General features: G+C 37.0%; 2 protein-coding genes and 1 long non-coding RNA gene across 7 annotated transcripts; 1 reads left to right on the top strand and 2 right to left on the bottom strand.

Moving 5' to 3' along the window:
* Nucleotides 1–9,605: 9,605 nt before the first annotated feature.
* LOC121428673 lies at nucleotides 9,606–14,730 on the bottom strand. The gene is made up of 3 exons (XR_005971819.1): nucleotides 14,642–14,730; nucleotides 11,284–11,363; nucleotides 9,606–9,689 (listed from the first exon to the last, which is right to left on the bottom strand). It is a non-coding gene; the product is annotated as an uncharacterized LOC121428673 (long non-coding RNA).
* Nucleotides 14,122–61,979, top strand: LOC121428672 (nuclear hormone receptor family member nhr-91-like). Of its 5 annotated transcripts, none has more exons than XM_041625465.1 (6): nucleotides 14,122–14,440; nucleotides 20,399–21,415; nucleotides 47,082–47,134; nucleotides 48,218–48,517; nucleotides 51,085–51,625; nucleotides 55,878–61,979. In XM_041625465.1, exons 2-6 carry the CDS (start codon nucleotides 20,410–20,412, stop codon nucleotides 56,123–56,125), a joined length of 2,148 nt encoding a protein of 715 aa, XP_041481399.1. In that variant the 5' UTR covers nucleotides 14,122–14,440; nucleotides 20,399–20,409; the 3' UTR covers nucleotides 56,126–61,979. The 5 variants fall into 5 exon arrangements, with proteins under 5 accessions (XP_041481399.1, XP_041481398.1, XP_041481401.1 ...); XM_041625464.1 differs by lacking the exon at nucleotides 14,122–14,440 and adding an exon at nucleotides 15,136–15,510; XM_041625467.1 differs by lacking the exon at nucleotides 14,122–14,440 and adding an exon at nucleotides 15,136–15,510 and having other exon boundaries at nucleotides 55,881–61,979.
* A 12,288-nt stretch (nucleotides 61,980–74,267) lies between these two features.
* On the bottom strand, nucleotides 74,268–105,930 carry LOC121429320 (protein SMG7-like). The gene is made up of 21 exons (XM_041626329.1): nucleotides 105,834–105,930; nucleotides 97,701–97,732; nucleotides 97,188–97,360; nucleotides 96,342–96,413; nucleotides 95,801–95,972; nucleotides 94,266–94,488; nucleotides 93,487–93,581; nucleotides 92,075–92,341; nucleotides 91,153–91,309; nucleotides 90,421–90,558; nucleotides 89,784–89,897; nucleotides 86,554–86,693; nucleotides 85,748–85,878; nucleotides 84,389–85,147; nucleotides 83,199–83,603; nucleotides 82,268–83,004; nucleotides 81,549–81,861; nucleotides 80,953–81,071; nucleotides 79,052–79,173; nucleotides 77,851–77,966; nucleotides 74,268–75,128 (listed from the first exon to the last, which is right to left on the bottom strand). Exons 1-21 carry the CDS (start codon nucleotides 105,854–105,856, stop codon nucleotides 75,033–75,035), a joined length of 4,404 nt encoding a protein of 1,467 aa, XP_041482263.1. The 5' UTR covers nucleotides 105,857–105,930; the 3' UTR covers nucleotides 74,268–75,032.
* Between the last annotated feature and the right edge of the window lie 5,992 nt (nucleotides 105,931–111,922).

A 111,922-nucleotide genomic window follows, 5' to 3' on the forward strand; every position in this document is an offset into this window, starting at 1 on the left:
ATCCCCCCCCCCCGACTCCCTCTCAGATAAATGACAGAACTTCATTTTTTTACGGTGATGATGTGTGACCAAGCTGGGAGGAGCTTTTTTCATCTGTTTATTGTTTCCTTATTCATTATTGATGAATAGTATTAGATCACGTTCTTAAAAGACAGAATGCGAACCTTACTATTGAATTGCAGACTTTTTGTAGTATTGCTGCAAATATATTCTTCTTCAATGATGACGGGTTTAAAAAAACATCATGCGGGGGGGGGCAAGGTCAAACAGTGTTTCCACGTAGTGGATCATTTGAAGATAATAATAATATAATAATAGTACATTTCTTAAATACGCATAACACCTACAGGTCTCTATGCGCGAGTGACTAAATCAAACATTCTGAAAAAGGTGGGTTTTTAATTGAACTTTGAATTTCTCAAGCTGGGTAATATTTCTTAATGTCGATGGAAGAGAATTCCATTGTGCTGGTGCAGCTTTCTGGAAAGCCCGATCCCCATATGATTTGGTCTTGACAGTAATTTCAGAGAGAAGATTTTGTGAGCCAGAACGGAGATTACGCTTAGGTTTATGAATCTGGACAAGTTCTTGAAGATAAGCAGGGGCAATACCATGAATACATTTGAATGTTAATATGAGAAGTTTATATTTGATCCTTGATCGAATGGGTAGCCAATGAAGGTCAGATAAAATAGGGGAGATGTGTTCAAATTTTCCTTTTCGAGTTATAAGTCTTGCAGCAGAATTTTGGATATGTTGTAATTTATCGAGAAGCGATTCCGGTATTCCGAATAGTAAACTATTATTATTATCTAAGTGACTGAAGATGAAGGCATGTACTAATTTTTCTGTTGTTTTCCTATCAAGATATTTTCTCATTTTCCCAATTTTGTGTAACCCAATTGCAGCAGCCCTACAAATATTGTTAACATGGGACTTCATTCCTAATTCATTCTCGACAATTACCCCTAGATCCCGTGCCTTGGAGACTGGCTGAATAATAGAACCAGCAACATTTAGAGTTGAGACATTATCTGAGTTTCTGTGACGCGATGTTATGTGCAAGATTTCAGTTTTCTCAGAATTCAACTTCAAACCATTCATAATTGACCATTTCATAATTTTCATCTAAACAAGATATGCTTGACACTGTTCAAATGCTCGAATTGAAAATATATATATATATGTAGTGTGGGTGTTTGTAATGTGTTCACATTATTTGACCATGTGAATAATGGTATCAATGGGTTTCCGCGTTTAAGCATTGTGAAAAATATAAGCCACACTGTGTATCCTACTGTGAACACATTGTAGACAATGTATTTTTTTCATAGGGGACCATACCGAGCACCTCACATGGCAAGAAATCAAGTTGGAGAAAGAAAAAACTGAAGTTTTGTCTGAATATTATTATAACTATGATATATTGATAGATGATTATTTCATTTTTATTGTTTCTAAGCGACGCACCCTTCGAAAAAAAAACAACTCACCGCCTTTAGCAATGGCACACACATTTTGTGAAAATAGGCATAATTTTGGAATGCCATAATTCACTATTTTACATCAGGGGGCCGTTTCATAAAGCTGTTCGTAAGATAAGAGCGACTTTAAGAACGACTGGTGATCCTTTCTTACACGCAAAACCAGCGCTAATGAATATACCATTTGCCATAAGAAAGGATCACCAGTCGTTCTTAAAGTTGCTCTTAACTTACGAACAGCTTTATGAAACACCCACCTGATTGTGATGATATTTTCTTGCTAGATTTTTTTTTTATATATATATCCAAGTTGAACTTGTTGCGATTCAATGGAATGATATAACATGTATTAGAAACCGTATTTAGGTCGAGGGGTAAATGGCTTGTATGACTGTTCAAATGTTTTTCGTATGCTGTATAAGTATTATATGATCATATTTTTGATAATACCACAACAATCAGTCATAATTGGATTTTACAATGACATCAGACTAAAGATGATATGAGGAACAAATGACTAATTTTCGAAATTTTCGAATAATGAGTTTCATTTAAAAAAAAAAGTAAAGTGAGAACCATGACGTAAAAATCACCCTTCTCTCTCACTCTGATTCTCTTTCACCCTCGGTCACTCTCTATAGTGTGTTACACTATCCTTACAGTTATTGGTTAACACACATAACAAAGTCATACATCCGTCCAACCATTTTGATCCACCAAGTAAAAGCAGAATTTGTCGGACATTCTTTTTCAAAAAGTGTGTCAGAAAAGACTAGACGCCATGGATGTGTTTTACAGCGAATTCATCGGGAAAAATGCCCGCTGGCGCCAAGCGCAATGGAAAAGCATGGAGAGTGAGAGGGAGAGGGGGAGAAAGTGGAAATAGGCAAAAGCATGGCGGGTGATTGCTCCAGAAAATGGGAGCAGCCAGAGTCATTGACACCGGGCTAAATGGAATATTGTCCGTTTATGTATGATCTCACTAATTCGGGAAGATTGCATGGGGGGTGTATAGACTCGGGTGAGTTTCTGTCGAAACGGGAATGGCGTGTAAACATATTCGATGTGAATATTCACCGTGGGCCTGTCTCATACTGTTCTACACGATGTTGATATGTGTGATAAGCTTGTCTGGAAACTATTATATAGGTGAATCATATCTCCTATAAATGAAGCACATAGAAAGGGCTGGTGCAGTCAGGCCTGGATGCACTGGAAATAATGAATGAACAAATGAATCGATAACCAAAGACTGTTCTATGATATTACGTATTACATATTTTAAGGCCCACACAAATCCATAATTTGGAATACCCATGACAAGTATTACTACTGTACACCCATCATTAGAATAAGATTATTTATGGACAGATAGACGTGATAGAGACCGTCGTGACAGAGTGACAAAAAATAAACGTACCTACAACATGTATTTCCAGCTTAATTATTCATTTTGATTCTTAGAAAGTATCAGGCAGTGGCAATTAAGACATTTCTTTAGGTCTCTATTTAGAAATTAAATCCTTAATGATCGACATATAAGCTGTTTGCTACAGATTCTCAATGAACTTTGCAACCAATTATGGAAATATAGGACATGTAGGATGAGAAGTAAATGTGGGTTTTAAGTAAAAGTAGAGATGTGGAAATAAATAAGAGGGTGCATGCAAGGAAAATACTTTCATCTGTCCTGCCTGTGCAATATGCTTCATGTTATTCCAAGGTTGATATAGCAAATAAAAGAAGGATATAGATCATATTATATGTGTTTAAAATTGAACATGTACTAAGAGAGTACAGCTGTTTGTTGAAAAAAGACCATCATAAATTGGTAATTTAGATGGAATTAATATGAATATCGATAGGAAAACTTTCCTATTTAGCGATTTATTTGATAAGGAATTTGTCCTTTTTCCTGCTCACAATTGCCCTCAATAGACAGCTATATGTCTTTGTAAAAGAAAACTATCATTCTAAATACATGTATGTCTTTTGAAAAGATAAAATTTTAGTCATTATGTATTAGATATGTTAGAGCGAATAGACAGATAGTTCCCATATTTATGATATTGCAATAGTATTGCTTATTTGGCCAATTTGAACTTCCCATAAGTTGAATTCATCTTTTTTTTTAAATATATATATATACCCGTTAAAAATTCGCTAGTAGTCCTTCATTCGTTTATCACTTATCGAATTATGGATGTTTTTAAACTTGGATGTAACGTAGGTTAGTGGTCTTCTTACTGTACTTAAATATTTTTTTATTGTGCAATGTTCTTTTCCTACAAGAGGATATCATTTCGAATCTGGGACAAAAGCGCCACCCCTCCCCTATCTCCCTCTCTGTCGTATTTCTTTGAACAAAAAAATCTGGTAAAAGGGACGTCCATGAATGTATCTCTCTTTGCAAAAAAAATCGATACTATGTTAACATCTTATGAAGTAAGTTGAAAGGAAACCGCAAGAAAACTTGCCATTCTTGATTCTTGATTCTTCGTCTGCTCCTGACCTGGGCTTATTATAGTAAAATGTTTAAATACTTGGCGTATTATAGTTAATACAAGCGAAATATTTTACTTAGCTTTGGGCCAATTTCTGCAGACTTTTCGTGGAATCGCAAAACTGACTATGTCACTTATAAATCATTTACTTTTAGAGAAGAAATCTCTCTTACCGATGTGACAACTTCTTTTGATTTAAAACAAAGCTCAGATGATTTCATTATTTGTCTTCAATCCTTAATTAAATTTGTGCTTTCTTGTACCATTTCCGCGATTCAGTTGATATTGGACTTAATTTTTACTTAATTTCTAATATAGATATTTCATTTATTTCGTTCCGTAATGTGCCAGATGACAATGAAACATTACGCGTCGGACGACAAAGAAATAGCCGAATAGCAATTGCAAAGAACAAAACATGTATTTACGAAAAACGTAACAAGGTACGCACGAATCCAGGGGGTGTTTTACGACTACGTGGATTATATTCCATGCTCGTGACGTATTTGGATCCTCGTCTCCGCAGCGCTGTTCGCTTTTTTGACTCCTCTGTATTTTGACATCCTTTCATCGCGGAACTGTGCCGCTGAGGTAACCCTAGAAAGCATGGCCCCGATTTACCGGCATTGAGACAGGAGGTGGAGAAAGGAAAATTAGGCCGCCGAGAGCAAAGAAAAAATATAGAACGATGGGAGAGAGGCTGGAAGAGGGGAAAGATAAAGAGAGAGAAGGAGAGCGGGTGAAGTTGTGAGGAATATCTAGTCGAAATGGAGATTGGTTTTTAGCAGGCTACGCTGACAGACAGGTGTAATGCACTGACGACTCCGAAGCGATCTGGGGCGATTGGCGAAAACATAATAAATCATTTTAGGTAGCCTTCTCACAAAGGAAAGAAGACTTGAACTTGCATTTATGTGCGCCATTGAAGCACCCCACCCGCCCCCCCCCCCCCCATCTCTCTATCCGTCCTCTGCTAATTTCTAAATGCCCCTTACCTTGCCTCTCATTCTCCCTACTCTCACCCACATGCACCCTCACACACACACAAACACACATCCGAGCACCCCTCTTCCGAATCACGTCCGCTCTGCGCGCATACACAGATTCTATAGTATAGCTGAACGTAGTATCTCTTTCATACACACACAACCGCCTCACGCACACATCCTCACCTATGATCCTCACACAAGTCATGTGCAACCTCATGTGCGCACGCGCGCACACACACTGTTTTGCCACAATGTTCTTTCCCATGTAAATTTGGAATCTCGATTATCTTGTATGATTCTTTTTTAAACGATCGTCTAAAAACGACATAATTATGTACATGAGCAAAGATTTGGGTCCACATCTGTGCAGTAGTTGGGGCGAAAGGGGAAAAATATTTTTAAGATTTTTAAAGACTGTGGCCCCTTTGCATAAAGTCACTATTATGGTAACTTTGCCATCCAATGGTAACTGCCATGGTAATGCTGATCAATAGCCAATCAGAATCAAGGATTCCATGCAAGTTACCATTGGCTGTCAAAGCTACCATAATGGTAACTTTTATGCAACGGGACCCGTCATTTTACGATACCCTTACACATATAAGTCAATAAATGTGACATCACCTTTAGAGCGACTTTAATTCCCCCCCCTTTATATTCATATTTTGAAGAAAAAAAAACATCCTGGCGCTGCTCTTTGTATATAGCAATGCAATTTTTCATTCTTATAATCAAGGGATCTCGCTCATGCAAAATGCTCGAGGTGCAATTGAATTTCAAACACCGGTACATTGGTCCATGTTACCTTTGAGCATCATTGAGACATGTGAGAAGTCTAAAATAATTCCTTCAAACCGATGATTTAAAGTAAAGCGTTTATGTTTTGTTAGTCACTGCTAGAAAAACGTGGTAATATATGTAGCTTAATGAAGAATACAGTCTCATTTAAAGCAAGGGCGGTGATGGGTGGGGCAAGACGAAGGTGACGTCACCTTTTTAACTGAATAATAATGCTTGCCTTTATACCTTTCTTTATTTCATTGTTTTCACTCTCTTTCGTTCATTTCTGTCCTTATTTCCCCCTTTATTCATTCTTTCTTTCGCTGCGCTATACTTAACCCAGTTGGTGCAAATGGGTACTTTCCAGGAACGTATTCCTCGAAATACTTGTGGTGGAACAAGGATATCTTAGTCCATTTGGAAACCAAAAGTGAATTTAATGGTATATGATATGCGCCACAAAAAGAAATGAATATTATTATTTTCAGTAATATCAGTGCGGGCGCTTTGTCCCCCCCCCCCCAAAAAAAAATAATAATACAATAATAATAACAAAAATAGATAAATAAATAAATAAAATAAATAATTAATCAAAATAACGATCAAGATAATAAAAGAGAAAATGAAAGAAAGGGATGAATAGGAGGATGAAATATATTTTTTTCTGAATAGGATGTCAAAACCTATCACAAAATTGGATATTTGCAATAAAAATTTCATTTTTTTGCTCGCACTTCGCTCGTGCGCAACTTTTAATAAATTTATGGTTCAATACGCAACTGAGTAATGTAAGTACTATATCATTATTGTCATCATAATAAATATCATTTGTGGAAGTATTGGTAGTAGTAGTATAGTATTTATCAATTCATTTTTTCCTTCCTTCGTTTTATTAGTTGAATCATCTTTATTTCTCAAAAATTCCGACGCTTCAAAAAGAATATTATCGTGTTCACTATAATTGTGAAGCAGCACAAGAATTAATGATTCTACTTTGCAGTTAGGGCTTACTTAAATAGATACACACACACACACACACACATATATATATATATATACATGTACATATAGTTACAGTTGAGGCAAGAAGTTTACATACACACAGGAAATTCAAAGAAAAGTCGACACTTGCCAAACATCATAAAATTTACTGCATCTTATAAAATATTTTTGCTATTATGACAAATTGGATATCAAAAAAATGAGTATGTCATGCCCCTTCATCACATTGCTTTGTTATCAGGAGCTGAAAAACATTTAGGTGTATTTGTCCCCAAAAAATCCATATTTTAGACAAATTAGAAATAAAAACTTGACAATAACAATTCATATTTGTGCTTGTTATTTCTCAACACAATCATGACATAAAATTTCTATGAAACGATGTTTGAAAATGTTATAACAATATAATACATTTGGCACGAATTTTACCCTTTTTCTTCAAAGAAAATCCAACCTGAAATATACTTTCATCCCAACGGCATCCCAATCATGTGAAAGAGCTTAATACTCTCTTCCATTTGATACCAAATTCGTACTTATATTTTTTAATATAGTAATTTTTACGATGTTTGGCACGCAAACAAATTTCACCGAATTCCATGAGTGTATGTAAACTTTTGGCCTCAAGTGTATATATATATATATATATATATATATATATATATATATATATATATATATATATATATATATATATATATAATATGTTCTCTTGTTTATAATTCCTCAGATATGTTGACTCCTACACATGTATACATTTATAATAAATCTCTGTATATATATATATATATATATATATATATATATATATATGACAATTGTAGTAATATAATTACATAAAATTAATATCTCTTTCTATAAATATATATCTTTATCTGGCAATTGTCAAAATAAGTCTTTTTATATCATATAATATGTTCTCTTGTTTATATAGTGTAAAATAATTAATAATTATAAGTAACCGTGAAGCATGTTTAGATTATTTTAGAGGCTATCATATTGTATTATTATATTATTGTATTGTATTTGTACTTTGTTTATATATTTATAGTCCTGAGGAAGATCATGCATTGATCGAAAGCTTGATTAAATGGAGAAGCAAGGAGCAACGACCACTTCGTAGTCATTTTTTCCTCTATATTGACCCTCACCACTATGAATGACCGCCAGTGTTACGAGGCTTTTGGAAAATTTCTTCCGCTATATCTATATATATATATTCAGATATGGCTGTTCGCATGCAAAACAATATTGCTTTCGTCTAACTCGTTTTCCGTGATTTTTTTCGCACGATAAGATCTGACCAATGGTTTTTATCAACGGGCTTGTGTTTGCAGCTCCTTGATATTGAAGTGAGATGTAAAGTCGCTTTTACAAAGGAGTTATGTCCGGTGTATAGCCTACATCATCATCCCATTTGTCAGATTTAAATAAATTCTAGAATACTCGAAATATCAGAATTTAAATAGTCATGTCGCGACTTTTTTTTCAATAATGTGCATTTCTTTTCTCTTTTTAGAAAAAGTATACTCTTTAAAAAAATGGAAAAAGGGAAAAACATGAAAAGGGGAAAATATGTCAGGGAAGAATATTCACCTAACGCTTTCTGATATGGTATCAATAATTAGTGTACACAGGATTTTTATCGAGAAATGCGTTTGCAAAACCGAGAGAGGGCGGTTAATGAAGATAAATATTCACGTTTTCATAAAGAATCAGGCAATGAAAAATATTTTCAACGGTCACTACGCTTCGGTGAGATAGTTCAATAAAATATTACTGTTTAATAAATGCGCGTACAGATGGGGGCTTGGGGGTGTCCCCCCCCCCCCTCCCAGTTTTTCACGACCGGGAAAAAAATAAAGGGATGAGAGTGAAATAATGATATCGTTTTCCGAATATATGTCAAATCAATCACAAACTTGGATTTTTGTAATAAAATTGTAGAAATGTTTGCTCGCTCGCTTCACTTGCAACTTCTTATTAATTTTATGAGATAAAGCTATATTGAGCCCCCTTAAATTTTTTGGCTCATTACGCCACTTGTTTAATATAGGCATATGATGCATTAAAATCACTCGATTTCGAAAAAAAAAGCTTTTTTATACTTTTTTATTATACTAGAACTTTTCCTTTTAAACAATGATGCACCCCTTTTTCCTTGTTTTCGCCAAGACGCCCTATTTCTTCTCCGTCAATTGAAGTCAATGGAAACTTGCTGGCGTTTCCCCTGGAAGTGTATTGATATTATTCCAGAGTGTCTTATTGTAAGGCTAATGTGATGAGTGTGCAATGTGAGTGTATATGCAGCAAAGCCTTGGAGAGGGAAACCGGAGACGGGGACTTGGTCCGAGGCACTGAACTTGACAAATGGGTCAGGTCACGGTTAATGGCCCAGTTTTTAGGGGGCAGGTGCCTTGTTAGTCTTATTTCAGGGCTCTGAAAGAGATTTTTTTCTAATCCCCTTTCTCTCCCTCACCATGCATTCACCACCCACCCCTTTTCTCTCTATCTCCCCCCCCCCCCCGCCTTCCATCTCATTACAGCCAGTGTATAACTATTCTCATTATATGTTAGATGTTGTTGCCTTAACTTCTTTGTATTAAAATGAGGCATTGCAGACATGGCATGTCAGTTTGGAACAAAATAGAAATAATCAGTGATGATCGATGGTGGGTCGTTTGTGAGGAAAGTGGGTATCTGCACAAAAAATGAAACAATGAGTACCTACTTTTCTACCAAGGCCCTGTGTGGTTACCCATTGGCCCTTTAGAATTTTACAAAAGTTAGAATGGGCCTACATGCCCGACAAAGGTGAATCAACCCATTTTTTTAACGTATGATGAGGGTAAAAAAATATTAAACAAAAATAAAAACTTACCACAATTCCAAAGATATCTGGTCCTGCCGATTTCTAAGGCAATGCGTCGCTGTAAATACAAGTAAAAATAAAATTAGACAATTAAATGACCATAAATCATGGTTCATATTCGTTCAAAAACATGTGGAAAATGAAAGAAAGTGAATTGTGAGGGCCCATTACAGAGCAATTTAAAGGACAAGAGAACCCCAACAAAAAGTTGATTTCAATAAAAATACAAAAATCTAACGAGCATAACACTGAAAATTTTATCAAATCGCATGTAAAATAAGAAAGTTATGACATTTTAAAGTTCCACCTAATGTCACAAAACTGTTATATGCACATCCTGGTTGGCATGTAAATGAGGAGACTATTTCTTTTGTATTTTATTATATGAAATATTCTAATTTCCTCCTCATTGTCAAGTGAAACAATAATTAATTCCTCCCTGAACATGTGGAATTAGCATTGTTGAATCTATATGGTTCAGCGAAGTCGGCCCTGAATGTCAAATCTGTAAAAAAAAATGAAATATTGTATCATTCAAACAACAAAAACAAAAGAAATAGTGAATGATGGACATCATCGAATGACTCATTTGCATGTGCATATCACTGTTTTGTGAAAAATAAACGAAATTTTAAAATGCCACAACTTTCTCATTTTACATCCGATTTTGATGAAATTTTCAGCATTATGCTACTTTAATTTCATCTATTTATTCAAATCAACATTTTTCTGGGGTGGACTTGAGCTTAAATGAAGCTGTGTTTCTTTGTATACACACACACAAAAAAAATCAAATTTAAATAAGCATGCTTATAGGCTATTAATATTTAATATGAATCTTCTTTAAAAAAATATCAATAAGACAAGATACATAGGAGGCTGTCCTAATTTTGGCGATGGGGGCTGTATAAAATGGTCAGAAAGGTTTCATTGAAAAAAATATTAATCGATTTCAACATGACAATTTTTTACGAATTTCCTTTTATACTTAGCCGATTTGAGATTTAAAACTCGAATTTCGAGAAATTTATCAGAATTGTAATGCTCTTTTTGTTTAATAAATAACTGGCAATGGTTGCTTTCTTTATTCTTGTTTTTACATTGGTAATACTCATCAATGTTGTTTGCTTTCCCTCTTAAAAATCCCACCAAACTACTACGATAATTTATGTGAATGCTTAATTCGGATGGCAGTACTGCAAACTGGGGGAGGGGAGGCAAAATTAAAAAAAAGCATATGGGATTGGTGCTATCGTGCAATGTCGATGGAGCCTCATTTATGCTGTATAAATATTACATCATTTATTTGAGCTCACCCATTCTATAGGAAAATGATTTTGATGTTGATAACTTAATGAATATTATGAATGCATTATTTCAACAAATTGAAATGTCAGCACCATAAAGTGTAAAATAAATAAATAAAGGGGGGTGCTATTGATTCAATTTCGGCGGAAACTCATTTAAGCTGTATCAATAGGTGATATAGGCTATTTCAACCCCCCCCCCTTATCCATCTTCCATATTTCTCATTCCATTGTGAATTTCATCATTCGAAATGAGTGCCATTATCTCGTCCACCCATTCCCTCCCGCTGTTTAACTGGACGTTTGTATGGTTATTGATGTTTTGTTGCTTTAATTGTTGCTTACCACATTCTAAGTTGTTTGATGCCATCAAACCAGAGGTGCTCCCGCAAATGAATCTCTCCGAGTGTGTGCATGCCAATATCCTGTATGTAAATGCGATGAAAATTCCACAATCAGTGTTAAAGACGAATCATTGCATTTCACTCATGTGACCACAGCTACGTCATGGATTACGTCACTACGCCCAGACAACCATCACTATTATGTTAAATAATGAATAAAGCACGCGATAACCTGTTGTTCTCCTATACCTATTATGGCTGCAATTCGACTGTTGATACATGTATAGGCAGTTGCGTGATCATCCCAACATTTATATGGGGCCGGATATAGCCGAAGGAGCAAAAGTTTCTAAAACAAAAAAATGCAAACGAAGCGAGCGAGCCATTTTTTTAGCTTATTGATACAAGAATTTAATAATAAACAGATAAATGTTTTAATATGACATTTTGAGAGAAAGGAGAAAAAAAAACAGGTACAACAATGCAGATAGGAAACCTATAACTAAGATTATGAAATAAAATGCTAAACCCAATTAAAAAAAAACATTTGAGTACCTGGTAGGAATTATGCTGTTTTCTTCTTGATTTCTTTGTATTTTGGTTGAAATTCCTACACTCATTGTAATATTGAATTTTTATATTCTAAAAAATATTTGTGAACATTGTAACTAAAATTACTCATTTGTAATTTTGGTAGGCCTATAATCTACGCCATGTATCTCCATGTTGGCAGACCCGTTTGGGGCTTCAAATCAACTCTATATGGACTGAAAATAAATGAACGACTGTCATTTACATTCCACCTCTGGATTTAGATTTCAATCTAAATTTCAATCATTTCAAGATTTATCAATAAATCATAAATCCGGAGTTGATCGACTGGTTTGCCATGCGTAGCCGAAATCCTTATTTGTAATGTAGAATGTATAGGTCTATACCAGTTGTATTTTTGCACTTACACGTTTGCCATGCAATGATCTTGGGAAGTGAAAATATTTTGTATACCTGCAATTTTGTTTTTGAATGGCATATATCTGTATAAGATTCAATCCAGGTTTTCTTTATTAGTCTTCATGTGTTGAATACGTTGCAAAAATATGGTGATACAATAAAATGCGTGTAGTATTATAAGTCTTATGAGTCTGGCATTTGCCACACAAAAATACAATTTCTTTCATTTTAAAGTCATGTTACTTCATATCACATGAAAACGTATGTAAGTTAAAAAATGTGACAGCATTACTTATTTATGTATATCAATCAATTAACTGCATGGGTATGCAGACTAGGAAAGCGGGAGTGCCAAAGGCTGAAAACGAGATGAAAAATAAAATCATTTTTTGTGACATTATAGCGACGTTTTGAATCAAGAATAGAAGACAGGGTTATGACGTACAGGGTTCATTGTATTGAAGGGAAACAGCATCTATAAACAGAGCTTGTTGTTTCATCGAAAGAGCTAAAATTATACCGTTTCCGTGTACATCGAAAAGGGAAAGAACAGAACGATTTTTTAAAAACAAGACGAATTATTAATATTGCTTGACCCAGATACTAGCCTTGCATTCAGGCGAAGTATGATTTTTGTTCTGATTAAATTGGAGCTGGGGAGGTTTTCGCTGAAAGGTCAGTGCCAAATTCTGTTGGTCATTCAACTTGATCACGTGGGTTGGGTAGACAGTCAAACATCAGTCGAAATTTCCTCCTCCTCTCTCGTACCAGCTTATGAATTGTGATTAGCTCGTGCACTTTGCGTTCGACAGGGCATACATAACAAGGACTGTATTCATAGCCTAGTTATTCTCATGCTCAATATCCTATTTTCGCCCCCCCCCCCCACCTTCTTCTATTTTCCTCTCTTCCTCCTGCTGTAAGTTTATTTCGCCTCCCCTTTATGTTCTCTCCCCCCCCCCCCTCGTTCACCTTGCACCCTACCCCAGCTAGCACACACTGCAAAAAATCCGGTGTTGATTTACCACTAGCCCGGAATCTAGTTTATAGTTGTCCACACCAGTTTAGTTTTGGTCCAACACCAGGTGTTTACACCACCAATTTAACCTTAAACGGCATTGGTTTGATTCCAAACTGGTGTTGTTTCAATACTTCTCTGGTGTGGACATAATAGATACCGGGCTGCATGTGTTATCATTTTGTTCTGCGGGGGGGGGGATTTTTTTTACTTATGTTATCCATCAAAGTATTATTAGGCCATATAGACCTAATGCTAATGTTTAGTTAGATTTTTTTTGTTTCATAAGATCGTCCTTCACTTTCGGATGTTTAAAAATACATTGTGATTGTTTTAAGGAAGACATTAATACATTTTGATACTGTTTGATACTACATTTAAAACATGGTAGGCCTATTTCTAAACGACGTTACAAACATGTTTTCGTAAACATTCATTTTATTGTTTTTATGACCTTTGGGTAACATCAAATTATGATGTGTTTTATGTTTATTTATTTGTTTGTTTTGGTTTATTTTTAAGATGGGGGGGGGCTAGCTGGGGTGGCCACATTACAACCCGCCCCTATCGTTTCCCTATCTCTCTCCATCTTTCCAACTCCATCTGATGATTTCCCCCTCCCCCCATATTCACGATGCTGTGCTCCATCTTCTCCCCAGCCTGTGTAATAACTGATTCCCAAAACAGACAAGGATCTACCCCCGTCGTATGATTAACACACGTGTGCTGGATACACGCAAACAGACTGAGCGAAATGAGGATATAGAGGGTTTCATTGCTCAGACTGTATTTTCCCTTTTCTCTTTCCTCTACTCTCTCCCCCTCTGTGCTGGTGAATGTTTGCACGGCACAGTGAACAGAGAGTGCAGGCGGTGTAATGACCGCGCGACCGAGGAAACTTGAACTCGACTAAAGCCAGCTAGTCTATCATCATCCAGTCCGTGTTACGTGTCTGCTCGGCTCATACGAAATCTCAAAGCATCGTCGCTCTGTACCGTCAGCTACGCCAGAGCTGAGCGCGAGCATTTTGGCATTGAACGCTACGCCGAGCAGCCGCGATATCCTCCCAACTGCGTCCTTGGATTTTGCTTTCTTAATATTGGAAATATATTTCATTTGTTTTGGTGGTAGAACGTGCGATCACAGTGCATTATCTGAAGAGAAAAGGATACATAGGCTCAACCGACAGGTAATTTATTTTGCTCAAAATCATTAGATTTAGAACAGTAATTTTGTGTCAACGGAATTTTACAGTGTGATATATTTAGGGCGAATTATTCTTGCTCTAAATTTTTTTTTAACACTGACACCAAGCATCCATTAATTGTCATGTACCGTCAGTAATTTTATAAATTTGGATTTTAATTTAGTTGGTCATCTTTCTGCTTACAATATAATTGGTCTCGTTCAGCTGCTGTACAGCTCGGAGAAGTGGCAGAGCGCCATCCACCTTCCACGGTCGCCCAGTGTTCAGCTGGCGTCGCTCGAGAAGCGAGTCCAAGGTCGGCCGGACCTCGCGGCGACTGTTCCGTCAACTGATGGCGTGAATGGAATCCTGGGCTTTCGGGTTTTCATCTAAATGTTATTCAGAGAATAGGCCTATTTGACTGTTTCACAAGTAATTTCTCCTGAAATTCATTGATGTCGGGTACGATATAAATGGAGGAAGCATGATCCTGCACTTCTGAACAGATCTCAATATGTAAATGTACCGGATGCATGTGAAAATAGAAGAACTGCTCGTTAATGGTCAGCCTGTCTCATTTTCAAGGTCGCTCAAACTCAAAAGCTTAGCGCCGAAAATGTGATGACGTAATAGCTGTTTGCTCGCGATCGCCTGCTCCATTCAATATTTCGTACTGGTCAGTTTGTTCGGCATGCACAACAGTGGAGAAACGCTTTTGTTTGTGAGTGGTCACTTTGCCCATGAGATCGCATATAGACTTTTCTTCCTATCTTCACGAGAGTGCGTTCGTTTACGTGGACTTGACATTGAGTCGGGTTGACTGATTTTCTTTTAATCCAATTTTCTTTTTCGGAATTCTTCCAACAAATCTGGGCCTTTTTGCAGCAAGCTGATATCTAAAAAGCTACCAAAAGATCTTGGACATTTGGTAGATAGGACATCTATCACTCTTGCCGTATAATTTTTCATATTTTGGTGGAGGTGGATGATTTCCGTGTTATCATCTGACGATGATAGTTTGGTGTTAAACCTGAATTTTGATACATTTTGATCTGCTTAGTTTAGCACAACAGGTAACGTGATTTGATCGGTATTTTAAAGTAGATTTTTAGAATTTAAAGGCGATATTGGTGTGGATGTAAATACTGACAAATTTTTGGTTTTTATATCTTGCAATTTATGTGATGTGTTCACTTCAGAAACAAAACCCTATTTGTACTTTGCCAGAAACGCCAATTTGCCATTAGTGTTCAAAGTCAAACACTAAAGCTACTTTTAAAAAGTAGTGCAATATGGTAGATGTCATAACAATGATGATTGGTGTTTATGTTTACAATTTATGTAGTTTGCGAAGTTTCTATACATCTCTGAAAGAAAATCGCAGGCCTATCATTGACATTGTCCATTTGTATGAATTATTAATCTATAATCACGAAAATATAACAAAATACGTTTCATTTAACCAGTTTGATAAATTTATGTTTTTTACAGTCGTTTGTTTATACCGATGTTGTTATTAAGTTTGTCTTGTTTTTTTATTTTATGAAAATATTGTTAAGTCGAGTTGGGCCTCGCTCTTGGGGAATATAGAAATGGCAAATCATTAAGTGTGGGAGGTAATTTTGTTACTGCTACATTTTGGTTGTGCAATGTGTTTTGGTTGATTTTTTGCCAAGATATATCGAAATTGAAATAGGCGGGTCACTCCCAAACATCTCGGCTCTAAGAACTTCGCGGCGTGCGAAGACTACAAAACTACCCTTCCGAAGCCGTAGAGTTTGGCGGAAGACGAGGCGGCTTTGCGTGGCGGGTGTGAATAAAATGTGCACGGATTTATGACGGATATTGAATGTGTAATGACTTACACTGACGAGATAAAAATCTAATTTCCAATAATATCAAGTGAAAAGGCTTCTACGCAATTTAATATGTATAATCATTTAATGTTTCTTCTCTGGAAAAAAAGTTTTAGAAATGCGTGATGCTTTTAAAATTACCTCCCTCGCATACCATGCACAGTTTATCACTCGCCAGTATCATGGTGGTAATTATTATAGTACAAAATGAAGGGGGATCGTGTCAATTCTTGCTGAGATTAAAGTAAGCCGAATTAGTTAATCATCTTTAACGCGCTGTGATACTAGTCATGCCCGTAACGGGTATATAAACACAGATTTTGATAACTATGTAATGTATTGGGGGGGCGTGGGGCTCGCTTGTCTTACTTTTTTTTTAAACAAGTGCACACTTAGTTACCAATAATGCATATAGCATTTCCATTTATTTCAAAGCAGGATAAAAGAGCATCGTAGATTAAATGCCTTGCTCTCGGTCATAAATGCTTCGGCCGGGGATCGAACTTAAGACTTTCCATGTATAGCCAGGCGCCTTAGACCACTCGGCCACGGCACCTCCATATGTCTTACATTATTTTGAATCGATATATTATTTTGGAGGTTTTCAGTATAGTTTACAGTTTGAAATTATAGTAATGACTTCACCTCTGATTTTTTAATAGGGGCGGAGATGGACAAGAGAGTATACACGGTCAACACGGATCTCTCTCTTGATTTTGAGTAGACCGGGGGACGTTTCAGGCAACGTTTGAAGCAGAGAATAGACCCATTATTCATATTTTGTTTGAGAATTAGTTAAAATGTGCATTATCTTACGATGCAGGAGGTCTATACGCTTGGTAGCTGTCTCGGCTGCCAATTGGTCTGTCGAGATAGCAGAAGCTTATAACGGGGAGTGTTGATATAAGAAGGCTTTGAATGCCGAGATATACACTGCCTGACTAAAGAAAGGAAATAAAATAAACATCGTGGCAACAATTATTTAGTTAGATTGATAATGGACCCTATAGCCCTTCTAAATTATTCAATATCGAAATTTTCATGAGATTATGATATACGATGTTTTAAATGAATTTAAAAAAACAGCGTGATATTAATTTTATGTAAGCTCGCGAAAATCAAGCTCAAATTGAATGGTTTCCTCTTGATAATTGAGACGCCTTTCTTTTCTTTTTGTACACAGTAACAAATTTATTCAACGATGTTTACTATACCTTACAGTAATTGTTTAAACAAGTGTTTAAATCTTAAGCAGCAAAGTTTAATTTTCAATATATAATCTTCAATAATTTAAACATGATTGTTTTAACGGTGAAACAAATACTGTATAGGTTCATAGTAAACAACGTTGTGTAAAATCTTAAACAGGGTTTTTACTTTGTGTGAAATAATGATGACTTTTAAACAAAGTGTAGGCCTATTGAGAGCGTAAAACGGCTGTAAGGATTAAAAAGGCATCCAAAGTCCCCAACTGACACAGCGAGAGGCCTAATTGATTACAAATAATTTGTAAGAATGAAACAACTGAGATTGAACAAGTCCTTTTCTTGGAACTGATTTTATCGGATTTTACTGCAGGAACAGATTTTCGAGGGGGAGGGGGATGTTACCCTCTTTATTCCCTCATGTTCCGAGATATGCAGCAACGTTGTTAACCTTTTTTTATTATTATTTGTTCTCGAATCTCGATCCCAATTTAAATATTTTTTTCATTGTAGAAAAAAAAAGATTTGCAAGATATCTTTTTTCGTTCCGTTTAAGGTAATGTTGCACGCTCTAAAGCGCAAAACCCCGCCGAAATACAACGAAAAATCATCGTCGGATGTTGTAGCTGTTCAGTAGGTCAATGGCTCATGGTGAACTCTTGTTTTGTAAGCTTTTCCGTTGCAGACCTTCCACTCTTTACAGAAGCCAAAATCACTTTTGCTTCCTTTAAAAATTCAAGTTCAATTTAATTCATTCTGAGATTCTACAACTCCCTCTAGTAAGTTGCTAAAAATATCGTGGTCATCATACAATAGAGATATGAATCATTAAAGATATATATTTTCTCTTTTTCTTGATAAAATCTTAATAGCGTTGATTGAATTTTTCAATTGTTCTGTCATTGTAAACATTGATTGGTTTGAGGAATAACTGAAAGTTTAAGCAAACATGCATGTATCCATAATTATTCATTGCCTTGAAAAATAAGCCGTTTGCAAGTTTAAGCGACTCTTTAATACTTATTTTTGGCCCGATTACCGTACTACTTATCGATAGCAAATTACATTGTTTGAAAGCTAAATATACACACACCTGTTTCCTATATTTTTGCAGTCGTTTTGGGAACTTTGTGTTCATAGTTTCGCACTGATCATGGCGCATAGGAACAGATATGACCAGCGACAGAACAAGAACATTTGGCTGGATCGTGATAGCAAATCCAAACCACATTGTGTTCATTTGCAAACCATCTCGTATTGTTAGAATATGGACGGACATTCTTGGCTTCTGAGATGACAGAATCAGGGGGATTCGCAGACGGGGGAGTGCAGATCGGGTGCGAATCCAGTTCATTGACATTGCCGCGAACTTGACCGCCATTATTGGGGGACAGGGGTAGGGGCTGGTCGCATCGGCATGTACTGTACACGCCGTGTTTTCGATTTATAACACAAGAACAATCTAGGTTGTCGGGTCACGCAAAATAGAAAGAAAAGAGAGAAAGAAAATATAAGAATATCTTTCCATGCATGATGCTAAAGTTATTTAAAGAATAAGCATCAGCTGCATATACGTCTATCCCCTTTTGAACTACATTGAGAGGCGAGCAATGACAAAGGTTTTTGAAAATAGAAGAAAACGAAACTGGAGCAATTTATTTTTCCTGTTTTGGAAAGTCACGGCGAATGGACTTTGTAACTGTGTGATATTGTGCTTCTAATGATTGTGGTCACCGTATTTAGAGTGAGAAATTAATATAGTGATATATGGTTATTGAGCTAGGGGTTTTATGGGTTGGATTGGGTACCTTATCGACTGTCAAATATAGAAGATAACTTGTCCTTTAGATGGGTAAATTACAGGTATTGTTCGTGGGAAAAATATTTTCTTTCCGATTTATTTTTAAGATTACTTTGAGAGCAATGATTTTGGTCTTTGTTCATGCTCTGTTTATCATGATTTATTCACATGATGATGTTGAAAGAAAAAATATATGCGATAGTTTCTTATTTTCTTCTTGATGAGAAACTGATATTCTGGGATAAATACCTCTAAATCTGTCAGGCATGTGATCCCATTTAGTTTTTCTTTTATTTTTTTTTTAGCAGGATTAGAATAATTGTCAACTTTGATTTGTGTTATCCTGAAGTTCAAACTTCAGTTGTAGGCCTAAATGCTGGAAATTATGGGGGCAGTCAACTATACTATAGTCAACTATATTACTTACATGTATTTGTTTTCTTTAAGGAGGATGCTCTCTTCAAATTAATGCATAAACATGCTTAACCTTAATAAATATGTGAAACCCCTGTAAAATATATATATATGTGTTCATGGGGGGCACATCTGGCCTTTGCGCCCCCTCCCCCTCTTTTGAGAGTCATTTTCAATATTTTTAATGTAACTATGCTGTTCTTACAGAAGTGCCCCCCCCCCTTGAAAGTTACAGCATGCATATAATATGTTGTTCATTCACAAATGACAGCACCCTTTTTTTTGGGGGGGGGGGCTTGTCAAATTTCATGTGGACGAAAATAAGAATGCAAATTTCCAACCAGCAATAAGTACTTTTTGGAAATTTTCTTAAACATAGGCCCTTATGTTTCTTAAGTTGACCCCCTCCTCCAACCTTCTGGGACTGAATCGTTTACTTAGTTTGTTAAAGTGATTGTAGTTGAGGAGTGTTGGCTATTTACTTAAGGCCTTATTTTCAGGGTTCATCTGTTCTGAAAATACATTTCAAAATAAATTGTGAAAAATGATAGCTTTATTGTAGCTGTCTTTATGTCTTTTTTTCAGGCATCGAAATGAAAGTAGGCATTGATAGTGTCTATACTGAAAAATAATGTTAGAAATTCAGATTTCTAACGATTTGCCTGTTTTCTTGTGTTATTCACAGGTTGAGCCAGGATGGTGGATATTTCTGAGGTACCCTTAACTCCGGATAAACTTTCACCCCTTAGTGATGTCAGCAACAACAACGAAGAGGATCTTTCGGTCTTGAAGCTCCCACCCTCCAAGAGATGGAGAGGAACGTTTCACAACAATAATAACAGCAGCAGATGCACTGACCTTGAAGCTCTTTCACCTTCTGCAGAAGAGACAGACTCACGACAGGATTCTCAGAGCCAGAACAACAGTCGCAGGTCTTCTGCAGACATGGACATACATATCCACCCAAGTCACTTTGACATGGGAAAGTTTCCGCATCACATGATGCCACCCCCACCTCTTCTGGTCGTCCCAAGCCTCGTCCCAAACCAGCCACAGATGCCCCCAAGGACCCAGGACAGTTTTTTCTTGAAAAGCCCTCATGGACCTCATATTGCCAGGGTAGAGTCACCCATGTCAACCCTCAGTCCGTTTTCTGCTCTGTCCTCTCCGGGTACAACCCCAAGGATGTCTCCTCTGACGTCTCTTCCGACGCCGGTATCTAGTGGCTTCTTGCCGTCACCGATGACAGCGGGTACTTTCCTCTTCTCTCCTTTCTCGGCAGGTCCGGGAATCCCCACCTCGACAACGCCAACCCACTTCCCTTTTCCGCCACACCTTCCATTCCAAACCCAGCATCTCTTGCGAGAGGCAAACAGTGACCCAAAGTTACGAACTCAATCCGAGGGGGATGCTGCATCCCTCAAGTCCTCGGGACTGGACAGTCAAGGTCATAGTGAAGAAAGCAATTCAGACGAAGATGAGTCATTGATGCTCTGCAGCATATGCTGCGACAAAGCCACAGGACTCCACTATGGCATAATCACTTGCGAAGGGTGCAAAGGGTTCTTTAAGAGGACAGTTCAGAACAAACGTGTATACACATGTGTAGGCAATGGACAATGTGAAGTAACAAAGGCACAGAGGAATCGATGCCAGTACTGCCGTTTTCAGAAGTGTCTTCATATGGGCATGATGTTAGAAGGTAAGTCTTTCATGATAAAATCTTTTTGTTACAGGTACAGGTATGTAGCAAATTGCATTTGCTTGTTTGAGGATTAGATTGTGCAATCATCTGTGATGAAGCCTAATTAGCTTAATGTTTGATTACCTTCAAATTTAATATTATGCACACTGTCAATTCCAGAATGGTCTAATAATGAATGAGAAATTATGTAGGGCATAGAAGGCTAGCTTTAGCCTTATTTCATTTCTTGGAACAAAATACATGTTCAAGAATCAAGTGATGCCAAACTCTATGACTGTATCATGCTGAGCGTCTGTGCTGGAGCCTAAGCTCTAGAGGAAAATGATTCTGTGAACGAGATTACCTCAACATCTAGGCTAATTTTAGATCTTCTGACTGAGACTGAGTCACTACCATGAATATTCATGCTCAATCATCCCTAGTAGTAGTAGCTTGTGAGTCTGATTACGTGGATCCGACATTCCTCTACGATTTGAAAAAAATATTTGTTATTTTTGTTTTTTGGAGTGCATGTACATACATGTAGACGTTTATGTGTTTTCATTTCACTTTCTGTTCCAGAATATGGAAAATATTTGTTTGTGTTCAGTGTTATTATTTGTGGATTTCAAGTTTTCATTTCATTTTCTGTCACATAATTTGAATCACATTTGTTTGTGTTGAGTGTTTGTTTTTAGATTTCATGTTTTCATTTTGTTTAATGATTTTATTGTAAAAAGAAATGTACATGTTATTTTAGGAGTTATTATAATGTTACATTGTCTGTGTTAGTATCCCCATGGTTACACAAGGGAATTTGTATCCCTGGTTAAACCCTAATACTAACCAATCTTAGTGTAGTTTTCTTGTTTGTATGCCTGTCAGTGATAGCAATAAGGTTAGAAGTGCTAAATTTGTCTTTTTGCAGCTACAGTTTTATATAGCTGGCTTTCGACAATGCATCTCCCCCTTTTTTTTTACTTTGAAATCTTTATTTATTCTTACCATTATTCTCAATTGCTTTGTATCATCAGATCATTTCTTCTTTGCCCATTGTATGTATAGGCCTAGATAGATATAATTTTAACCATTCTACTAGTTTATCAAGTTAAGATTTGTTGGTTTGCTATATAGTTCCTACCATTTCTGTCTCTCAAAATCGGTAGTTAATGATACATAATGTAGAATTGCATTTTATCAATTCTTTTTTACCCTAGTAACATATTGTTTGATCAAGCCATGGTTATGGGCCTAGGTCTAATTATTTGTTTGTCAGTCATTGAAAGGGCATCTTTTGAATTTATGTACTTTAACTTTTATTCCTAACTTGTGCTTTTCAAGCAAGAAATGCTAAAAAAAAGATGCATGACTTAAGAAGGCGATTCTGGAAAAAACAAATTAATTGAATACAAACAGAAATTTTAATTACGAGTCTAAAAATAGGCCTAAAGGTTACGTTTTGTATGGGTTTTTCATCTTATACAATACCTATTGTGGATTACATCTTTTGTTATCTTTTTCTTTTGAGGATGAAGGTTTCTCAATGAAGACCAAGCATAGATCTTGCCCTTGAATCCCTGAACAAAGCCGAAAGCCCTCACCTCCAGTAGTGCCTCATTACAGAGGAATCCTTTCAAGTGCTTGCTTTTTGTCTTCAGAGCTTATGAGGGCGGAGGAGATATTAGACAAAATGGTGTAGTGAGGGATGGGCTGCAATGAAAGCGAAGATGCTTGTGTGTCAGCAACCAGAGAACCTATGGCTTGATGCCCTCTCTGAGGACCTAGTAAAATACGAGGGTAAAGCAGAGGTTATTGATTTTTTACTTTTTTCACTACACCTTTTGCTCTCCTGAGCTTAAACTAAATAAGTCTAACTCAATAGTAACAAAAGAAGTCAATGTATAGAGAACTCCCTATATATAGATGCCAATATTTTGATCACTTGTTCTCAGTGATAAAAGCATTACCTCAGTCCTCATCATAATTATGTTTTGTTGATGATGAAAGTCACTTTCCTTTGTTGCAGGTAAAGTAACTTCCCTGTTGAAGTTGCTTGAAAATTGTTTTTTTGATCATTAATCGTAAACTGAAACTTATTTCTTCTGTTATCTGTTTCTGAATGGTCAGTCTTGGCTTTTATTAGCTAGTGGTCAGTTTAAAAATTCTTCTCACACCATTTACTATAGTGGTCAGTTGGCCACTAATCTGTTGCCCACTATCCATAACCAACCATGTGTGAAGGTCAGGAATTGTGTGGTTTATAAAGTAAGGAGACAAATGACCACTGGTCAGATTGAATGAAGCTTTACCATCAAGTATTGAGTCATACAGCACTCTTTTACACTACCTTTTGTATCTAATCCTTACCAGCCCATGATCCCAAAATACACTCTGTTGCTTGGTTTGTATTGTTATGTGAAATTCTGGAAACAGAATCAATGCAGTGCCCCTGATGAATAGTTCATTAACTTTTATTTTATAGCCTACTGCTCATTCATTTTATAGGCATGGCATTGCTTGGTATGATTGGGGGTCATCATTCTAGCTTGTATAATGATATACGTGGTAAATTGCCAATTTGTCCACTGCCAACTAGTCCACTCACCACATTGTCTACCTTCATTTAGTGTATAAATGCCATTCCGTCCATGAACATTTCATCTAACAACCATTTGGTCCAATCACCACTCCATCTAATCAATTTGTCTATGACCGTATTGTCTCATGTACCAGTTGGTCTAATATTTGTTTTATTTTCATTTATTTTACCCCATGAACATTAAGTCTAATGAATGGTATATGGACTACATGGCTATTGGACTGACTAGTTATTAGACAAAATGGTGAGTGGACGAAATGGCAATTAGACCATGTGGCTGTGGATATAGGATGAACTGATGGTAGACCAAATGATAGTGGACGAGTTAGCAAGTGGACGAATTCGCATTGGACATTATATTTCTACAATAAGTAGTTGTTCATTTACCTTCCTCATTTATTACACCATACCATTATACCAAACTCTGTTTTCTTATTTCCCCCCTGTGACATTGAATAATGGAAGAGTCCGGCCAGGCCTTTGCTTTGCTATCAGATGACCACAGGGTATTATGTAACCAGGTTTGCTAGGCTTGGCCTTGGTTCCTTGTTTCCTATTAGGGCAGTGACAAACACAGTGATAGTCTACGAATATAAACACTGTTTGATTAAAGATAAATTCCAGTATTGGTAACGATCTCAAAATGACTTTTAACAGAATCTTATATAATGACCACCCAAGTGTCTGTTTGTATGAATAAAAAATATGTGCCAAAGGATTTTGGAAGAAATTGTGTAATTGCTGAGAAATAAGCAAAATAAGCGCGGATTCGGTCACTTCCGTCGGTCTTTATTCCAGCAATAATAATACACTGTCCCACGTGTGCCTTTCTGTGTTGGTTATCTTCAGTGTGAACATTTTTCAGCGTAGATTTCAAGATTTCACAAAGTTCAGTTTATGTAACTGTACCAGATCTAGATCCTCGATGATATACTGACAATTAAGCCTGGTTTACAGACTTTCTCATGAAATCAGTGTTTACTGCAACTACTGGCATTTCTCTTTAACAAGAGCAGTGTAAATATTGGTACTTTGAGAATGCATGCCTGGTCCTATTTTGGGATATTTTATTGCACCAAAGCTACATATTTGTAGATTTTATGAGTGTATTTACAGTGAATACAGTAAGTTGAATCGGCTCTTCACGTTTTTCTCCTCATCAGTGTACATGTAGGCCTGCCCAATCAATTTACATGAAAATCTAGTATAATAGGTATTTAGAGGCTCTTTGAAATGGTGGATGGGAAGGAAATTGCAGTACGAATGCCTGCAGGATTCCAGGAAATAGTTAGAGACTGCTGAAAGAAAGTTTTACAACTTATTTCACATAAATGGTGCGAAATTACTAGCAAAATGAGAAAAAACTCAGAGTTAGAAGTCACTTAGTACGGAAGACAGACTTATACTGAAAATGACAACAAAGAGTGAACACCACTTCCTCCTTGACTGCCTGAATTATGAAAGGGTCTATTTTGTACTAGACTAAATCCTCATATGTCCAGTATGGTGAAGGTCACAAGAGGATAATTAATTGACTAGCCTTCTTCCCAGCAGTTTTAATTGAATTGGTCATCACATGACTTGTCCATGAAAAGGTAAAAGGTCATTTGGGCTGTAATTTTTAAAACATTACATTGTTTCTAACCAACCTCTTCAAACTAAAAGTGTATATTGGAAAAATATGATTGCTCATAGAAGTACTGTCACCATTGCAACAGTAGGCACTGCATTGCAATCTTCTGCTGGGTAAAAGCTTCAGGTTATTTATTGACCTGGCTTTAAACAACTTCAAACTGGACTTCTCATTTTTAATATTCTATAAAGTCCTTGATGCAAATAATTCTACTAATTTGAGAATAAAATGGACAGAAACTATGGGTATTTGCCCTCCCCCCCCCCCCGCCTATGTTTATCAGTTTTGTTTCGTCATTCATCTATTGTCAAGAAGAACTTACATTCTTCTCAAGACTCAACCCCTATCACCCCTCCTCTTATATCTCCACTGACATAATAAGACCAAATAATAAGGAGGCTCTTAAAGTTTAAGATGAATTGCATTTGTGAGAAAATAAGATCATTCTAATGTAAAATCATTGTAAATTGATTAAGGGATTGATGAGGCTTAGAAAAAGATGCAGATATTCACGGAAAATCAGTGAAAATTTGATGCTGAAAAATACAACAATATATTTTTCAAAGAAAGTCTATACTAGGGGGAGTGCCTATACATGTGTAGCACCACTCCCCCTCCCCCCCCCTCCCTCTCTCTCTCTCTCAAGCATGCTAGTGTGTCCTTCCCGGGGGGCACTCGACCAAAAAAGTGGTGGGGGTGTGCTGCGGGCGAGACAAAAAACGGGGGCCTTGGAGCGGGCTTATTGTAAAAAGGAGGGTCCTCGGAACGGGCTTCGGAACGACAAATGTTTGTGAAAATGGGGGTCCTTGGAACGGATCGCCCACGTGTGAGTGCGTATGCATCCCTATGGAACGGTCATGCGTGCATGATGCAGCTAGCGCGGCCTCCGCCGGGGAGCTCTGCGGCCGCTTTTCACCGGCGTAACGAAAAATATGCGAAGCTTTTGAGCGGATTTCTCTCTTCTTTTTTCTCGATAAGAAGAAAATGCTATGCCTTGGAGCGGCTTTCTTTGTTCTCTTTCTCAACAAGGCAAAAATGCTATGCCTTGGAACGGAAATTTGAGTGTGAAAATGGGGGTCCCCTCCGCGGCACATACCCACTATGCATTATATACTGAGTGCCCCCCCCCCCCCGGGTGTCCTTCTCTCTATCTAGTCCATGGTGGTTCATCATGATTCTGTTTGCATTGAATAATGGAGAGGGGGAATATGTAATCCATGAGTGATATTCAGAATTATAATGAATATGTTATTACATAAGACCTACTGTGTAGGCCTTATTTAAAATATGACAAGTAACTCAAGACCTACAAAGTTCACATCTACATCTGCATGCTTCCTTTCCCGGCTTCTGAGCCTACACATGCATATCCTCTCTCTAAATTGTGACTGGTGTCATTATGGTCATCACTGGCAACAAAAGACCATTTTCAACAGATAGCCTGAAATAGAACACGCTCCAGACGATGTATCTTCCATAGCGTGATATGACATCCCAAAGACAATGTGTGAAATACATTTCCATGTGCTTCTTTCATTAGTTTGGGGTAGTGGGGTCGTAATGGGGGCGTGGCTCATTGCGAACTTGGGTTTGAAGATCGGTCATTCGGTTCAAGCAAGGGGCAGTGACGTACATACCAAATTCATAGTGTAGGTTAATTGGTAATACATTGATCGAGTGGAGAGCCAGAAAGGCATTCCAGTCATCTGTCTCAGCGACCTTTTGGCTCTTATTTTTGTTTTCCCTGATTTAAATGTTAGGGAAAAGAGAAGGTATGCCTAACAATATTTATCTTTCCAAGATGATAGTGTTGATTGCATAGTCATGAATTGTGAAATAAATTTTGAACTTTGAACATTTTGTTGTTCTTATCAGTCTCATTATATTTTTGATAAATGTCTAACCCATTGAAATTCACCCTTGACTGTCTTTTACTTTGAACTACATGATCACAGTAGTTTTATGATCTGATAAATATAGGCCTATTTACTGCACCCTTAAATCAATAAATTCTATTTTTAGATTGATTGTCTGTGGAAGCGAGACAAGTATAGATAGCCTTTTGCATCTCCTTTGAACATTTTATACGTGATGAAGATCTAGCTATTATGCGCAGCAATTATACCATAGAGATTTCTTGTAACTGATGCTAGTCTAAATTAAGAGGCTAGTTGACCCTTGGAAATGGGAAGTCTTAGTCTGAATGAAAAGCTAAAAAAGACAAGCATTTGATACCAGTCACCCCCCCCCCCTTCCATGTTATGATAGGGGAATTGGGATCCTTCATTGTTTTCTAGACTTATCTCAAGGCCCACATGATTTGAGTGTCAATTGGGGTCTGTACCTGCAGACTAGACTTACATGTCCTGAAATTAAGCAGCTTTGGCCAAGCCAAGGTCCAGCAAATAGATTGACCACTGCTGTCCATCCCTTGTCTTGAGTGTCCAGACAATCCAAGGACAATGGCCTAGCCATTTACTGCATCTTCAGAGAAAGACATTCAATCCAAAACATGACAACCTTGAGTGCAATTGACTAGACTCTTTGCCAGCCACTTTTAGGACATATGCCAGAACTTCTATATTCAAAATAGCATGACAATGACACCCCGCATTATTTCACATTTTTCAATTATTGTTTGTAATTTTGAAACTTATGACATACTCTAAAGGAACACCTGCCTAGTCTGCTATGCAGACTTTGAATGGCCCGTGAAGTGGGATCTGCAGCTGGTTTGCTTCGCAAACCAGTCTGAAAGGGCGAGCAAAGCGAGCCATCTGCAGCTCCAGTAGACCTAGTCTGCTATGCAGACTCCATGAATCAGCTGTGATACACACACTGCAGATGGTGGGTCTACAGTTGTAGACTAATTCCTGCCCACAAGAGCTAATTCACTGCTACATGAGTTAAGGAAAAACTTCTTAATCTGCATCAAATCAATGGGATGACATGGATTCGAATTCTGTGAGGGCAGGATTTCACTTACAAACTTAAAATTGCAAAGAAATCTCAAGTGTAGTGTTACTGTTAACCAATTTATAAATGGAGGTATATGGGCCTGTGTATAGGGTGAGGAGAGTTCTTCACCGCTTCATTTGAAAATACTAACAATTATAAATTATTGTCCTCATTTTTATCAGACAGTTTCAAGATGCCCCTGGGGATAAAGGGTCAAGAATATTCAAACCCAAACTGCTAATCAAATTGGTGATAAACATATCAGTTGATTATGCTTTTTTATTTGATGATGTTGTTGTAATCTGAGAGGTTTTGTTTCCTCTGATCTTGACATGGCTCTGGGGTGTTGCATAATTTTGACCATGGACCTAGGATTGGATAGGGCTGAAGAGGGAGCCCTGTGTTCGTTATGAATAGATCCCATTATACACAAGTTTTTGTATCCAGGCACTTGATAGGCCTACCCAATCTGTTTAAGGTTCACTGTCACAAGTGTCACAAAAAGCCAGAAGAGAAAGTTGATAATGTATCTCTTCAAATGACCATAGGCCTTTTAATTTAGTTGACCACAGTCGTTGGTCTCTGCCCCACCCTCCCCTTTTGTCTCTGATCCCTGCACTCTAAAAAATATTTGGTAAAAGTGCTTCATGACAATTATTTGTCCAACCAACATTGGGCAATCTCTTCTGGGCATTTTTATTCATCCAGTGGGATGAAAACTTTGCCAAATAAAGTAATTGCTGCTTGTTTTTTTAACTATACTGGACAATATACTTCCCACATTGGGTACAATATAGGTCCATGCATGGTTGGACACATATGTACCCTCGTGGTGGTAAAAACCTTACCCAATATTTTTTTCATTAGAATACCCCTTTATTTTCCTGCCCTTCTCTGCTCTCCTCTCATATTTCTCTCCTTCATACCCCTGGTCAGTCACTCTCTATGGTCACTCAATGGTCATCCTGTTGTATCAACTCAAGGTGATGTGTCAAATGTAACTTCCTCTTTGAGAGAGAAAGGTGACCTCGCTGGTCAAGCCTCCAGGTCAGGGTCACTCCATGTTCCTGTAATGATACCTGGAAAAAAGAAAAGAATCATTTTATTGTGACCATAAGTTCCAAGTATTTCCAAGGGTATTTTGCTGCTTTTTTATGCCTATGTGGGCGTGTATTCATGCTTTTCTTTGATATGTTTATAACCCCTTTGGAATTTTTGCTCCATGAATTTGTTTAATTTCCATTTCGTTGAAGTCTTATTATATGATGTGTTAGACTGATACATAAAAACAACTGTCCCTTTTCCCTGAATCACACATGATTGGAGATATTTCAAAGTATCCGGGTAGGTCAGGTGTAATATTTTCTGGAATAAGTATTGGATTTATTTTTTAATTCTTGAAATTTCAGTTAAAGGGATGGTCCAGGCAGGAAATATTAATATCTCAATAAATAGAGTAAAATCGACAGAGCAAAATGCTGAAAATTTGATCAAAATCTGTATATAACAAAATTATTGAATTGTAAAAATGTGCATTATTCCGGTGAAACAGTTCAAGGCTTGTCTTTATGAATATTCATTAAGTGGGTTGATGATGTCATATCCCCACTTGTTCTTTTGTAGGTTTTTTTTTTAATTTTCTACTAAGAACTAAAATAATTGGATTGACAACTGATTAAGTGCATTAGTCATTTATTGCCGCAACTTATTTCATCATAATGGAGACACATCATTTACACATATCTGAAAAAAAATAAAGAGTTATGATTTCATGTAATAACATAAGAAAAGGGAAAGTGGGATGTGACATCATCAGTCCACCTAATGAATATTCATGACGATGTGCATACAACTGTTTTCACAAAATATTGATAAACTTTAAAATTCAATTACTTTGTTATTTGTTATCCGATTTTGATGAAATTTTCAGCAATTTGCTCTCTGATTTTTACTCTACTTTAGTTATAAATATTTTCAGCTCGGACCATCCCTTAAGTGAATCTTGAGTTTAAAGTACTTTTATTGTAGGTAAGTGCATGCACTGTGCATAGTTTCAGGCCATGCTAATTTCACAATTATATTTTAATATAGTTGTTTAGTTTAAGGCCTATTTGGCTGTCCATGGAGATTTGGATTTCACTAAGAAAATGACAACCATTCCATGATTAGTCTATACTTATATCATAGATATCTTCTTGTCAGCTCTGTGAGTCTGGTGTATTTTCTGGTTGTTTGAGCTGGTTAGTAAATTGCAATTTAGTGAATATAATTTCTGATGGGTAGGCCATAGGGTGCATACTACGTTCAGAGGTCAGTGACCCTACGTGTAGGGTCAGTCTCCTCTATGGGCTTATATCGATGTCATATGTCTTGAAATTTGGTTTATCAGACCCGCCCAGATCTATAAACCACAAAATTACCAGATTATTTTGAGTGTCTTTTTATATCTACCTGAACATCAAATCATAAATTTAGTGTTAGGACTTAGGGTGTAAAGAGTGTTTTTTTTGGGGGGGTTGTCATTATATTTGTTGTCATGTTTTTTCTACAACTTATCTGGGTGTAACATATTTCAAAATAAACACCTGGAAATTAAAATAAAACCATTTTTACTTTGCTTATGTACTACTGCTTATAATAAAAATCTTTTCCACCTCAACAGTGAAAAACCTCACCTACACCTACACAAGTAATCTAGTCATCTTTTTCTTGGATAAACATTTTTTTATGAGCTTGACACAATATGAGGAAGAGGTCAAATCCTCATTTTAATTGCCAGTGATGGATGACTGAGGATCACGGCCCTGGAAAAAATATTGTCCAGCCACTGACCAGTCAGATGATGAGGCCGCCCCCACATAGATGACCATTCAATGCCTCCTGCTAAATTCCAATTTTCTTATTCAACTTTCAAAGAAAGGGTTTAAATGGGATGAATGCCACAACTCTTCTGCTCCACTGGTCCTTATGATGGACCTTGAAAAACCCAAAATATATTTCCATAAATTTAATGGCAGTTTGTTTACTAGTGGAAGTATCCTGTTATGTATGATATCGATGGAGTGATAAAACCCAGCAAGTTAATGAGGACTGTGATTCTAGCTTAAAATAATTAATTCAAGGTCCCCATCCATGATTTATTGGAAAGATTAAGCAGGTAAATCTCAAGGGACTGCTTACCTTTCTTTCTTCCAGATAAATGTAAAAAAAATTGAAGTCCAGATTTCTCTTTCTTGTCTTTGTCAGTGCCCTCTTGCAAGGTCGCATGTCAGTGACCAAAAACCTTCAATAATATTTTTTTTCAAGACTTTTTGAAGCGATTCAGGTCAGGGACCTCGATTGATGTAGAGAGTGTTTATATCATCAGTGCTCTCATTTATTTACAAGAATATGTGTGTTTAACTACCCCTGTGTTACTTGGTGACCAGCAAAGCTTCCATCATCATCATTACCTCTGTTTTTCTTGACATCCCTGGAAGAGATTAAGTCCTTTGGCTACCAAGGGCCCATTTCAATCAGCCAAGAATTTTTCAAACTATCCAATTTCTGATGTTGGGGATTATCTGAATGAGAATAATCCCAAGAATCCAAAGATTATTGGATCTATCTTTATGATAATAATCCTGAGTCAAGTCAAGATTTTAGGAGAAATAGACAACTATTATGAGAATTATCCAGCTAATTTGCAAGTGGAGATGCACTCTGGTTTAAAACTAAGTATAATTTATTCATGTTACAATGCCATGATTATCGATTAGTCAAAGAAAAGGTGGAAAACTCATACTCCGAAGCTATTGAAATTGTCACATTAGAATCCCAAGTGAGGTTTAGGCTGAAAGGAGACAGGAATACATGAATCTATATATTAATGACAGGGAAGACTGATTGGGTTTGAATGTTCAAGATTGAGCAAACTTAGGCTGATGAAGAACCAGCTAATAATATGTGCCATCATTCATTGAGATCATAAGTTGACACATTTCTTTATTTCTCTGTGAAAGCAGAGAAATAAATTCAACCTTGAATTGAACATTAAAACATCCAATATAAAGCCCCTGCTAATCTAATGTGAAATATTTATTGGCCCAATATTATTTGTAAAATATGGTATTATCATGCACTTAAACAATTTTATTTCATGTTGTGTTTATTTAGATGTCAAGCTTTTAAGAGGAGTCTTTCAAAGGCCCTAATTCTCATCTTTATTTAAATGACAAAACTTTTGGACTGAAAAGTATAAATCAGGCCTGGTATAAATATTTTAGACAAAAACTAATGAGCTCCCTCGAAGTTTGTAAAAGACATTGAACTTAAGTATCATGAATGTAGAGTGTCCCCACCCTCATAGTTTTCATTTTTCACTAATTATGACTTTCAAAATAACTGTAATGAAAAGCTCACTATTTTCCTCATTCAATTTTGCTCTATTAATTCAAATCAGATTGCAATTCGACTGAAAATATATATCCTGGTAGGCACCTGCTAATCATTTCCAAATTTTTTATCCTTTCCTCTGCTAATAAAATTATTGTTAAAAAAGTATTTGTCTCTTAGGCTGCATTTATGCGACCTCGACCCAGAATCATGATTTGAATCACCATTTGAATCATGATTCAAAACAGCAGCATGAATCACGATCCGACAGAATCAGCGTTTATACGACCATCTTTCTAACGCTGTTTCTCCCTGAATTCGGGCCGATCCAGTGCGCATCACAGTGCGCAGTTTGACCCAGGAAGTATAGGTCAACATTTTCGCACGTGTTTCTAACTGCACGTCGGCTGCTAGATTTTTGCTGCCGCCGGAGCTAACGCGCGATCGTTTGTGCAAGTGCAACGCTTACTCGGCATCCGAAAAATAAATCTTTTACTTCCAGAATTCCGTGTATTGTACCTCGTATTGTTTTTGATCGGGAACCAGAAGGGGTCATCATCCTCCCTCCCACCTCCCGATCGATTTTTCTTGTCTATGATGGTCCTGTACTGGGCACGAATTCTGTTAATTTTGTCTCGACAGGCGGTGCCACATCTCCGTTGAAATCCCTCTCTCGCAAGCGCCGCTGAAAGGGATCGTCTTATTTCTGTGAATCCCGGTAAGGGATGCTTGTGCTTCAGGCTGAGCCCAAAGCACAAGCAGAGCCCTGAGCCTTCATCGTCAGTCCAATTTGTGCCTTTGGAACTTGAAGAAATGATGGATGAAAACAATGAAATATACAAATGACGCTACAGTACAACCCCGGGGGTACAATACACAGAATGATAATTCCTAAATGCTGGCAATACTGCTACACGAAAATTGACCTGCACGAAACACAGCGCGCGCCTTTGAGTCGAACCCGGAAGAAGCACGACACAATGACGTCATAGAATCATGATTCAAATCACGATATCGTTTATACGACCTTTTTCGTTCGTGATTCTACAGAAACGTCTTTCCAAACGCCCCTTTTTTCGTGTTTCATGTTTGTGATTCTAATCATGATTATATTCAATTTCGACTAAACGCAATCGTGATTCTGCAGAATCGTGATTTGAATCATGATTCTAATCATGATTCTAGGGTAAAAAAGTGTCGAATAAACGCACCCTTAGATGAATTGATGATAATTCTCGAGGGAGTACGGTACCTATCAGTAAAGAAATAATAATGAAGGGGGATGTTACCCAGTCTGCAATTTGCTATTCTATGGAAGGCATGGCATTGACAATAAGCTCCACCAATAATAGAACTTGATTGCAAGTTCCATCGTTGCTTTGAACAGCTATGAAGCCTCTGCCAAATATTAGTTTGATAGAGATAATGGAATTATTGTTGGTGTTTGATTAACTGACTTATTGTCCTGTTACTAGTAGGGTTTACGAGCTCTGAAATTGACCATGATTTTCTGCCTAAATCTCTTTCTGTTGATATTTGTTCTGTCTATTCTTGTTATTTTTAAAGAGGAGATATGAAGGGTTTTTAAATTTAGCCTTGGCATGGAGGGATGTTTTACGATCAAAGTTTTCTGAACACCTCTGACAAATGGATATTCTAGCCATGACTTTTCTTTTCGCATTGAGGCATCCATGTAATCCGGCCTTTTTAGATTTGATTTCTTTGTGAAAATTACTTCACAGGTAAACAGTCCTTGACCAGGCTAATCATTGGAATTTTATGTTCATGTTTCCCCTTGTTTCTTAATTCTTATTGTGTTGGGTCCTTCTTCTAATCACTTTGATGATTATCATTATTTCAGTGGATTTCTTTTGACTGTGTCATTGACATGACACCCCCCCCCCCCTGCTCTTTTATATAGAGCCTTTATGCCTAGAGTCCATATATATGGGCATGAATGTATATTATAGTAACTGGCTTTGGCTGCCTTTCAATACCAGCACAGCAGGTAGAGGTGTAGTATATATGTTTACCATTGAAAGGTGTTTCACTCAAATTGAAAGTACATGTAATTAACATTCCCCACAATAAAAATGAAATGACATAATAGGTCACACCCATATAAGGGAAGAAGATTTAAAGATGAAGCAAGAACCTTATGATGGTCAGCCAATGATGGTCAACAGCCCATTATCTAATAATGGCTTGTGGTCAACATGCCAGGCTGGACATTCATGTAGATATCGAGAGATTACATGACAAGGTCATCTGTTATCTTCATTAATGTCTGTATTTGTGTAGTCTTGAATGCAGACTCGATTGTACAGTTGCAGGCACTCTATACTGTACACCTCAAGGCCTGAAATAGAAGTATTGAAGAATGGCACTGCAATTGAATAAGAACCGAACTGGTATAGGGTCTTGTACTTAGTTGTCATTTATTTATAGTAGATATTATGTTTTGTACTTTTTCAAGGGGAAATGTCTTTATGTCAAGATAACCTATAGGCCTACATAGATGGATAGATAAGACAAATTGGGTGTGAATACACATTGGTTAAGGGCGATTTTCTTCCAGAATGTCCAAATACATATGTAGCTTGTTGATTGCAAATGTCAGAGCCCCCACGAGTTACTCAATGGTTCCATAAGGTGTGTGGTCTGGCGGAAATGAAAGTAGAAGAGATGGTAGGCTACATGTTTGGAGAGAAACAAATCCATTATTAGGACCATTTGAAGACAACCAGGCAGGACTGGGTTATGTCTTATCAATGTTTCTGTAGCCTATTATCTTTCAAAATATTGCCCAGTTTCAAGGATGCTTCCTTAGATAATGTCTACATTTATCAGCAGAAGATATCACCATTGTGTCAGATTGAGTGACATTGTTGATAAGGAATGACCTTGCCCCTTTGACCTACAGATTACAAATGCAATGATAAAAGTTGATAGCTATTCATGGACCCATGCTGTATTTGATTTTACATTATATGGCCAATCTGAGCTGTTGTAGACCTATCCTTTTTATGTAACCTGTAGCCAGGCCTGTTACTGAACTTGATTTTGAAATTTCATGTTACCATAGCAATGTGACCATGCAAAAGTTGCTTTTGTCAGAATCAGCATGGAGGAAAGGTGACAAAATTCAGCTGATTGCTGTTGTGATTTCTGCCAAAATATAGCAAACAGCTCCAGCTAGTCGTTTAAAAATTAAATATGACTGAAAATTTGTTTGTAATCTCTGTGAAGAAATAGGATTTCTGTTTGGAAGTACCAACCCTGAAAGTTCTCTCTTTTATAAAACAGATTATAGGGGATTTGCTCTAAGATATTGTATTATTGCTCAGTGTTAAAGGAGAATGAAACCTTTGGACCAAGATAGCTTGTGTGAAAACAGAAAAATCAAAGAAACAGATCAACCAAAGTTTGAGAAAAATCGGACAAGTAATGAGAAAGTTATGAGCTTTTGAATATTGCAATCACTAATGCTATGGAGATCCTCAATTGGCAATGCGACAAAGATGTGTGATGTCACTCTTGAACAACTCTCCCCATTTACTTTAGTATATATTTCACTTAAATTGCCTCTTTTATTACATCTATCAGTAGAACATATATTCTTTCTATAGGAGGGCATGTAATACAGATTTTTAAAGAATACATTTGAATAAAGAGTTTGTATCACCATACGAAAAAGCAAAAAAACACATTTTCAGGGTATTTCATAGTCCATCAAAGGGAAAGTTGTTCATGTGTGACATCACACATCCTTGTCACGTTGCCAATGGGAGGATCTCCATAGCATAAGAGATTGCAATATTCAAATGCTCATAACTTTCTCATTATTTGTCCGATTTTTCTCAAACTTTCTTTGTTCTTATTCTTTGATTTTTCTGTTTCGACACAAGCCTACTTGTTCCAAAGGTTTCATTCCCCTTTAAGTGATGTTACCCTTTAAGCATGGTCATGTGACTTGGTGACCTTGGCAAGGCCTGTTCTGTAGCAGCTGTATAATGACTAGCTGGCTGTGTGCCAAGGTCTTGCCAGACCAGACTGACCACTTGACTGGACATTGCCAATGAGGTAGTAGTCTCAGTGTCCAGACATGTTGGCATTTAGGAGTTCTTATGGAAGGTGTCAAAATGAAATAATGGCAATAACACTTCCTTCTTATGAATTGGCATTGTTATGTTTGTGGTTATTTTGCTTCTGTCTAGCATTTTCTTGACTGGACTCCTGTTTTGGACTTGATGGCTTGCCAGGTATCAGTTTCCGCTTTCATTTACATAAAGGCTTTTTGAATTAATACTAAACGTACAGTATTCAGATGTTGCGATGCTTTTTAATTGATGAAGAATATAGGCTTAAATGGGTGGGAATGTAGTGAATATGAATCCAGACTATATATGAATTATCAACTGGACTTATTGCTTGTAGTTCTGTGGCCATTGTTTGTACTCAAATTATAACTTTATTGAACTCCTTTTAATATCCAGCCCCACTGTATGAATATTTTGGATGAAGAATGCTTAAAGTGGAATTAAATGAATATCATAATCTCTATATGGTAAGAAAAAAAGTACTGGAATTGAGGAAGTGCTCTGTCCACAAGGCTCTGGGGTCTGTAGTCAGAGACTAGCAGGACCCATGCATTGATAGCCTTGGAAATGGACACAGGTTATGAAGATGGCTGTAAAATGTGATGGTGGTCATTTACACTTGAATCAACCAGCACAAATACCACATTGGCCAAATTGTCTTTTCAAAAAAGAATAGGTGATAACAAGTCTGGGTTTCTTCTAGGAAGTCAGAGAATGGAAAAATTCTTGGATCAATTTTTCAAGGTTCATGTCCCCAGGTACTGAATGGTCAAAGACAAATAACCTGTGATAGGAGAGATGTTCACTGTGGTCAATGGTTCATTGCCCCTCATTGCAGAGGTCAGTTGTCAACTAGTCTGTAAACTAGCCCCTGTGTTCAATGCGTTTCTTCATGAGGCGTGCAATTCCCAGAATTTATGAAACTCTGTGCTTCACATTTATTTCAACAAGATTACTCTGCTTGGGAAATGTGATTTTTTTCTTCAGTCAGTCTGCAAATGCAAAGCTTTGAATTAAAGCGTGAAGGTTTGTGATACTTGTAGTTACAAGGAGAACTCCTTGGTAGTTATTGTTGTAGGGCTATAGGCTTTCAGTGTCTGTTACTGATTTGCCAAGTAACTAGTAAACGGATGTTCTGTAAAACATTTTCCGTACGTGAGATTTTCTTTGGGTGGGTCTATTTCGAAAGTGATGGTGAAACAGAAGAAAATTTTTAACAGTGGGCCTCTTTTGTTTTTGATTTTGGCTTTTTTTTTAAACTAAATAATTGTCTTTCTGCAATAGCGTAACAATACCTAAAAGCTTAGAAATGTTCACCTTTCTAATCTGATTTTCCCTTTAAGATAACGCCTTGTAGATTGATTGCCCTAATCCTGGGTCAATTCAAGGACCAGGAATTGATTTACCAGGTCCAGTACCTACCTCCTGACCTTGTCTTGTGAGAAACACAATAACCTTATGAGAATCAATCATCTAGGTTCTCTATTGTCCCATGTCTTTCTCTTGCATGTGCTGCTTATGAAGCTTTGTCTGGGATTATCAGTGACAACCTGCTACAAAGTACTGAAATCCTCATATCTGATTGGCTGTAACCTTTAGTTAGGTCAGTGATGATGCTCCATGAAACCTACCCAGGATAGATGATTGAACACAAAAAGAATGTTGTTGTTTGTCATTGTTCTTGTAATGGTGCTTCTACAGGCTTGTGTCCTTTGCACCAATAGCTGCAGGAATCTATCTTACCTAGTTGCTATGGATTTCAATTTGTTGCAACAGTGGAAAAGAAACCCCATGTGTATATGCTTGTTCTTGATAATTACAAAATAAAGTAGCAGGAGTTCAAGTTTATGTTTCATGTTATAGGAAGATACATTTAAGGTCTGTTTTTCAAATCCAGCGACATTAGCTTGTAAATGTAAAAAGACATTGGATTGGTATCTTTGGGTTTATTTGCTATTTCTAGAAAGATCAGGGAACAAGTTAGCCTATGCCCACAAAGCGTGAAAGTGTTTTCAAGATCAGTGATCATTGAAATCATGAAGGCATTCATCCATATCAAAGCTTTCATGCCCTTGGTTTAACAATTTGAATAATATAGTTTGCTTTTCTTGCTTATTTTTAAAAGGAAAATCTAAACTGCTTCGAAGTAATGCGTAGATTAACAGAAATGCAATTAGTTCTGCCATTTTGGTGGGAATGTTGTGCTTTGATCTTCCCGTGACATTGCACGGAAGGGACACTGTTTGGAGCTCAAATGCTCTCAATTCTTGAAAGGGGTGTTCACATCTGCCCTTTCATGAAAATATCTGTAAATCATGAGGACTTGATCAGCCACCAAAATTCCAAGAACCAGAGAGTGTTCTCAAAGTATTAAGCTATTTCACACATTCCTCTTAACAATGATTTTTTTTGCCTCGAATAAAAAACAATTGTGTACCTTTTCTTTTAGGTAGGCCTAGAATCACTAGATTATAATCACTTTGCTTTCATACTGGCAAAATACCTGGCATTTTCTGATTGGGTTCGAAGACATAAGTCCCACTTAGCTAAAAAAAATACCAGATATCTTTTTGATCATCCGCTGGGTGTGAAAATACTGATGAGAATCAAGGAGTTGCATTATGGGTTGGTTGTGAGTTTGTTAATGGTTGATTGGATGGATGTCTTCGGGGTGTGTAGGGATCGCTGCTTGGCTCAGATGATCTTTGTTTCCCTGGTCAACTTGTCGTAAATCAGGTGTGTTCGAGAACAGACAGAACAAAGACTCCCGAAAGTCACCTGAGGCGAGCTGAATAATGTGGGCAGGAACCCTTTGAATAGAGTGCAGTACATTGACCTTGGCACTGACTGCTAATGCACCTTCCTTGGAACGCCCGCACTTCCTGGTTCTGGCCCAGCTTTGTTTCTCCTCAACAAATCTTTTGTAGGTTTTTGACCAGCGTTCGCTATGGTAGATTTTACACCTTTTCTAATTTGAATACTTGAGATATCTCCATCATTGAGCCCTCAACAGAAGTGCATTACAGTCCCTTGTCAGCACTCTGTTGATTGGTTGTGGAAACATGCCCAGTGATTCCTGTGCCCAGATTGCAGACAGTCTGATAAAAAATGCATGTTAAACATGAGAACATACTCCCATTATGTTAAATCCATCCTCATTAAATGTACATGTAAGCCTACTTGTATTGCCATCCAGTCAGTCAGAGAAAGCAGGCAATATTTCATGACTGTAATGTTCTCTATTCAATTTCAATATGAAATTTGTCAGAAACTGCCAGGCCTGCCCAAAAGTGAGATATGGTGTTTTATATTTGTTTTGTTTGGTGTTTATGATTAATGTACCAAGAAATCTATTTTTGAATTTTGAGAAAAGGACTCAGTCTGATGGTAGAACCCTGCTTGTTCTGTAGCTATTTTTTTATTTCTCTTTTTTTTTTAGGAAAGCATTATTTTAAGAATATAGGTTCTATGAGTAGTTTAAGCAGTGCGATAAACATTTCTTACAGATTTGATGAATCGATGTTGAGGAATTGTGGATGATAACATAGGGTTTATTTACAACGTCAGTAGTTTTTACCTAGGTTACAAGCTATTTTATTCAGATAGAAGTATGTGATTACTTGTACCTTATGTAATGTGAGAATTTGTTACTGTTATTCTTGTTTTTAAAACCCCCTTGACCCTATTCTATGGCTTCCTGTTTCAGTGATATTTTTCAATTCAAAAATACAACTTTTTTTTCTCCAGACATATTATTTGCTTAATTTAGTGTTCATCTTTGATTAGAAATATAATTACAACCCTTAATTGGGCGAAAAAGGGCAGACTAATTTTGTCTTGAAAGCAATCTTGACATTTCAGAGGTGTAAACACCACCCCCTCATTAATTTGACTTCATCAATACCCATCAGAATAATGGAAGAGTCTGTCTGGCTATTACATAATCACTGTTAGTTGCTGAAGGTCATTTGTTCCTGTGGGCAGTTCGCACTTTGGCTTTGGTTTACGATTTATCATTGTGGTCAGAAAGGAAGGGCACAATTGACGTCAGTAGGTTCCTCTTTCTGCCAGGAATTGTCTCCCATCTCCCTTGCTTTGTCCAACTTCAACATCACAAGACATTTTCACACCTGTTCATCAGGTGTTTTAAGGCATGAACAAGATTTTCATATGTATTTTTATGATTGGTCTGGTGTGAATACTTCTTCATACATGCTCAGTCTGTAACAAAAGGTGGTTTCAAACCACCTCGATCACAAGAATCCCCGTTAAATTACGAGAAAAAAAAACCTGTTAATTATTTCTGCATTCACACCGCCCCGAAACACATCGTTCGGGATAAGTTCCCAAAGTTACGAGCATGCGCAGTATGGTGTGATAAGCAGGCAAGGCGTGAGATTCAAAATCACTAGCCCAGCAGTCACCCATGCCGCCGTGCCCAACGACACGCTGGGCTAAAAGTTCCCGTAATTTGCTTTCACATCGCCAAAATACCTGTGACCTTGGAAATATCCCCACAAAAGTTCTCGTAATTTCGCCAAGTACCTACTATTTAGCGGGTATTTTCTTTGGGGAAATTATGCGTAGTTTGCTTTCACATTACCAAAATACTTGGTATTTTCTGATCGGGAATAAATTTCCCGATCAGAGAATACCTGGAACTGGCGAACTTCGAGGCGGTCTGAAACCACCTAAATAGACATTTATATATATATATAGGCCCTACATCACTCATCATGAACCATTCAAGATTTTGAATTAGTGGCAAATGTTCAGACGTAATTTTACATATAGTCCGGGTTATAACTGAGCAAGGTGCCACTTGGAGAAGGAGAAATTTTCATATAGTGCCTCTACACCAGTTTTTTACGCTGAATATGAATATATGAGGTAAACAGGCTGTATCCTGAAAATTAACCTGTGAGGGCGCTTTTTTCAAAATGGCCGCCGAATTTTCATAAAATTTGAATATTCGTCCATAGATTTTGACACAAGCATCCAATTGCCATGAAATTAGTGTCATATGAAAGCCAATTAAATTTCCTACAATTTGATACTATTTATTGGGGATAAGTAGGTCATTTGGCTGAGATTTTAAGTAGAAAACTGCATTTTTTTTAATTTTTTTCCCAAAAATTGAAAATTTTGCAAATACATGAATTTACATAATTTTAAGAAAAATGAATCAATTACCTTGAAATGTTCCAGAAAACTTTACTGATATACTTTTATCACATCCATGAAATTCCAAACCTGTATCATTTTGTTTAGCGAATTTATAAGGTGTCAAACTTGAATTCTTCAATATCAGAAATGTTGCTTTTTGTATGCATTTCCATAGACTTACGTATAACATGTATAATACATGGATGTACAATGTATAATGTTTACCAGTATAGTTAAAAATTAAATGCAATTATCTCCGCTTGTTAACCTCTTGTAGAGTTAAGAGTAGGCTTTTCTTTATCAGCTACATAAAAAAAATGTTGGCACATCAAGGCCTGACCCTCTCATGGGGGTGGGGGTGTCGAAGTCACCCCCCTCCCGCCCTTTGTTATATCATGTTGGTGTACATTTTGTATATTGCCTATTTGTTAGAAAAATAATTGTTTTTGGAGCACCCATGGAGGAAAAAAAAACCAGGCATTTCTGCTATACAGTACAGCCACTTTGATCTCTTTGAAACCACTTGGAGAGGAAAGAGTAGGCTTTGTTCTACCAGCTAAATCTAAAGAAGTGGCACATCGAAGCCTACCCCTCTCGGGGGGGGGGGGTGGGGAGGTTTTGCTTAATATTGCCAATTTATTTGAAAATTCACAATTTTTAGACCCAACATTGAGGTCAAAAAGTGTTTGTGCTTTGTTGTTGATTTGAAACCACTTAGAAAGGAAGGGTTCACCAGCTACATATAAATAAGCGCTGTAACGTCAAGCCCTAGCCATCTCAGGGGCTGTCTAAGTCAACCCCTCCCCCTCTTTATCATGTATATTGCCTATTTCATTGGATATTTCTCCATTTGGATCATTCATTGAAACAAAAGGGAATTTCTACTATAATACAGCCAATTTTATTTTCTTACAATGACTCGGAGAAGAAAGAGTAGGCTTTGCTCTATCAGCTACATATTATTAACGATTAAGAAGCGCTGGCACGTCGAGCCCTAGCCCTCTCAGGCGCTGTCTAAATCAACCAACCCCCCCCTCTAGTCTGCAGGCACAGACCGTCATTGGAACTTTGATCAACAAGTGTACCTCCATGCAAAGACTAGCACATACAAAACTTGCTGTTCCAATACACAAGGCATGAGTAGGCTGCGCATTCAGACCCTTATTTCGAGTGAAGGGTTTGCCCAGCAGACTACCCCCCCTCCCCCTCTATATCAAAAATCAAAATGCCTATTTCATTGGATATTTCACCATTTTGGTGCACCCATTGAGGCAAAAAGGGGTTCTGATATATAGTATTGCCGCTAATTACCGCCTTGAAGAAGTGGCTCTACTATATGCAAGAAACGTCTTTTTTGCCTCAATGGGGGCTCCAAAATGGCGAGTTTTCAAATGAATTGGCAAAAATCGTAAAAAAGGTGGGGTAACATTAATATTCCCCTGAAATGGGCAGGCTTCGATATGGCAGCAATTCGACATATATAGCTGAAAGAGGGGAAGCTATGCTTTCCTCTCCAGATGGTTTCAAGAAAATGAAATCGGTTGTTTCATACAGCAGAAGTGCATATTGCCCCAAGGGGGGCTCAAAAAAATTTGAATTTTCAAATATTTAGGCAGTAATGCTAAAGGGGTGGGATGGTTTGACAGCCGCCCAGATGGGTAAGCTTCAATGTGCCAGCACTACTTAGAGACGCCATTGTACCTCAATGGGGGTTCAAAAATGGTGAATTTTCCAATAAATAGGCAATAACCCTATGGGGGGGGGGGTAGTTTCGACAGCCCCCAGAAGGGGGTAGGCTTTTATTTGCCAGCACATCTTTATAGCTGAAATTCTTTCCTCTAAGCGGTTTCAAGATTTAAAAAAAAGTGGCAGAACTATATATCAGAGATGCCTTTTTGCTTCAATGGGGGGGGGTCCAAAATGGTGATTTTTCCAATTGATAGGCAATAATGCAAAGGGTGGAGGGGGTGATCTTGACAGCCCCCAGAAGGGGGAAGGCTTGTATTTGCCAGCACGTCTTTATACTGATAGAGCAAAGTCTATTCTTTCCTCTCTAAGCGGTTTCAAGATAATATCAGTGACAGAACTTTATATCAGAGACCCTTTTTGCTTCAATGGGGGCTCCAAAATGGTGAATTTTCAACAAGTTGCCAAATACCAAAAATTAGCGGGGTAACTTTTACAGCTGTTTGAAGGAGATAGGCTTCGCTTTGCCAACACTTCTTTATATGGAGCTAATAGAGCAAAGCCTACTCTTTCCTCTCCAAGTCATTGCAGGAAAATCGAAATTGCTCGACTATAATAGTAGAAAAGTCCTTTTGCCTTAATGGGTGATCCAAAATTGTGAATGTCCGACAGATAGTCAAATACCGAAAATTGGTAAGGTAAATTCTATAGCACCCTGAACATTCTAAAGGGGATAGGCTTTAAAGCCGATAGAGCAAAGCCTACTCTTTCTTCTCCAAGTCATTGCAAGAAAATGAAATTGGCTGTATTATATAGTAGAAACTTGCTTTTGTTTCAATGGATGATCCAAAATGGTGAAATATCCAATGAAATGAGCAATATGCATGATATAGAGGGGGGGACTAAGACAGCCCCTGAGAGGGCTAGGGCTCGACGTGCCAGCGCTTATTTATATGTAGCTGGTAAACTCTTCCTTTCTAAGTGGTTTCAAATCAATAAAATGGGGTGTACAACAAACCACAAACGCTTTTTGGCCTCAATGTTGGGTCCAAAATTGTGAATTTTCAAATAAATTGGCAATATTAAGCAAAAGCCCCCCCCCAAGAGGGGTAGGCTTCGATGTGCCACTTCTTTAGATTTAGCTGGTAGAACAAAGCCTACTCTTTCCTCTCCAAGTGGTTTCAAAGAGATCAAAGTGGCTGTACTGTATAGCAGAAATGCCTGTTTTTGCCTCCATGGGTGCTCCAAAAACAGTTATTTTTCTAACAAATAGGCAATATACAACATGTATAACAACATGATATAACAAAGGGCGGGGTGGGGGTGATTTCGACACCCCCACCCCCATGAGAGGGTCAGGCCTTGATGTGCCAACATTTTTTTTAATGTAGCTGAGAAAGAAAAGCCTACTCTTAACTCTCCAAGTGGTTAAAAAGCGAAGATAGTTGCATTTAACTTTTAACTACCGGTAAACATTATACATCCATGTATTATACATGCTATACGTATTAGTCTATGGAAATGCATACAAAAAGCAACATTTCTGATATTGAAGAATTCAAGTTTGACACCTTATAAATTCGCTAAACAAAATGATACAGACTTGGAATTTCATACACGTGATAATAGTATATCAGTAAAGTTTTCTGGAACATTTCAAGGTAATTGATTCATTTTTCTTAAAATTATGTAAATTCATGTATTTGCAAAATTTTCAATTTTTGGGAAAAAAATACAAAAAATGCAGTTTTCTACTTAAAATCTCAGCCAAATGACCTACTTATCCCCAATAAATAGTATCAAATTGTAGGAAATTTAATTGGCTTTCATATGACACTAATTTCATGGCAATTGGATGTTTGTGTCAAAATCTATGGACGAATATTCAAATTTTATGAAAATATGGCGGCCATTTTGAAAAAAGCGCCCTCATAGGTTAATTTTCAGGATACAGCCTGTTTACCTCATATATTCGTATTCAGCGAAGAAAACTGGTTTAGAGGCACTATATGAAAATTTCTCCTTCTCCAAGTGGCACCTTGCTCAATTATAACCCGGACTAATAGCACAATGGGGAACTTCCCTCATGTATAAACATCACTAAATCAAAATTTTGTTACATTAGTAACTCTTTCGACAAACCTTTATCAATACCTTTCTGCCTTCAAAGTAATTGATGTCAGGGTGGAATCCCATTTTCAGGGTCCTATTTCACCGGCGGTACCCATTAGCCATTGATAGTAGTTACCATGGTAAAAGTATTGCAACAGCCAATCACAATCAACTGATGTTTCCATGGCAGTTGCAGTAATGGCAAGTTTCAGTAGCTATTAATATTTATGAAACCGACCCCAGGTCTTACTCATTTTGCATATGATAGTGATACTCTTTGAAATTGTAATTTTAACTTGTATGGGCTAATTAAACTCACAATTTAATGACAAGTCCACCCCAACAGAAAGTTGATGTGAATAATAAAAGACGATCTAACATGCTTAACAATGAAAATTTTATCAAAATTGGGTGTAAAATAAGAAAGTTATGACAGTTATGCTTAATTTCATAAAACAGATAGGGGCCTATATGCACATCCTAGACAGTATGCAAATGTGGGGACTGATGACATCACCCTCTCACTATTTATTTTGTATTTTATTATATAAAATGTGAAATATTCTATTTTTTCTCCTCATTGTCTTGTGAAACAAATTTTATACCCTCGTGCATATGTGGAATTACCATTGTTTAACGTTTCATAGTTCAGTCAAGTTGGTCCTTGTTGTCACATCTGTAAACTATAATTCAAATGATAATTCAAACAATAAAAAACAAGAAATAGCGAGGGAGATCCTCATCGACTATCATTTGCATTACGCTGAGTTGTGCAAATAACTGTTTTGTGAAAAATAAGTCTGATTGAGCATTATGTGGAACCATGAAGGGTAGTGCTAGTTCAGGGGACTGTTTCATGTACATTTTTGTCAGATCTGATATCTTTCCATGATTCTGATTGGCTGAGAAGCTTTGTTACTATGGTAACAAGTCATTATTGAAATGATCCCCTCTGTACATATGCACTGAAATCTATTCATTAGGGGATGTTTGAAGTAAAATGATTAAACAAATTCCACTTCTTCATTTCGTCCCATTATTTTCTTTTAATTCCAGCGGTACGAGAGGATCGCATGCCTGGAGGAAGAAACACAGGATTGTCATATAAGGTAAGTCGAGATAGTTTCTTGTCTTGCCAGTTCTTATGTAACCATGGCAACATTCATATTGTAAAGTTCTGATTTCATAGTGTTGGGTAAATAAGGTGTGCATGTTTTATTGATCTCTGAACAAGTTAGAGAAAGTGTAGGCCTACTCCTTTATGTATTTCAGATAAAGCATTCTGAGATTATTAACTTTATAACAATAATGATATATATATATATAAAATGACTATACTAATATGAATATAATGTAATGTTTAAAATGATGTATATATATATGAATAAAATCAAATCAATCAATCAATATAATATGATGGTGCAAATGGGCGATTCCATGCTAGAAAAATCGGCCATTTTCACAACATTTTTCAACATGCTGTTTAATCGAACAAAGAACTTCAATTTGCTTTGTGGTAATATTAAAGTACTACTGGGTAGACATGCAAAAAACTGACAACCAACAAAAATATGTTGTCCATAGGTGAATTCTCACGTACCTGGTGAATTAGAGCTTAAAATGTTGCGTGACATATGGGACATTTCTGTGTCCCATATGACACACAACATTTTCACCTATAATTTAGCCACGATCATTTTTTTTGTGTTGGTTATTAGTTTTTCTCATGACTACCCACTATAGCTTTATCATTGACAAAAAAAGAATATTTTATTGCTCAAACATTAGGCTTGAAAACTAGAAATTCTTCTCAAAATGTCCCGTACAACACGTATGGAATCGCCCAAAAGTCCATTTTCCATGTAGTTTTGTTACCACTGCAAAATAAAAATGTATATAACTTAACTTTGTAGTCACAATTCACAAGGCATACTTGGTTTGGTAATTACTAATCACTCATAGCTTTTACCTTTCTAGATAAAGTTTGATTTAAATTGCGTAAGCCTATAGCCTACTTTACAATTCAGTCAATGCTATCAGGATGGCTTTTCTGAAGCAATAACCTACATTGTATCAACTTGCAATTTGTAGCAAGTGCAGAGGAATCTTGGATGTTTTCAAGTTGGAAGGTACATGGCTGAAGTCTGAACTAATATGATAATCATAAAACAATTTCTTTGCTCCTTCTGAAGCAGTGCAAACCAAAGAACTATGACAAGCTACGCAAGAAGTTTCAGCTGATGGCACAGCAGAAGGCGCAGCTGAACCGGAAGACGAGGGCTGAAAAGCAGGCCCTGAAAGCGGCAAGGGAGGCCATGAAAGCAGAGAGAGAGTCCAAGGGTCTGAAAGGATCTGGAGGAAGTTCTGGAGGTGGGGGAAACAACGGGGGTGTGTCCGGGAAGCAGGGTGGTGGAGGAGAGGTACGTACTCTCAAGCCTCAGACTGCGCAGCTAATTGAGGTCCTCCAACAAACAGAGTCGGCCGTTCTCAAGGTAAGAATAATCAAATAAACTTGTAGACATGTCTCATTGTCTCATCTGTCAAGGATTCCCATGCTTGAAACAAAATCCAGACGTTTCACATCGGTCTCCACCAACGTCTCAAATATGGCAATTCTCCCGTTTTACCATCTGACGGCTGTGTGACATGGCGGTAAACTGGTCTAACTCAAAGATAGACCATTATACCATCCGACAGCGATGATTAAAAAATCTCAATTAAGAATGTTCAAAGTTTTATGTAAAAGGAGGTAAAAGCTTGTTTTACCTCCAAACGATATTTCGACAATGGGCTAACTCAAAGATAGACCATTTTACCATCAAATCTTAAGGAAAAATACCGAAAAGTACCAAGATAGCAGCAATTATCTCTAAATCAAAACATGATGGGATTTTTTTGATAGCACATTTGGAAAGAGTGCCCTCACATTACCAAGAAAGTGAATTTACCTCAAAAAGTCTAAATTTCGAGATAGACCGTTTTACCATCTGACGGCCGTAGTTTCTGTTAGTTATCTGATTTAATAATACCAGGTTATTAGAAAACATATGAAGTCGGTCTTCTGTTCTTGGCAACCAAGTATCTGATTCAGCCACTGACCCGGTTTCTTGTCTGCATGAGAAAGTCTTTTTATGGTGATGTCAATGGTCTGTCTTCAGAAGTAAGTGATCATATCTGATCACATATCTCTAAAAAACAAAATTAAATAAACGCACCCATGAGATAAAAGAAATCCTCCATTATGAAACATATCTTATAAAATAAATGGATACCAGTCAATGTTCTTGCATGATCCAATATCAAAGAGATATGTTTAAAAGTTCATCGTTTTGCAATTATAAGGTACTGACTTTTTAAGGATTGTTTGGAAGCTACATGTAACATCAAACCAAATCAAATGCATCATTATTATAAAATAACCTGTACCAAATGTATTAGTATCTATGATATCATAATGATTAACCTAACCTAGATATGATATGTATCTTCTAGCGTTCATCACCACCTCATGTGATGATATCAGCAGCAGAATCCTATTGTTTACATTTGTTCATATACTTTGTACTCTGTGAAGTAGTCATGTGTTCAGTCTGCCAGGGTCAATGTCATTTCTTGTTTAGTTTGTCATTGTGGCTGCGTTCAAGCATTCAAAGAGTCTACAACTAATATAGTCGGCATAAATCAATTAAATTAATGTAAATCATATACCCTTCCATAAACCCAATTATGTGGCTAATAGCAGCATAATTTGGTCGTAAAATTGGAGGAGGACCAGAGTTATCCGCATTATTCTGATGCTGCTATTATCCGCATAATACCAGCATCGGGACAAGATTTTGAGTTTATGAACGCATTTCCAAATAATGCCAATAATTGCCATGGTGCGGTCACAAGGTCACCCTTTTCTAACACCACCGCATCGGAGGGGGCGTGTCCAGTTGTCATGATGCTTATCCGCCTTTTTCAGGACGGGCGCTCGTAAAAATAATGTGGCTTATTTTCGGAGTTTGTGAACGCAATTTTTATTGAATTATCCGCATTACTCTTAGGCGGCTAATTGGAGGATGGGTTTATGAAAATGGTATAAGACATATGTTCATTTTTATCAAGCTTAAAATTCTGTTCATTCAGTAGTTGTCTTTATATCATTAATGATAACTGTTCATGTTCAAGTGTTCATTCTTCATCGAATCCTCTCTTCAAGCATTTTTTGTTGAAATAATATAATGATAATGCAGCTAATATATTCTGCTAAATACTTGTTTTTTTATAGCGTAGGCCTATATTATATTGTTTGAAGAAGATTTAGCTGCAGTATTCATGAATCATTATTCTACCCACAAGTGTAAAGCTGTTACACTCATCGATCCAGAATACTCTCATTCATTGGTACAAGTCTGGATATGCTGCTATAAATGTAGGCAGCCTTGCCCTTGGCTCAGTGCCCTTGAAATTATGTGGGTCACAAGGTGTATATTTACATACTAAATATCATCATAACTGAGAGTCAACACTGTTATCATGTGTGTGTATATATAACATACATGCCATAACCTTAGCCCTCGTTATAAGATGAAGTTGAAAGACGGACAAAGATATGGATATATTTGTCAGAGTTTGTAATGCCAGAGTGACTTTAAGTGACTTTATTTTGCCAAGAATGATAAAGTTGAATTGAAGAGTAACATGTTTGTTTTGAAACCAACATTGAATACTTCCCTTAGACTTGTCCTATACCATATTAAATTGAATAGGTACTGAGTTTTGTTTTATGGAAATAAGAAATTCTAGTTGTTGGAAAGAGGTGAATAATTTAGACAAATCAATGATTTTTATAATTGCGATAGCCTATTTGTTCTTTGTTATGTTTTCATTGTATATGCCTGAATGTGTAGAGATTATTCTTAGTCATGATTTCTGTCTGCAACTCTTCAACCTAGTTGCCTTTTGATGAAAATCTTTCACCTTCATGTTCTTGTCAATGAAATGATAGTCTTTTTTAAGTTTGATGACTCCACATTCACGAGCAGCATTACTATTCTATTTGACCTGCCAACAGGTTGCAGAAAAGGAAGGTGTCAATCTCAAAGAACACAGGTACTCTGACCTCCCTGCCAGCATGGAGCTTGATGATTTCCGTCGTCTTCAGTGCCGTCTCGGAGAAGAACTGGTGTTCCACCTTGTCCAATGGGTGAAGCACCTGCCTTTCTTCACCCAACTCTCAGCTGTAGAGCACACCCATCTTCTCAAAACCAAGTGGTTGGACTTGATGCTCCTATGTACCATCAGCCGGGCAATGCACTTCAAGCAGCCCCTGGTTAACAGCAGTGCGTCCAACAGCGGGAGCATGAATGGTAAATCCGGTGGCAGCGGTGGGATGGATGTCGGGCTGAGCTTCGAGCAGTGTGCCCACAAGAATCTACTCCTCCTGCAGGAATGCATGAACAAAACGCTTGACCTGAGGCTTGATATGGATGTCTTCAGGGATGAGATGGGCGAGGTTGTGGAGAAGGTTACCAAACTTGCGGCTTCTTTCAGGACACTAGGGGTCACTAGGAATGAGTATCTCCTACTCAAGGTCATCCTGTTTCTTGATCAAGGTGAGTTCATATCAGGATGTCTATCTTGACTTGATCATATAATTTTATATGGTAAACCATAATATTTAGACTTTGTTTTCTCTAAAAGTCTACAACACCTTCTTGGGATGATTAGAATCTTATAAAGTACACATGTGTACATGAAGCATGTATGCTTCATGGAGGTGTGGTGATGATCTAACTATGCAAAACTCTACCATGGAGGATGCACTGGGTATTATAGTAGGCCAGTACGAAAAAGATGCATGCATTTTTCTGGAGTTCATTGTGAACATGAATCATGGATCAAGACCCCAAAGCAACGAAACATGGTCACAGAAGACATCATTCAACATCAGCTTTCAATATGAACTCCTGAAAACAATTAATACTAATCAATTCAAAACACCAGCCATTTAAGTATGGTTTTGTGATTTGTGTTGATGTTGTCAGCATCAATACCACATTCCAACACCTTCCTTGAAATCAACCCTGATTGTCCAAGTTTGTTCAAATATTTACCCATCTGCAAGGGTGAATTTTCATCTTTACTTTTTACAGAACAACGTGTCAATGGTGTCAGATTTCCTTTGAAGACATATGGCTAAACAATTTCCACTCCAAATAACAAAGGAAGAAGATCCTTTTAAATTAAATGCAATTCTATAATAGGCACATCCCATTCAGGTCACTGTGTTCATTGCTATTTCTATTGCCTTGATTACAGGTAATTTCACATTGTTCCCACATTTAGACCTGCCGTATCCGGCTTGAACCTTGCCAAGATAAACGAGAGGTAGATCTGCCTTCCCTTGTAAGATGAGGCCGTTTAGTGAAGGCCAATGGGTTTCCTTACAGAGTAGTCAATGGCTTCCGTGGAAGGTTTTCGACCTAGACATGATCATTATTATGGAATGACCTAGGCCTAGGAACATATTAAAAAGTGTATGGATTGATTCTAGTCTTTGTGCAATCATTCGCACATAAATGATCATAGTGTTCATTCATAAACAGTTGCCCCATGATCAACAACTAAGTTTTGTGTGGCACAGAGGATGAATTCGAGCCATTGAGTACCTTTAAAACCTGTATCCTCATTAAAAGAAATATGTCAAGTCCTGATATTCCTAGTAGATCAAGTATGTTAGCTGGTCCTGTAGTCATCAATGAATTGGTATGTTATTCTTAAAGGGGAAGTTCACCCTGACAAAAAGTTTATTGTAAAAATAGCAGAAAAAATAATAAAAAACATTGCCGAAGGTTTGAGAAAAATTCATCAAATAATTAAAAAGTTATTAGAATTTCAATTATTTGACTTGTGATGTCATATGCGAGCAGCATTTCTACATAGCGAATGGTAAAAAATCAATGAAATGTCATTTTCTCAGAAAATTGAAAATGGTTTTCACTGTACGTTTTGTATATCAATAGACAAATCATTTTATACCCGATCATGAATAGAAAACAAAATTAAGTCATCAGGAACCATACAAAATTTGCAATTCATGCATTTTATATTACATGACACATGGGGCAGCTGCTTGTTTATGACGTCACATATCCAAAACTTTGAACTCTAATAACTTTCTTACTGTTTAACGGATTTTCCTCAAACCTTCACCAATATTTTTTACAATTTTTTCTACTATTTTTACAACAAAGTTTTCTTCAGGGTGAACTTCCCCTTTAAGTAGGCTATCGATAAACTGTTGCAGGTTATTGCCAAATAGTCTTTGTCAGCTTTCTATTCTAGATTATTGTAAAAGAAATTAGGACAATGGTATAACTGGAAACCACTGCACAGCTGGAGATGAAATAGAATCCAATAATAAACCTGTCTGTAAACTGAAACCCATTATTTATGAATATTTATGGGCTTATGCTAGTCTGCAGACACAAACCCCAGGTTGGTTGAGACCCACAAGAGTCTGGATTTTCAGACAATCAGTGCTGAATGGGGAATGTGTTCGGTACCAGGCTCAAACCATTATTGAATATCAGCACCCCAAATCGAAACATTCATGAGGTTTGTCTCAAGAACAACTTGTTTATCAAAGAGCCAATTAAGGTCTGTGCCTTACAGACTAGATATTCAGGCTTCTGGGTTGTGAATAGTTTTCTAATTTCCAATGCAGGCCTGTATTTGGTACAATCTGTGGAAGAACAAATTGCATTTTGAAGCTATCTTGTGTCGGTCTTCCTCTAAAGACAGTGTTTGCCTTGTTTCATAATGATTTACGAGACTCATTAAGTGAAATGTCACACATCTTTCATACATTATCTTCATAAACGAAATGCCATAGCAACCTAATCAAGGGATTCACCCAATGAAGTTTTGTGGAGAAATTATCCAGCCTAGTTTAGCAAGGTCCCTTTGATTCATTAGCATCAGTCCTCATTGTCTTTTTATTTGTACATTTACTTTGGCTATGCAAAGCTGACTTATAATCCAGGTCATATTCCTCTTGTGTTCCTACCATAACTTCCTGGTGTTAATGACTGACTGTATAATACACCGTTCAATTAATACACCCCACTCTCACTCCTATTACACTATCCTAATCAGCCACACATGTATACTGGTTACACAGACAATATCATTTCCTCATATTGGTCTGTGCGATAGTTGTGATAGATTGGAAATATATAATTCATGTGCCTTGAGGTCGAGCTGGAAATTCTAGGTCATGTTTTCCTTAAAACAATCTGGGAGTAGCTGGTACTCACTTCCTTTCACTATGTCTCTACTGGCGCATTGATTGAGTTCATATAAAATCTCTGAAAATGACATATCAAACAAGAATTATTCCAGGGATTATTGGTAGGAAGTGAGAGTGAATCTAAAGAGCTAACATTAATTAGGAAAATAGATGAGATGCTTTAACAAGAAAAAAATGTTGATTGGAGAGGATACTAATGAGAATACTATGTGTTGCTCAGATAATTTATCCTATAGGACCTGTAAATAGACAAGAGCAACAATTCAACAATAACTTCCTGTTCTTGCTGTTGTTTTCTTCTGCTTCTGTTTTGGTGAAGTCTGCATTACCACTCATATTTCAAGGATTGTGTTATGAAAGTAACATATGGTATCTAAATATGCAATATTGTAAAGCTGAATGTTATATGGTAGTTTGTTTCCACAGACATTTCAAAAAGCCACTTTGAATAGAATCAAAGGCCCAAATTAACAAAGGTGGTTTTGAGGCTAGTTTGGTTTCGGGCTGCTTTATGTTTTGGGGTTTTTCCCTTGCATGTATCTCTAAAATGTAATTTTTTGAGCTGGTACTAGCAAATGAATTTTGTAAACATGTTCTCAATGCAAAGTGAATGGGATAGGGCTGAGGTTATTAAACTCAAAGGAATGTGAAATCACTAAAACACGATACTGTTTTTGACTTGTAGCAGCTCTACAAGACTTCTCCATATAAGGGTATTTGGTGCTTTTTATAAAAATCAATTTTATTCAAGTCTTTGCCCTTCAAACCCTGAGTCTGTGTATGGGCTGTAGACCTCTCCTTGAAGCTAGACATATTGGCATTTATTAGCCCCAATATTTCAGCCAATTCCCAGGGATGCTTTTATAAATTGACAGTCTCCCCTCCCTCCCTGTTCTTCATAAGTCAAGGTAGGGTATTGGCCTGCAGTTATTATCTCTCTACCCATGACATTTTATCATCAGCTATCTCAAAGCAGAGTGTAGCTCCCTCTAACTGCCAGGCAGGGTCAGTCAATCGCTATCAGAATTTGATTTATAGTCCAAAGTAAGGCCATTGAAGAAGGACATCTAGCAGTTTAATGTTGTTGGCCCTGACCACTGCTATGTTGTTTTATCTTGTTATGCATGGAATGGTAATTCTTTCCTTTCAATCATTTTAAGATGCAGGTATTTGTGGTTTGGTTATGTAGACAAGGCAGGGTCATTGTAAATGAGACCAATGAGTTGTTGCCAAAGATTATTCTGAATTGAGGGTTTTTATTAACATGGTGTATTTTTTTTCCTCCCTTTTTTCTCTCTTTTATCTTTCTCTATCCTTTTCATTTTCCTTCATTTTTCTCCTATATGTGTACATGCTCTTTTTCATTTTTCCTTCTCTTCGCCAACTCTTCTCTCCTCCCCATTCCCACACCGTTGAACCTTCTCTCTTTCCCCCACTCTCCCATCCAATGTGTAATTCTTTAAATTATCTATAAATCTTTATATTGAACTCTTTCTCTCTTTCTTTCCTCTGTCCTTGTTTCCTTGCTCTCTTGCAATCCTGTCTTAATTCAGCAGGAAAGCCAGTCAGTGAACAGATCCGATCAGTCCAGGAGCCCTACCTCCTGGCATTACGGGACTTCATGGAAGCCAACAACCAACCCGGTCGCTTCGATGACTTCCTCTCGCAGCTCCCTGAGCTCCATGCAAGCTCCAAGCTCCTCCTACATAGCAAGCTCCTCTACATGCCGTATCTGTTGAATGCTATCGCTGGAGTCGGTCCCAACGGAGCTACCCCATCGGCCCTTTCTCCATCATCATAGCAACTGAAGAGACTCTCAAGAACTGTGAAATCTGTTGCCTACTGGAACTAGGTGATCCCTGTACGAAGTCTCCAGGAATTGCAGGATTCAGTAGTTAATTGGTTAGGAGCATAGATAGGGATCTCCTGCGAGCTTGGCCCCGGCTTACTGAACAACTCTGTTATTTACCTCCAGTCCTCGACCTCCCACCTGAGACTGGACATTGTTATGTTGCCATAGAAACTGTTAAGCATCTCGTGATGTATGATGTCAGCTTTCCATAGCAACATGTTCAGACTACTGGTTGGATAACTTGAGCGTTGTTGGCATACCTCATATTGTCACGCCCATCTACAAGCCCCCCTCTAATCCTTCATGTAGCCCACCAGGTGCAATGACAAGGGTCAATGCCCTAATGATGTAACCACCACACCCTCCACCAACCCCCCCATACCAGGCATTTAGCACCGATCTGTACCCCATTCTCTACCTCCAGCGTGCTAGTTCAAGGGGTATTGGTAGCAACGGGTTGCAATGTAATACAGGGTAGCGGGGGATGGTGGGTGGAGGAAAGGTCAAAGGTCATTGTGTAACTTGTAAAAAGATTACAAAGAGAAATCATATCCCAGAACTCTCAATCCCATTGAAGCATATGTAGATAGAGATCCTATGATAATTGTCAGTACTGTTTTATATATAATAATATAGATGAATCCTCCAGAGAGTAAAGTGTTTTTCAGCTGTTCTCAGCTTGACATGTCATGTGATAGTAAGTCGTAATGCTTTTCTCAAGATTCCTCACTGAGAAATAGAATATAGCTTATTTATTGAATGCGATTCAAATAATGAGGGGATTTTTTTTCTTCCATGTTTTCTTTGTAAGAATTTCATGGGACTTTACTTCGTGAAACATATTCTTTATATTCAAAATGTGAAGAGTAAAAAAAAAGAAATGGAGAAATGCAGTAAAAAGTAAATAAAGGTGCAATCCAGTGATATCTCGTGTTGTCAAACAACAATTCTATTTATGATTCGTGCTTGTTGATAGATATTTTGTTTATGTCTTATTTGTTTTTATTATACCATGTTGATACATGACAAAGTGTATGTGCTCTATTTGGCTTCAGGCTCTCGACAGCAATGGTCCTTTAATGTTCTATCTTTGGGACGTATGTGTCTTGATTTTCCCCATGCTTATGATGCGTATCCACTAAAAGATTATATCCCTTTTTAACCATTTATTGTTATTAGAAATTCTGGTGTATTACATTGTATTTCAGTGTAATCGTCCTTCCCACCTTGAAAAAATATATTTTCGCTATTTTAACATCAGAAGAGTAAAATACAGGTATTGGTTCTAAAGAAAATGAATAATCTGGTTTGTGAAAAGCTTCTCTTCCTTTCAGACAGTTGGTAAAAATTGTCACTTGTCTAAAAAAAGTTTTATGGCAATCTCTGTGTAATCATTCAAGAAAGTTTGACATTCGAGAATGTCAAATCTTTTGGGGACCCCAGATAGCTGTTTAACTCAGGAGAACTTTGACTAAGAAGAGATACATGTATATACAATGCATTTGTATGTCATTATGATTATCTAAGAAGTTGGTTTGACCGTGGCAAATATCTGACTTTACAATTGCCAACTCTTGCACGTGAACCCTTTCTTGCTATTAACATCCTAGTGAGAAAAAGTGACTTTCGTCATCAGATTAAATTACAGCATATAATTCCTTTCAATCTCGTAAGATAGAGGGTCTGCACCATAATGATATTGATTTTTGTCTTGTGAATGTGTGTGTCAGTCTTTGTTAGAATATAAGCACTTGATCATTGAAACTAGATGAGAGCTGGTCTCTCTGATATATCACCAAAGTTGAGCAACGCAAGGTCCATCAGCCCATCAGTATATTTTCATGTTTACAACTGCTTTGCGTTGTCAGTTGAACAACTTTGTGGTATATATTGATGAACTCCTTCAAATAATTGCTGTTAAAGTAGTGTTCTAATAGGCCATATATATTTTCCTGATGGTCAGTTGGCTGTAATATATTGTGCATATACATTTGTTTCCTTCCTCTTATTAATGAATTCACTAAATGGATTCCCCATATTTGAGTTGGCTAGATATCTGCAATTCTTTGAAGTGTAGCATTGATTGTTTTTTGTTCAAAGAGATAAAAATCATACTTTTGAAAAGTGTGGCAAAATTCAGTAAAAATGGAATTATCAGAATTTTGTTAGGATATTTGAATTGAAATTTATTATGAAAATCTTAAAGCTTCCCATTCCAGAATTGTGCACTTGATATTATTTCAAGTATTATTCGGCAATGTCAAAACAATTAAATACGAAAGAAATAAAATTTAATGAAACGAAAATCATTTTAAAAAGACAGACATGAAACATATCAGAAGAACCCTAGAGTGCAAATACTGGCTGCCCGGGAGGGAAAGAGAAGAAAGAGAGAAAACTTGTGTATTTTATCATTTTCTTAAAAGAAAATATGTTGAAACTGTTCTTTTTACATATTTTTTCAAAGATATTCATTCACCTTGTTGCAATATAAGAAAACCATGGAAGAAGTTTGACTATAAAAACCAAGGAACAAGGGAATGAGAAAGACATCATAAACTAGCATCCGTCCTCATTTCTGTTATCCCCAGGAAATTGACTTTGGGAAGTTGGAAGTATCTTAGCACTACCTGTGTTCCTGTATGATTAAATCCGTAGGTATTTGACTTGTATCTTTAGACATGTCCTTATTAAACTATGGTGCAACGTGAAGTCTAAGCATTACTTTGGGGGGAAATGCACAAAAGTGCTTTAGCAATATGCAGGAAGTATTTTGTGTGATGTGAATTCTGTTTTTCTTTGGTAATTAGCATTAATGTCATTATCTTAGAGATCTGAGATGTGATTACTGTACAAGCTGTTTTATGTTTTTGTGTCAAAACTGCTTTTTTACACCCATCCAAACACTGGTGTTCTTCTGAATGGGAATCCTGCCCAGATCAGAAAATACCAGATTAATTTACCAGTGTGAAAGCAAAGTAAGCAAGAAAATATCCTGAGAGAATAGATGCTTTTCAATTTACTTGAAGGCACATATTTCTTAATGTTTGTGGCTTGCGATGATATTTGACGTTTGAAAGCAAATTACAAGAACTCGAGTCTTTTTTGGAAGCTTAATAAATGAGAATTTTATCTTGAACAAGTGGGCAGAAAGTATCAAATGGTTTTTTTCTGGAGGGAGGGTTGATTCTTGACTTCTTTGAATTAACTGGTATTTTTGGTGTTTGTATGAGTGTAAAAGCTCCAAGTGGAACAAAGTTTGTGTCGAAAAAAATGAAAACCCACCGTAACTCGGAGTATTAAATATCCAAAGAGAGTTTTGTAAATGCAGAAATTTTATTGTACAGGATATTCATGCAGAACCCTAATAATACAAGTGCTTTAAATGATTAAATGTTCAATCTTTGTTTGTCCTCATGTTTTATTTATTTGTTTTGGGTTTTTTGTTATTTTTTTTTTGGCTTTTCTTGTTTGTTGATTTCAGAATTATTTTATTTTCTCACATGGCCTTTACTTTGCATTACTTGGAATTAATTTACCCCCAAAGGTTTCAAACTATACCTCGGTTAGTTTTAATTTCTTCATCTTCACAATTGATTTACTTTTGTTTTAATGATTCATTTACAAGATAGAAAAGGATAACTTCTGTTTTATCTCTTTTTGTGCAAATCAACATTTTTTTTTAACATAGTGTGCTCTATACAGATTTCTCCATTTTGTATTCAATTCATGTAAGAGCATGTGACAATATATACGTATGACTCTTTGAAATGTTCTAATACAATAAAAAATTACTCTACTGATATTCATATTGTTATAAAGTTATGTCATACTCGAGCATGTCGGTATGAAAATACATGTGGATGGACTAAATAAAATGTTATATGAATGTTCGGATTGGATACAAATGTATTGTACAGCAAGTTTGTATATACATATATCTATGTAATATGTATATATATGAAAACTTCTATGTCGCAAGATTATGTCTCTGTCTTTAATCATGGTTTACTCTAGGCCTCAAAAAAAGTTTTACAAAAATTGTAACTTGTTAATGTGATTGGGTTAAATTGAGGGGTTATCAAGGGCATGCAGATCAAAGTATAATGTGGAGTCTCGCAAAACTTTGCCATTACCACTAAGCTACAAATATATTTCAAAGTTAACTACATGTAATCGCAGTGTGCAATTGATCATAGCAGAAAGCTTCAAATTGTCATTAATCTTGACTAGACCATCCTACATACATGTGCATACAGATGAACAAAAGTTGTAAAGCATATGAATCTAGACTGAACCACCCCCCCCCCCCCCCCCCGTACATTGAAAATTGCTGGCATCAGTAGTGTATTAACTTAGAGGGGACCCATCAACCCAACAAAATGCCATGCTTCTAAGCAATATTGCTCATTTACTTCCAGAATCATTTATCACACCTTTTTATTCATACATACAAACCGTTCGGTTGTAATTTTTTGGAGGTGTGGTGGAATTATTTTATGATTGTCGCTATTTGTAATTGGAATTGTTTAGTCATTTGGTTCTGACAGTCCAATTCTTCCTCCTGTTAAAAAAAATTATTGACTTTCTCCCATGATGTTTCATGATGAAGATTCTACTATTTCTGACGGGAATGTACTTCTTTCTTAATTTGTTTATGTTTAAACCAGAAGTCTATTAACATTAGCCCATATTCTGAACCTGGGCTGAGGCTTACGATGCATTTGTCAAATATCAGGCAAATCTCTAACAGTAAATGTCTAATGCATCAGCATATTTGGCATATGAATTATTTAAAAATTGTCTGGACATGATAGCTATGAAAATTTTATCATATAAAGAGTAAGAAATGAACCCAGTTATTACTCTTAGTGAAGTGTAAACTAAAGTTTTGACTACCCGTAATTTTACCACAGAATTTAATTGACAAGTAGCCAAAGTTAAGAATATAGGCCTTTTGATTTTATGTAGAGTTATTATCATCTAAAGCTTAAAGAGATAGAATATAACAATTTTCCACCAAAATTGTATTAATTGGTGAGGGTTACACAGCATTATATTCAGTTTCCTTGTGGAAATCTGACGAACTTTGTGATAAATGTAATGGAGACAATCAGACCTCGTATTCTGTAAAGTGTACAGTTTTTGTCTGGAAAAAATACATTATATATTTCTTGTCACAATACAGTACAATGAATGTATTTATGAAGATTTATATGTCTTTTTTTTTCTCAAGTGATTTATTTTCAGTCGATGTATACAAGTGTCAGAGTTTAATGTACAAAGATGTAGAAAGTCTTCAATTCATTAAGTTATTATTTATTTTGATCTAGTGGGATTCGAAGCAATTTGAGGTATTTACATATATCAGTCTCATGTCTTAGACCTTGTTCAAGAAAATTTATTTTGCTGGGTCTAAACCGTTGGTTTTACTCATTTCATTTTTGAATTGTTCGTCATTCCAAAAATCTATATTTCTTATGAATATGTTTAATAGAGTGAAACAAATTTGTTTTCAGTGTTTAGATCAGGATTGTTCACTTCGTCAGGGGGTTTTGTCAGGTTTTCCTGGCATTGTCTTGATGAACAGAAATTATTCAGAAAAGAAGCAAATTTGAAGGAATGAAAAGAGTGTTTGTAAATTGAAAATGGTGTGCGTAAAAAATAAAATTGTATTGTGTGTTCATTGAAACAAAGACGTGCTTCACCTTTGATTTATTTGCTTTTTATTTGTTGACATTTTGGTATGGAAGATCATTAGATGATCTGTTGAAGGGATTTAAATAAATCAATATTGAATAGTTGATTAGCTGATTGATTGAATCATTTGTTGGTTGGTTGGTCGGTCGGTCGGTTGGTTGGTTGAATGGTTGGTTGGTCGGTCGGTTGGTTGAATGATTGATTGATTGATTGATTGATTGTTGATTTATTTAATTTGATTGATTGTTCGATTGATTGATTGATTTTATTTGTATTGATTGGTTGGTTGGTTGATTGCAGGGGAAATTCACATGTAAGCCAGTTTGGAATAATATTCTGCGCATGATCAGAAGAAGGTCGTTTGTAGTGAAGGGACAAATTGGTTTGATATTTAATGAGATAAACACCATCCTTGATGTCTTGATTATTCGTATGTTCTTTTGAATTATGTTTTTCCATTAGATCCATAAAAAAATAAAGTGTCCACAAGCGACAAGTATACAGTTGGCCAAGTACATTGCTATAACAACACGCTATGAATTCAAAGTAGACAAGCAAATGAAAACCTTCATAAGTTCATAACGTGTTCATTGGTGTGCTGTTCCCGGAGTGCTTTTAAATAGTAACCTAGGTGCGTTTCATAAAGCTGTTCGTAAGTAAGAGTGACTTTAGGAATTGGTGATCCTTTCTTGTGGTAAATATATATTCACCATTAAATGTTCATTGGTGATTATTTAGCGCATAAGAAAGATTCACCAGTCGTTCTCAAAGTCGCCTTTAACTTACGAACAGCTTTATGAAACACCCATCGCCTGGTCTGCAATTTCTGTATACTGCTATGTCAGGCATGCTTACATAATATCTCAATCTGCCTATCATAATGAAAGGCCATTGACCATGAGGTAACTAAGAACTGGTCTATTAACATCGGTTCCACCAAAGGCGGAAACGGGGTATTATAAAACCCGGGTATTAAAAATGATGGAGTGGGCAAAAAGAGTAAGATCGCCTTGAAATGTAACATAGGTTATTAAGTTACACGACGCAGACCTTTCACTTGAACACTCCATTCTACTTTCTTCGTTTCCTTCTTTTGTATTCTTCACTGCTTGAAAATGCCTAGGGGGCGGTCGCCCCTACTCCACCCACGAGCGCCGCCCTGAATAAAACAAGGATGATGGACGGGGTTCAAACCTTGGACTTGGAACACCCCCAAGTCCAAATGGAAGGTGTATCACTCGAATCTGGAATTATGTGAAACGGTATTTAATTTCCTCATAATCGAATTGTCACTCGCAACATTGGCCATTGCAATTTTCGCCACGTTCCCATTTTTTCGAGCGACCCCAAATGGCATTACCACCCCTGAACAATATACAGCTTGTCCCATTAACCGAATAAACTGTTATTGTAAACGGATTGGTATGACCATGGAGCGATTAACAGCTCCGTCTGACTGATCAAGGAAAACTATGGCCCTGTGTATGTTTTTCTCTTAATAGCATTGTTGTTCGCTGATGTATTTTCCAGTATAATTTAACGAAGTTTATTGAAGTAATTGAAATTGCACTGTTTTATTTCGCTTTACGGAGTGTTGAAGGGGAGTAATAGGGTGTGACCCAAATCAGGAAATGACAGCAGGATATAAAGGGGTAGGGTTGGGGGAGACCAGGGTGTAACGAGCCTAACATTATTATTAAGGGGCACAACAACATGGCCTGCAAGGTCACGAGCGAGCGAAACGAGCAAAACTTTCGACGTGGTTAACGTAAAAATCTAATTTGAGATATATTCTGACATATGATATTCAGAAAATAAAATCATATCTAAATTTTCTTTTTCTATTTCATTTTCTCCTTCCTTTTTTTCCGTGGCCATGTTAATGATGGAGAATCCCATTGCCCCATCCCCACGCATTACAACGTCTGTTGCAACCCTTAATAAGACTGCTTGACGTTCTCCCATGCGGCGGATTCAGTCACCGATAAGGAGTCTCTCTCGGGTGCAGACTACCTAGCCCCAAAACCTTCAAACTATTAGAAATATTTGTATATAGCGAGAAAGACCCCTCCCCCTCGAAGTATTTTCCACGGTCTTCCGAATCTGCCCTTCCTCTCTTTTTATCTTACTAAAAATGTTAGGACGGTCTTTTCATTGACACCATTCTATTTTAACTCTTTTCTTTCTTTTCTTTTTTTTGGGGGGGTCTCTTTCACAGAAACAACAGTAAAAGCAAGGATACGGAAAATAGTGTCAATAACGTGGTACAGAATCAAATGTAATAATGTCATCAATGTCATGAAATCTTTATACAATTATTATTTGTCATGGAGAAAAAGGCCCCGGGGGCGACCCCCCCCCCCCTTCAGTAATTGTGCACCCGGCTATTTTAAAGGATTTGAATCAGACTACAAATCTTTGACTTTTGTTTTTCAGAGTATTACTTCCATTTTTAATTAGAAAATTACCTTTGGAAAATCCTTCAAGGCTGGATTCGAATCTCCATCAACAGTATCATTGTGCTTAGTGAGCTCACAATAGCGCATCGCTTTACCAATCCGACTAAACACCAGTCGAGCTTATCGATGCATCGGAAATTGTGCTATATCCTTAGGCCCATAATATGAGGGGCAGTCTGATAACAAACCTTATTATATCGTCATTCCCATAGACTTATTCATGACAAGGTTATGGCTACCAGTGCAGTTATTATTTCTGACGGCTACGGTGTACTGCCCTCTCGCGTCAGTTGCGCAAGTACTGACGGGAAAAAAATCGCGCCCCGGGGAGCGTTTCATCAATGTTTTCATCCGACAAGTTGTCAGATCTGACATCTTTCCATGATATGATTGGCTGAGAGGTACTGTTCCTATAGTAACTTTCGGATAAAATGGGACTTGTCAGATAAAAATTTCCGGCAAGTACTTTCATGAAACGCCCCCCCCCCCGAGTTGCTTCTTGCTTATGAAGACTGGGTATTCAATTTGGTTGACTAATTTCATGTTTATTGTTCTCAGCCTGACCAGAGGCCTGCGACAGAAAGGTAACTGAATCAAACGTAGTTCCGTAGTTCTAAGTTAAGTCGATCAGGAGAGTCTAATCGGGACTTTCATTTGATTTATGTTCCAGCCCTTGTGACAGGACTCTAATATTCAAAACACGGGGCCCGTTGCAGGAGCTGCGTTTAGACACAAGTCAAAAATCAAGCGCAGGTCCCCAAATGCACGCATTTTATTAATTGATCAAAAATCAAATTGATCAAACGCAAATATTTATCGTTCCTGATTGATTGTACATTGCCGGCAATACAATTAATCGTAAAGATATTGTTCTACGATGAATGCTAAGCTTTGTGTTACGACCCCCTAGTCAAGCGATGATTCTAACGACGAGCTCTCAATCTATCAAACGATGTAAACGATTTATGTATACCTCACTATAATTATGATAATGGATCATGACCGTAATGCATTTTATGTACTGTAAATTTTCACCAATTAAAATCCATATTATGATCAAGAGTAACCCATTCCTTCCTTTAATAGTTCTTTTAATCTTTGAAAAACAAACATTGGTGGTAACCTTGGTCGCTTCGCACCCTCGCTTTAATAAAGAGGGGAGGAGTCTGTCTATGGCCTTGTTTGATTCAATAGAGCACCCCAGGCCACTTGCAATTCTTGTGATTTCTTTCAAATAGTCTCCATATATCTTCACAGTTGTGAGTAAAAGATAACAAATGTCTCATCATCTGATCCAGGGATAACGGTTAAGGACGACGCTGTTTGCTTGCTTTTTTTTGCTCGACTGTGTTACATAACATGACATCGTCACGGTCACACGTCAATAGTATAACCACGCTGTCTATCCTTGATCATGTTGATGATATAAAGTTAGTGAAAAAGAAAATATTGATCAAATTTTGTGATTAATGGCCAATGAATGTCAATAACCAGGGGTGGATCCAGGTTTTTTCAGGGGGGGGGGGGCACTTTTTTCCGAGGAAAATTTGACAAGCATAAAAAGGTCTTTACTTTCAAAGGGGGGGGGGCACACTTTTATTTTAACGGCATTTTTACATAACAAATTGTAATATTGCTTCTCCCCGAATCCGCCAGTGTCAATAACAAATGGTCACACTTATAACTTTGTTTTCTCAAAGGCGAAATGGCGAGTCCAACTGATTTTTTTAAACCACCCCATTCTGAAAATCAGTGTTTTTAATACCCTTAACGAGTGCACGTGCAGCCCGCGTTTTTTTTTTCTTTTTTATTTCTTTTTTTTTTGGTCACGCATGTGTACGGCAGAAAATGACATCAGAAACCGTCTGAATAAAGCATATATCATTTAGAATGTTGAACAAAATTTGGAGATTACAGCAGTACAGCACAAGAACTGTATCAAAGTTGTGTCCTCTCCACCCTACTATATGGATCTGAGTGCTAGATGACGGAGAAAGACCGCCATAAACTGTCAGTCTTTCATACAAAAAGCCTCAGAAAGATCCTTCAAATTTTCTGGCTAAATAAAATAACGAAGAACTACTTACACGATGTAAACAAGAGAACATGGGAACCATTATGCTCAGAAGACGATGGAAATGGATTGGACATATTCTTAGAATGGATGATCTGGACTGCAGAGGGGCAAAACGATTTGAATATTACATTTTTTTCTCTCTCTCTCTTTCGCATTATTTTATTAATTTTGTGACCTTGATGAACAAATGTAATTAATAATCCACAGTAAATGCCTTGATAAAAAAATATTTTGTAACTTCAACTGAAAAGAGATTTCATAATTTCAGAATTCCTCTCCTTCAGGCCATTAGTTTTGCACACTGCAAAAACTCTGGTGTTGATTCAACACCAGCCCAGAATCAATATATGACCACACCAGAGAACACCGGTTTCACTATTATTTTAACACCAGATATGCGTTTATACAACACCAATTAGTATTAAAACAGCATTGGTTTGATTCCAAACTGGTGTTATTTCAGTACTTCTCTGGTGTGGACATATATAGATTCCGGTCTGGTGTTAAATCAACACCGGGGTTTTTGCAGTGCAATAATTGTCAATGACCAATCCAGTAAATAAAAGACATGGAAAACATGACAATGACACAGCAATTAATATGCAATGCAAGAAGTACTGGGTTTGAAGACATTAATAAATTTTTTATTGTATATTCAATAACCCATCATCAACTATAAATACATGCATATCTTTTCATTTCTTAGAAACATAAAACCCAAGGCTGCAACATTCTGGTCAGTTATATGCTCAGTATTGAAGCCTATCCACTTCAAAATCATTAACACATTATGGACTATGATGCCTCAAATTTACTTAGAAAATGTTTCTGTACTAAAAATGTCAAATTATAGTAATGAATCTCAAAAAGAGTGTCATGGAAAAAAATTGTTGAAAGCCTTAACTAGTATAGTCTAGCCCAATTGAGTCATGGTCTTCGATGGGCTTACAATTCAGACCCTGTTTTACGATTCACGACCAATAATGAGAAGCAAATATGATAGGTGGTGGTTATTATATAAATGACAGTTGAAAATGACAAATGAACATTTTGAATGGTCTTATTATTAACAATTTTTTCCCGTTATGTTTTTTCAGGTCTCATTTTAAACACAAAAGCCTATAGAAAAATACAAAGTGACGTGTGACCGTTACAAGCAATAAGAATATGACATGACAGCATGGGATCCTAAAGGTTTTTCTAACAAACCAACAAACTATGAATGCAGTTCAGATAATTTAATGCATATCAACAAAATATAATATATACTGCCCTATTCAAAATTCACATTCCAAACTCAAAATGAATTGGAAAGGCATCCCATGAAATTGCCACCTTCATGTTCATATTCAGTAATAAACAAAATATGTGCCAAATTATTCTAGAGAACAAGTACTTGCCGGGTACTAAGGAAAACATGTCAACTTTCGGCTTGGTTTATTAGTATTTTTCAAGCAATAAAAAACTACAATTTCACCCAAACAGGTACCCAAACATGCTACTCAGTGTTGGTGATTTTCAGTAAACTCTGGTTGGTGTGTCAAGATTCCATTGTTTCTAACTATGAATGAAGCCAAAACCTTGTAGAACTGTATCAATGTATATGCTGTAATTAACTACAATTTTAAAATCCTTCTCTCAACATTTGTGTTATAATAGATGTTATTGTCTTTACTTGAGTTAAGCTTAACAGTAAAATCTGTATATTTCAATATATGATTGAGGCACATGCTTGGCTTTCCATAATCCAGTTGTTCCTAAACTTGTGCCTAGCTGTGTAAACAGCTTTGTGAAATCACCCCCTAGTGAAACTACACATTTAACTCAAACACATACAGTGAGCATATTACAAATGTGATCATAAAAAGAAAAGGCTATTGAATTTGATTACAGAGTTATATCAGTATCTCAGTGGTTCAATAACCCCCCCAAAAAAAAAATCTTTACAAGCGGTATTGTTGTAATTATGAATACTAATAAGCAATTGAAAAAATATATATATACTAAAAATGGTCATATTATGTGCCATTGATATGATTTTACTTTGATACATAGTGGTTATAACTGTTATCTGCAAGTTAGTAACAAGATCAGAATATACCATATCCCACCTGTATTGGATAAAATTTAATCGTATTACATACATTGTTTGCAGCAAAGCTGATGATAGAGCTTTATAAGAGGCATCATACTTGTGCTATATAAGAGTGATATATTTTCATTATATATTATTATCATCATTATTATATATTCTTATCATGATATAATGTTAGCATTATATATTGTGTGTTGATCAATGACTACTCAACTTGTCATGCTAAAATGCAAAACAGTGATATCACATATGCACTGTCCAAATGTGCATGTACCATTGCAAGGCAACACACTTCACGTCACGATTGATGTGTATTCAAAGTTGCACTTGCTAACTGCTCCTGTAATATCATAACCTTCTCTTGTTACTTTTGTGACATCATCAATTGGAGATCAAACTCGCAAACCTGAAATTTATGCACTATCAGCAATTTCATTAGTCAGGATCAGTTTCCCTTATTCTGAGAACAGATATTTTTATTAAAGAATCTATTTATTTTGCTTGATTTCCCTGAATATGTCAACATCTGAGGCATGGTAAAACATCAAAATTAAATATTCTAGTCCACGCAATGATACAAAGTTTTTAATTCTGTGGAGAGACGTGCATTGCCTCATGCAATAGATCTACCATTCTTAAGACTTAAATGTGAGCGTCGAAGGCAGCTCGAGTTAAAGCTGGGGTAATAATACTAATAGCAAAGCATCTTGGACTATATTGTTTCCAGATAGATGGCGTTATACTTATACAAATTCCCATTACTATTATCATTATGCATTATTGCATTCTTGTCCATTTGCTATTTTTATTAATAAGTCAAATGCAAATACAAATCCTAATAGCAACATTATGATGAACCTGGATAACATTGCATGTTCTGCTTGTATTGTTTCTCTTGATGTGATCAAAATGTGCTATATTATGTGTATTTTCATAAAATAATGAACAAAAGATAATCAAAGAAACTGGCCAACAAAGACTTCATCATTTCAATTTGTTTCATTGCATTTGGACAAGGCATACCTAAATATCTTGGAATGAAGTTCACCAAACAAACTAATTTTCACCAAATAATGAGGGAGAAGTGTTGTTATCCTACCTGAAGTACACATCGCCATTACATTAAGCAGCAGCCGGGCTATAGCCAAGGTAAGAATGAAATAACACACCTCTTCAAAGCTGATATTGTCGCCGTTCATCCGAACCATCATATCAGTCAATTTTTGTCAAAAAAATTATTTTTGCAGAAATTGAAAGTAAAAATCCTATTCCATACATACTTCAATTTGTAGGCAGCAATTTATTTTACTTTCTGAGATATATGGGGATTTTCGCGGCGATGCCATACAAATTGTTGATAAAATGTGCTAATCCCAATAGAAACATATACTTTAGCAAAGCAAACAACAGCTGAGTGCACTTATCATGCAAATGTGCAGCAAATGAAAAATCAATGTCCTTTGACTGATCACACGCATTGAAATCATGGTCAATGTTGTTGTATCCACTATGGCATTTTTTGTACACGGAAAATTTAAGCCGCTCAAACCAAAATTTCAATCATGTAGCTCTTTTGCGTTATTTTCTATGATCCTTAGTTTTGTGTTAAAGGATACCAATGTCAAGCAATCGTCTTTGTCTTTCCAACCATGGATTTTTCTAGCAATGATTACGTTGCACGGCTGAGGAACAAAGTGTGGAAATTACAGTCAACTTGAAAGTCGACTTTCTCCAAAATGGGTTTGCACTGTTGTATGTGTGATCTGAAGGTTTGGATGATGAAATGTGCACTTCATAAGTTGCATTATTTCATTTTACATGATCTTGTATCACTTCATACTAGTAATGTAAGTGTAATATGCATAATATTCACATTAAGATATAGGTTAAGGACAATATCCGAACTAGCATTATCTTCCCTTGGGATCTGATACTTAGGGTATGCATTACTATGCAACCATTAAAGATAAATGTCAGTTGGGGAAATGATTTCAAAATGAGTTTGTACAGAATCCAATGAAATGACCACCAAAGTGTCTGTTTGTATTAATAAAAATATGTGCCAAAGGATTCTGGAAGAAATTGTGTTACTGCTGAGAAATTAGCAAATAGGCACGGGATTCGGATCAAGCGTCGGGCCGACATTCAAAGCAATAATAATACACTGTCCTACGTGCGCTTATCTGTGTTTAATAGTGATCTTCAGTGTGAACACTTTTCAGCGTAGATTTCAAGATTTCACAAAGTTCAGTTCATGTAACTGTACCAGATCTAGATCCTCAATGATATAGTGACAATAAAGCTTGGTTTCACACACTATCTTGTGAAATTAGTGTTTACTGCAACTACTTTAATTTATCTTTAACAGGTCTTTGGCCAAAACAGTGTAATGCAAACAATAAACATTACACAGTCAAACCTGTATGTATATGCTGCCAAATGGTGACTAGAAAAGTGAGCTTTCTGACACAGTAGTTTGTTGTAGGTCCATTGCCATGATGTAATACATGTTTCAGTGGGAAAGCTCTGCTCAGAGAAAACCAATCAGGGCTCCGTGACACAGAGATTAGCGATCAATCGCTAAATGAACTGACCAATCAGGATCAACATTACACGCGCATTTGGCGCAAAATACTGACCAGGAACCAATCAGAAGTTTTCTCTCATGTTTGCTATTCATCGCTAATCTTTGTGTTACAGGGCCCTGGTGGTCTCTTTCACTGGTGGAAATTCAAGCAGTGAACCCCTTGTGTCATCCACACCCCACTTGAAAAGTTTGATGTCATAATGCCCATTCGTCCTCACAGTGAGGTGATCTTTCTATGAAGATGGTAACTAGAGCCGACTGCAGCATCTATAACAGGTATATTGTTTTCCTTGCCACATTTCTCATCATTCAAAGTCTGACCTCACCCGAATCAGGCAAAAGAATAACTGTGATTTGTTTCAATGGTAGAGCATTATTATCTAAGCCCTAGTAAACGTTCAGTTAGGATAGCGGAACTCCATTGCATTTCACAGAGTCGGGTATCATCGAAATCAAATTTTCTACCCTTGAAAGATCAAGACAGACTGTTGAATACAATGACATTATTGATATTTCAAATTTGGGCAATAGTTTCACAACAGTATAATTTTACAGTCTCAAGTAGTTACAATGGGATCTGTAATAACTTACTTTTACCTCTTCTAGAAATGGACTTCAAGCTTAGTTGAATCATGAGACATTTGGCAGGAATTAGAGAGTTTGTTTTACACGTCATAATATGAAACTCCCAAATGTTGTTTATAAAAAAAAATTTACTTGGGAGATGCAATTTTGTGTATTTTGGAAGTCTAAAAGAACATCTACCCCATTTGTTATTTGCTAACATGAAGAGGATCACAGACAAGTATAATTGTTGTAGCTCAGCCCTGCATCATGGTGGTAATGACTTTAATGATGATGATGAAAATGTTTAAGTGATTGTTTAACATTGGTTTGACTTTCAAAAAATCTGAGCTAGAAGGTCACACTTGTCACCTGTGTCTGCGATATGTTACAAAAATGAAGCCCAGAAAAAATTACTTTCGAAAATAATTATTTAGTGAATCAAAAATTGAAATATAAAGTGACCAGAAACACCATCTTAATTTCATCCCATACACTTATGTGTACTATTTAGGCGTCTATAAGACGCCTATTTACAAAATTAGGGTTTGCCTTGTAGTTTTAGCTTTTCATTCTCAATAATGGTTGTTTTGGGGGTTTATTAGTTCTAATACATGCACTTGTACACATGTTTCATCTTGGTTTGAGAATTGTTTAAATCGGCTGCTCACAAAGTTAAACAATACCTTTAAGGATGATGATGAATCGAATAGATGAGGATGATGATGATGATTCATGGCTTATGTACTGCAACATATATCTGTTAAAAAATGAGTTTGTCTGACAACAAACAATACCTGTCCACTGAACCATAATATTAGCAAGAGAAGACCTGCCACAATCTGAAGGAAAAAGAAATATAAAACGATACTCTCTATTTAAAAAGTCTTGAAACCTTACAAACGGGCAAAATAATTAAAAGCATATACATGCAAGGAGAAATAAACACATCAAAGTGAAAAGATACGGATTACATGCATCATTACAGACATGAACATAGTTTTAGAGAAACCTTACAATAAAATAGGTCACTTGAGTTAAACGTAACGTCTTTGGCTTTAAAAAAAACACGCCTTGATAAGAGCTCTTTGAATAAGCTGTTTTTCAAATTTGCAAACTATGGTGTATTGGGAGAATACAGCACGACAATGGAATTAGGCAATGGACAGTAACTATCGGCTGATTTAAAAACATCTCTGTGCACTTTGTACCATGTTAAACTTTACATTCAGGTTATTCCCTATGTATATGTATAAATCCCAAGTTTCCTGTTTTATAAATGCAAATTGTGGATTCTTCATTGTTCTAAACATCAAATCACGTCTTCTCCAGTTAACATTTACAAAACATAGGATAAAGTAATTCAAAAAGAAATCAATAGTCTTAAATAAACCGTTAGGATAGTCTTAAATAAACCGTTAGGATCCATGACATAGACACTCTCCAGCATGCAGAAAAATCTTGGCGAATGCATGCAGAATACCGCGAACATGTGAGGTGGGCATATGCTCTACTGAGAAGGACATTTCCATATTACAACACAAACAGGAAAGAATGGCATAAATATCTCCAAGGCTATGAATGAGGTGATGACTGTGGCCAGTCATTAGAGCATCCACTGTCATGGCCTTCAAAGGCATTGGATTACTTTGGGCTTTGTCTTATTAGGTATGGATACAGTGTCATGATTTCAACTGTTTTAATTTTTAATCATTTTTTGGTGAAAAATTGTGTTTTCCTTGAAATTCTGTGTATCCCCTGTTCTTCTCGACTTGATAGTCCATTTTATGTATCACAGAAAACTGAGGATTTCATTATATGTACAACAAGTCAACAATAATGGTAAACATGGATGATATGTGTGGGGTATTAGACTACGTAAGAAAATCAACTTATTCTAAATCATTGCATATAACAAAGTAAATTTTCTGTTCAGATGAATTAAGCAAATAAATTATATTGTATTATGGAATTAAAGGTTAATAATTGTTCAATGTAATTTAACATAATAAAAGGTAATTTTCATTCTATAAGAACATTTTGAAGCCACTCCTATTGCAGACTTTATCAACAAAATAATACAGATATATATCTTGTTTGTTAGAAATATTCTAATCCTCGACTTCCTTTCTCTCTCTCTCTCTCTTTTCTACTTGTTTGTTTACTTTCCATATTATACTACACATGTCGTGAATCACACAACATGTGAATTGCAATCTTAGAAAGAAACGTTTCTACTGCTTCATACGCTGATCAATTCATATAACTCCATTCCATATTGCAGCCAATGTTTCCTTTACAAAACCTAACTGAATTACAGAAATTATCAATGAATGGATTTCACTGTCAGCTGCAGCAGACAAGAATTGAATCAGATGCCGGGCTTTATGTACACATCATATAACCTATTAGAATTTGCAGCTATCTCCATCCACCTCAAGGGCCTGCGCTACAACTCTCCCGTTCTTCGTTGATACTTTAAGCTAGATATTTTATTTTTCAAGATATATCAAATAAACAGATTAAAACTACAGTATCTAAAAACAGAAAAATCAAACACATAAACATGTTTACAAATAGAATGCACTACTCTTGTGCCGATTGATTACTAGCCTATGGTATTTCTTGCTTAGTCTAATTTCACCCATCTCCGACCTTCCTCTATCTCTCTCTCTCTCTCTGTCAATCTCTCTCTCTATCTCATCATAGAAAAAACAAAATCCAGATCAGAAATACTTCAGTTGTAGCACCCTCTACAGGTTCACAGCCTTCAGTGCCTGCTATACACACATCATAGAGCTCCACTCGTATGCTCACGGCACAAGATTTTCCAAAGAATGAAATAAAACCTCATTGCATAACTACACATCCTAGTCACTCTTATTAGGCCTACAGAACTCATGAAAAATAGTGCAAATGATGTCATTTTCATAGATACGTACACCTCAGAACCTCTTACTTAAGGTCTATCAACGTCGGTAACAAAACAACTCTACGTGACATTTCGTCTGAACGCTTACACTTTTCAAAGTCCTTGAGATGTCAACAAAAAAAGGTTTAAACAACCTTACTTAATGATTCAATAACGTTTTTCATTTGTAAATAGAGCCATGAAGACGATACCGTATTGATATTAATGATGAAGAGAGAAAGGATATAACCGGATCTGCTCTTCTCTCCTTCTCTGTCCTTCTCTTTCTCCTCTTCTCTACGTGTTATACGAGCCTCTTGTGCTCATTGTTACTGTAGTTTCGTGATGATGATCTTGATGTTTTAAGTTGCTGGATAGATTTTAGGATTCTTCTCTCCTAGCCGCCCGTGGAGCCACCGATGGGAGTCCACAGGAGTTTAGGTTGACACGCTGCCGCTTTCCTTCACGTATCGGGTTTCTGTTGTTCAAGGCTCACAGTGTGGCCAAGGATCTTCTCCAGGGGTGATTGCTCTGATCGCAAAGGGCTGGACCAGATACTCTGTAAAAAAAAAAATAATATAATTTATAAAGAATTAGGGCTATTATACAAAACAATAGGAACTTGGCAAATCAAATAATGCGACCGTGCAGTGTGAGCTGAAAATATTGATATTTAGACCATACAACGGACAATTTACAGAGCTCTTGAAAAAATCAATTTGTAAATGAAAAAATAATGAAAGCTCGATATCCGAGCTGAAATATATTTGGTATATTGACTTTAAAACTTGATATTTTAAGCTCTATATCAGCCTATATTGAGCAAGATATGAATATCATTTTACACAATAGATTAACACAATTCGACTACCATGTCGCATGCAAGCCTCATTTGCATGCAGAGAAGTTTTTAACAAGCTCATAACTTTGTTGCGGGGGATTGCCTGAAACTCATTCCCTAGGCTTGCACGGAACAATGTAACAGAGCCTTAACTACCTGAAATCTTACAAGATTCAGGATAATTTTTAATGGCCCCAATTGCTTAGTATTCTTCATGTTTGCCTTCAGTTTGGATGCAACTCAAAGCATCAACGTCATAATCGCAAAATCTATAAAATGGATTCATGTAACTCCTCAGGACAGAAATCAGGTAAATTCAAGCAAACACTATGTGACCGACCACCCCAAACCACTAATAAGTCACCAGGGGTCGTATTCTAAAAATTGTCTTAACTTTTCTTGTAACTCAGCAAGATAACAGTTTGCTAAAATTGTCTCAAATCGGTATTCCGAAAATTGTCTTATCTGTGTAAGGACGTCCCCTATTTTATCTCTGACACGCCCAATATTCTGTCATCAACCAATCATCAAAGTTGTTATATGCTTAGGCCAACCAATAGAGGTGTCTCTTCTGAATATTATTATAAGCACAATGTTGACATGAGGGATATTTCCCTTGCGCTCCCTGACGCTTATGCATGTGCACCACTGTGCTAAAAATACATGTGGCCGATCTCAGAGTCATATTTTCTTTGAAAAGATTCATCAACCCCCTCATTTCCATTTATGCTCTATATTATACTGTTGGTTTTTTTTACGAAGTAAGAATGCCCTTCTGTAAAATTGTACTTGATTTGTATTGTTTTATATTACTTTGTATTATGTTTTGAATGGAAATGAAATAAAAAGAATTGAATTGAATTGAAAATCATCTCGATTACCAATTTTGATTGCTGAAAAGTCTACCAATCCGTCTCTGAAATGTCTTCAGAATGTCTCCTGCAGTAAAACATGATGTTCTTGTGGGATGCAGCAAGAAATTATTATATTTGATCGAGAAATATTGCATGCAACATTAAGTTACAATAGCCCCCTACCTCTTGTAATTTTGCAAGTTAACAGAACGCAAAGATAAGAGAATTTTCAGAACCTTTTATCTCGATATGTTATCTTGCACACATAGATATTTAGGCACCGATTTTCACTTACGCATCATTATAGCTCTGACATCATACGCGCTCAGTGAAAGTTACAAGAAAATTTACAAGAAAAGATACAATAATTTTCAGAATACAGATTTTATTGTAACTCTAAAGATACAAGCATATTTCTCTTTAAGACAATTTTCAGTATACGGCCCCAGGCAAGGATCTCTGTGAGTAGCCAAAATAGTAATTTACACAAATAGCTTATCTGAAAAACAATTCTTCTTCTTCGTACAGCGAAAATTTGAAGTTGTGAAGTTGAATAAAAGAAAAGATACAAGGGTTTCTTAGACACTACTTTTTCGGACTGCTTGGAAGTTTCACTGAGATTACACTGTATGCACATCTCGTGCTTGCGTGAAGCCCAAACTGCAAACCTTGTTTTCTCATTATTTTATAAGCTCTTGCTGAATTTCCTCTGCATGCAATCAAGTACTTGTATTGGTTACTGTTGGTCAATTTTAACATATTATATATCGTTTTAAAGCTTAGGAAATGAATTTTCAAGATCAATAAAAATCTCAATATTCATTTTGGTCGACTCATTGCTTGTTTAGGGGCGTCGGGTCACATATAGGTTATCACATAATAATAATATTCCGCATTTATATAGCGCTTAATACATCGGAACAACGTCTCTAAGCGCTTTAGACACCCCGGTCATCGGATCCTTGCATGCCCGCATACAATGTATGCACCTTCTCCACTCCCTGGGGAGCATTCCAACAAGAGTTCCAAGACTCAATTGCTAAGCATACTACATATAGGCTTTCACATCCTACCGGGTATCCATTTAACACCTGGGTGGAGAGTGGCAAAATGTGGATTAACGCCTTGCCAAAGGACGCTAGGCCATGGTGGGATTCGAACACACGACCCTCTGATTACAAGGCGAGAGTCAGAACCGCTACACCACGGTTCTTGTATAGCGCATATCACAATTATGAATAATGTCTCTATGCGCTTCCAAAGGACGTGGATATCATTACCCCAGCTGTAGCTTGGCAGCAGTAATTACTAAGATTACAGCGCACACGCATTTCAAGGAATGAATTCCTGCCAGGTAACCATTCACCTCACCTGGGTTGAGTGCAGCACAATGTGGATCAATTTCTTGCTGAAGGAAATTACGCCATGGCTGAGATTCGAACCCACGACCCTCTGTTTCAAAGTCCGGAGACTAATCCACTGGACCACAATGCTCCAATCTTAACAATCAATTATATATTACCCAAATCCAAGACGATACAATACACAGTGAGATTAAGGAATAAATAGATTTGTTCTGAAAATACCTGTATTCTCTCTGGTAACAGGCTGCTAGTTGGTGAGCTGGAGAGCTGAGGTTCTCTCCACTTTAGGCCCAGGGTACTTCCTAAACCCTCGCCTGACTTACTCAGTCCTCCATCACCTATGGGAACAAGGAAATGTAAAAAGCATGAGTATAAATACAATGGCCTGTATTCTGATAGCGGATTTAACTTACACTCAGGTTTAAAGTTGTAGTTTAAGTATGGAAGGCCAAAAGTATCAAAATTTTTATTAAGTTGTATGTTTCTTATGTTTACTGTGCTCTTTCTTGATTCATCGATGGTGAAGACAATCATCTATTTATACTTCCTAGATAATTATGAATGATTTGAGAGCCAAATGAGCTGAAGTATGATATCTCTATTGTTAGTGATTTATGTAACAATTGGCTATCCATACTTAAACCACAACTGAGTTTAAGTTAAACCTGCTATCAGAATACGGGCCAACATGTTTAAATACAATAATTTAGAAGTATCCTGATTGAATTCCCCACTTTCTATAATGACATTGAAAGATAATAAATGTGCGTGTAGGTATAGGTATAAGTAGATTTTTATTTTTTAAAAGTACAAGTACAATAATAACCACAAGTACTCTGTATGTTAGCTAGCTGTTGGTTGGTGTGTTGAAGAGATAAGATTCCTTTCGAAATATTGACTGTATCTGACTATAAACATAGCCCTTCTATATAAGCGAAAATAAATTAAAACATCCTTACAAAATATAATGAGTGAATCAAACATACCCAGCAGACATTCTCAATGACCAAGCTGCCCTGAAAATGCCTATGGGCAATTCCATAAAATATGTACGTCCGACCCCCTATATGTGGGACCTGCATGAAATTTTCTGTTTCTGATTTCTTGTTCTTTTGACAGTCTGTAATGTTCTCATAGGACCATGACTTGGTCAGTGTATGATGTGAAGTAAGACTTGAGAAAAATGTGGGTCGGACGTCCAAAAGTTTGATTATTTTATGGAATTGCCCCTATACTTCATATGAAAATGTAGCTAGATCATGTTAAATATGAATAAATTTTATGCTAAGAAACAACTTTTTACCAAAATGGTAACCTCTCCCTATCTATGCAGTCACATCAACAAAACTTAATCCAAACCAACAAATGGTCTGTCTTGGTAATAATGTAATAGATTTGATCAGACTAAAGTCGGTTAACTCACCTTCTTCCTGCCTAGATGACCAAGGGGAGGGCGAGCTAAAGAGAGAATAGCTATTACCACTGCTAGAGAAGACATTCTCTTCATCGGGCTGCTTCCCTTTCAAGGCACTCCCAGAGAAGTAGCTGTAATCAATAGAATATATGTAAATAACAAGAGAATAACATTTTTTCTATATATCAGGTTTATCAAACTATAAACGAAGAGCCTGCTATTAAATGGACACTAGGCCATGTAACATTTATTATGAGGCTGATTTCTACAATTGGTTATACACAAAGATAAATCCAATAAAATTCAAACAAAAGTGTTTGTATACATAAATAAAAAATACATGTATGTGCCAAATGGCTCTGGAAGAAAATGTGTAATAGCTGAGTTATGAGCAAAAGAATCATGGAATTCCATCAAATGTCGAGTATTTTTCCAAGCAATGTTAATACACTCTCCCACATATACTTTTCTGTGTTAGTGATCATCACAATTATCAATTTTGAGCTATGATTTCATGATTTCACGTTTTAATAATAATAATAATGGACAGTTCTTGTATAGCGCATATCACAATTATGAATAATGTCTCTATGCGCTTCCAAAGGACTTGGATATTATTACCCCAGCTGTAGCTTGGCTGCCGTAATTATTATGATTACAGCGCACACGCATTTCAAGGAATAAATTCCTGCCATTCACCTCACCTGGGTTGAGTGCAGCACAATGTGGATAAATTTCTTGCTGAAGGAAATTACGCCATGGCTGGGATCGAACCCACAACCCCCTGTTTCAAAGTCCGGAGACTAATCCACTTGGCCACAACGCTCCACAACATTAATATACATTAATGTTCCCGATCTATGATAATATGGTGACAACTTGATTTAAAAGACATTCTCATATAATAATTGTCGTCTACAACTACATTCTTTTACCTTTTAATGCAATCAATAATGGAAATCAGCCCCAAGGTCAAGTGTAAGCTCTACGTGAAGGGGTAGTGAAAGCATTACCTATATTTGTACAGCTATCAAGCCATATTCAAATGTTTGTATTATATCAGAGAGAAAATCCTAAATATTTGTACCCACAATCATTCCAGCTGATGGTAGCACATACATGAACATCCAAAGTACATGTAGGAAGAAGTCATCAGATTATCACAGGTATTCTTTTTTATTTGAAGCATCCTCCCAAATGTCAACCAAATTTATAAGATACCTTCATTTCTAGTTGACTGCTGGTCATTTCTAATAAGTGTGATTATTTTCATGGAATACCACATGAAAAATCAATTATTCAAAGGATTCATATAAATTAAGCAAACCCCAGAGCTACACAAATAGTGAATATTCCTAATTTTCTATTCTTGTAACAGTTGGTACAGGTTTTGGCATTAAGTGAAAAAGTGATTGTCATATTCAAATAATGCACGTAAGCGCATGCATGCAGGGCCAAATAATGAACGATGTGCAAGAAGAGCCAATGGATATACCGCATCGAGGTCCACAGGACAGAGCGCGGTATATCCATTTGGCGAGTCAAGCACAGAGTTCATTATTTATGTCCTCTATGCACAAGAATGCGTGCATTGTTTGTTTTATGCAACTCCCCTCCTCCCCCATGTTACTGAGTTGCCCTGAATGCTATTTTGATCTAAATTCTAGCTAAATGTTGCACTCTGGCGTCAGAGTGCAGGATAGTACTTTTGGTATGACGTCAGAGTGCAGGATAGTACTTTTGGTATGACGTCAGAGTGCAGGATAGTGCGTTTCGGATGCAATAGTGCAATTCGCTGAATATCATGGGATCCGATTTGGACCAATCAAATTACAGAACATTCTTGGGAGTTGTATAATTTGTACCTTCGCATCCATACCCATTTGCTTTTTTAATATGAATGTAATTACCTGTTCTTGGATGCAGCAGACTGGTGATGTTGCGGAGTGGAATAGGATGATGAGGATGATTCTCGTTCAATAAATGGTTCTTGTTGGAATAAACTCTGTCCACTCCCACCTGAATTCATCTAAGTATAATAAACAAATTCAATAAATCATTGATCAATGTTTTTTGGATGCTTCTGAGTGGGCTAATATATCAAAGTGTCATTATTCATGTGTTGGTTGATCTTTTTTTTTGGGGGGGGGGAACAATGTCAATCAAGCAATAGATGAGGTCAATCAATTTTTTCAAGATTTTCATTGGTTTCTTTCAAAAGGAGAACCAATCATTCACTTATCATTTTCTGCCCCTCGCATTCCAATGGTTTACTTCTAATAGAAAAGTATTATTAATCATTACATTTATGATTAGTTCTATAGCTGTCCTTATTTGCTAAATACAATAGCAATAATGATAATACTACTACTTCTCATAAAATTATAACAATTTATGATGATGACAAACGATGACAATAATTGTTATTATCATTCTTTTTATCATCGTCGCCATCATCATCATAATAATAATACCAATCAGAATTATTACAAACATGTATGATTACCTGATTAAACAATGCATCCTGGGAAGGCCGTCTTGTTCCCTCAGTCACCATCTGTTCCCTGCTGTCTCCAGTCCACCGAGCGTTGTAACCAGTAGATGTCGTCTCCTCCGACCCCCTCCTAACAGCATTGCTCCCGGCTCCACCACCCCCGGAGCTTCCTCCTCCTGCCTGAGGTCCCGGGAAGATTCCCCGGAGATGCTGGTTGCTTTCTTCTCTGTTCTCCATTCTCCAGGTGGTATCAGAGCTGGAGGTAGGGGGCTGGGAGGATGTAAAGCCAGGGGCAGAGTTCTCATACAGTCCCCCTGACGATCTCCTAATACCATAAAAGAGAAGAAATACATACATACCATGAGATCATTTTGACCCAAGTAAATATTTACAATATAAACATTACAAGAAAATATTTTGGAAAAAAAAAATAAGCAAATGTAGCCCTAGATCCCCAATTCTGTTTTATCATTATTTAGAAAACATTTAAACTAAGGAAAGCTTGGGGGATTACTTGCAAAAATTATCAGAAAAAAACAAACAAAAGATGTGAGTAAAAAATTTTTTTTTTTTTAATTCAAGATTTCTTGAGAAAATACAAAGGCAAAATGTAGAAAAGATAGAAGAACAGTAGATTTCCATTTTATCATTGTTTTTAAAAATGGAAGATTTCAGGAAAAATCCCCCACCCCCCCAAAAAACAAAGACAAATGAAAATGAATTCAGCATACCTGTATGGGAAAGATTGTGGTTCTTGAAGACCAGAATCTTGCCCAAAGATATCACGTCCAAATTTGAGGTTTTCCCCACCCAACATCTGCTGCTGCTGCTGCTTTTCTTGTTGATTAGATGACGGTGTGAAGAATGAAAAAGCATCTCCTGGCTCGTAAGACCTGGAAACCTTAGCTTCCAGGTCTGACTGAGGAAAGAGAGAATCTTTCTGATCAGGCTGCTGTGGTTGAACCTTCCTAAAAGCTGACCCTCCTTGGGATCTGTTACCAAGTTGGTTGTATCCTATCGTGCCTCTCTGCTCTCCTTGCTGCATGCCATAGAATTCTGACCCACCAGGTCTGCCGTTGTTCTTGGCCAGCTGATCATCATAGAACCTTTCTGGAGCAGTGCGGAACCCAGGGGGATCCCTTACATTCTTCTGCTGACTGTTGTCCAAGTTGGCACGGAAGGCTTCAACGGAGTGCTCTTCAGGGGAATAGCGCATCTTGGTTCCGCTGTTATTGCTGCCGACAGGATTCTCTGGGACAATCTGCTGTTGCATCTTTGCAAGCAGTTCCAGGAGGTTTGCACCTTGGCTGTCTAGGATCTGAGGAGGAGGTCCTCCACTTGGCTGTTGTTGCTGTTTCTGCTGTGACTGCATGCGACCTGGATGTTCATTTGAGTTGGCCATAGATGGCATGTAGTTAATCCGACCCTGATCGAAGTTTTGGTTAGGGCCATATCCTTGCATCTGCATCTGGCAATAAATAAATACAACTACATGTAACTTCCTTAATGATCAAATCCAGAGATTTTCATGTACATTATATCAGCTCTAGTGCATTTCATTTTTTTTTATTTAAAGAAATGATCTGTCATTGTGGAACACAAGGATGCCAAAAACAAATATTCAAATATAAAAAATACAAAATTATAACTTGAGATACATACTTCTGTAGGGTTGGACATCCTTCTTGGAGGTTGGCCAGCCTGTACTGGCCCTTGGACAAAGTCCTCAACTGAAGGAGACAGCCGAAATTGCGGGGAGTTGCCAATTGGGCTACGGATAGGACTGGTATCCCTGCCCATGCCCTGCTGTCCTTGCTGCTGATACTGTTGCATGTCAGGTCTATTCCTCTGCATGTGAGTGTGGCCAAGTTTGTCCTGCATAGCTGCATTCCACATGCTGATGTTGGACATAGTGTCTCCAGGCGGATGATCTTCTTGTCTCTCTCCCACAGTGGGCATTGGACCAGGTCTGGCTGGCCAACCACCTTGGTGATGGTGGTGACCCTGAGACTGGGGCATATTAGAGTTGGGAGACATCTGAGTTCCTTGGGGCATCGGTGGTGGAATCTATGATTTAAAGAGAGATTAAGAACAAGGTTATAAACAAAATCAGTTGATCAATCTACCAAATACACAAGGGGTTACGCAGATATTCTACTTTTTCCTAATACCATCTCTAGATACACTGTGAGTTCGGGAATAACCATAATATTTATTCCTAAAGGAGCTGCAAATCAGTAAGTATAAGAGTATCACAGCTATTTATAAGATCTTTGTTTTACTCGTCCAGGGGCCCGTTGCAGAAAGAGTTGCAATCGATTCAATTCAATTTATTAATAATTCATAAAATGCAAAGCAGATATATACAATAAAATGTGTATGGGAATCACAACAAAAGCCTAGGGCTTGCTAAACAGTGCCTGGTATACTTGCAATCAATCGCAACTTGATTTTCAAACAATCAACAGGGCGCATTTGGGACTTTCCATTGATTTTTTTGACTTGCGTTTAAACGCAACTCTTTCTGCTACGGACCCCAGATGGGTGTTTCATAAAGGACAGCTGTGTGGAAAACATGTGACCCATTTTTCTTTCAGTCAAATCAGCACATTAAAATTTGGGGTACATCATTTACCACAAGAAACAGTCACCAGTTGTTCAGAAAGTTATTTATAACTGGCAAAACGATTTATGAAGCACATACCGGGCGTCCAAAGAAACATATCACCCACTGAAGATAAGTTATAACAGGAATGGCATAATCCAGAAACATTGTTGGCATTACCTGTACATGTAAATGTTATCAAAGTGTGCTGTTATAATCAGCATATCATATGAATTCTACATCATACCTGGACCTTAGGGGGCTGCATGTGAGGAGGTACTCCATGAGGTGATGGTGGACCGTCTCTTGGAAGATGCGGTGGTTGTCCATCTCTGCTGACATCCCTGTGTGGCTGTTGCCATCCTGGAGGAGCTACGTGGGGCATGGGAGGGGGGCCCATTTGTCTGGGTGGGGGAGGGTGCATTGCCCTGTGTGGGGCATTCTGGGAGCTGGGGTTGAATGACGGTGGAGGTCCCAAAGGTGGAGGTGGATATATCTGATCAGGAGGAGGAGGAGGAGGCATCCCCATCGAAGGTGGGGGAACTCCAGGCGGTGGTGGACCCGGTGGTGGTGGTGGGTGTCCATAGGGGTGTGGCAGGCGCTGCTGACCCACCTGTTGGGGATATGGGCCAGATGGAGGAGGATGTCTTGGAGCAGAGGCAGGGCCTGTACCCTGGGGCTGCTGTCCTGGCTGTACAGATCCAGGTCCAAGATGTGGTTGAGCATTTGGGTGCGGCTGAGCGGTATGGTTGGGTTGAGGCATAGGGTGGGGCTGCGAGGTAGGGTGTGGTTTCTTATGGTAATAGGATGCAGGCTCTTGGGCAAATGCATGGGGAGGGTTCTGCCACTGGACATGACGCTTGGTTGCTTCCTGGTCTTTGGTGGTGCCACTGCTTGGTGATTTGGAGGACTTGGAATTGCTACCTTGATTAGATCTTTCTTGACCCTGACCTTTGAAGGTCACTGTTGGCTTATTCACATCACTATTTGGCCTGGACATTATTGCCTAAATATGAAATGCATAAAAGAGGTTGACATTCAATATATTCACATCACAATTTGACCAAGAAAAAATAAACCCTGGCTCTTATCAATTAAGTATATAACTATATTAGTTCATCTGAGCTAATTAATTCCCTTCTAAACACCATCATTACCAGGTCCCCTCCCCCCGAAAAATCACATGAAAGTGATTTACTTTGAATTTGTGAAAACTGTACTAAAATACTATCTCACCTTCATTGCATAACCAGTAACCATCTCTTCTACATTTTTCATCTAAACATCAATAATTTCATCAATAACTGACATTGTTAAATATCCAAATTCTGTGACATCAGAGATGCCAACCTGATAAAGGACATTCCAGTATTTTAAAGGCTAAAAATCAGTATTTTTGGTGAAGAAATCCATAATTTCACAGAAATACCAAAGGACAACAAATAAAACTTAAACTTTAGAAATCAGTATTTTGCATAAAACCACCAGTATTCTTTATAATTTTTCAGTAATAATTACTGAAAACCAGTACTTCTTGGCAGCTCTGTGACATGCATTCCCTTAACAATATTTTCACTTGAATATCATATTAAACATCTTGCTTTACCTGTACAGCTATTGTTTTATTCTGGTTTTCTTCGCTTCCCCTCTCTCTGCTGCCATCTTTCCTCTGCATTCCGACGATCTTCTTGGGGGTCTCTTTCTCAACCGATGCTGATCTGGATGACGACTCGGAGCCTAAAATGAATGAATAATGCGCAAAATAGAAAGGATACACGGTGATATCATCTACAACCCAATGGATTTACATTCACACTTAGGGCCCTGTTTCATAAAAGTTACAATTCTGTTAACTTTGACATCCAATTGTATCTTCCATGGAATCCTTGATTCTGATTGGCTGTGTATCATTGTTACCATGGAAGTTATCATTGGATGGCAAAGTAACTTGTATGCAACAGGACCCTGGTAAGTGTTTCACCAAGCTCTTATCAAAGACTTCACAAAAATAGTTCTGCTCGACATTAATAACAAATCTCAGCTTTAAAGATGATTTTACAGAGTATTAAACCGATCAAGATCTACAATGATGTGACAACAAATGACCTTGATGTTACCAACTTTCCTGTGACATTTGTAGGCCTATTTGCTGCAACTATATGCCTAAAATTGCATTAAAGCACTATTATAGCATATATTATAATATACTATGTTGTGGTATGAGCCTGTAATCAAAGCCACATCGATAAGTTACAATCTGATGCGCATTTTTGAGGTTCGAGTTCTGGTCACGTCTTTCGGATGGTATTGTTAAAGGTCAGCCCCAGAGGTAAACAACCATATCTGATTTATACAATCTGTAAAACTCAATCACAGACACACACACACACAATTATCATCATCTCTACATACCTTTGGCATTAGACGCTGCTGCCTTTGCTGCCCTCTGTTGTCTTTGCTGATGATGGGAGGATCTTCGTGATGTCACATCGTCTCCAAGAGGACTAGTAAAGACAAGCTTGTTTGAAGAGCTTGTTTCCACTTTCAGCAAACTGAAAAAAAATGAAGACAAAAAATATATCATAAAATTTTTTCATATTTTGAGGAATTAAGAAAGAATGGGACATTCCATCCCATCTTTTTTTAAGTATTTGATTTGATGTATTCAGATACAAATATATTTTGGACACATATAATTCAATTATCACTAGATCACAGCCCCCTCTTCCTGGCTCATTATTTTTGTAGACTAATGTATGATTCTACTATTGATTACTGGGCTATAGTGCAAAAAAATGAGTCAAGGACTCTAAATGAAAAAGGGGAATAACAACCAATTCGCTATGCATCGTAATCAGTTCATGCTCAATCATTTGGAGGGGGATATTTTAATATACACGAGCAACGGAACCGGGGGGGGAGGGCTTGGTGGACTTCAGCCCCCCCCCCCACTTTTTTCCAAAACCATGTACAAAAACATAAAAATTACCATCTGATTGTGATATTGTGCATGGTCAGTCCCCCCCCCCATTTTCAAAACCGTTCCGCAGCCCCTGTATATATATTCATTTTCTCGGTCCATACTACCGGTAAATTTTTGAACTAATTTTTTTTTTTTTTTTCGAGGGGCAGGGGGATCCAAGCCACGTGGCGCCATGCGCAGGTGCTGCCTCACTGATCTACAGCCAGTCACTTAATATCTACTGAAGACATATGTATACATTGCAAACGTTTTGTGCCACGCTAGTTGTACATATTACCGCACAAACAGCTAGTGAGCTACACAGGTGGCCCAGCACAACTTTATCTTGTTTATTGACCAGACGTTTTGCTATTTTCTCTACTACTCGGAATCTACAATGTGTCGATACATAGACATTAGTATACCAGAACAGGAAGCTAAAAGAAGAAAAGGACAAACAGTATGAGCAGAGTAGCAGGGTCGGACATCACAGAAAAGAATGGGAGAAGGAACATAAATGGTTGTGATATGACGGGGACAAACAAGTCATGTTTTATACTGTGTGCTGAGAGGTTATAGAAAGATAGGCACAGATGCAGGGAGAAGCCAGAACTTGTTCTTCAAAGGTTGCAAAAACCTTCCACTAGATGCTGTCAAGAAGCATTCAGCAAGTGGAAGCACTTGACATTATGGCTGCCAGGAATTCGCCTGGAACATATCAAGGATACAAAATGATAAGGAAGTTCAACGAAACCACCATCAATCGATTGACACATCTCTTCAGGAATGCTCATGCCATCTCCAAAATGTGCCGTTCCTTCAATGACTTTGTCTGGCTCTGCAGCCTCAATGAAGCCAAAGACATTGACATCGGGACAACATACAGAACTGACAAGTATGCCCAAGTTTTCAGCCACTATATTGCGAGGGTAAATTACTTGTTTCAGATTCCAAGATACTGAAAGGAAATGCAATTTTATTTCATACTAGGAATAGACCTAGATCTATCTTTATTAATTTAGTCTAGTGTTTTGGTTATTAATTTAATATTTTAATTTTATTATCTGACCAATTTTATTTTAGTCTCTCATCATGATTATTATATAATATCATATTATGACTTAAGTCTATAATTGAATAATTTTACCAAAAATAAATTGATAATCTATACTGAAATTATTTTTTGTGTAGACCTCTAAGCTTACATTACAACTGGAGGGGCACCGGCACATGTGATAAGTGACCCCAGAAAGGGGGCCGGAAACTTTTTTCTTTAAACAAAAAAAATACATCCCTCAGATATTTTCATGGGTCCCTCAGGCAGGTTTAATTTGTCAGGGTGTGAATACTGATTAACAAATGACTGTGTTGTATTTTTAAGGCAGGGAGGAAACAGCTTACAAATTATTGGTTAGTTTTAATTTTTTTCGTAGGTGGAAAGACTCAAGATAAAGAATTGCATCCTAGAAACAAACTTCTTCTCAATTATAAATGAAGGGAAACATATTCCTCTATTACCATGGATGAAATCGTGTATTTGCGTCATGCAAAAGATGGCCAAACAAACTTGGAGTTTGTTGCTGTTGTCGGGGTTGTGCTGGCTGATGCCAAGTGCATACCAATGCAATCTTGAGTTTGCTCTCTGATCAACTGGGCATTGCTACAGAAGATATTTCCAGAAAGATAGTAGGGGTAGGATCTGATGGTGCCCGAGTTATTAAGAATAATGGAATGGTGACCAACGTCAAAACTTACAACCAAGAGCTACAAGCTGTGTACAGCTCTTCATTTAGAGCTATTATACAAAGATGTTATAAAGAAGACAACCATCTGTAGTAATGTCAATACGTTACTTTTTAACTTGTATCTATATTCCAGTACAGCTCGAAGAACAGTAGTGCACTCAAACAGGCAGCAGCAGCAGACTAATACTGTTCTGCTGAGACTTACTAGTATGTCTACCTTTTGGTCTACATGTTGCAGGAATAATCAAGATCAAGAATTTTTTTATAACAATGATTGGACTTATTATTGCACCAAAAGTTTCCAAATGTGTAATTCTTGATGAGGTGAACTTGCTGCTAATGTTTTTACATTTATTCAAGTCATTGAAATTTGAGAATTATTATTTTGAAAAAGGTTGAGATGAAAGTCCATTTGGGTGGAAATTGAAAAATGTATTGAAAAGGATTGAGTAAAGGAAAAAATATCATATTTTGGGAAGATTCTGAAAGTTGCTAAACATCTTTGTCAAAGTTGTTTTTGTCAATTGTTACTTTCCACTCTAAATACATATCGAAACAGATAGAGCAAGGAAGAGTGACTGTATCTCATTCTGATCTGTTACTGCAGCCAAGGTGCTTCAATAGTGGTACGATTAATTTTTTAGTACAATTAATCCTCATAGTCACATTTACACTTTAATACACAAGGAGCTGATGATTACAAGAAATGAATACTATGATGGCATATTTTAATTTTTCTAAAAAAAAATGTGATAAACTTTGGCTCCCTGAAACCCATACGAGCTCCCTAAAAAAAGCTTGATGAGCCTGGCTGGCTCCTGAAAAATTTAAAGGTCAGGCACTAATTATGCATGCAACAATACATTTGATTGGTCATTTCTATTTTGTAATTGATTGTAAGTCTCGGTGATACAAGGCCTATAAGTGTGACCTACCTTGGTTGATGATGAGCAAGCCATTTTCCCTGACTGCTTAATCTCTGACTTCTCTCTTGATTGATTGCATTCCTATTCCAACCTTGCCTCTTGTTCTGACCAAAGTCTAGATCCCTGAAAAATACCCCAAAATAATTCAAAAAATAAATCAGAGCTCCTGAGACCAAAGAAACATGCTTGCCATTAAAATTAACACACTGTTAGTGCTTGATTTACCTCAGATTACCTCACTTAACTGCATGCATGCAAGCTCATGGGCAGAAGGCTTCGTATTGCTGTTTGTGGTTTACACTGCACTACGCAGCTTTTCAAACGCAAAGGTGTGAGCTAGGCTTTAGGCAATATATCATTTGACAATTCTATCACTTTCTAGTTGTCTAGATTCAAAACAAATTTCAGACTCACAAATGTAAATCAATTTCAGACTTCTCTCAAAATCTTTCAACACTGTCATTTCCTTACATATTCCTTATGATTGCACTGGTGCCTGATGGAAAATCATTTGCTGGCACAGGTTGGGGAAGCAATTGATTTTTAGTCTCATAAAAAAATTATCAGAGTAAAAAGAACCAACACCCTTACTTGTAAGCAACATCAACTTTTCTAAAATCAGAAAAACACGATTGGGACGTCTTACCTTTGAAACTCTTGGAGAGGTGTGAAGCCATCAAGGAGGTTATCCTCAGGGAGCGGGAGAGAGCTGGTGGAGTCATCGCCCTGAGGTGAAGCATCTACTTGAAGGGACGTCAGCACACGACCAAGCTTGCTCCATACCCTAATAATACAAAGATAAGAATAATTATGGTCTCTTGCACTGTAGATTGGTGCTGCATGTGTTTTAGCTGGCAGTTGGTATCCATGCAAAGGATTCTAAATCTCAATCACCCTTCCAGCTACTTTTGTCATCATAATTACTAACAAACTTGTAATGTTGGGTGGAAATTACTTTAATTTTGGCCAGATGAAGGGGGCATTCATATTCAAAGTTATCCACAAAAGAATACTCATATTGCAATAGTTTAATGGCAAAATCGTCTGGACGGCAGAGTGTCCATGTGTTGGAAGCGATCACTTGTGCACACACCCACCATACCCACTGGGCATGCTGAGGCAGGGCGTGCAGTGAACCTTGATTATCTGTTGCTTGCTTGATAGTTGAATGAATTACATCTCATCTTAAAGTTTTCAGGATTTTTCTTTTACTGTACATTAATAGATTAAAAATTCAAATACACAGATACACTTGGAGAGGCGCAAAAGCATGTGTATTGCTCATGTGCTCATCAAAAACAAATGAAATGAAATTTTGAATAAAGTCAACAAGTGGCATGATCCAACTGACCACAAAACTTGGGGGTGTGATTCTTACCCAGTCTTGTTTGAGAGTACTGGGTCATCAAAGATTGCTGGCTGCAAGTAGATCCATCCCAGGAGAAGCCGCACAGCGGGTAGACCTGGCCAACCATCTACCGGGGATTCCCCTCCTTTCTGAGGAGCATAATGAAGCATCATCTGAAGCAAATTGACTGTGGGTATTAAGACAATGAGAAATGGTTTATATTCACTTGGTCAACAACCAGTTGGTCTACTTCTCAGAGACTCCAATACTAAATGGGCTAAACCCATTTGGTCTACTATTAATTTGGTCTAATTGCCATTTAGTCTACACTACACTTGGTTTATTACCAACATAGTGTAATTCAAATAGTCTTATGCTCTGCAGGGGATAATTTTCTTGGTATTGCATCGCAATTTGCTCCACATTTTTAAAGACTGCTATGCATGAAGTCTTTTGTGTAGCATATTTTTACATAAGACCGTACATTACTTAGTAACATGTAACTGTAACAATGTGTCTAAGCGCTACACAGATTATTACCCGGCCATCAAGATTGTGGCTTGCCTGTACATAATGCATGCACTTTCTCTTATGACCAACAATGCTATTCAAATTTGTGCAGCTAGATTATTCCTTGCTCTGTTGGTTTAAATTCCACTTTGATTTTTTGCTATCTCAACTAAAAATTTGGTTCATAAACAGTTCATCTGACCATGATACTTTGTGGGGTAAGACCTTAAATGGATCGTAAATGAATTGGGTATAGTGGAAGTTAGACAACCTGGTAAATAAATGACTTGAAGGGCTAAATGGCAATTGGACCGAATGGCTAGTTTAGGAACTTGTTGGAGATTAAGTAGGAATAGACCAAGTGGGATGACACCTAACAGAAAGTAGTCAAATTGCAATCCAATGCATTCTAATTTCAGTCAGACAGACCACAACAACTCACATGTGAATCCCATCACCAAAGTCCAACACTGGAGGTTGTTCGCTGCATAAGGTCCCAGGTCCTGTGCTCCGACCAACCCTCCAAGATCTGTAGCAACCGATTTGGATCCACGCTCTCCGTTGTTTGCGTGCTGACGAATGCTATGCAGGGCAAACAGATTGATGGCTGCCATCTGTGTCAGCTGGCGACTGGTCAGGATCTCCTGTGACAAGTGGCTTCGGAAGTTCTCCTCTAGCTTGTCCTTGATGGAGCTTGCTACTTGGAGATCTGCAAAAGCACATGACAGGAGGGAATTTTACATCTCAGAACAATGTCGTTAAGCACTATATACATTATTATTACCCGGCCATCAGATTGTGGCTTGCCTGTACATAATGAATGCATTTTCTCCACTCTCTGGGGAGCATTCCAACAAGAATTTTCAAACTCAATTGCTAGGTATACTTCATAAGCTTTTGCATCCCACCAAGTACCCATTCAGCACCTGGGAGTAGAGTGGTAAAGTGTGGCTTTACACATTGCCACAGGACGCTACATTGTGACAGGATTTGGACATTATGACACTATGATTACAAAGCCAAAGTCAGAGCAAAACATAAGCAATACATCTAAATGTGACAATTGTCCAAACTCTCTCTCCAATGCGCACCTGGGAATATAATATTTCCAGAGAGAATTCACCAACATCATCATCATCATCATTACCATCACTATCATCATCACTATCATCTTCATCATCCTCATCATCATCATCACCATCATCATCACCATCATCATCATCACCATCATCCTCATCATCATCATCATCACCATCATCATCATCATCATTATCACCATCATCATCATCATCATCACCATCATCATCATCACCATCATCATCATCATCATCATCACCATCATCTTCATCATCACCATCATCTTCATCATCATCATCATCATCATCACCATCATCATCATCATCACCATCATCATCATCACCATCATCATCATCATCATCATCATCATCACCATCATCTTCATCATCACCATCATCCTCATCATCATCATCATCATCACCATCATCATCATCATCATCACCATCATCATCATCATCATCATCACCATCATCATCATCATCATCATCATCACCATCACCATCATCCTCATCATCCTCATCATCATCATCATCATCATCACCATCATCATCATCATCATCATCCTCATCATCATCCTCATCATCCTCATCATCCTCATCCTCATCATCTTCATCATCCTCATCATCATCATCATCATCACCATCATCATCGCCATCATCACCATCATCATCATCATCACCATCATCGCCATCACCATCATCATCATCATCATCACCATCACCATCATCATCAACACCACCACCACAACCACAATCATCATCATACCTATAAATTTACCTTGTTCACATGTAGCCAAATACATGATGGCATGAAACTTGATGAAATAGTGAATGAGTTCCACCTCACGCATCTTGAAGATCTTCACCTCATCCCTGTAACACAGAGGTCAAAGGTTAAAAGTTAGATGACAAATAAGATCACATACCTCAAAAAATAAAATTTAGAGAAGTATATGAGTCAGCATCAACAGCATAGAGCTCCTGAATTCTAGTTCCCATGGCATACCATTCAGTACTATTCACAATGTTTACATGCTACTTTTGTTTGACTGAGGCTTATATGATACATGTCTGAAAAAAATATCAAATACACACAAAATGGATGGGGAAGAGAAGGTTTGGGATGACACTTTGTTTTTAACGACCCTTACTCTTGGATCATGGAGAGTTGCGATATGAATGGAAATTGAGATTATACCATTTAATGTCTGCATTTTAAACTTTCCTGTCTGTCATTTATAGAAGGGAAGGTTTGTTGTCTGAAACACATCAAAACCAAATTTATTTTTAAATACTAGTGAAGTGTTATATCAATTATATTGTGCAGCTCTAATAAAGTAATCTCTAGAGTAATTTCCTAGTTAAAAAGGAAGGTGTAATGCTCTTTTTGTTATCAATGCTCTAGTAGGTCCTGCCTGAAATAAATTAAAAAGAAAATATGTGTGGGACACACCAAGATTCTTGAATATTTTATGAAACTGCCGATTTGGCACTTCAATGTCAACTAACATGGTTTGTGTTTAATAGTAGTGACCAAAATAAATTCAAGATACTGACCGGTCAACCAGCTTTGCATAGGTGGTCTGAAGATTGGTGGCAGCTGCTGGGAAGGGATGCTTGACCGCTATGCTCCGAATGTAGTAAAAGGCCATTGATAGTTGGTCACCTTTGGTTGCCGAGACAATGGCCAGCTGGTTGTATGGCTGACCGTTAGACGGCACAAGACTGGCCGCATGGCAATAAAAGCTCTCTGCTTGCTGTGTGTCATTACGGTAACGAGCTTTGGAGAATAATTAGATAAAATATTGACCTTAATATGATACAGATACTATTCTCCCACAATGAAATAAGATTCCACAGAGATGTCTGTAATTTGCATTTATGTATACAGTATTTTCTATCTATCCACTTTTTATATCTCTCTATTATTTTCTCCTTCTGACATTGCACAGGGTGAATTTAGTATATTATGATATCTCTATTGTATGGAAGCTTAAAAGTGCCACCGAGATGTTGAGATAATTATCTCGGGAAGTCGACATCTTGATAGCAAAAGATAAGATGACGAGATCCCAGATCTCATCATGTCGACATCTTTTAGAAGAGATGATGAGATGACAAGATCCTGGATCTCATCATGTCAACATCTTTAAGAAGAGATGATGAGATGACAAGATCCCGGATCTCATCATGTTGACATCTTGTAGAAGAGATGATGAGATGACAAGATCCTGGATCTCATCATGTCAACATCTTTAAGAAGAGATGATGAGATGACAAGATCCCGGATCTCATCATGTTGACATCTTGTAGAAGAGATGATTAGATGACATGATCATGGATCGAAGAATCTTGTCATCTGACCATTTCTTCTAAAAGATGTCGACATGACGAGATCCGGAATCTTGTCATCTCATCATCTCTTCTAAAAGATGTCAACATGATGAGATCCGGGTTCTTGTCATCTCATCATCTTTTCCAAAAGATGTTGACATGATGAGATCTGGGATCTTGTCATCTCATCATCTCTTCTACAAGATGTCAACATGATGAGATCTGGGATCTCGTCATCTTATCTTTTGCTATCAAGATGTCGACTTCCCGAGATAATTATATCAACATCTCGGTGGCACTTTTAAGCTTCCATACTATTGATAATTATGACAGCCCATTTAATACATATTAGTGATAAAAACATTTTTTATGTAGTATGATAAATACAAAGGTAAATAAGAAATGGGTAGATAATTCACATTTCCAAGTTCAAATTTATAAATATGAAAATAATTGACAGCGGCTAAAATGCTTCACTTTCTTTCACATTCCTTTCTCTCTTTAATTCATATATAACATAAATAAGGGTTGTTGCAGGGAAATAATTGCAATGAACTGTAAATTACTATGGCAAAGTTACAATTGGTAGATCAATTTTTATCTTTTCATTCTCCATGTTGCAAGAAGTAGACGTGCAATCAAGTGCAAATTTGCAATCAAATGCCAGAAATATGATTGATTTAGTAACCCAAAATACACTTGTCATTGATTGTAAGTTTCTTGCAATGTCACGTTAGAATGGTCTATAAGAGCCTTACCAATATCACCTAGATGGACAAGACAATGTTGACAGATATAGTGGCATGACACAGCTTTGGGCTGAACAGGTTTCTGAGACGATGGCAGTGTATCTTGGAAAAGTCCCAAGCGTTGTGCTTTGATGCGACAGACGAGCTGTACGTTGAATGCACTGCATATCTCTTGAAGGAGCTTTGTTAATTGTAAAAAGAAAAGAATGAATGAGTTACCCCTTGGTCTCATCCAACTTTTTCTATCTTGTATGGTCTAATTGAGCATTTCAGCATTGAGCATTCTATTGGACGCTCAAGGCTTGAGTAAACTTCCAGTTTCTGCTTCAAATTATACAAATCTATCCTTCATCTTTTTGAACATTGAATCTTATTGTTATTTTCATAATAATTTATCAATTATCAGAAGTTATAAATGGTATCTTGAAGGTTATGACTTGCCATTTCAAACTACAAGAAAAACTTGAAATTCATTTTTGTCCCTTCATTTTTAATTTTAAGCTGGGCATTTACATATTTAATTAAAACCAAAAAAATGTAATCAACTCACCTGGATGTAGAACCCACTAGCATTGTCAAGAAGAAGAGAAAGCATGGCTTGAACTTCGGATCTCTTTGGATTCTAAAAAAAAAAATTGCATTAAAACAAATAAATCAATTTGAGAGATGGGGAAACATTGTCATATTAAACTCAAGATGATCTCCATGTTTGAGTACAATTTTATGTGCAGGCGTTTAGATAGTCACATCAATATAAATATATAGCCAGGGTAATAATAATAGCAGGGCCCGCTGGGAGAACAGTTTTCAGAACTGAAGTGGCTTCCCTATGTAAATATACCTATATCATTAATATAAGACAAGTGGGAAGCCTCTGGTTGTCTCGTTTTGCTATGCAGGCAAAAAAAAGACCAGGACAGAAATTTGTCTTTAAAGTTTACATGTCAGAAATAAAGAAATGTCAGTTTGATAAGAAAATGGTGATCTTTATTGTGATCCCAACTATTGGATTTTACTATAACTTCAGTGATAACTTCCATTTTCTTTTCATATATTGGTGTAATAAAAAGGGGAACAATATGTGGGAAGAGGCCCCCCACCTCCTCCTCCATTGTTATCTTATATGAATTTTTTTGTTATCTTATATGATTTTTTAAGGGCTCATCATCAAATTCATTCAGCCACACCACAAAATGTGGACACTAATGGCGCAATCACGTTTCCCCTACGGCGGCCATACGGTGAGTCGAATATAGCCGGTTTTATAACATTTTTGTACCAACTACATATAGATGGTTTGAAAAGAAATGGATTAAATTTGCCAATGTAGGGAATACGTGACTGCAGCATTACCTGAATGTGACTATAACACAAAAATAAGGAATGATCAACATACCATGCGATCCCTGGCCTTGTGCTGCAGTGAGGAAATGTGATTCTTGAAAACATGATTCCAGAGCTCTTGCTCCAGCTTCTTATCCAGCGCTGTCTCCAGGTCAAGCAGGAGCAACTGATGAAAGGCATCTTGCAATGCCTGTCTGGACACCCATGCATCGCTACCACCTTCAGCTTGAATATGGAAAAATAGAGAAAAAAATCCTAATAATTATTTCAGACCTTAAATATAAATAGCAGTTGTGGCAAAACTTGTATTTAAAAGATTTTTTTTCAAATTACAGTAAATTTGCCATTATGGTATTACTATGAAACCTTGAATTTGAAAGACAGCTGTGCCCCGACACCATGGTAGTTGTCAAAGTTCCCATAATTGTAAGTCTTTTATAATTGAGTCCCTGATGTACATTGAAAATAACTTATATTTCACATTACCACTGTACACAATCACGCATTGTCTTTCCTATTATTAATGACTAATGATTATCAGATAGAGGTTCTGACTTCAGCTCACCTGTCAATTGTGCCTTGAGGTCATTTGCCTTCCTGCAAATAAAACAAAAAAAGAAATTATGAAAGAGCAACCCAGACTTCTGAAACTAAAATGGTTAAAAATCACACTATTTTGTTCACCTATTTCCTATAATACTCTTATTGGGAATACAATGGTCAGGCATTATGGAATGTATCCTTGCAATATGATTTGTTTTTCTCTCCAAAATCCTTCGGGCTACCTATGCATAAGGATAGAGTGGGTCTTTACATTGACAAGTACATTATTAATTTATACTTTGATGTCCTTCCTTGAGATTTCTCAAGAACCAAAAATCAGCAGTCTACGCGAATTGGAACTGACAATGCACCGAACCTGTACAGCATTCATTGCATTGCCCGTTCCAATTATAATAGATATTCGTATGTAAAATAACTACCGACATGGCCATATTGCCATGTTCTTCCGATCCCTGTAAACAAAACAGATTTTAAGTTAACCTTCCTCTATAAATCTAGAAAAATCATATGAACTATGATAAAAGATATTCAAAAGATCACTGATTGTGGGCAGTGGGGTAAAACCACCCCTAAAACCAACAAAGCACATCACCCTACTTGGTGTCACCCTCGCAAACACTTTGACCTGGGCAGGCTGGGCTCTATAACTCAGATGCCTTGCAAAAAAAGGTTGCAAAGAGAGGATATACAGTAAAAATCATTCTACTAACGTAGGCTTACTCTCCACGGAGCCAGGGATTGGGTGCCATTCATGTTCGTGTACCGCAAAAAATCTTAAACGCTACATTGGCGAAGAGCAATAAGAAACAAGATGGCGGCGTAAACATCAAGGAAGTTTCCCCCGTCTTTTCAAGATGGCAACAACAAATGTACGTAAATGCTCCTCTACTTTTAATATTTTAATGAATTTAAATGTCATTTATTTTTACGAAAAAAAACTAAATATTTTTGGCCAAAAGTTGCCAACCAATATTGTAGCACATGTAAGTTTGGGCTAAAAAAAATAAAAATAACTAGTATTTTGGCACAATATTATTGTTGCCCAATTCGTCGGTGCGTATAGAGCAATGGATGGAGAGTAAGCCTACATCATTAGTACTACTTTTACTCTCCAGAAGCCCCCAGGCTAGGTACATGTAAGCATGCTAGCACCCACTAAGACGTACATGTATCGCGAGGTTAGTATACTATACTTACCTTGCACTATGAATGTGTCTACGCAATGGATTTTAGAGTTGTCGGTTAACATCGCTTCATAAGGCGAATGTTAGCCGAAACTCATTTCGCTATTCACCAGGGCTTTTTCTGGTGAAAAGCGTTCTATTTCAATTTTACAATTATTTTTTAATATAAAAAACCACATAAAAAAGAGCACAATCGCTCACCTCGGCCTGAAAAGTCGCTTCGTATGTCTCTTCTACAGAAATAAAAGGAAGGTCGTTGTTGGCGCTAATACAATTCACAACCTTAATTCAGCTTAATTCACTATTTTTGCCAAAAGTTGCCAACCAATATTGTAGCTCAAGTTTGGGCTAAAAAATAAAAATAACTAGTATTTGGCGCAACATTATTGTTGCCCAATTCGTCGGTGCGTGTAGAGCAATGGATGGAGAGTAAAAAGTAATTTATATGGTATTTATCAACCGAAACAAATATTTTATGAATCGTGATATTAATCGGCAAATGCAAGTATTTTTTAAATCTAAGTTGCAGCTCTGCACGCGTGTGTATCTAGGTATCGATAACAAAAGAAATAAAAATGCGTATGTAAACAGACAGGGTAAATGAACGCTCTTGCTCTTAACTTTTTTAAATTTTACGACTATTTATTTAATGAAAAGTAACAAAAATGCTTAAAAGTGGGGGTAAACATAAAACTTGCCCATGTACATAACTTTGGGCAAAAAACAAAAATAGAATTGGTGATTTAGGTGTAGGTTCAACACGGGTAATTCTGGCCTCTACGGTGAGGCATATAAAGCAAATCCAGGCGTTAGGGGAGTAACCTACGTAGGTAGATGAATTTACTCCCCAGACGCCTCCAGGCTAGTCTAAGGTACGATATTTCTTAATTTTAAACATGTTTTCATAAATATGGATGTGATTTCTTTTTCATAATGTGACATTTCATGTACAAAAAAACGACTAAAAACTCAGGTTTCCGTCAAATGTTAGATCTAACGTTACTGCTAATACGTTGTCTGTACGTACGGGCCTCCAAGGTCTTCAGTCTATGCATTGGTGAGTGAGCCAACGCCGTTCAGCAGAACGACCAAAATACAGAGACTGAAGATTTTGGTCTACCCATTCATCTGCACATACCACGTACCGTACGTCGCGTAACATTGGGGAAGAACATTAGGAAAAAAGATGGCGGCGTAAACATCGGGCAAGTCTCTTCCGTTTTTTCAATAATACTTTTCTCATTTTTTTGGATGAATTCTTGTTTAAAAATAAAACCGATAGCGTAGAAATGTCCGATATGAAGTTGTATCCCATGTAGGCCTACATGATTTAATTTCAGGGCTAACATACCACGTACGTCTTAGTTTTACATGTAGAACTAGAGCTAGTACTAGTAGAGGGAAAGTAGAGAAATCTCGAGTCTGGGGCGAAAGTTTCAGGTTTTTGCCAAATTTTGGGCGGTACGTGCAGCTGCAGATGAATGGGCAGAAGAGGCGCACGGCCAATATTGGAGACTGTCTCCCATGAGAGAGATTATCTCCAATTAAGCCTGAGTCATATCGATTATTTTGAAAACCAGTGTTCGACAGCTCTAATTCGATCGAACATCGATGCATCGAGTATTGAAGGCGGGGAAAATTTAGTCTTGTTTTTGCGTCGATGCGATGCGCTTCAAAGCAAAGTTCGTTTGTATTTTCCATCACAAAACACACAAAAAAAGGCCGGGGACCAAAGCAGAATTCTCCCAAAATATCTTCAACAATGATATTTGCAGATGACAACATATATATATAAGTTTAAAATGAAACAATAATAAAGACATGAATGAGTTGATCCGAATGATTTTCGGTCGACTAGGCATTCGCAGTCCATTCACCAGCCCCGTCCGCAGCTCCGTACACTCACTCTCCCGAAACGACAGGCGTGCTTGACGTCAGCGCCAGCAAACAAGTGCAATCAACGGAGAGCGCTGTAACTTGCCTGAGATTGTGTAGTTGGATCCAAAATGAGCTCCAAATAAATTTATGTAATTTTCTCTGGATGGTCATTTGAATTGCTATTCAATGCTGATATAACGATTGTGAGGAAAGATTGTGGAATATGAGTTGTGACGATGTTCAAGAATTAATCCTGATAATGACAATCCAGTTTTATAGACGCAATTGAGCATTCGATCAAAATAAATACGAATGTTTCGAATCGAGCCCTAAATTCATCTAAATTATTACGATTTAACAAGATTTTTTGGTCATACTAAGAATATTAACGATGTCAGCAAAGTATGTTATGTTCATATGGAAGAAATAATACTGGGATTATTTCTATTGTTATTCCATCTCTGGACGTCTCCTCCAAGCTCCGAGAAAATAAGCACAATGCGCATGCGTGTTTGATGACGTATGACATATTTTCCCATTCATGAAATCAGAGCCCAAAGTTGGGCACAAACTAGCTTCAAATTGATGGGAAAAAATATCAAACGCAATTTTTTCTGTTTTGTCATGTAAAATGTTATTATATGGTGATATTACGACCTTGAACAGAGTTTTTGCATGTAGACAATGTTCGAGAATCAATCCTGATGTGATGATTATTTTTTTTAGACAAGTGCACTAGCTCGACTCAAGAAGTCAAGTCGATCGTCATGAGATGTCCGCCATTGAAAATTGAAACGAAATTCAAACGTTTCACATCAAGCTCTAAATTCATATTAATGATTATCATATGCAAATTATTGTTAAATATTACGATTAAATAATGTTCTATGGTCATGATTTTAATATTGTTCATGAAAGCAAGATTTATTTTACGTTGATCGCGTCAATTTACGGCCATTTTCTGGTTTGATTAAAGAACAGTACTGCGCATGCACGATCGATGGCCATGACTTCCATTCATGAATTCATCGTGCGTGCATAAATTATCTCGGCACGAGCAGACGAGACTCGAACTATGATCGAAATAACCTTCAAATTAATGGTGAATACGTAGCATCATAATCACTTATTCGGTTTCATTTTGGGGGCAATAGAAATTAAGTAGTAGTAAAGTTGGACATTACTGATATTTTGATGATTGATTGTGTAAACCAAACGAATCGGCCGGCCGACGTTTTTTTTTTTTTTCGATGCACCGATTTTGCAAAATCTGCACTGTTCGATCAATGACATCGATCAAACACCGATTTTAAAATCGATTCGACTCAGGCAATATCAGAGACTTTTGTAAAGAATTTGGGTATCCAATTTCAGAGACAGTCTCCAGTTTGGGAGACCAATTTCCTTTGTTTACATTTGCTTAAAAAGGATTACCTTGGTGGCAAATAAAAATGTGATAAGCAGATTCCTCATGAAAGTTTACCCCTTTTCACCGTCTACTTTAAAAATTCACCGTCTACTTTTGTTTTGATAAGGATATTTGCTGTCATCCACACACAAAACAAATGGGCTTCTGACCTCAGTGAGACAAAACTTCGGGTGGAAAAAAATGTGCTTTTGTTGGTGTTGTTTCTTTTGTTCTTTTGTGAAGCAAGTCTGTAATATGGGAGATTATCTCCCACAATGGAGAGAGAGTCTCCCATATTGGCCGTGCGCCTCTACTGATGGGAAGGATCGGAATTCCTGGCTTTGTTGACTTGAGACATGAGAGAGTAAGCACACGTAAGTTAATGATTTTTTCTCCCTAGTATGGTCAGTTCCCCCATGTCTGCGCGGTCTCCCAAGTCTGCGCACCCGCGTATCTGCGCGATTCTAGTAAGAGAAGATACGCAACGAGCACAAACTTTACACATGCAATACATAGACAGGTATCGGGTATTCATAAAAAAATCTGACTGAAAATGATGGAAAAATAATGAATTTAGGGCATTTCGTGTGACGGCCTCAAAATGCGGCCTTTCTCAACAAAATCCCTGAATCGTGTGCAAAGACAAAATGAACTAGAATTTTAATTCGTCTTACGGACGAATTAGGTGATCTGTCTGTGAATCTCATGATCACAATCACGATCTATTTTCTTTAATCATGATCATCATTTCAATGCAGATCAATATGAATATCATCACAATAAACGTAGTTTTATCAATGAAAGGACCTGTTAAATACTGTTGAAAGACATTGAAATAAAAGGTTGTATAAATCTTGTTTTTCAAAAGAATGTCAATTCCAATTAAGCAAGTAATAACACGAAATAGTGAGCATAGTGTTGACGAAAGCAAGATTCTAGAATCCAGTTTTGAAAAAAATTTAAACCAGTATGCATTGACCAGTATTTAGTTGCCTCATGAGCAGTAATGACTAAATGACATTTAATTTCTTACATGACGATATGTAGATTTCATTGCAAGATATTATACAAGCATGCCTTACAGAGCAGGTTGGAGCAATTGCATAGACCAGGTGAATAGAATAGCAAAGCAATGAACACTGACGGAGGCATTTGTTGCATTTCTTTCTGGAATGCAACGTTAGCCGTGTTCTTACTGTATAACAATACATAGCCAACTCTGAAACACCAGTTGCTAGTACACGCATTGTTGTTTTTTTGCATGTATTGAATCGCACAATCTAAAAGAATAATCAAGACATCAAGGTTGTTACTAATATCTTATTAAATATAAAACAATCATGTCACTTTAGTACCAATGAACTTTTTCTTATCATTTGCAGAATGAACCCCAAACTGGCTTATAGGGGTTACACGCAAAATGAGACAAAATTTAATAAAAAAAATAATAGATGCTGATGGGTTTCGATCCAGGGACCCTCGCATTACAAGGCAGATGCACTAACCATCAGACCATAGTAACTGCCATACACTTGCAAGGCAACGATAAAATATAACCTCAAATTGAATTTTTAAGGTGAAAGTTTTATCATAAATTATACTTCTATACATTGTTAATATTTATGATGATCTCCTGCTCAAAATGATAAAAATGTAACATAACTTGGAAGAATATATAACCAACTACAATATGTCGAAAACCGGGCGAAAAACGACCAATGATTACGGAGTTATAGTCATATTTGCAAAATTATTAAAACGTCATGAAACAAAAATTGAAAATTTTAGTTTTGACGCCAATTTGAAGACTTTATGATAAAATGTATTGTCAAATGTGACATGAAATCACATCTACAAGTCCTACTCTATCCGAATACAAAAGAAAATTTGGGGGTCAACGGACTATCTGAAGAGTTATATAGAATTTTGTAAAAGCATGTTTTTGCACATTTTTGGCCTATTGTGAACGCGCGCTTGCGCGCGTAATTCAAACTTTAACGGAGGCGCATTCCTTCATTACTGGTCGTAGAAGGTCGGTTAAGGTATCAAATTATTGGAAATTTCATAAAGAAAGCATTGATGTAAAATAAAGTGCAGTTGTACATTGCGTAAGGACGTTACGCGCGTAAACGCGCGCGAAAACCTGTGAGCGCGCAAATTCCTGAAATGCTTAGAATGACCTGATTCGTACTCTACTTTGATCAAAAAGTGATTTTGAGCATTTTAAAATTTTGACGGGCGCGTACATGCGCGTCGTGACCTGTAAAATGACATTTGATGACATGGACAGTTGACCCTTGATCTGAAGTTGATTTCATGTTAATATTGTTAACTTTTGATGATTGATAATGAAGATATGATTGATAATGTGATTTTACAAAATGGCGCGTAGATGACGTCACGATGACCATTTGACGTTGAACTTGTTTCGTACACATCGTATGATAACTGTCCATAATTGATAACATTTTGATGAAAATTGATTGATTAGTTTTGATGATTTTGGTGGAACAAGAAAAGGGTGGAAAAAGAAAAATAAATAAAAAGAATAAATAAAGAATAAATAAAAAAGAAAATTCGTAGAAACATAAGAGGTGATCTGTCAATTGACAGATCACCTAATGAGTGCGCAGACATGGCATGGGGTACCATTTTTTTTCAATCTGAAAATGACAGCCTGAGGTTTTTTCAAGAAAATCCTACATGTAGGCCCTATATTTTCTTTCATTTTTTCATGAGAAGTTTGGTACACTTACAATAATATAACTTATAAGCATGATAAGGAACATTATTAATTGAAAGATTTTGTGAAATAAGAAGGATTTCATGTTAAATCTTAACTCAAATTGTTAGGTGCGCAGACTTGGGGCCCACCATCATACTAGTAGAAGCCTCCTGGCTACACTCATTCAATGAACAAGGTTATAATATAACCTTGTTCTCAATTATATCTCCATGTGTGACAAAATAAAGGTGGCAATGTTTGGCTTATTTTCTCTTTTTCTTTGGGGCAAATGCTTGATTTTTTTATACTGACAGTTTCCATTAGACCTGTTAATTCATACCACTCAGCTCTTATTTAAATTTGATTCTTTATATCATTTTTTCTTAATTAAAAATAGAGATCAAAAAATTAAAATTTTCTTGCCATATTACTTTCCACCAATAGAGGGCGTACATAAAAATATGCCCAAAATTCAAGTTTTTGAGCGCTCTGGTGAATTCAAAAATTAATCACACATTACTAATGATAATTAAAACTATATTGAAATTAGTAATTTTGGTCACAAAAGTGATATTTTAATGATTTTTTAAAGTGAGTGCTCTATACAGCATTGGCATACCATAGTCCTACCTGTACCCCTGTAGATTCTCCACAGGCCAGATGGTAGCAGTGAACAAGTGCCTGGCTACTGCTCCCCGGCCTTTGCGTTGCATTAGCTTCCTTTGCCTGCCCTTAGGCTTAATCGAGACGCGGGGCGCTGTAGCCTGTACACTTCAATAGCGCGTAAAGTTGCACTGTCGGTTCTCCTGGCGGAGCAAGAGAACATACCGAACAATCGCAAATTAATCTCCATTTTAATCATTATAATCATCAACAAACGTTACCATTATTCACACAAAATATAGAATAACTCTCTCGCTTCAAAATTTCCGAACTTACCTTAATAGCTGAACAAAATTCATCACATTTCTGGCATTTGTTGTTGCTTAAGTAGCAGACATCAGCCTTAGATGGTGGCCGCCATTATTCTATTGAAACTTACTTAGCATTTTTTTACTCTTATATATTTGGATTATCAAGATAAAAATTTGCATTCATTATCAACTTTACAAAAATATATTAATCACCTGTCATGTAATTAAGTGGCATAATAATGTACTAAAAATATGAATAGATAAAAAAATAAATTTAAAAATCTTTACTTTTATAACCATCTTCAAGCTGCGGTCATCCGTGACTCACGTCCAATCAACGTCATTGCACACGGAAATACCCCCCCCCCCGCGCAAAGATTGAGATGTCCATTGCCAAGAATTAGGGCTCACTCAAAAGTCTCAAATAATGATGAATAGCAAAATGAATAGTTCATTATGATCAAAATTTTCTTTTATTTTCCAGTACGTAGCTTTTATTTCTCAAAAATATACATAAAAAGGGCTTTTTGACACATATAAAATATGAAGAATACACATTCAGTCTCTTTTTAAATGAAGTTATATGACAAATCCATGAACTCGATCGTTAAAAAGTAAAAATCCTTTTGGGGCGGGGAGCATACAATGACAGGTCAATGATGCTAATTTGTTCATTTTTCTTCTTAATCCGCTTCACTGATCGTTTATCATGCACGGGATCATGCAATTATAGGAGGTCCTTTATTTTTCTTTTTGTATGCAGCTATACTGGGGCAGCAGTATATAAGGGGGGATCAAGTGTAGTATTCCAGTTTTTCTAGAAATCTTAATCAGAAAGAGTGTCAATGGGGCTTCATCCCCTCCCCAACATATCAATTTGTTGTGTACAAAAAACGCTCCTTTTATAAGGCATAGAAATGGGACGTTTAACGCACAGTCACTAATACGCGCCGCTGTCTTCGCATCGTGCAGGCAATCTACGTGTATAGTGGCGGGCTGCTACATTGCGGTGCAGGGGTGTGCAACTTACATATCGTGAGCGCACTCAGCTGCGTGTTTTCACTTCTTCTCCTTTCTCTCCTTTTCTTATCATTTTTCCTCGCATTACTTGTTTTCATAAATTTCCCTCTCACTTTCCTTGTTTTCTCACTCCCTTCAGTTTTGTAACTCTTCTTGATCACTTACATTCATTGGCACACCCCCGGTCAAAAATGGTACGGTCCTATCCAACATACACTCAAGTCGTCGCTGTACGAATAATGAAAACGTGCAAAATTCTTCACGCGTTGCGTTGCCTAGCTATGCGTGTGTACTGTGTACACACAATGCCATCGGCTGGAACCCGTCAAACTATAGTGACCAATTATTGCAAAAGCTTTTGCAAATGTGAAAAGTGACAGAGGTTTTTTTTATCCAATCAAAATAATTCTTAGGTATTCGCAATCTACAGCATTTTCTGCAAAATGTCTTTTTTTGATAGGGTCTATTGTGACGTATATATTTTTTTACAACAATGTGAAGTCGCACCAAACGTTTCGTTTCCTGCACTTGCCCATTGGCTCATGTACAAATGGATTTCCAAAATCATCAAGAAAGGTTCCAAAAACCTCAAAAGTGACAGAACTTAATTTGACTAAAATTAAATGAAAATCATATCATGTTCAAGGTGAGAATCTGCTCTATTCTATTCTGTTTTGATAGATCACCTTGTTGACTCGTTTGGGAGATATCTTAGCAAATCCGTCAAAAAAGGCGTATTTTTCTATTATTCTCCATAGGGAAATAATTTAACACGCTACGCACTGCAAAAAAGGAGCGCAAACTAAAGCACCCCCCCCTTGAGTACACTCTTGTGACACTCTTTTTCGATTAGTTATTGTTTTTTAGACAGTGACTGTACAGCCTTCAACATAAACAATCATATACACACACAAAACTCGGTTAAAGGAAGCCACAATCGACCCGACCACATAACCATCGATGGCGAGCCCCCCCCCCCCCCCCGAATCCCTCCCTGACAAACTGCTCCCTAGCACCGACTACCCAGTCGATCTTCCTTCACCCTACCCTCCGCTACCGAAGTTCTATGATACCGTATGGAGAAAGCGAGGGTATACAAACCATATTTAAGTATAATGTAAAAGAAAATAAAAATGCTTCTACATTAAAGTTCAACATGTTTTTCCTAATACCATTTTGTATTTTTTAACAGTTTATATGCCTGGTTGGTATGCAAATGAAGTCCGAGACTGATGACGTCATCCACTCACTATTTCTTTTGTATTTTATTACATGAAATATGATATATTCTAATTTTCACCTCATGGGCCTCATTGTCAAGTGAATCAATGATTAATTCCTCCATTGATCAACATGTGGAATTAGCATATATTGTTTGATACTATATGGTTCATTCAAGTTGGTCATCATTGTCCAATCTGTTAAAATTAAATATTGTATAAATCAAACAATAAATAAAAAACTATGAGTGAGGGGCATCATCGACTGTCTCATTTGCATGTCACTGAGTTGTGAATATAGCCTATGTGTGAAAAATAAGCGAAACTTTAAAATGTCATAACTTACTTATTTTACATCCGATATTGATGAAATTGTCAACGTTGCATGTGCTAGATTGATTATTCTTTATTTATTAAAATCAACATTTTTCTGGGGTGGACTTGACCTTTAATCAAGCCTTTGGAGAAGGGTAATGATAACATAGTATGCTGGGCCCTCTGGAAGAGCAGTCTTATATGATATGAAGTGGCTACCCTGGGTATAGTGTGGAGGCCGGGTCACCCGGGTGTCTTGGTGTAGTAGCTTAAGTACTTGACTCTTAAACCAAGAGTCGATGGCGGGTTTGAATCCCACCCAGTGCTAATATAGTAATTTGGCAAGGTCCTTGTCCCTCTCCACACTGGTGTTGTATACCGGTAGGATGTGAAAGTCGGATTAGATTGGCATGCGGCACAGATACTAGTAAACGGTTGCCTAGCCAGGCGTGGTATTCTGAGGTCATTTTATCTTTAAAATATTTTATTTTATCTCTTAAAATGAAATTGGTATTCTGAGATGAGATTTTATCTCTCAGATAAAATTTTAGATTTTATCTTGCGTATAAATTTTATCTTGCGTATCTACTAATGATACGCAACAGAACAATGCATGGCTCCCCAGTGAGCAGAGGCGTCGATCCGGGGGTGGGGGGGCAGGGGGCGATCACCCCATTAACCAATTATTGGGGGAAGCATAGTGTTTTGCCCCCCCCCCTCCAATAATTCCGTTAGTGCAAAAAGAAAATAAAACTATATCAAGTTACACAGGAATTTGCAAATCAACCATAATTACGGTATAAAATTTGTTTTTTACATCTAATACAAAATATGATTTTCCGCGCGCTCCGCGCAGGAAATGCTTTCCTCACTGGACCTTTTGTTAGGTTACATTAATGCAAGAATTTCAATATATAGGCATTTTTTTGCCAATGAATAAACAAGAAATTGGCAAACGCTTTTTTATATATAGGCCTAGTATTTTTCCTTTTTTCTGTTAACTTTGTATGTGTCAGTCTTCGGACTGTTTTACAATGTCTTTCATAATAAACCGAATTGAATTGAATTGAATTGAATAGGCAGATCCAGCTGAGTTATGTATACCTCTAACTTAGAGGTATACATAAAAGTTGATTTTTAAAAAATACTTAAAATTTCCCTTTCATGACAGTTTCATCATAAATGTCGGCTCGCGATTTGCGCTCGCATTGTTAAAAATATGTGTACCCATGCATCCATTTCATGATTAAAAAGGTGCTTAAAGTGTCCAGTTTTCAGGCCTTAATATCAATAAAATTCGCGCTCTCATAAGGCTTATTAGTTATAAGGTAATAACATATCCATGAATTTTTTATAATTACATTTTCCCTTTTTTCTGAATGGAATATCGACGAGTTCATCTCGAGTTTAGGAAAAGAAATTTGAAGGAAGTCATTATTTTTTACATTATGACAAAATGTCCCGATTCTAGGTCAAAAATAATAATTAAAAAATTAATTTCGCGCTTCGCGCTCACACTGTTTATTAAATGCTAACCGTAACCACTTTACAATTTACCCATACACAGTGCTTGAAATAATGCTTAAATTGACCCTTCTTCTGATCTTATATCACTTTTTTCTAGCTCGCGCTTTGCGTTGGGACTATTGATTTCTGTATTTAGAATACCCAGATTCTAGGTCTAAATCTAAAACACGCGCATTAAAATGTCATAACTTTCTAATGCATTTTCGACTTTTTTTTCAGCATTATGCTTGTCTGATTTTTCTCTATTAATCCAAATATCAACATTTTTCTGAGGATGAATTGATATTTGATTGTACTTTCTTATTCAACAGCGTGGCACACCAACGAAACCGATCCCAGACCGGATTTCAAATTGCATCGGTTTACAGTCGGTTTGTATGTATGCGTGACTTTTAGGATGAGAGCATAGAGAAGGGGTTGTGGAAGGAGGGTGTTGGGAGTCTATTCAGCCCCACACTTTTCCCCCAAAACACCGTGTATACACTAAAACGTAAAAAATACCAACTGATTAAGAGTTTTGCATGGTCAGGCCCCTGCATTGTCAAACCGTTCCGCGGCCCCTGTAGAGGAATTTCTGATGTTAGCCCCTTTTATTTGGAAATCTTATATCCATCCATAATATCCAAAACACGTTTTTTTTTATCAATTCTGTTACAAAAATAATTATAAGCACCAAAGACACGAGTCGTGTGGTCCAGTGGTTAGAGCATTGGACTCATAATCGTAAGTCTCCATTTTGATAAAAAGGCCCGAGAGTGATATCTGTCGTCTATAACGTCAGCCACTATGACTGATGAACCTAGACGTAAAATGTTTCATAGGTAATTGGTTATATACCAGCTTGGCGTTTACCAGCAAAATGCTGTCCTGCCGAGTTCCTACGGTAGTTACCACAAACAGAAACAAAAACAGAAGCAAATCATATTTGCTCACTAACAATATTATTATGCCATGCTCCAATTTACCTTTGATTATTGTTAAAGGACAAGTCCAACCCAACAAACAGTTGATTTGAATAAAAAGGGGAAAATTCAACTAGCATAACACTGAAAATTTCATCAAAATCGGATGTAAAGTAGGAAAGTTTCGCTTAATTTCACAAAACAGTATATATGCACATCCTGGTCGATATGCAAATGAGGAGACTGATGACGTCAACCATTCACTGTTTCTTTTGTATTTTATTATATGAAATATTCTCATTTTCTCCTCATTGTCAAGTGAAACAACAATTAGTTCCTCCCTGAACATGTGGAATTACCATTGTTTTATACTATATGGTTGGGTCAAGTTGAGCCTTATTGTCAAATATGTAAAAAAAAATGAAATATTGTATAATTCAAACAATATAAAAAGGAAAAAGTAAGCGATGGACATCATCGACTGACTCATCTGCATGACACTGAGTTTTTTGTGCGTATGACTGTGAAAAATCAGCAAAACTTTAAAATGCCATAACCTTCCTATTTTATATCCGATTTTGATGAAATTTTCAACATTATGCTAGTTTGATTTTTCTCTTATTTTCAAATCAAAATTTCTGGGGTGGACTTGACCTTTAAGAAATCTTGTAAATTCTGAAGTCGGGCGTGATAGACTACACAGAAGTCAGTGAGACAATAAGTGAATTCGAAGAGACGTTTATATGGACTAAGTTTACTATAAAAAAAAAGAGTGGAAAAGTTCCTTACACTATGTTGAACTTTATTTTTAAATGATAGGATGGATGAGGTACATGGAGCCTAGCTGGATCGAGGACTGTCGTGCTGGCATAATAGACGATGGTAAAATGTTTGGTAAAGTTCTGGACATTGCATTTTTTAAATATGTAAACATATATGAGGAACTTGTTATGCCGGTTGTTATGTTTTCAGTTAATTTTAAAATTCCTTCTTTTGATCGCATCATGTTATAAGCAGCGGCGTAGCTAGGATTTTTTTCCTGGGGGGCACTGGGGGTCCTTGCTTTTTCCTGGGGGGGGGCCCGGCCATTTTTTTCCGATGTGTATGTACCACAAGGGCGGATCCGACTT

This window comes from Lytechinus variegatus, chromosome 15, assembly GCF_018143015.1.
Source record: "Lytechinus variegatus isolate NC3 chromosome 15, Lvar_3.0, whole genome shotgun sequence".
NCBI lineage: Eukaryota > Metazoa > Echinodermata > Echinoidea > Temnopleuroida > Toxopneustidae > Lytechinus > Lytechinus variegatus.

What these genes read in the sequence shown, in the direction of transcription:
- LOC121429320 (XM_041626329.1), bottom strand. Translation starts at nt 105,856, where the DNA reads ATGAATTTTGTTCAGCTATTAAG. An exon ending in AATTTTGTTCAGCTATTAAG is followed by an intron (nt 97,733 to 105,833) that starts GTAAGTTCGGAA and finishes TTTTATTTGCAG; the next exon opens with GAAGGCAAATGACCTCAAGG. An exon ending in CCTCTCCAAGAGTTTCAAAG is followed by an intron (nt 89,898 to 90,420) that starts GTAAGACGTCCC and finishes GGTATTTTTCAG; the next exon opens with GGATCTAGACTTTGGTCAGA.
- LOC121428672 (XM_041625465.1), top strand. Translation starts at nt 20,410, where the DNA reads ATGGTGGATATTTCTGAGGTACCCTTAACTCCGGATAAACTTTCACCC. An exon ending in CAGAGTCGGCCGTTCTCAAG is followed by an intron (nt 48,518 to 51,084) that starts GTAAGAATAATC and finishes ACCTGCCAACAG; the next exon opens with GTTGCAGAAAAGGAAGGTGT. An exon ending in CATCCTGTTTCTTGATCAAG is followed by an intron (nt 51,626 to 55,877) that starts GTGAGTTCATAT and finishes GTCTTAATTCAG; the next exon opens with CAGGAAAGCCAGTCAGTGAA.